The sequence below is a fragment of the Brassica rapa genome, chromosome A09 (assembly GCF_000309985.2).
Source record: "Brassica rapa cultivar Chiifu-401-42 chromosome A09, CAAS_Brap_v3.01, whole genome shotgun sequence".
NCBI lineage: Eukaryota > Viridiplantae > Streptophyta > Magnoliopsida > Brassicales > Brassicaceae > Brassica > Brassica rapa.
This window is the reverse complement of record NC_024803.2, coordinates 35206215-35325160: the sequence shown is the minus strand read 5'-3', so window position 1 is coordinate 35325160 and position 118946 is coordinate 35206215. Positions and strand designations below refer to the sequence as shown.

Genomic DNA, 118946 nt, shown 5'->3' with positions numbered 1-118946 from the left:
AAGATCAGTTTTGGGATGAATATTTCAGTACTATAACCCATTTCCGTGAAAATGTCAGTTTTTGGGTGAAAATATGATTTTAAATTATATAATTACTAGTGTAAAACTGGTACATGTAGAAATAGAAACCATAATAACTAATGTAGTAAATGTTTATGAGAATATGAGTGTAATTAAAAACTTCAGTTTCTACAATTTGACTTTTTGGGAGCACTTTGCCTAACAATCATTATATTGTAGGAAAAAACCATAAAAATATTTCAACTAAATTTTTTTAATCGTTTTAATACTCTAATTATTTTCTCACCTAGTTTAATATTTTAACTGATTATTTTATTCATTATAATGTACTAACTTTCAAAATTATGTTCATTTTAATATTCAAATTATACTTAGCTTAATCAAAAATATTTTACAACTGTAGAACTTAAAAACAAATCTTAAAAGTCTCTAATCTTAAACTTTTATTTTTAATATCAAATTAATTTACATTTCTGAATCTTATAACTAATCTACTTATAATTTATTCATATTAACTTTCTAAATTTTGTACAAAATTAGTTACTTTAAATTTAAAACTAAATTAGAGTTTATAGGATTTGTTTTGAATTAATGATACTTTTAAAGAATTAAAGTGAACACATCATTAAAAACTAGTGTATTAAATTAAACAGTATACTTAATTACAATATTAAATTGAGTAATTAAAAAAAAACTTAACGGAAATTCAGTTGGATTATTTTTATGAATTTTTCTTTATTATTATTACTAGATTTTGATCTCGCTTTAAAACCGCATGATTTATTTACTTTCTAAAACTCTATTGAAAATATATATTTTTTACTGAAAAGATATATGTGTTTAAAATATTTGTAATCTAGGTACATTTATAATTGCGATGATTTTTTTGATAAAAGATCTACAGTTGAGATTATTGTATATGTTTATAAGAAAAGAAGATAAATTATAATTGTAATTTGTTAATAGATGTAGCCTAGATGTTGGATTTAAAGAGAAGTTCACTGTGTTTAGACACACACCTTCAAATCGCATAAACAAATTTTGGTTGGTAAAAAAATTATTCATTTATTTTTTCTGTTTTTCATTGGTCTTGATTTATTTAATGATCAAATTAGGATGAGATAACCCATAACCTATTGATGAATTGATGAATTGTTTTTAATTCGTGTAAGTGAATCTAACTTTTGATGAAACAATCTATAAGTATAAAAATAAAAAATAATTTTTCAAAATAAATTATCAGAATACATTTTTATCTCTACATTTTCTGACTAACATACCAAAAAAATATTATGGTCTCTTTTTCTTAATTTATATTTATGTTTACGAAGTGTTTTAATTTTTTGAGCCATTATTTAATAAAATTGTATGCGTAAACAAAATTATTTTCAAAAGATTTGTTTCCTTATTTAATGGGCGAAGTTAATTAAAAAAATCTTAAAAATAAGCAATTCAATGTCATTGTAAATAAATTGAAAACCAATGCTAGAATCCTAATAGAGATTCTGATTTATTTACTCTTAAAAATTCTATTGAAAAGATATATTTTTTACTCAAAAGATATGAGTGTTTAAAATATTTGTAACCTAGGTACATTTATAATTGCGATGATTTTTTTTGATAAAAGACCTATAATTGTATATGTCTATAAGAAAAGAAGATAAATTTTAATTTTAATTTGTTAATAAATGGAGCCTAGATGTTGGATTTAGAGAATAGTTCACTGTTCAAATCACATAAGCAAATTTTGATTGGTAAAAAAATTATTTGTTTATTTTTTTATTTTGCATTAGTCTTTATTTATTTAATGATCAAATTAAGATGTGACAACCCATAACCTATTGATGAATTGATGATTTTTTTAATTCGTGTGAGTGAATCTGACTCTAGATGAAACAATCTATAAGTATACAAATAAAAAATATTTTTTCAAAATAAATTACCTAAACAAATTTTTATCTCCACCTTTTTTGACTAACATACAAAACCAATATTATGGTGTCTTTTTCTTAATTTACATTTATGTTTACAAAGTGTTTTAATTTTTGTGCCATTGTTTAATAAACTTGTATATGTAAACAAAATTACTTTTAAAAGAATTGTTTTATATTTAATTGGTGAAATTAATTAAAAATAAAATAAAAATAAGTAATGGCATGTCATTATAAATCAGTTGCAAACCAATGGCAAAATCCAAATAGAGATTCTGGTAGTATAGATTTGCTATGATTTGAGGTCTTGAGCTATGAAAAATCTTTATGTCTACTGAAGATTTAGAAGTGTTAAGCCCATTAACAAAAAATAAGGTCTAAGCCCATTATTACTGAGGAAAGAGATTCTTCTAACGTCGTAAAACTTCTCGATGGCGCAATATACATATGGAATGTTTAGTGAGCAATGTCTCATTCAATTATTGCCCAATGCTTTTAAGTTGTGATCATGTAGCACGAGTGGGGTAAGTCTATATTTTATTTTTCTTCTATAGTAGTTTATTTCTCTGATGCTAAATCTGTTTTTACTTTTTAGAACACACGAAAAGAAGATAGTTTTCTGTGGTTTTTTTTTCCGTTAAACATCATAAAATAAAGGAGATTAACTTCATATACCTCATACCCCCTTAAATGAATTCTTACTGCCCCTTCTCTATTCTTTCTACCCTTTTATCCTTGCACTCCCCAAACTAGCCTTTCATTTATTCTCCAATTAAATAAACCAACCATAATTCAACAACCTACATGGCCCACAAAACAACTTTAACCAATCAGATTTCTCCTGACCCACATGTCTCCTTCTTCATCGTACAAGCTTCTTCCTCTCATCCTCCATTAGCGTTTTTTGAAACTCAAAAAATAGGCAATTCAGGTTCGTTTTCGATGATTTTTTTTTGTGATATTACATTTAAAAATCGTGTATATGATGGGTAACGTTAAAAAAGTAAGATTTGATGAAAATTTGAGAGATTAAAAACGATTTCAAAAACTGTGTTTAGGGCTATCGAGTATTTTTAACGTCCGTTTTGGATGAATTTTTTTGCTGAAATGTTATTAAAACAAGTGTATATCTCGGCTAGTGTAAAAAAAAGAAGATCCAGTGAAAATTATGAGAGATTTAAAAAGATTTTGAAAACTGTGTTTATAGATTTTGGGTATTTTTATGTGTGTTTCGATGATTTTCTGTGTGTAATTTCATTTAAGATGAATTATACATCATGGTTGATGTAAAATACTAACAATAGGGTCCTAAAAGCGAATTAGTTAGTACAAGGATAAGTTCTGGGTATTACTGGTATAACTAGTTTTACTAAAGAAAAAAGGTTTACTGGAAATACTAGGATTACTATATTGATATTTCTTACTGTGATTTCTAGTATTACTATGTATATACTGAATTAAATTAGTATTAGTAAGAGAAGATTGTACGGTGTGATAATTAATTCTAAACATCTTAATAATGAGAATTCTAATGATATTCTATTTTATTTCAGGAAAATGCAAAATCCGAATTGCACAATCATTTGTTTTGATTATGGGGGATATTATATGAAAGATGGGCTGAAATAAAATGGATCTCGGGAGGTGGTGAAGGAGAAGATGAAATCCACACGATTGTGTTGAGGAAATCAATGGAGGATATCACTTACTATGCTTTGGTTGAGCGTATTTGCAGAAAGATAAGGGTAGATGAATCTAAGGTGCAAGTGAAGATTAGTTACTTTCCAATGGTATTGTATTCGTACAAGCCATCATACATCTGGAATGATGAAGACGTTTTTGGTTATCTACTGCAAGTAAATCATGAGAAGTGTAGAAGTGTTCTACATGTGGAGTTCATCAATGAAGAAGTGCAACTTTCAGAAGAGGATGATGAAACTGATAGCTATGTCGGTCTATCTGATAGAGAGGCTACAGAGGCTGGTGATGAGGATGGTACTGAGAATGATGAAACTGATGTCTATGTCGGTCTATCTGATAGAGAGGCTATAGAGGCTGGTGATGAAGATGGTAATGGTGGTGTGCTCACTTTTCACGAAGACATTGAGATGCATGATGGTGTCAATCAGAGACGGGATGATGGTATGGATTTGGTTATAGGTCAAGAATTTATAACCAAGGAGGCAGCAAAAGTTCTTATTCAAGCAGCGTCGTATCAGAAATCTTTTGAATTTGATATAATTAAGTCAGATACTAAGAGATTTGTGGTTAAATGTCGAGGAGCCAAAGATGGGTGCAATTGGTTTGTGCGAGTTGCAATGTTAAAGACGTCAAATATTTGGACGGTTAGAAGTTTCATCAAGCAGCATACATGTTTTGTCGTTACAAGAACACTGCCTGATAGAGAGGTTGGTGATGAAGATGGTACTGAGAATGATGCAACTGGTAATGAAGGTACTGGTGGTGTGCTCACTTTTCACGGAGAGATTGAGATGGGTGAGAATGTCACGGAAAGAGATGAGTAAGTGTTTGAAGATACAGAAGTAAGACCAGCAGTTGTCTATCAGCCACGGGATGATGGTACAGGTTTGGTTTTAGGTCAAGAATTTAGAACCAAGGAGGAAGCAAAAGTCCATATTCAGACGAATTCACATAAGAAATGTTTTGAGTTTGATATAACTAAGTCGGATACTCAGAGATTTGTCGTTAAATGCCGAGGAGCCAAAGACGGTTGCAAGTGGTTTGTGCGAGTTGCAAAGTTAAAGAATACAGATCTTTGGACGGTTAGAAGTTACATCAAGCATCATACATGTTCTGCTGTTACTAGAAGAACACTGCCTAATAGAAGGAAAGGCACATCACAAATCGTTGCATCTGTTTTGGCTCAAGATTATCCTGGTACATTTGACACACCAGTTCCCAAAGTTCTGATCGATTTGGTTCATCGAAAGGTTGGTGTGCATGTTTCATACACCTCAGCATGGAGAGGAAAAAGAGAAGCTGCTAATGAAGTGCGAGGAAGTTCAGAAGAGAGTTTTACTTTATTATACTGTTATATGCACATGCTGGAGCAGACAAATATTGGCACAAGAACTCGTGTGGTAGTGGATGAGGCCAACAAATTTAAGTATCTGTTTTTTGCCCTGGGAGCTAGCATAGAAGGGTTCAGTGCGATGAGGAAAGTCCTCATTGTGGATGGAACACACCTGAAGAATGTTTATGGTGGAGTTCTCCTTGTTGCGACTGCTCAGGATCCTGATCATCACCACTACCCAATTGCGTTTGGTGTAGCAGATGGTGAGAATGATGAAAGCTGGATATGGTTTATGGAACAGTTGAAATCAGTGATATCTGATGTCCCGGGATTGGTATTTCTTTCAGATAGAAACAAAAGCTTGATCAAGTCAGTACGTCTAGTGTTCCCTGAGGCCGAACATGGGTATTGTATATGGCATTTGTCTCAGAATGTTAAAGCCCACGTCCATAACAACAAAGATACTTGTGCAAGCAAGTTTAGAGACTGCGCACACGCTTATACGGAGGCTGAGTTCAAGTACCAATATCATGCTTTTCGCCGGAGGTATCCTAGTGCAGCAGCGTATCTTGACAAAAGTGTTGAAGAGAAGAAGTGGGCTAGATGTTACTTCAGAGGAGATAGGTACAATGTTGACACCACCAATTCAGTAGAATCTTTTAATGGTGTTATCAAGGAAGCGAGAAAGTATACCTTACTACCAATGTTTGATGTTATCATTGCGAAAATGTCTGAATGGTTTAACAACCATAGGAAGGAGGCAGCTGAAATACCATACACACTGAAGCTTGTGCCTATTTTGGAAACCGAAATGTCTAAAAGATGTGTTGATGCGGGATTTCTTACAATTGACGAACTAAACAGCTTCCATCTTGAGTACAGTGTGCATGGTACTGACGGCAAGGTTTATACTGTTGACATGGCTAGGAATACTTGCAGTTGTGAGCAATTTGATAAAGACAAATACCCTTGTGTGCATGGAGTGGCTGCTGCCACATTCATGTCTAAGGCAGCGGGAAGGGAACTTCATCTATCTGAGTATTGTTCAAAATACTATTTGGTGGAGCAATGGGCTTTGGCTTATCACAGGACCATATATCCTGTTCCTCATATGTCTGATTGGGTTATACCAGAAGATGTTAAAGCAAAGAAAATAATTCCTCCAGATTATGACAAGAAGAAAGGAAAACCACAACAAACAAGATTTCCATCAGTAGGAGAATCCCGTGGAAGAGGCAAAAGAGGCAGAGGGGGAGCTAGAGGAGCCAGAGGCAGAGGCAGAGCCAGAGGAGAAGGTATGGCATCGTATTTTGAATGTGGGAGTGGTTCAGGTACTACCTAGAGTTTACCGAAGATTACTAGGTTTATTATGTGCAATTTGTACTACTAGAGATTTCTGGTATTATTATGTGAAATTTGGATTACTGAGTTTGACTGGTATTATTATGCGCGATTTGGATTACTAAGTTTTACTGGTATTATTATGTGCAATTCGAAACCAATATATATCACTAGGTTATGTGTAATTTAGAATATCATTATATGATTATTTTAAATTCGTAGGCTACGTATATGATAAATATATAGATTAGACTATTTTTGTTAATTATTTTCAATATTTTAAGAAAATCTTAACGGTTTCCCCAAAAACTTCCTTAACTTTCATTGTTAGTATGTGAATGGTAGAGAATATAGTAAGGAGAATTTAACAAAATACATATTTCTGGTATATTGTTTATGTAAATATCTTCTATGACGATAATAATAGGGAAATGTCTTTGGTTCTACTACCAAACATTTATCTCGGAGATGGTTTTACTAGAAAAACGTAAAAATTGCAAAAGTCTTACTATGTGTATGGTAGTATTACTACCACCTTAAGGATTACCATAGGTATTACTAAGTGTTAAAAAATATTTTGATATTTATGACGGCTGCACGTTTTACATGTGAAATGCATTTTTTAATTCTTTTTTAAATAATATTTTTTCATTTTTAGTGTTTTACATGTGTTTACTAGTTTTTGTTATATCTTTTTTCTATTTTTTGTGCTTTTGAGGCGTAAGAAACCCAGTAATTCTAGTTATCAATCTTACTCGTTTTTGGACATAGTAACACTTGTAAATCTAGTTTTCCATACCTGTTTCAAACATCCAAATTATGCAGTTCAAACATTCTACTACCAAGTTTCAAACATCCAAAATACTTAACATCCCAAATACATAAAAGCCAAAATACATATCATCCCAAATACATAAAAGCCTAAGGCTTTGTTTTACGCTTCTTCCCCTCCGTGAAAGGAGTCTGCACCCACTGTGATTTCCTCTTTGGTCTGCCACTCTTCTTAGGTGCAGCAACAACGACATTCTCCTTGCACCTATGCATGATCCAAGGACTCGGTGCTTCCTTGTAAACGACCATGATCCACCTTTGCTTTTCTTCCTCACTGTATTCCTCAACAACTTCCTCAGCATGTTCCTTCACAACCTCTTCCTTTTTTTTCTCTTCATCCGCAACTTTCTCCCTGCTTTTTTCCTCTGTTTCCACAGCCTCTTTCTTTTGTTTCTCTTCTTCCACAACTTTTTCACCTTTTCCAGGTTCATCCTCCATACGCCTAATTATTGGTCTCCTCGCAGCCATTGCCTTAGTCCTACCACGTGGCGGTGTTGGAGTTCCCTCTGACTGACTCCCACGTGGTGGTGTTGGAGTTTCACCGGTTCTGTTCGTCTCAACCCGAGGCTCATTGTCATCATCTTTGGGAGTTCCCTCTGACTGACTCCCATGTGGTGGTGTTGGAGTTTCACCGGTTCTGTTCGTCTCAACCCGAGGCTCATTGTCATCATCTTTGGGAGTTCCCTCTGTCTGATTCCCACGTGGTGGTGTCGGAGTTCTTTTTTCTATCTCTGTCTCCCGTGCTTCAGATTCCACCTCCTCAGTCTCATTTTTCTCCTTTTCTTTCTCCCTGGTTTCAGACTCTTTCCTTTCAACTTCTTCTTCTTCATCCTCTTTCCCTTCAACTTCTTCTTCTTGATCCTCTTTCCCTCCAACCTCTACTTGATCATCTTCCCCTTTAGCCTCAGATTCCACCACTTTTTCTTCATCTTTCTCATCATTGTTCTCATTCTCTTCCTCACTGGTTTCAGCCTCTTTCTCTTCACTTTCTTCTTCATCATGTTTCCCTCCAATCTTTTCTTTATTCGCAATTTCCTTCCACAATTTAGCAGCTTGTCTTCTACTTCTCTCCTTCATTTGCTTCAACTCTTCACTTTCACTCTCACTGTTTTCTTCCTCATCAGCCTCACTATTTTCCTTCTCTTTCTCACCCTCTTGCTGAGCATTGTCATCAGCCTCTTTCTCACCCTCTTCCTCAGTATTCTCGATGTTATCCTTTTCTTTCCCAGCCTCGTGCTCAGCATTAGCTTTCTCCTTCTCAGAACAAGCTTTGTCCTTCTCTTCATATGTATCATTGTCCCACTGTCTAAAATCCATGTCTTCACCATGACTCGGCTCCACTTTACTCTCAATAGAAGTTAGCCTGTCTTCTATTTTCTTAGCCCTTCTTCTCAAAAGCCGCTGGTTCTTTTCAAGAACACTCATCCTTGAGCTTTGAGACTCCAACATTGTCTCCACCGTGACGTGAAGTCCAGCAAATCCTTCTCCCATGAACTCCAAAATCCTCTCTTCCAGACCTTGCAACCTCGAATCTAATCCAGAATTAGAGGATGATCCTTCTGCAAACGTCACCTTCTCTTTGTCTTTCTTTTTTGGCAACACTCCTCGTGCAGCTTGATCCAACTCATATAGCTCTTCCCACCAAATATTCTTCTGCTTCACATTTAACCAGTAGTTCCAAGTATCACTTGGGCTGCCCTGACGGTCATACTCTCGCTCCTCATCAATGATACGAGCCAGCATAATTTGCTCACCAATAGTTGGAACTAAGACACTGTTGATAACCTGAAAATAAAACAAATGTTAGCTCAAATGAGTTTTTTGTTCTACTAGCTTCTACTATACATATATACATGTACCTTTGTTTCTCCAACCGCAGCATATATGTCTTCCAAAGGATAACCCCTAAGACTGGACTTTGTAAACCGGCTCTTACACATCCTTGGACATTCTTCACTGGCGTCCTCTGAATAGATTCTAAACGTCTTCCCCAGATCCGGAATACACTCAAAAGCCAGAACCTAGAAAATCCATTGGCACAGTGTCAAATTTGAATTATAAAACAATTAAAATTTTTCTAAAATATATGCTTTACTCTAAAGGGATGATGAAACCAGGAAAGGCGCATGCCTCTTTCACTTCACCCTTCAGATGGTTCATCACGTGCTTAATCTCCTTTATTGCATTCTCAAACGTTAGACGACCCCAGGGAAATGATCTGCAAGCATCTAAATCGTCCATCATCCTTAATATGAAGTCGTCTAAATTTCCAGCATCCTTCGGCTTTCCTCTGATAACCCGACCAAGAAAAAACAAGACTGTCATCTTCAATCTATCTGGACACGGCGGCATAGACAACATCTTCTGCTTCACATCAGTGATGGTGATCTTCTTTCTGTCATGGAAGTAATAATCCACAAACTTATAACCTCCTAACTTCTCATAGTTTGGTGGATAATCACCGCAGTTTAACCCAGAGATGAGGGCATGCTCCCTCATAGAATAGCGGATGGGTACACCATTAACCGCAAACCATGCAACATCATCTTCTGGAGTACAAATGGTGCGCAGTAGTAACATCCACATCCCCTGAAGCTTCAGGTTATCTTCGTCTAGCATGTGGAAGAAATGTCGAAACTGAGGATGGCTTGTGAACCACGCAGCCTCAGGCTTATCCCTGATGAGCTTTAATGTCCTGGTCACGAAGCACTTAGTTTGTATCTCCGAACTCTGGGGGAACTCGCTGCTTTTGAAGTAGAACTCAAGGGGTTGATTCGGTTGCATTTCCTGTAATCAAAATAAATTTATACATGTTAGTAATGCTAGTAATACAAAAAGTACTTGTACTACTGCTAATTACTACTCAGCATTTCTCACAAACAATAACAATGAATACAAAATATATACCTCTCTTTCAGACCCCTCACTATCGGACCCCTCTCTTTCGGACTCATCTGAGACTGAGAGCGATTCTACACTCGGTGCTCTCGCTGGCTCTCTCACTGGCCTACTCTTCTTACTCTTCTTACTGCTTTTCTTGCTCTTCTGAACTCTCGGTTCTGGTTTTTTTGCAGCCGAGTCCGGTTTCCTGACTCTAAGTGACTGACGACGACTTTCATTGGGGACTACCTTTTGATTTTTCTTCATAATTTTCCTGTACAAGACATTACAACACTCAATCACTCTAAATTCAAACCGCAAAATAACAACACAACATCAACTAAGTTTCCCCAATACAATTTTATTAACAAAAATTAAATACAATTTATAACTCAAATCGGAAACAATAGATTCGATGTAATATATACCTAAACAATAGATTTACCAAGTTCTTATCCAATTTCAAAGCCAATATCTAAACATAAGACACATTCAAAGTTTTTCCCAAATTTGTTTTCAAATCTACATACAAATTCGACCAAATAACAACCAAATAAAGGGAAACTAATCACTTACCACAAGGAACAAAGATGGAGCCTCGATTTCGACAAAGGAGGATGAAGTAACGAAGCGGTCTCGACTTTAGGGTTTCAGACAAGAGAGACAAAGAGATAGTTGAGACACGAACCAACAAGGAAGAACGAAGATGGATTTTCGATTTAGATGGAAAACAAACAAGGAAGAACGAAAATGGATACTCTAGGGTTTCAATCTCCGATTTTGCAATAGAGAGTGTCGCAAGGAGAGGGTTGGGGGAGAGACAGACCCGATGATTGAAAATTTTGGAGAAGAGAATGTTGAGTAATACAAAACGACATCGTTTTGGTTTAGATGGGTCGGGTTTTAGGGTTTGTATTGTATGGGTCGGATCTTTCTGGTTGGATCTTGTAAATAACTAAATTATTTTAGGGCAATCCGTCTTTAGACACGTTTTCTATTTTAAAAAAAAATGAAAAAGAAATTATATTATAATAAAGGGATAAATGGGGATTTTTTTGGAGGGTAGAGGACATATGGAGTTAATCTCCTAAAATGAAACTGATGATAATGACTAGTCTATTGAGTGTCGGAATACTTTTTTGGTCAATAACTCAAGCGTTCAAGACATGTTAAAGAATATCTAAAGTATATATTCTAAAATATTAATATCGCTGAGAACAGAATATCGTTAAAGAATGCTCCTAGAGTCAGACAAATTTTATCGATTGATGTTAAAAAAAAGAAGTGGAAAACTGTTTTTTTATAGCAAAAAAATGGTAACTATGTCCCTTTAGACTAATCTATATTTTGTATCATATTTTTCTATAACACCCTTTAATATTTTTGAAAATAAATTTAATAAATAGTTCTACAAACAAAATTTTTTTGGAAAAATAGTAACTTTTGTAAAATACCTATATGAACTTAGTGATATTTTTTCTAGTTATAAAAAAGTTAAAATTATAAATTTCATATCATGTTCTAAATAAAGTAGAAATGACATTCTACGAAGTAGAAAACGAAATCCACTTTTTTCATTGAATCTACAATGTTTAGAATACGTGATCTACGTAAATAGGAGTATTCTAAAAATATTTAGAATACACATTCCGCGCTTAACCTATCGTTCTAAAATCTTTAGAAATCAAAATCTACACATTAATATAAATCTAAAACACGTAGAAACCGACTTCTACAGATTTACTATAAATCTAAAACATGTAGAAATCAAAATCTAAACATTACTATAATTCTAAAAAACTGTAGAAACCGATTTCTACATATTAGTTGTATTCTACGGATAAGAAATCAGTTTCTAAAAATATGAAAACAAAATATTTGGGAATATTCACTTTTATATTTTGAAAAAAAAATCGATTTTTTTTTTAAATAAAAAAAACGAAAAAGGAACAAAAAAATAAAAAAAAAACGAAAAATGAATAAAAAATTACAATTTTAAGGGTATTACTGTCATTTTGAAAAAAATTAGTCTAATGGGACATAAAGTAGTATAGATTAGTATAAAGTAGGGGTGTTCAATCCGGATATCGGTTCGGTTTCGGTTCGGTTTTTTTCGGTTTTCGGTATTTCGGTTAGTAAAATATAACTACCATTCTAAATCCATATTTACTTCGGTTCGGTTCGGTTTATATACCGTCGCTTTTCGGTTTTATACCAAAAAACATAATTATTTTGTTTGAGATCATATTATATGAATTTTAGAGTCATATTGTCAACATAGTCATTTATTAAAAATATATTACATGTTCAAATAGATGAACAAAAAAGTAAAAATGCTTCTACCATCAAATAAAATAATCAATTCTATAACTAAAATCAAAGCTTGAAATTTTGAAAATAAAAATATAAAACAAAACAGAAACATAAAAGAAAAGTTTTTCCACTCTTCCATATTTAGTGTTCATTAAAGTCATGTTTTTTCAATTGAAAATTTTCCATTAATTATTGTCCATCAAATTTATAATCTTCATATTAATTAAGTGAAGACTAAAATAAATCAAAAAGATAAAAAAAAAACTTAGAAAATAAGATGTATGAATTGCGATGTATTGTTATTTAGTTATAGTTCAAGTGTTTTACAAATTAAGGTTTTTTATTACTATAAAATTATGGTAATAGTTATTAACACAAATTTAACTTCTGTAACAAATAGATTTTCATGTATTGTTTTAAAATAGATACATATTTACATGTTTCTACTTTTAATCGGTTTTGTTCGGTTTATTCGGTTTAATCGGTTATATACCAAACCATATCCAAATCCTACGGTTTTTATAAAACTATATCCATTCGGTTTATATGGTATATACCAAAACCAAACCATATTGTCTATTTCGGTTCGGTTCGGTTCGGTACGGTTCGGTTTTACCATATTGAACAGCCCTAGTATAAAGAGATATAGTTACTATTTTTTTGCTCTAAAAAAACAATTTTCCCAAAAAAAAACTGATGCAAAACTTGTTGCCGAAAAATATAGCTGTATTATAATGCCCAAACGTGATGGTATTGGACTTTTCCACATTTGAAAATGAAGCTCGTCGTCAGACTTTTTAACAGTTGAAATCAAACTGCACAGATCAAATTTCCTAAGATATGTTCGGCAAATTGGGTTCAAACCCCCTATTTAATTCCTTTACACTGAAATTAAATGCAGCTGCGTTGAAAGTGTCCTAATTAAGGAAATGCTAAAAGCATATAAATGTTCCCGCGAATCATAGTCTTTCCTATTAACATTGTCATTATACAAAAAAAAAATATCCGCAAGTGAACGAACCCTAATAAGATGTTGTCAGAATAAAATACGATGATGTCGGCCATTCTACTGCATTTGTAAATATCATATACTGAACTGTAGTATTCATGGAACGCGACAGAAATTGACCCCACGAATGAACATCTGGGTACGATAGTGCTAAGTTTCACAAATACATAAATCTATACATAAATAATCTTTCGTTTTCTTTTCTTTAACGCGTCGGTGGAATTATGTTGCATGATCCAAAGAATAACCTACGTGCCAGACTACGACACTACCCTCTCCGACCTAGCTCTAGTTGTGGTTAAGGAACGTGATCCAGTATTCAAGCACACACACATGCAGATCTTTTATTATTTCGCAACTGCAAATACTATAAAGCAGTAAAAAGGCCACCACGACGTCAGGCACTTGAATACTGTATTTTATTTATTTTGACTTCTGTCATACTTTAATATACTAAAAAGAAGGAAAGAAGTCTTTGGCCTATCTACCGACGTCAATTAATGAAAATTTTGTTATGTCGTTAAGCAGGTAACTAATGTAGTTTTACGATTAGATAAGAAAGTGATTGTGATAGGAGATTAATACTTTTAGTAGGAGATATTTTATCTAAAAGTGCAAAGTTTAAGAAACCATACACTTTTGTTTTTTTAACCATACACTTTTGTTTTTTTTACATTTGGAAACAAACACCATTTTGAGACTAACAAAAAAAACAGTTTAACCAATCATAAAAGATACGGCTAATCGGATAAATTTAAATTTGCATAGATAAGTTATAAATATCTTAGTAATAAAAAAATCTAAGTATCTTATTTTATGAATAGAGGAGTACTATTTATAACAACTCTTACCTACAATATAAATGTTGTTTTCGTTATACAGATTTACTATCTAAAACCTTTTAAACATTATAGGGGTCCCGGGTCACCACAGAAAAATGTATTATCGATTTCGCTTCAGCAATCAGTTTGGATTCTAGCCAAAGAAAAATAAGAATCGTAGCAGAGTCGAAGATCACCAATTAATTAAAGTCACCACAATTATGGTAGAGCCGTAGAGGATAGCGATAAAAATTCCATTGAGCTTTTTTCAATTATAAAATAAGCTTATTTTTATACTTTGTAAATAGTTAAATTAATATTTAAAATTTAAAATGCGGTAAGAGAGTTTATGGCTACTATCATACATACAGTTACAATCTCTCATTCGAGATATCTTTTTGTTTGTGATATTTACTTTTTCTTTTATGCTATTTTTATTCCTAATACTAGCAAGATCCTTAGGGATGATCTTCTTCTTTTTTTCTCTTGGGGATGATCTTAGTTTCCCATGCGATATCATTTGAGCTACAACAACCGTAGAGGAATGACATGTGTTGCATGTTTTCTCATGTGTCTATGATATATCTCTTCAAATACACATGTCTAAAATAACATAAATGTGTGGTACACTACTACGCGTAAAATTATTACTACCGTCACTGCAGATACACTAGCTAGAGATGGTCAGTTCGCATGAACTCCGAAAGCTCCTAGGAAATTTTACTCTTTTAAGCAGAAGTTAAGCATACATACACGTCTCCACCGTGTGCATGTGCATGGTGGCACAATAGTAATGGATTTACAGTAAAGATGTAAGTTGTAATAGGTCCGGGTTCCATTTGATGTGTTCAAACACTGCATGCGTGATGGATACCTGATCACTTGAGTTAATTAACCCCATCTCGCCACATCCCATCTCTTCCATTAGATTCACATTAGACATCTAATGAATTTTTGTTTATTTTGCATGTTTTGATTGAATGGCGCAGTAAACAATTCACTACCGCTTCTTTAAGACTTTCTTGTTATTGTTTTGTCTTAGTCATTGAAACGAATGATTATTATGATTTATCATAACTTTTATTTCCCTTGAAGAATTATATAAAGTGTCACATACTATGTCAAAATCAATTTCATTTTGGACTTAAACGATGACAAAATCATAAAAATAGGATAAAGAAACGTTGTGGCGCCGCGTATAGATCATGAAATTTAAAATTTGTTTTATGAGATATTGCCAAGTAAAGCTGCTTTGCTGTCCTCCCTTTGTGTTGCTCACGTTCACGGTGCTCTCTCAGCCGGTAAATTTTAAATTACCTATAATACCCCCACCACACGAGAGCTGATCCACTGCGCCACATCCCATCTCTTCCACCCTGCACGACCACCACGTCATCAATCAGGATCTAGATGTGGGAACCCTCTCACTCATCACGTGGCGCCATGTGGTTGGGAATTTAGCTAAACAAAACATGAATGATGGTTGCAGAGGCCAACGTTCTCTTATAATACTAAAATATTTCAGAAACCGCAATTTCAGAAAAAGACAAAATAAATATTAAGCTATTATAATTTTACATTACGACAATATATTGTATTTATACAAATCAGAAAATAATATGTAAATATTGATATATTTATTTACAGTGAATCTTAAAGAATTTGTTCACAAATTGCTATCATATGTTGCAATTTACATCAAAGAGATTATATGATTAGCGCAGATAACTAAAACTATTTACGACCAAAGATTTCTCAAATAAGTGACCACAACAAATATGTTGCAATTTACATCAAAGAGATTATATGATTAGTGCAGATAACTAAAACTATTTACGACCAAAGATTTCTCAAATAAATAATCACAACAAATATGTGACACATATATCATTACTAAAAATATTACAGTATGATCTTTGTTTTTATTAATGAGTAATTTGAACAAAATTGCATGGTGGTTATGGATCATTTGCTATTGGGAATCTACAACAAACTAATCATTCATCAATTTTTAATTCTACTGGAAAACCAAATAATACTATCAAACATTAAATATCCCTGAAAACTAATCAGAATTATGGAACCAATGAAGAATTTGACTAAAAAATTGGGTTTCAACTTTTTCTAAAACTTTGGGTACCATTACTTGATTAAATGTAAATGAAAACAATTTTTAGTGAACAACAACCTAATCATAGCACACAAATTTTAATTCTACCGGAACACCAAGTGACTAATCAAAATTATAGAAACAATGAAATTTTTGACTAAAAATATAAAAAAATTGGGTTTTGAACTTTTTCTAAAACTTTGGGTTACCATTACCTAACTAAAAATTAAATACAAATTTTAGTCAACAACAACCTAATCATAGCACACAATTTCGAAGTTCGACTGGAAGACGACCAAACGAGACTCAAAATGACTGATTAATCAAAAAGTATAGAAACAACCTATAATTAAACATTTTTACCCCAATAAATAGAAATAAAGAAGAAACTGACTCCAATAACAGGGTTTAAAATCTATTACAAAAAGTTTGGGGTGCTATTACTTCAAATGTGACAAAATATAAGGGTTCGTTATGCAATTTACAGATCCTTCTGTAAACGCTCTTATTAAAAACCCCTGCTCGCATCTTCTCACTTGATATCTCCCATCACCCCATTATCTTCCTCCTCTCACGTTCTCCTCTTCTTCTTCGTAGTGGCGGTGACTCAGTCCGATCGAGTTGACTCGCTCTCTCTCTCTCTCTCTTGTTTTTGATAAGAAGCTAGCTATGGAGGATGAGATAGATCGTTCCCGCGCTTTCGCCAAAGATGTTAAGCGTATCGTCGTCAAGGTTCCACTTCTTTTGATCATTTCCCTTGTTAATGGCGGCGGAGAAATCTGGGGAAATGTGGACAAAAAAAACATTAGCAAAAATTTGTTCCTTTTTTTTAATTAATATAAAAATTGAAACTTTTTCCCTGAATCTGCAAAAAAAAAAAAAAAAAAAAAAATTCCTTAAATAGACTTTTATTTGATGAGTTTTGTGGTTTGTTGATAGGTTGGGACAGCAGTTGTTACAGGGAAAGGTGGAAGATTGGCTCTTGGCCGCTTAGGTGCCATCTGCGAGCAGGTTTCTTATTTTTTTTTGAATTTAACATTCTTGATTAAGCTCTGTTCTGCAAACAAGTAAAAGGATTGATTTTGAAGGACTTTTTTGTGTGCATTTGTTGTCTCTTTAATGGCAGCTTGCTGAGTTGAACTCGGATGGATTTGAGGTCATTTTGGTGTCTTCTGGTGCGGTTGGACTTGGTCGTCAGAGGCTTAGATACAGACAACTAGTCAACAGCAGGTTTTTGTGATGGAAACATATCTCAAGTTTGCTTCATGTGTGTTGTGTGCCTCAGGGGAATTTGAGGATATAACGTTATGCATTTTTTGTTTGTTATTCTTCAGCTTTGCAGACCTTCAGAAGCCACAGACTGAACTTGATGGGAAGGCTTGTGCTGGTGTTGGACAGAGCAGTCTCATGGCTTACTATGAGACTATGTTTGACCAGGTAGGTGATCCCACTTTCCTCTTTTTTTTCTTCTTTTATTATTGTTAGTCTCATTTCAAGTACTTATGTGTCCTTTTTGAATTTGGTAGATGGATGTGACGGTGGCTCAAATGCTGGTGACTGATAGCAGTTTCAGAGATAAGGATTTCAGGAAGCAGCTTAGTGAGACAGTCAAAGCGATGCTGAAAATGAGGGTTATTCCAGTTTTCAACGAGAATGATGCTATAAGCACTCGAAAAGCCCCTTACAAGGTTTGTTTGTTGATTGCCTTTCTTTTCGTGTCGCTTTCATAGATTCTTATAAGCTTTATTACCTATGCTGGCTATGCAGGATTCTACTGGTATATTTTGGGATAATGACAGCTTAGCTGCTCTACTGGCGCTTGAGCTGAAAGCTGATCTTTTGATTCTTCTTAGTGACGTTGAGGGTCTTTATACTGGTCCTCCAAGCGATCCTAAGTCAAAGTTAATCCACACATACGTTAAAGAAAAGCACCAGGAAGAGATTACCTTTGGCGAAAAGTCCAGATTAGGACGAGGTGGTATGACTGCAAAAGTTAAAGCTGCTGTTAATGCAGCTTATGGTGGCATTCCTGTTATCATAACCAGGTAAAAAGGTCCTTCTCTAAATATCAGAATCTTCTAGAAGGTGATCAAGAAGCTGACTCTTTTTAGTTGCTATTTTATGTCTTTGAAGTGGGTATGCAGCTGAGAATATAGCTAAAGTTCTTAAAGGACTGCGTGTTGGTACCCTTTTCCACCAAGATGCACATTTGTGGGCTCGAGTCGTAGATACTACTTCTCGTGACATGGCAGTTGCTGCAAGGGAAAGTTCTAGAAAGCTTCAGGTAGTGTTAGGGCTTTTGATGCATTGTTATATCAGAGTCTTGTTTCTCGTTTTTGCAAGTGTACTTAACTTGTTTGCAATTTGCTTAACAGGCTTTGTCTTCAGAAGATAGGAAAAACATTCTACTAGATATAGCCAACGCCCTTGAAGCAAATGAGAAAATAATTAAAACTGAGAATGATTTAGATGTTGCTGCAGCACAAGAAGCTGGATATGAAGAGTCTTTGGTAGCTCGTTTAGTTATGAAGCCTGGGAAGGTAAGACATTATTCACTGTGTGATTAATTCTATTGCGCCTATTATTTTTGTCTTCCTGTGGTCTTTTAATTTCTACTCTTACATTGTTTGTTTTTGTGGTTGATAGATCTCAAGCCTTGCAGCTTCCATTCGCCAGCTAGCTGAAATGGAAGATCCAATTGGCCGTGTTCTAAAGAAAACTGAGGTAATCCGAGGACAATACTATTCAAACTAGGATTCAAATTTGCCTAATTTATATATTCTTGATGATTAATTTCTTGTGTAACAGGTTGCAGATGGTCTTATTTTGGAGAAGACATCATCACCACTAGGTGTTCTTCTGATTGTTTTTGAATCCCGTCCTGATGCACTTGTTCAGGTATGTCACTAGTCATTGTCCTTTTATGCTCTTAAATGTAAATTCTGATTGCTAAACACCATGTGCTCTATCAATGAACCAAACAGATAGCTTCACTTGCAATCAGGAGTGGAAATGGTCTTCTGCTGAAGGGTGGAAAAGAGGCTCGTCGATCAAATGCTATCTTACACAAGGTTACATCGATCTCCATTGTTGTCATCATCATCTTGGTTCCCAAAATATGTTTGGCTAATTTTGTGAAAAAAATCATGGAAAAACTATAGGTGATCACTGATGCAATTCCGAAGACTGTTGGAGGTAAACTCATAGGACTTGTGACTTCGAGAGATGAGATTCCTGATTTGCTCAAGGTATGTAGATATATGAATGTCAAGTCACAAGAAGTGATTAGCTCTTTTTTTTTTTTTTACTTAAACTGAAACCCACCGTTTTACGTTTCTGCTTCAGCTTGATGATGTTATTGATCTTGTGATCCCAAGAGGCAGCAACAAGCTTGTTTCTCAGATAAAAAACTCAACGAAAATCCCAGTGCTAGGGCATGCTGGTACGTTTCTAGAAGTTCATTTCCATTAAGTTCATATATTTTCCTAGAGAGATTACGAACTTACTTTTTTCGATGTTTCCAGATGGTATCTGTCATGTGTATGTTGACAAGTCTTGTAAAGTAGACATGGCAAAACGTGTTGTTTCAGATGCAAAGTTAGACTATCCAGCAGCCTGTAACGCTATGGTTAGAGACTGTTAAGTTCATTTAGTGACTTTGTTTTCGGTTCACTTAGTAAGCGTTGTCTCACTTCATCTTCTCTGTTAATCTTTTCCTAACAGGAAACCCTTCTTGTACATAAGGATCTAGAGCAGAATGGTGTGCTAAACGAGCTCATATATGCCCTGCAAGCCAATGGTAAGAATTGTAGTTTGTGAATATATCATAATATGGATGTGTTTGATATATAATATTTCATATCCATTAAAGTGTTTTTTTTTTCATTGTTTACCATGAATATAAAACAAGATTTAGTTTGTTGACTGGCTTCATTAGAGACATTTGTTTTAAACTTTAAAGTGTACGCATCAAACTGGCAGGTGTCACTTTGTATGGTGGGCCAAAAGCAAGTGGTAAACTGAACATTCCGGAAGTAAAATCATTTCATCACGAGTACAGTTCCAAGGCCTGCACCGTTGAAATTGTAGAAGACGTACATGGTGCTATAGATCATATTCACCAACACGGGAGGTAAAATTATTATTTGCTGAATCCAACTTATAACATTCACAAACTCTTCAAAGGGCCTACCTCTCTGTACTCTATATTCTTTGCATGTGCTGTAAAAATAAGTGTGGTCACTTACTTTTTTTTGTCTTGTCTTGTATTGTGAAAGCAGTGCACACACTGATTGCATAGTGACAGAAGATAGTGAAGTGGCAGAGATCTTCCTCCGCCAAGTGGACAGGTGATAATAGCACACGTACCTTTTTAAAAAAATAATAGCACACGTACTTGAGCATTTTGTGGTGTTGAATTCTACAGTCCATAGAATGTTTAAGATTGAATGTATTGGAAACTAAACTCTTAAACATTTTGACGACAGTGCTGCGGTTATCCACAATGCAAGCACAAGATTCTGTGATGGTTTTCGATTTGGACTTGGTGCTGAGGTACGACAGAGAGACATTTATGAATAGAGAAAGTGTCATTGAATGAATGAATTGGCTAATGTGGAGCTTGTTCTTATGTATAGGTGGGAATAAGCACAAGCAGGATCCATGCCCGTGGTCCAGTTGGAGTAGAAGGATTATTGACAACGAGATGGTACTATTCAATTTCTTTTGCTCTTCCTCTGTTCATTGATTTGTTAAAACATCTGTGAGGTTTTGAATTGGTTGTCGTGGTGAATGGCAGGATAATGAGAGGAAAAGGACAAGTGGTGGATGGAGACAATGGAGTCGCTTACACTCATAAGGACCTTCCTGTCTTAGAAAGGACAAAGGCAGTGCAGAACGGGCATTAGTTCTATGCTAATGTCATATTATATTTTACTCTTTCTTATGATTGAAGTTTATTTTTTTTCTCGTTTACTAGGATATAGTGTTTGTGGATTTGCAATAAGTGGTCTTTTGATAATAGTAAAGTGTGTATTAGCCTTTTCGTCATGTCAAAAAGAAACTCGTTATAAGCCAGCCAATGTAACCTTTCTATTTCTCTATGCAAAAGATGTTAACTAAAACAATGAAAACTACTCTTCTTAGTGTGTCTTCCATCTTCATCCATTCTGAAAACAGTTTTGAGATGAAAATTTAAGCTTTTCTGAATGTCATGCCCATCATATGCCAACTGCTTTTCTGAAGAACTCCATCCTGTTCCGGTTTGGTTATTTAGTATAGAACCATTAATTTGAGGATCTTGGTCCGGTTCTAGTTTCGGGGTTTTTTGCCCAGGCCTTGACAAGTGGAATGGTTCTACACTAATCTGCTCTCCATTGTACTCTAGTCAATTTTAGAGAATGGTCTTATTTGAACTTTCCATAACATTATGTTTTGTTCATTGATTTGGATTTCAAGGGCTTAGGGTTTGGTTTTCAAACTGACGTACAGTTCTTTTAACTTAACTGTAAATATATTATAATAAAGGGACTGAAATGTTCTTTTAAATCTTGGTTTACACTCGAACCATAGTTCTATGTGATACGGATCAACAGGACAACCATAATGAAGACACAGATCATGGCCAAGATCAAGAGCCACTGGAAGCAACTCGTCTTTGAACTCTCTGAATATATCTTTGACGCCCTTACATTTGCATGTCCCGTGCTCGCTAAGCTCTGCTCAATGGCTTCCTCCGTAGAGTCGAGTATCTTTAGTTGATCAACCCCACAACAGCAAAATAAAGAAAATAAGTTAAGACCAGCGAAGCCATGAAAACAAATATATGACAGATGGAGTCTTCTCTTGTCCCCCATGGTTGATGATAATATCAATAACAATGGTAGGGTTATGTTAGGAAAAAGTTAGTAACTAACCTTCTCAGTATTTTCCACAGACTGGCTTATCATCAGACTGCGCTCCTTGAGTTGTCTCGCAAGCCCCACCATTTCATCAGTGAGATCCTCCTGAAGCTTTCTGTCAATTGAAATCGAAACATTCAGCCTTAAGTTAAAGAGAATACAAGTTTTACTCATTGCTATTAGAGTTTTGTTTTTTAATTATAAGCAGATTATTTGATCAGTTTCCTAGTATTTCTCAGTGAGTTGTAACAAAGTACCTGTGCTTATCAATGTGTTCTTTAGCTGCAGTGTCTAGTTTTAGTGCCTTTGACGGACCAGCATCAACATTTTGCTCCTTGGAGCTTGTAGACCTGTATAAGGAAGCTTGTAAGAAAAAAAATAACTACAAGTAGAGAAACATGTGAATCAAGTGATTCAAACTTACACAATTCTTCTTCTCAGCTGTGGAGAAGTGGGGCTTCGAGGCTCGTCTTCTATTTTTGGAGAGCTTCCGCTAGTAGAAGAATCCTTTGGATAAGTTTCATCAGATATCTCTGTTTCAGGCTGTAAATTTGGGGAGAAAGTTCAATAACTTGGTATTAGTTACACAAGTAAAGCTTCAAATCTTCAAACAGATGACAAAACAGGTTAAAATATGGATTCGTGAAACTAAATCCACGGGGAAGGAAGTAAGAAAAGAAAGAAAGTTGAAACAATTTCTAAGACCAAATTCATAAGGGAAGTAAACAGGAAGGAATCTAGCGAGGACTATTACAAATGAATAGAAAAAAAAGAAGAGTTTCAGGTGAAATTACCACTTGAGCAGCAATCTTAGAAGCAACAGCTTCAATCTCCTCATAGTACTCATTCACCTTAGCCTTTGTAACTCTGGAAAAGAGAAGAGAGGATCAGCGCATGCATCCTCGTAATGAAGAAACAAAAAACAACAAACTCAGGAAACCAAACCCAATTGAGCATATTTCATTTTTTTTTTAAAAAGCTTCAGTCTTTAGCCAAGAAAGATGAACTTGGAAACTTAGTAATAAACCACCAAAGCAATTCAAATCGAATCTAAAACCCTTGAGATCATAGAAAGAGATATACCTGGGAAGACCATCAGGGGTCTTCTCTTCAGAGAGTTGTTCCAATTGCTCCCTCAGAGTAGCTACATACTATACATTACATCATCAACCTTCATTACAACAAAAAAAACACGAAATACTTGAAGATCGAAAAGAGAGAGAGACAAACATGCATAAGCTTGGATTGATTTTGCTGGTTCGGTGCAGCGGAAAGCAATCTCCGCAGATTGATCTCTGTTTTGCTCATTCCCATCATCAGAATAGATGATACCTGCACACATTCGTTCGGACCCAACCAAATCAATCAAACAGTCTCGAATCGAATCGAATCGACTGATCTGATTTCACGAAATGATAAGCTCAGACCTTCTGTTCAGATGATCGTCGGAGAAAGGACTTTTTATGAATGTTTCGTCAAAACACCAATGAACTCTCGATCTAGTAAAAACAAGCTGTCGTATAACCTTTTCCAGGAAGATTGAAAAACAAAAAAGAAGATTACTGGCGGGCTAATACCAGGCCTGACGTTTTCACCATCCTTAATGGGCCAAGCCCATAATGATTAAATTTTTTGCCCGATGTCAGACAAGGCGCTTGGGCAGAGTGAACCAACAACTCAACCGAAACTAAAATGAAAAAAATAAACCCAAAACTTAATGGAAGTTCCAAAATAACTAAACAGTTCCTATATTTTTGTAACCAAAAAACTGAAATCGGATAAAAAAATTGAATCGGTACTCACATATCTGAAATACATAATGTTCCTATATTTTTGTAACCAAAAAACTGAAATCGGATAAAAAAATTGAATCGGTACTCACATATCTGAAATACATAATGTACTTCTAAATTATTTTTTCTAAAATACTAATTATAAACCAAAATACCCAAATATTTTTTATCTGAAATATTTAAAGTATTCGAATTATTTAAAAGAACTGAATTATCCAAATAGTTTTTATTCGAAATGCTTAAATTTATTCGAGATATTTAATCTAAAAACTCAAAAATCTGATTTTTATCTGAATTTTTTAAACTAAGTGAAAAATAAAACCAAACTGAAACCAAAAACTTATCGAATATTAATCAATTCCTATAATTGTTACTCGAAGCAAAATTCATAATTAATCTGTTTTTTTTTTCTATATATCTGTAAGCATAAAAAAAAAAAAATAACCGGACCGAACTCAAACCTATTTGAAATGATTGGCGGAGGCAGAGAGAGTCTCGGTTAACTTGTACGTATTTACTTATTAGTGTCTAGTTTTTGTTACATTTGAGTAAATTTGTTGTTTAATTATTAGCTTAAGTTACATTCTCCCAATTCAAGCACAAAATCATTTTGAATCAGGAACCAATTTTTCTCTGAGTGGATTGGAGATGAAAAAACTTTATTTATTAGCACAAGTTTTAAAGTTAAAACAAAGAAACTTCACCTGAAAACTAAACAAATGTTTGAAAAGTTAAGCTAATCAGAACAAACACATCATTGCATTGTATATAATATGCTGCTCGTGTATGTACAAATACTGTCTATTGAACTCAGAACTTTGCTCTAAAACCCTAACAAAATTGGCGTGTGCTTGTGTTTTTGTTGTGTGTGACACATTCAGAGAGAGGACTGGCCTAGAAGCAGAGTATGCCACCAACCACACGCAATGTTTTTGGGGACACAATCTTTTATTCTAACCTCTGAAGGTGCATTCCTATCAATCACATCTCCTAGTCCCAACTGTTTCAGACACAACAGAACACTCAATTTCAATAAGTAACACACGTATAGAAATTTAACAAAAACAACAGTTTGCTTTTTTTTTACCTGACCATACTTGTTCCATCCCCAGCAAAATACTTTCCCTTCATCTGCAACCAAACAGAAACGCAGAGCAGTTCTTAGTGCTAAGATGAATGTCTTTCTCAGCTAAAATGTTTATTAACTTGGTTATCATAAATGAGTACCTGCGATTACAGCGGTGTGACGAGCGCCGCATGAGATGGTTTTGATGTTCACGTTTTCCAGATTTGGAGCCTCCAATAATTTAGGAAGAGTCTGAAACAACAAACGTCTTTCAAGTTTAATGGAAGGCTTCTTCACACAATCAATCAAAGCTAGCGTTGCGTTACTAGAGTTGAGGGAAACAATGTAGTTGAAGATTATGATACCTCAGCTTGATCACAACCAGTACCTAACTGGCCAAATTGGTTTCCACCAAATGAATACACATCACCATCAGATGAAACGCAGACTGTGTGCCATAGACCTGCGGCTACTCCTTCTATCCGGATTCCCAACAAAGATGATACGCATGTAGGACTTAGTTCATCATCTGTGCTCCCTTGACCACACTTCACAGAGCAAAAAGTACAAAGAAGAATATTTAGTTAATTCCACAGGCACATATAACAAAACAAAGTGCAGAACCTAGTTGCAGAAGTCAAGCAAGAGAGATTGTCGGGTTATCGTTCGCAGCCTTATCATCAATGCAGAGTGGAATTTTTCTAACTAAATGAATTATCAAACCAAAATTTAGTACCGAGTCAACGTTTTCATCGTTTTATATCTTTCTTGACTAGTTCAGCACAACGATGATTAGCTTTCCTTAACTTATTGTTGCCAAAGCATAAAAGCACATACAGAGCTTAAAGCAAGAATCTCAAACTTATTCAAAATTTTAAGCATAATATAATATGTTCAGTACAGAAAGCCAAGGATCTGTCGGTGGTCACCTGTCCATAAAGCCCCCAACCAAAGGTAAGGAGCGCTCCAGTATCTGTCCACAAAAGATTAGTTACAACTCAATTCATTTTTAAAGCAATATAATTATTCTTCTCCTGGAAAGAAACCTCAAATATTTTCCAGGTCTAAGGGTCCGAAGTGAACCTTTACTAAGGCATAGTGAAGAAAGGAGATCAAATTTCAAAATCCTGGTTACAGATTCATTTAAGGTTGACGCGTATTGTTTTCAGTGATGGATTAAACACTTATATTCACTTATCATATATACCTATCTAGTCAGAAAGCAATATAGTGAGAACAATACCTGTGATCACAGCACTGTGTCGCCCTCCACATGCAATTTTCTTTACATAACTTCCAAGAACTCGGCCGCATTGTACTTCTGAACTCATAGAGGAGCTGCCTTTTCCATAAGAAGAAGGCTCAATGCACGGAATAGGATGAGGAGAGGAGACTAGTCGTACACGGGAGCCCGATCCAAGCTGTCCTTCTCCTCCATAACCCCAACCCCATACCTGTCCAATATCTGGACTTCACAGAAAAATTAGCATACATCAAGTGTTTAATTATAGCACGCCAGAAGCTCATACAGCTTACAGAAGATACTGTAACTAACTGGCATGAGAAGCTAGAAAATGTAACCTGATAATGCTAGAGTATGACGTCCACCAGCAGCAACACTGACAATCCTAACTCCTGGAGCCAATGATACAAGACAAGGCAATGCCGAGAGGTCGTTGTTCTCGGACTGCGATGAGTTTTCAGCAGCTTGCTTTCCCGGTGAAATCCGCCTCTTCTTTGTGGGTTCCGGTCTAGTTTGGGAAGACGCTCCACCGCTAGATTTTTTTCCTTGAGAACTAGGGCTCACTGTAAAATATAACCATTCATCCTCCTTGTAAAGCTTTCACAATTAAAAGAAAAAAAAAAAGGCAAAAGAGATTATTCACCTTGCTCGGCAGAGAAGGAGATGTTCATTTCACATGAATCTCCTTCTACCTGTCCAAACACTCTCCCTGTGGGTATACATTCCTTCCATCCCCATGTATAAACTTCATGGCTCTCTATATCCAATCCAAAGCAAACAATTACAAACTTTTACACAAATGTGGTCAAACTAATTCACATCAAGAAAGTCACCTGTTACCGCCACACAATGAGCCCACCCAGCTTCAGCTTTCTCTACACGAACCTCAGGAGGCAGAGGAAAAGGCTCCGGAGTCTCCTATAAAAGAGGGAACAATCAAATTCAAACACAATGATACTAGAAATGTTTTTTTTTTCTTTTTTTTTTTTAATACCAGGAGGTTTGGGCCGAAGCCCTAATCCCCCAGGCCCAATAAGCTCATTTTAGTGAAGCTTGCTTACCCCGTGCTTCCCTGATGTGACATAGCTTTGACCTAGATCATCAGTCGACCCCCACGTTATCAGCTTCCCTGACTCTGATCAAACCAAACCAAACCAAACCAAACCAAACCAAACCGAGTCAAATACACAAAAGCCTATGATTCTCGATTGAACTATTCTACAATCAGATAATAACATTTGCGAGAGCTGAGTGAGCAAACAGTTTCCGAATTTGAGAGCGAACCTGAGGTAGCCATTGCGAAGCCGCATCCGCCGCCGGAGACGTCTTTCCAGGAGCTTTCGACTGCCGGCGGAATCTTCACCGCGGCCGGTGACAGCAGAGGCGAGCGCTGCGGCGAGGCTCCGGGGAGGTAACCCCACATATACACCATTTTCCTAGTTACTAGCTCCTCGTCTTCCTCCGGTGCGGCGGCGCTAGGTCCGGTCTCCGATCTTCCGTCGCCATTCATTTCAGTTTGAGGAAGAAAGGAATTGAATAAAAAAATTAAAGGAGTTTTCAGAGTGGTTGTTGACGTGTATGTATAGACGGAAGAAGTTGATGGGCCTTTTTTATTTTAAAGTAAACCTTTATAATTTGAGAATATTCTGATTTAGCCCCTACTTTTATTTTGTTCTAATAATGACCCCCTCCGTCTGTAAAAAGATAGATTTTGAAGATTAAACTCTTTACCATAGCTGATAATGATATACACAGAGGATCAATGACACTATAGATGTGATCGAAGAGGGTTTGATTAACCATCGTGACTTTTTTTTTCATATATAAAACTGTCTTTAATAGTTACTCACTATGCCTAAATGGATTTCATTTAGGGATTTCATTTAGCATTAACATACACTAGGTTGCTGAGTTTGATATTAGATTAATATTAAGTTTGATATTGTTTAGTCAGTTTGGGATTAGGTCCAAGCATTTTACAAAGCAGTACATTAACAGATGTTTTGGCTATCACTAACATTAGTTGAAAAATATTTATATTCGAATTAGAGAATGTGGTATCTAATTTGTTCGATAGCGTTAAGTTAAGTGTATTTTTTTCTGATGGTGATCAGTCGATAAGACATGTAAAAAAATAAAAATTGATCTCAAAAATACTGATGTCATAACTTGTAACTTCTTAACATATAAGATTTGGCAAAAATTAGTTCACGGTCAAGATAAATATGTATTTTTTTGTAAAAAAAGATAAAGATAAATATGTATTGAAAACTAAAATTTAAGTTTAACAGCAAACAAAAATAAGATTGAGGGTTTACGCATAATTATAATAACCATAAGATAAGATATGATGGTTACTTTTGTTCTTAAGTAACAATTAAAATGAAAGGGAAGATATGTCTGTCTTGTTCATGATGGTTACTTTTCTTCATGACAAATCATGAGTAACAATTAAAATGAAAGGTAAGATTTACCAAAAAAAGATTTGTCTATCTTGATTACTTTTAAGGCAATTATCACAGAGTTGTTGGGTTTTGATAGAGAAACATATGGAATATCTTGAGAAATATGTGAGCCAAGTAAATATCTCTTGAGAATATAATATATATTGGTAGAGATATGATAGCCAAGTAAACATTTATTTTGGAGTATGTGGACCAAAACTTTTACTTAAAATGAAATTTTGTAATCTTTCTCAATATAGGTTTCCCTTTAGAAAGCGTTTTTAGACACGACCGTGTTTACACTGACGAGTGATTAGCAAGGAGAGTTTATAAGTGGATGATATAATAGGGGGTGAGATACAAAAGTAGCAATAAGTTTGGGGTTGTATAGAAATTTTCGAAAAAACGCGGAAACGTATCATTATTTGGAAACCGAGAGTAGCCACGTAGGATAAATCACGTGTGGTGGCCCTATACGTGGCGCAATATGTACCGCTAATTTTCTGACGAAACCTAAGCCAAGAGTTTATGAAGAAGTTTCTGGAAGCAAAAGAAGTGTAGTTATGGTCCATAGGTACGTCGGCGAAATTAGCCAGTAGGGTTGCTTCAATGATTTATAATTACACGTTGCAGGCCATGAGACAAAGTGACTCATCTTGTAGGGCACACAAGAACCTGAGCTAGCTATCACTGCTTTTGTCGTATCATGATTTGTTTTGTTTTGTAAATAGAACAGAATTGCCAAGAAGTCGAGAATTTTTTTTTTCTTACATCCTATGTCGGTTGTTTAGATGAACCAACCAAGCTGAAAATTTAGGATGAAAGCAAATTTAGAATAGAATCAGAATTAGTTTGATTATCGGTCCTATAGATGTGATTCGGTTGACTGATAAAGTCATTGTTTCAGAAAACAATTGGTTAAAACCTCACATTGATAGCTTAGAAAATCGACACTAGTATAATAACCTAAATATATCAACCAGTTCCTAATTGGTTTTGAGATAAGCCAAACTTTAACTTCTTGAACTATTTGCGCAGGTTCAAGATTTAGGTACAGTGTTATTTACTGTTGGAAAGTATAATCATAACAATTTTTGTCATCATCAATTATAATTTATCATTCAAGAGCAGAAACATATCTAATCAAAGGTACAGCATATTACTATATTACTAGATAATTACCCGCACCCTCCGTGGAGTGATTTTTTTAAAAACTATAATATACTCAAATATTATAAACAATATACATTTTATTATCAATAACTTTTTTTTTTACATTTGATTAGATGTGGACATATTCGAGTATCATTTGGTTTGATTCGGATCCTTGAGGGTTTGGTTCGATTTGGATCTTCACGGGTTTGGTTCAGATTTCGGTTCAGATAACCTATTTAAATTTTTTTCAAAAATCAAAGTTCATATATACTTTAAAGTTTTCAAAAACTAAAAATAAAAATAATATAAAACATATAAATTTGAATAATATATGCCAAAATACTTAAACTTAACATAAAAATTAGTTTAGCTTAAATATTTGGATAGGAAATCAATAGATAATTTAAGTATTTTAGGTATTTTAAGCATTGTTTAGCTATTTTAAACATGTACTTATAACTATTTGTATATATTTTTAAGTATTTTGGACAACTTAAAAACGTATTATATATTTTGTATATTCTTTTAGATATTAAATTTAAAAATAATTAATATATTTAAGTATATAAATCTTGTTCAGATATATTATTCGGGTACCTAAAATATTACAGTTTGGATCGGGTTTGGTTCTGGTTCTATAGATACCAAAATTTTGAACCCGTTCGGATATCTAACAAATTTTTGTTAAAGTTCAGTACTATTCTTTGGATCGGCCTTGGTTTAGTTTTTATGGATTCAGATTTTTTGTCCAACCCTATATTTTTATTACGACAAAATTTTGAACAAAAATAATAATGGTTCATATTGATTTTGGGTATGCAACAAATTTTTAAACCAAAACATATTTTACTATGTACGTGATCAGTTTAGTTAATCATTAAAACTGTTTAGGCCCATTAAAACTGTTCTCGGCAAATTTCAAAATTAAAATATTAAGGTCTCAATACTCTTTCAGTGCAAATTTCAAAATTAACATATTTATGGGTGTAACTGGTTATTCATAGAAGGAATATTATGAATTAAAGGAATGATTATTTTTGGAATAAGAAAAAATGGAATCCCCTATATATTATTTGAGCAGCATTGCAACATTTTTTTGTAGACACGTGTCATTATTCGAATGATTCTTAGAATCCTTAGAGAAATAGGTTGGTCCATCTAAATATATAATAAGCTTTTTATTAAACCACAATAAATACATTATTAATGTGCTTCCTTATTTCTTTAAATAATATTACTGAATTGCCTAATGTGGCTAAAATATATACGACAATTAATGATTTTGAATAATAAAGAGTTGATAAAAATAAGTGTGTATTATAATTATATTTGTTTAATTTTAAAATATTAAAATAAATTAAACAATCATAGTAACCATATAATAAAAATTAAAAAAAAATATTTCTATTATATTTTGAATTTTTAAAAACGAGTATAAATTACTAAAACTGTTAAAAGTTTCACACTAAAATTTTGTGATCTATGATTTAAAACTTTTGTTATGACATGATACAGATAATTAAAAAATAATATAAGTTGAAAGTCTCATTTAATAAGTATCAAAAATAAAAGATATATAAATATATGTATCATTTTAAATTAAACTATATACCATATAAAAATACATAAATATCTTAATTTTGAAATTTACTTTGAATATTTTTTTGATAAAAAATTTGAAAAAATATTGACAACCTAATTGTTTAAAATATTATAAATTACTTAAATTTTTAATCCCACAGTGAAAATTTTGTTATCACTAATTTAGATTTTTTGCTATAATATAACAGATACAAATGATATAAAGAAATATGAGCAAAAACCATCATCTAATAAATATTAATATTAGAATCAACCATATATATGTTACTATCATTTAAATTTAATTATATATCATATCAAATAGAAAAAATACTTTTTTGACTTATAAAATTTATTTGTATGTTCACACTAGTAGATAATGACTTTTTAATTATTTAATATATATTTATTATTTCATAATATGTTATAAACATATAATATATAAAATAATATATATATATATAATATTCATTCTGCGCAAGGCGCGGGTCTTAACCTAGTGATAGATTAAATGGAATAAAACTGAAAATATTTTTGGAATGGCATTCCACTCATTCATGAAGGATTATGATCCTGAATAAAAGGAACAATATTTACAAAGGATTTATTTTTTTGTTCCATTCCAAAAATGGAATATATGGAATTGTTTCTAAAAACTTTTCATGATAACTGGTAAACATTTTATGAAAACATGTGGAATGATCCATTCCAAATAGTTTTATTCCACAAAATAGCATTCGAGTTGCACCCTATGTGTTTTAATATTAATATCTATTAAATAAAAATTCATATTAATACGATTGTATGATCATTTGTATCTTGTTATAACAAAAACATTAAGCCATTGATCGCAAAATTTCCAAAGGGATTTTAACATTTTTTGTAATTTAAAGTCATTTACAAAATTCAAAATGTAACATATAAGAAAAAATCTAATTTCTATATTATATGGTTAATGTGATTGTTTAATTTCTTTTAATAATATAAAATTAAACAAAAATGAAGAATGATACAAAAATTGTTATCAAATCTTTATTATTCATAATCATTAATTGGCATATATATGTGAATCATATTAGGTAATTCCGTAGCTTTTATTTAAGGAAATAATATACACTTTTTTATATTTTGAGTTAATATAATGTTCCCTAGTAATAAGATTTTGGACCAACATTTTTTCAATTGATTCTTAAGCTGCTACATAGGCAAAATTGATATCCGAATTAAATGACATCTAAGCCGGTTTTTTTTTAATTATTACAAACTTAAGGTTATAACTTTTTAAATGTTTCTCAATTAATATATATAGGATTCTTATTTCATTCCTTGTATATATACTTTTTGTTTCTTAAAGTTTAAGCCTTATATATATATATATATATATATATGCATTCTTTAATTGATGTACACAATCATCTTTTGGCATAGCCTGAAGACGCAGGAGCTACTTGATTTTAGAAAACATACCATGCATGTATGACATGGAGTTTTATGATAAAATTAATAAATAACAGAATAAGAGGAGCTATTAGATTGTGTATTCTGAAAGAACGTATATATATATCGACAATCCAATTCTTGTTTAAAAACAAACTTGTTCAGTAAATGCCAATCATCAAGACTCATCCGAGCAATCCAGTAGTAATCCGTCCATTCACATGTTCATGCGTTTAACAAAGGCAATGAGAAGGTAAACAAACCAATCTGTGCGACAAAAACTCACACGTAAATAACCACTTCCAATATCCTTATATAGTTTCAATCCTCAGAAGAAAATAAACTTAACTCATGCAAGTGTGTTTCGGGTGTGCTTTCTCAAGTAGTATTTGGTTTCTCTTCGCAAGCAGAGTTTGGTCGAACCCACCGCTTGATATTCATTCTGCTGCAGCTTGGATAAGTTTTCCCAGAGCTTCTTCTTCACCTCAGTTTCGGTGTATAATCAAACTCATTTTCCAATCCACCATCTACTTGATCTGGAAGGAAAGGAACATGAGAATTATTTGCTCCAGGTCCTCCTCAGCCCAGATGATTTGTGCTGCTGTCGATCGCCAAGTTAGGGACCGCCTCCTCTCCATTAAAGCTTCCCCCCAAGTCCAGCCTTCGCTACTCCAGTGTTGCTTCTCTTGTACGAGGCCACCTTGATGGCTTTTTTTTTTGTTCTTCTTGTATTGGGTTGTATTGTGTTTGTTGTAATAAAGTTGCTTAGCAACATGTAAACTCAGAAAATGTATGAATTTAACATGAATACCATAAAAAAAAAAGTGTGTTTCGGATGCCTCTTCATTACCCATAAAAACATAAAAAGGAAAAGAATGAATGCTGGAAATCGCAAGAACGATGAAGCAAGTGTGTTTCGGATGCCTCTTCATTACCCAAGATACTCTAAAAGAAGATTACCTAGACATGCCAGAGTGGAAACTGGACATAATTTTATCAGATTACGGTTTGCCAGAGTGGAAACTGGACAGAATTTTATCAGATTACATAGACAAGTGAGACTTTGCTATAAGAGCTTTCCTTTGGATTTCAACTCACAATGCAAAGCTTTATCAAGACAAGTCATCGCCTCCAGTCTGAAGAAATATATAAAATGAGCTATTGCACAAGGTTTTGAAATTAGTCAATTACTAAGTTTATGCTATGCAACCGATAAATGATGTACGGGCTACAAACTTCCTAGTCATTCAAAAAATGATGTTGAGTAATACAGAAACATGTAAATCAGGAGTTTCTTATACAATTATGGAAGCAGTTAAAACAAGCGTCAGGATAAACATTAATTTTGGGTTTGAGGCCATACAAAACTAAAGGCTCAATAAGCAGAACATAGTACACCACATCCCACTAATGCAGAAGAACTTAGAAACCGTTGTTTACGGAATAGAGCCGATACTCTTAAGGGCTTATTTGCGGAAGAACTTAAATCATAAGTGAAATTAAGTGTATGCTTATAATTTTGATATAATTAAGTAAGTAACAATTATGTCTCTTTTAATCTGGTTATAATCCTCTCTCGTACAAGTAGCAGGTGAAAAGAAGAAGGTAATGCCACATCAATTAAATTAAATATGGTTAATAATGAAGCCATATCACACACATACAAACAACATCACCCAAATTAAATGAGGCCACATCATACGCATACAAACCACATATGTTTTATTGTTTCAGTAAATATGTAGAGGATAATAGAAAAACAATAGTTTGATAAATGGTGTAGTTCATTCATTTGTGTAAATATAATGATGTCGTTCTCCATTAAAGAATAAACTAGATTTTGACCCGCGCTTTCAAGCGCGGATTCTTTTGTTATAAATTTTTTTGATATGAATTAGTATTTTGTGATTATTTTACATTATTATGTTATAAAGTCGAATTATATAAAATAATTATTTTAATATATATATATATATATAATTCATGAATTATTTTATTTAGAATTCTGTATAAATCTTACGTAATTCTCTCTTATGCATGGGCATTTTACATGAACCCCGAAAAATCAAACCAAAATCAACTCGAAAATACTAATTAACATCGGGTCCATAAAAAATACATATTTTTTTGGAAATGTGGTTCTCTGTTCGCGTCTGAGACATACCCGAAACCCGTTTGAGAGCCAAAGTACCCAAAATGTTTGTGTATATTAGATATATTTGTGTATTTTGGATATGTTTTTGGTATACATATATTTTTTGAGTTTTTGGTTTGAATTTCCAGTTATAGTATTGGATTTCGAGTAAAAATTCAAAATTTAAAAATATATTTCTGGATATTCAGATACAATTTTGGGTATTATTTGGTTCCTTGGATCAGATTTTGGGTAAAATTTTAGGTCTTTTGAGTATTTTTTAAATTTTCGGGTTTTTGTTTAGATTTTTGGATATTTTTCGTGTTTCGAGTATTTTTATGTTTATTGAGTATAATTTGAATCTTAAATATCTGAACATATTCGAGTTGAGTGAGGTGGGCTGCAGGCCCGTTTTATGTTTTGAATGGTTGCCCGACTGTTTGTGGGCTTTTGGTTTGTAACATATTGCTGGGCCCGGGTCCAGTACTGTTGGGTTCGGGCTTTTGTTGTTTGTTTTTCGTTTTGCAATAATAATAAAAAAAAAAAAACCTTGACGGAAAAAAAAAAAATATCTGAACATATTCATACCCGTTACGTACAAAAAAATAACAAATATTTTATAGGTATTTGAATTATGTAGCCGAAACCATCCAGATCCGAAAGAAATCGATCTGACCCAAATATTTTTCTTCTAAATACCTTATTAGGTCTAAGAACTACAGACCTAGCAAAATTCATTGATTCATTTTATAAAATTTTGGGTGGAAAATACTCTTGAGGTTTGATCAATAATGTTTAATAAGACATGGCTCATTTATATTTCAAAAGTTGATCTCGTAAGAAAATTTTGATCTAATGGAAGACGATAGTATATATGATAATGACGTTTACGTATTGAAACTTCGGTGTTGTTTATATCAAATGTATATACGTTAAATTGAAGGAAGATGATTTAAGCAAAATAACCATTTGAAACATTCCATATATTATAGTCATGATCTTATTAAACTGGGTGAGATTTATTTAAACGTTAGAGGATATTATATGGTTGCTAATTGCTATATAATAGGGGTTAGTTTAAAATATTTTAGTTGTATATTATAGGTTGGACTAAAAAATAAATAGGTGCAACAACCTTTTGTAAGTAGATTTTTTAGGACTCCTTCCATTTTAATAGTATTGATGTTGACAAATGTGTAGATGATGTAATATGGTAAAGTTACAATGTCTTGCTACTATTCTTTAAGAAATTGAATATCTCTAATATAATCCGGATATGTCAACCTACATCCAAGATATAAACAGTTTCTCACGTTTTCAAATATCAAGTGTACCCAGGTTCATACCACTATACTATATGGTGGATATAGTATAGTACGTTTACAGTGTACTGTGAAATAAATTTTAGTAGCAAGGTTATATGGATATTCAACTACTATATTATTGGATAGAATAGACTGACACTACGACATGGATGAGTTCATATCACTAATACAAGTGACGGAGCAACGAGGATGAGTTATTGAAACCCCCACCCAGATGATAACACTAAACTCTAACTTGAAAATGTCAATCCACATCCGAGATATAAACAGTTTTCCCCGTTTCCAAATAATGACATTCACCAGGTTCATAATACTATACTACATGGTGGATATAGTTTAGTACTTTTAGAGTGTACGAGGAACTAAACTTTAGTTCTCGTTCAATAATTCAGAGGACTTTAGTAGCAAGGTTATATGAATGTTTTACTATTCAATTATTGAATAGAATAGACTGACACTACGACATTGACGGGTTCATATCACTAAACCCTAAACTCTAATCATTAAACCCTAACTCAAATATAAACTCTAAACCCAAATATAAACACAAAACCCAAATAAAATGAAACAAAATAAATAACATAGTACATATAGGTGATATTATAAAATATCTATGATTACATGAAATAAGTTAATGATCACTCCAACCATACCCCCTCACCTTCTAAATACTAAACCCTAAGTTATAGTCACTAAACTCTAATCCAAATACACCCTAAACCCTAAACCTAAATAAATAGATTAAGCTAAACCCTAATCAAGGAAGTATAAACCCAAATAGAATGTATATAATATGGTTTACTAAACTCAAACCTTTACTTAGTAAATCTAAACCCTAGGCAGAAACCTATAAACCCAAATACAATATATAAATTGTTTTCCAATATTAAACACTTGAAAGCACATTTACTTGAAATGAATAGATTAAGCTAAACCCTAATCAAGAAAATATAAACCCAAATAGAATATATATATATATATATAATATGGTTTACTATACCCAAACCTTTACTTAGTAAATCTAAACCCTAAACTCTAATCACTAAACCCTAACGAAAATATAAACCTTAAACTCAAATATAAACACAAAACCCAAATAGAATGGATCAAAATAAATGACATCGTACATATTGGTGAAACTATAAAATATCTATGATTGCATGAAAGAAGCTAATGCTCACCCCAACCATACCCCCTCACCTTCTAAATACTAAACCTTACATTCTAGTCACTAAACCCTAATCCAAATATACCCTAAACCCTAAACCTAAATAAATAGATTAAGCTAAACCCTAATCAAGGAAGTATAAACCCAAATATAATGTATATAATATGGTTTACTATACCCAAACATTTACTTAGTAAATCTAAACCCGAGGCAGGAACCTATAAACCCAAATACAATCTATAAATTGTTTTCCAAGATTTAACTCTTGAAATCACATTTACTTGGTTAGCATATTGCATATCTTATATTATATATAGTCCAAGTAGTATAGTAAACGAATGTTCCAAATAATCAAATTTGTCCAACACTCGAAAAATGAATTTCATATTACAATCAATCACACAAATTGACAAAGAAGAGACCTATCAAATTTAAAAACATGACATATTATTACATTTTTAAGGAGTAGTATAAAAATATGTCTCAAATAGTATGGTAACTGTACATAAGTAGCTATACTTAAAAACATATACTATACTTCATTTCACCAAATATAGTATAGACAACGAATTCATCTTCTTTAATTCATTTTTTTAGATAGGCTGATACATATTCATTTCGTTCACCACCATATAGAGATCATCTTCATCTCCTCTCTTTTTCCCGACACGATGATGCTTTAACTGATTCGCCGTCGTTGTTCTTCACCACTGGATCTGTAAAACAAAACAGAAACGAAAACAGAGTATGTAAACAAAATCATGATTATGAGAATCAATTGATTTAAGAAAAAAAAGGAGTAAAAAAAGTTTTTGTGTGTGCTCACTGTCTACGCTTTCATCGTTGTCTGTTCTTCACCACTGGATCTTTAAAACAAAAACAGAAACGAAAACAGAATATGAAAACAAAAGCATGATTGTTAGAATCAATTGATTTTCTTAAAAAAACGAAAGAGTTATTGTGTGTGCTCACCGTCTATGACTTCATCGTTGTCTCTTCTTTAGAACAATTGATTGTTCTTTTGGTGAAGTATTGAAAGAGAAGAATTATGTGACATAAGAAAATGTATGATTTTTTTTATAATCTGAAGAAAGAGAGACATTGGAAAGAGATGGTGGAGTAGAGACGTGGAGGTGGTGGTGATGGATTAGAAGATGTGGCTAAAAGTCTTTTATATATTTTTTAGTTATTTTTGTTAGTAGGTTTCACCGGTTGGTTGCAAGGGTAATATGAAAATAATCTATAATGTGTACAGTGTATATTGAAAAAATATGATTTTTAGTTAGTGGATGAATTATAATTTGTTTGATGCATGTAGGATACAATTCCCCTACTCTTAATTCTGAACCTACTCTATATATCATTGTTTGAACAACACAGTTATTTGGTACTTAAGTTTTAAGATTGAACATTTGAGCATATTGGATGAATTATAATCTGTTTTCTTTTACATGAAGTTGTATGATTTTCACCCAGATTAAGGCATTAATACAATATCATTTTTACCATTCTTAATAAATTTAATATCATCTCTCGTATTGCACTTTGAAACTTGAATTTGTTAACGACACAAGGGTAAATAAAAGTCCATTGGTCATTATTTTTTGCATAGTTTTTTTGTAAGCGTCAAATATATTGATACAATGATTTTAAAACGTCAATTAAAAGAAAATGGAAAGAGTGTGTAAAATGGTCTACATGGTAGGTTAAATCAGTTTCCAAGTCTATTAAGAATTAACTTCACCATAAAATTAAAACCTGTGCATCAAGAGTCGGGTATGGCCGTGCAAGAGATGTAATGGCCATGAAGCTAGAAAGTATTGCAACTAGAAACAAGCTTGCCTTCACCATTGTTTTTAGGGCCTGGGGTGGGGTGAGGGGTTAGTTGTCTACAAGAAGAAAAGAGGAAGCAAATTTATAAATATAAGATATTTGCCTTAGAAGCAGATATCTCTATAATTACCTAATATTTTTGTCGCAAGTTACCAAATAATTAACATAAGATTTTTCAATGTTTCTGGTCAATTTTGATATTTGTCTGTTGGTCTATAGATCCCAAAATTATTCCAAAAGATACTTGTATTTATTTTCTGTTTAAATTGTACAAATGTTATTATGATTTGATATGAAGAGTTAAGTAATTGTTCCCTAGAAATTACCAAAACAATAAACATCCCCTATATATTAATAGAGAAACATTTAAAAAGTTATAACATGTAGATTTTACTAATTAAAAAAATGTCATGCTGAATTGTCACATAATTAAAATGCTAATTTTGCTTACATGCCGGCTTAAGAATCAATTGAGAATTTTGTTAGTCCAAAATTAAATTGCTAAAGAATGTTATATATATATTATGTCCATTATGCACTATTCATTTATCAACTTGAAATGATTATATATTATTTTCTTAAATAAAACATACGCAATTACCTAATGTGATTAAGATATATATGATAATTAATGATTTTAAACAATAAAGATTTGCTAACAATCTCTATATTTTCTATCATTTTTGTTTAATTATTTATTATTATAATAAATTACACAATTACATTAATCATATAATAAAAATTTAGATTTTTTTGTATATGTTGTATTTTAAATTTTTCAAAACGAGTATAAATTACTAAAACTATTAAAACTCTCACATATACTTTTGTGATCAAAGTTAAAAGAATTTTCTATAATAAGATATAATGATTATAAAATCATATAAATAAATAATTTTATTTTAATAGGTGTTTATGTTAATATATATATATATTTCATATCGTTTAAATTAAATTATACATCATATGAAAATACATACTTATATTTTGATATCTCCTTTTAAGGGTGTCAAAATGGGTCAAATGGGTCAATCCAACCCATAACCCAAATGAGTTTATTGTTAATGGGTCATGGGTCAACCCAACCCATTTAATAAATAGGTTGGGTTGACCGATGATCCATTAAATTAAATATGTTAGATGGGTTAATGTTTGACCCATCAACCCAACATCTTTATAATGAATTATTTTTAAGTTAAGACCAAGTTGATCGAAATGAGAAAACGTTTTTTGTGGTTTTGGCGGAAAACGCATTTTTGCTGGAAAATGAGTTTTTGCAGTTTCGGCGGGAAAACGCGTTTTGTGGTTTTTGTGGAAAACAAGTTTTTGCGATTTAGGCAGAAAACCACGTTTTTGTGGGAAAACGAGTTTTTGCAGTTTTGGCGGGAAAGCGTGTTTTGTGGTTTTAGAGGAAAATGTGTTTTTGCGGTTTTGGAGGGAAAACACGTTTTTGGGTTTTGGCGGGAAAATGCGTTTTTGCGGGAAAATGCGTTTTTGCGAGAAAACGCGTTTTTGCGGGAAAATGCGTTTTTGCGGGAAAACGCGTTTTTACGGGAAAATGCGTTTTTGCGGTTTTGGCGGGGAAATGCGTTTTTGCGGTTTTGGAGGGAAAACACATTTTTGGGATTTGGCGGGAAAACACATTTTTGCGGGAAATTGCGTTTTTGCGGGAAATTGCGTTTTTGCGGTTTTGGCGGAAAAATGCGTTTTTGCGGTTTTGGAGGTAAAACGCGTTTTTGCGGTTTTGTGGGAAAACGAGTTTTTGCGGTTTTGCGGGAAAACGAGTTTTTGCGGTTTTGCGGAAAAACGAGTTTTTGCGGTTTTGGCGGAAAAATACGTTTTTTGCGGTTTTGGCAGAAAAACGCGTTTTTGCAGTTTTGGCGAGAAACGTATTTTACCACCAAATAAATGATTGAACTTTTGAGAAACTCATGATTTTTCAATTCTATCAAACTTTAGAATTGGGTGGTTTACTCATGGTTTTTTTAATTGAAAACAAAATGGGTGAGAGTTGACCCAACCCAATAAACCCTTTAACTTGTTAACCCATTAACTTGTTAACTCATTAACCTATTAACTCATTAACCTATTAATCTATTAACCCATTGGATCAAAAATAAACAGTTCATTTGGGTTAATGAGTCAACTTGGGTTGGGTCAACCCATGGGTCATGACCCATTTTGACACCCTTATCTGCGTTGAACATATACTGAAAAGTTAATTTTCAAATCTTCGTTGTTTTTTAAAATGATTATAAATTATTGAAACCACTAAACATTCCACATTAAAAAAATCATTAGTGTAAATAGGGTACCCGACCTGATCGGATCCTGCCTAAATATCCGAATGGGACCATTTTTAAAAAATCCAAAAAACCGAAACCGAACCCAACCCGTACCGAGAATCGAATGAGTATCCGAACATATCTAAACATATAAATATAAATAATATTATTTTAAAATATATTTATAATAGTATTAATACCTAAAATTAAAATTAGTTAACAAATATATTAGTTATTTTAGGTATTTAAAGATAAAAAGAAGTTTTGGATAAAAATACTCAAATAACATAATGTATATGGTTACTTTAAGACAAAAAAATAACCAATTCGAGTTATATAAATTGAGTATTTTTCGATTTTAAGTTATTTTAGATAAGTTTGAGTAATTTGGATATAAAATGCCTGAATTGAATCGAGTAGTTTGGTTACATCAGATAAAACCCGAACCCACCCGGATCCTTGGAGGATCCGACCCGAACACGACCCGGTTATTTGTAATACCCGAATGGGACCATTTTTCAAAATCCAAAAAACTGATACCCGAAAGGATAGTATCTATACCCGAAGGGGTTTCGAATGCCCATGCCTAATGGTAGAGAATGACTCTTGCTTCTTAGATATTTTAAAATCAACTTAGCAGAATGTGTCGGGTTTAGTGGGTGGAGGAAGCTCGGTTGTAATACATTATTTTATGAGTTTTTGTTCTGATCGAACTTGTACCCCGAAAACGAACCGGTATGTCCGTTCTCAGGATGTTTTAATTTTAATATAATTACTAAAACATGATCCACACCCCCGCGCAGATATCATATTTAATTTTTCTTCAACGTAAACTCATGTATATTTTTTATGTTTTGTAATTTTAATAGAGTATAATATATTATTTTATAATACAGATGTTTGATAATATTTTTTTATTTTACATAATATTATATCAAAAAATTTATAACTTGATGCAATTTGATGTAATTGTACTATCATATATTAACGTGTTTTTTTTTTGCTAATTTATTTTAAAATGAAACAACATACTAGATTTTTTTAATTTTTTGCATTAGTTTTCTATGAATTATTATTAATTTTATGATATTTTGTTTTCTTGAAATTTGAATTCTCAAAATTTTTATATTTGACTACATGCAATTTAGTTTATTAATATTCGTACAATATTAATAATGGTCAATATATCAATATCGATTTGGTTAGATAAGCTTTGGAATTGCAAGTAATCAATTTAAATTGATTTTAAATACACTGGAAGAATCTGTGAAAAAAAAAAGAAGAAAGTATTTAATTTATTTTAAATTCAATGACTAAATGTGTAAATAAAAGAGAGTACTAAAAATACTCCTATCCATGTTTCCAAGCAATTTTTATTTATATTGTTATCTATGTTTCTAAACAGTACCAAAAAGTAATTTAGTTTTAATAATATATTTTATTAGTATTTCTATTTGAATGACATAAAAGATTAATACTTATGCACTATCAATGTTATATGGAAACGGGTACACGGAAGCAAAATCGTGGAGAAGCGAAGAATCGAGATTTTTTTAAGAATTAGGAAGTGGATACGTGTTGGAAGCGTATATCCATATATATAAACATAAAATTATTTATAAACTTATGACTAAAGATATATGATTCAAAATAAACAGAGTTATTCAATTTTAATAATTTTCCATCTAGTTGACTTCATATTTTAATTATAAAAGTACTAACAGATTAAGCTTATAAAATATTATCAAACTAATTATTTTAATTGTTCAAATATATCTGTCACAATATATTTGAATATATATGCACTATCTCTTATAAAAATTATTATGCATAAAGATAATTTATAGTGTTAGTTTTGATATTTGAATATTTTGTATTTTATTTATTTTAATACTATTAATTTTGGATTTTATAAAAAAATAAATATATAATTTTATATTTTATATTTATTCATGATACTGAGTTTTAAAGTGAAAGTGTGATTCCTAAATGGAAGCGTAAGCTTCCAACGTGTTTTTAAAGAGGTATTTTTGGAAGCGTACTGGAAGCGAGATTCTGAAAGCTTTCACGAGCTTCCGATTCCGATTCTGATTCCAAAGCGGAGGCAGACGTCTCAAAAAGCTTACGTGCAACTAGTGCACTATATCTAACCTTTTTTTATATTTATCAAATTTTTAAAATGAAAGTATGATTATTATATACTTATTTTATGAATAATTGTATTTAAAATACTCTTATTTAATTCTTTTAAATGCATATCTAATAATTTTTATGTATATTTAGGTCTAAATCATAATAAGTATTTTGATGAAATTTAAATAATAGTAACTATCTTTTTGTTAGATATAAGAAAAGGAGAATATATATAAAGTTAAGCTAACATTAAGTAATATTTTATTTATTAAATAAAATATATAAATATAAAATATTAAATATATCTTATACTTGATCTAGTTACAATATAAATTAATGGTGGGATTATGATGTTTTAGTTGTTCACAAAATATTAAATTTTTATATTTGACTACATGTGATTTAGTTAATTAATATTTGTACAATATTAATATGAATATCAATTTGGTTATATAAATTTTAAAATTGTAATTAACTAATTTAAATTGATTTTAAATGTAATGGCATAATTTGCAAATAAAAAGAAATACAAAAAGAAAATACTTAATTTATTGTAAATGAAATGTGTAAATAAAAATAAGTATTAAAAGTACTGCTATTCATATTTCCAAACAATTTTCATTTATTTTGTTATTCATGTTTCCAAACAGTACCAAAATTTACTTCAATTTTAATAATATAAATAATAAAAAAAAACAATACATAATGGTAGTTTTAGAAAGAACGTTATGGGAGGTATATTTAGGGCCTCACTCGTTCAAACGCAGCAGTTGCGTTTGCGGTTGTGGGAGTTTGCGGATGTGGATGGTTGCGGTTTCTAGCGGTTTTAAGAGATTTATACGATTGATTATGCTGTTAGACATTGGTACGTTTGTAGGATCCTTATGACTGGTTAACTACAAAATGCATCATCGATTAAAGAATAAATTAACAATATTAATATTTTATATAATTATAAAATTATCAAAAATCATAATATTATAATAAATATAAAAATTATATTTAGAAAGTTATAGTTTGAAAATTATAGAAAATATTTTTATTTTAAAATTGTATAATATTAGTTAAAATATAATAGATATATTTTAGTATTTTTATAATTCCAATTTAATTTTTTTATTGAATATTTTTATTTTTGTATTTATAGTATTTAAAAAAAAATGTATCATCCCGCAACCGCAAACGCTAACTGGAACCAATTTTTAAATTTATGAGGTTTAAAGCGGTTTGAAGCAGTTTGAGTGAATGTTGTAAAACGCCAACAATCATTATGAACCGCAAAAACTGCGTTTACGCGTGATTGCAGAAAATCAGTCATATGTAACGTACCATTCTGCGTTCTAGTGAGCAGTGGCCATTGCCCACTGGGGCCGGTGGTAGCCTCCTTTCAATGAAAATGTTTGGAAATACATATAGAAGTATTAAAAAAATTATAGTGTTATTTTAGTAATTTTATTAATATATTACATTAATTGTTTTTCCATATTTTATTCAGTTTAACAATTTTATTAATTATATTATCTTAACAATATATCACATCACTAATTATATTGCCCATTGGGGACGGTGGTAGCCTCCTTTTTATTCACTTCATTTATAAATTAAGACTGAATTCATCATTTCTAGTATTTATATTTTCAAAAGTGATGTACATATTAGAGTTATTTGAAAGCATAAATAGGAGTATAAATGAAAATGTTTGGAAACACATATAGAATTATTAAAAAAAGTATAGTGTTATTTTGGTAATTTTATTAATATATTACATTAATTGTTTTTCCATATTTTATTCAGTTTAACAATTTTATTAATTACATTATCTTAACAATATATCACATCACTAATTATAGGACAATTCTCTCAAATAGACTTTTTTAACTTTTTGTCACAAAAATAGATTCCAAATACTAAAATTATCAAAATAGCAATTTTTTATTTTGAAAATTTTAATTTTTTAAAAATTTTAAATATTTTTAAAAAAATTTAAATCCTATCTCCAAAACCCCACTCCTCAACTATAAACCCTAAACCCTAAATTCTAAGCCCTAGATCCTAAACCTTAAACCTTAAACCCTAAACTCCACTCTTTTACTCTAAACCCTAATGTCTAGATTAATTAACCCTAGAGGTATAAGTGTATATTTGCTTCTTTTGATAAAACATTTAAGTCTATTTTAGTCATTTTTATTTTTAAGATCTATACTTGTGAAAAAACCTTTTTAGGTCTATCATAGGTAATTTCTCTTAGTACAGATTTTTTTAATAATAATAGTACAGATTTTTATTTATTAGTTTTCAACACTAACTTTGTGTAGCATCCCCGATCCTAGACATGATCATTCGGGACGAGCCATGATGCGAGGAGACGCAGTAGTCAGGTCATCAGACCAAGAGACAAGCGTATCATAGCTCAATAACATGGTTAAGGGCATCAGGAAGCTGAGACTTAACTAGAAAAGGGTAAACGCGAGTTTAAGGGAGGTGGACGAGTGATCCGGTAGCTGGGCGAGGTCCGGATCAAGCTCGATCAGCTGGAGGAAGTGTGGAGCTAGCTCATTCAGTCTTGGCCAGCTCACATGAGCTGAAAGACTAGCTCACTGAGCTGGGGACAGCTGAAGGTCAGCTCAACTCAGGTCGGTGAAGTGTTATGGTCCGGGCCGGGTGGTCAGGTAATGGGTAGTTATGGGCTCGGGTGAGCCTAGCATGATGCACCAAGGGTCCGTGGGTCTTGGCAACTAGACAAAGGACTCAGGGTGATGTAATGGGCCTGATTTTCGGACAGCCCATAAGTGAGGAAGAGCAGTTGGACGGTTCCCATCCGAAAAGGTGCAAAAGGGGCAGTTTGTGCCTTTTCCCTTTAACCGGTTGTGCATGTTCTCCCAAGACAGTTGGCACGGCCTTTATCTATAAATAGAGGGTCCCTGGCACAGAAAATGGCACGAAATTCCTTAGGAAAAGCTCTGCCAAAATCATACCAGAAAGAAAGAGAGAAAGAGATCGACGGTTAGAGAAGAGAACCGTGTGTGGTGGTGCTTGTCTTGCCGGCGTGTTCTGATCGTGGGGAGGGTAGGCCGTGAAAATGGATACCAAACAGAAGGATAAAAAGAAGGAGAAGGAGAGGGACTTGCCTCCAGGGAAACGAATGCCCAAGGTCAGTGGTGTAGACTGCAAGCAAACAGCCCTATTCGGCGTTTATGCCGATCAGGCTTGTGGCCGGTTTGTGAAGCTGTTACATCTATTCTCCATATCTCTTCCAAATCGTTTCCTCTCTCTATATTGTGTTAGATTTGAATTGATCAGACAGGGAACCACTGAACCAAGGCCTTGCGAGTTCAGTAACTAAGTCCTTGGCATTTGGCCAGACTGTCCATGATCAGATCTCACATCTCTGGGTCAATTTGTTGGGAACTGATTATGGCAATCTTTTAGTTGGGATTTATCAGGAATTATCATACATTTTTTATTAGTTTTTGGAAATTTATTTGAGTATGTCATTTTTGGACATAACCTAATTCTTAAGGGTTCGAACCATGCCTTCTTAGATGTTAGGTTATCGACTTGATATGTATATGACTGATTTGTGTGGTTTCCGGATCGGACTTGGACCGTGGTAAAGGAAAGACACCGTGAGGACTCAGGCCATGGGAAGATGTGTGGTGATTGGGTCATAATTGATAATTGTGAAGTATTGATAGCCTATTGTGCAAACTGTGAACTTATGATAGACTAAGTGTGTAACTTACTAGGACGAACCTATGAATGATGTATGGATCTCATTTATATTTATACAATTGATTTGTCCCTGATGATTATCTTGTTAAGTTGATTTGTCTTGAACCTCAATTGAAATGAATTGAACTTAGAAACTAAAGGCTTAAAACCAGAATCATTTCGATATAGTTTAGGAGTTAAGGCTGCGGATCAGTGTAGGCTTAAGAGTCGGGATCGGGTCTTATACTTTGTGTCAATTATAAAATCAAAAATGTAAAATAACTGGGTTTTGCGTATAGTTAGCCGTTCAGTTTAGTTTGTTTCACTAAAACTTTTTTTTATTTTACTTTCAATCGGGTAAAAAATTACGTAGCCAAAAACATAATTCAAAGACATATTTTTGTAAATAAAATAATAACTTAAATCAAAATAATAAAAATATTTTACATTTATTTTTACTTAATTTTCATTCTATATAATTATTTTACCAAATAAAAAAAATTCTTTCCATTTCACTTAATTTAGCTAAACACATAGAAAAATCATTTTATTAGTTTATAAAACCAGTTAGGCATGAACATTGGCTTTCTATTTATATACGGATTGTTCCTTTCAGTATCGGTTTTTTTTTTAAATTAGGCCATGTTTGAATATTATGAATTTATGTGTGGGTTTTGAGTTGGTTTCTTATGGGTGTGGATGAGTCTGATGTATAGGAACCTAAAAATTTCTAAATGACAAATGTGTCTGAAATGAGTTCGGATATTTGTACCAAAAATAAGTTGATTTGTCTTGAACCTCAATTGAAATGAATTGAACTTAGAAACTAAAGGCTTAAAACCAGAATCAATTGGATATAGTTTAGGAGTTAAGGCTGCAGATCAGTTTGGGCTTAAGAGTTGGGATCGGGTCTTATACTTTGTGTCAATTATAAAATCAAAAATGTAAAATAACTGGGTTTTGCGTATAGTTAGCCGTTCAGTTTAGTTTGTTTCACTAAAACTTTTTTTTATTTTACTTTCAATCGGGTAGAAAATTACGTAGCCACAAACATAATTCAAAGACATATTTTTGTGATTAAAATAATAACTTAAATCAGAATAATAAAAAAAATTTACATTTATTTTCACTTAATTTTCATTATATATAATTATTTTACCAAATAAAAAAAACTCTTTCCATTTCACTTAATTTAGCTAAACACATAGAAAAATCTTTTTATTAGTTTACAAAACTAGTTAGACATGAACATTGGCTATCCATTTATATACGGATTGTTCCTTTCAGTATCGATTTTTTTTTTAATTAGGCCATGTTTGAATATTATGAATTTATGTGTGGGTTTTGAGTTGGTTTCTTATAGGTGTGGATGAGTCTGATGTATAGGAACCTAAAAATTTCTAAATAACAAATGTGTCTGAAATGAGTTCGGATATTTGTACAAAAAATAATTATATTACTCGATACCATATTTGTTTTTGAATACAATTAGTTATGTCAAAAAAAAAGAAGAATACAATTAATTATATTACGATATATCTAAAATATAAAACAATAATTATGAGAAATAGATGTTAATGTATAAAAATGTAAAAACTAATATTCGCGCGAATACCCAGATCAACCTCTGGTTATTCTTATAATCTCTTTTTTTCTTTTTGACATAAGACATAGTTTATTTATTCTTGTTGGATATATACTCGAATGTGTGGGTCAAACAAAATATTCAAGGAATTCAAATTCTAATTCCTGAACCGTGGTCTGTTAAAAAACAAAATTTCGAACCGTGGTATATGAATTTAAAACAAATAGTCATCATCCTTTCTCAGATCAATGTCTCTAAATCGTTTAGCATTTACATTTTTCTGGTAACTGGTTTATCCTTCAGCATTTAATATAGAGTCAAATACAGTACACACCCTCGTTTGCATTACATCCAAACTTAAGCCAAAGTCAATATATATATCAGACCTCACGTAGTCACGTGGATGTTTCATACTTTCATCTTACGATCTCCTTTTTTTTTTTTTTTGGTCAAATCATCTTACGATCTCTATGTTTATATTCTCACTACACTACACATTTAGACTCTGGAACAGTCTCATATATCACATAAAACTCGTAATGTATAAAAAAGCTTATAATATATATCTTTTTTTTGGTCAACTTAATATATATATATCTTTTTTTTGGACAATATACATATATATATATATATATATCTAAGGTCAAGCGTACTGCAGATTCTGCTAGTCTGTTTCTTATTACGAAATTTATGTCATGAATTATATAAGTAAATAATAGATACGGATTTTACTATGTCTTTGAATGTTTTTTTTTTTTTTTTTTGGTAAAATGTAAAGATATTATTACCAATTTTCAGTTTTTGACAGAAATACAATGGTAACAAGAAGCGAAACGGAGGAAATAAAACAAAACTAAACACCCACACAATCTTGACAACACAGTGACAAGCACAACAAACAGAAGCTGCTATTGGAGGTCTCAGCTAATTCGCACAACCGCTTGCCACAAAAGGAAGAGCCACAGTTAATTCGAGAGTCGGAACCCGGTAATTTTGGCCCTCCCCGATGATCCGCTCTTTATGATTGGCTCGACCAAGAACAGCTCGAGGTAGACTTCCTAAGCATCCACCAAACACAAACAGACAGCCACTCAAGAGGCCTAGAACGCCTGCATCCACAAGATCGAGCAATTATTCGGACGCATACAGCTCCAAGGAGCGAAGCGCCAAAGACCTGCACAAAAAATGGGGGTGAGAAGCAGCCGCAGCACCACAGTTAGCCCTCCGGGCCATCACACGAGTCGGAGGAGCACATCCACAAGAACGCAGAGCGCAGGCGCGCTTAGCTCAAGTGCTGGGATGACGGGCTCAAGCACATGGAAGCACGAGACATTACTTAACCGAATGACCCAGCGGATAAGAGAGTCTCGACATGGACAGTCTCTGAGAACCAGAGAAACTGACCGACAAGAACGGATAACAGATCAGATCGAAGAATAAACAGCCGTAAAGAACACCGGAGGAGACTCGATTAGTTTCTTTGCCAAGGAAACTAGCACGAGCACTAAGGTGGTCCGCTGTGACCAGAGGGGGACAAGCAAGGAGCCCACGAAGTGGTTCCGAACCCAAGCCATAGACGACTTATCGTCGGAGGCCTAAACGTCGAGCCACGCGCCAAACCGAGGACTGCCGGATACGCCACACGACGAAGCCATATAGTCCTACAAACGCATCGATGAGGATGAACCACACCGCACCTACTGAGCATTAGACAGCCTGAACCGCCCTACGACGAGACACCACGCGTAGGGAAGACTCACGCGCCGCTGAACATCTCCGCCAGGATAACGAGAAGACAAAGAAGACAGGTAGACGGACAGATCCCGAGCGTAGAAGCCACCGTTCCAGAGCACGCGCCACGAATCGCTGAGATTTGTTGTAGATCTAAAGAATGAAAATCGACCACCAACAGATCGCAACCCCAAAAAAACCGACCCTAACCACCAACCACGACTACACCTGCCTCGCCTCATCACCAGAAACTCAAGACCACCGTTGGCTTCAGCCTAGGTTCCTCCGCCGACGAGAATCTCGAGACATCAGGGACAAACGCATATCGGAGGGAGTCAGAGGAGAGTAGCAGAGCAAAGGAGAAAAACAAGAGATAGAGAGGGAAGGAGCCCTCCGGTAACGCTGCAAGGACCAGCCGCCCCGGAGGCAAACGTAGATTTAGGTTTTTTCTTTGTTTTTTAGAGAGGAGTTAGAGAGAGAAAAAAAAATGTCTTTGAATGTTACAATGTGTATTACATATAAATTATAATATCAAATTATCAATCTCATCTCTGATGTATAAACATGACTGGAACTTGGTTCTTGTTCAAACTTCTAAGTTCTAACCGACAAAATTATATAAGGACCCCAAATTATAGAGAGAATAAACTATAAAAGCAAATATTTCGGCTCTAATTTTGTAAGCTTACCTTTTAGACTGAGAAAAAGTTTGACAAAAAAAGAAGAAAATCAAATAAAAATCATCAAAAACTTAAAATATAGTATAGTTCAAGGTCAAGTCAACTTTTTCTCCTTTTCTACAGATGATTTTTCACTATCAAACCAGAAGACTCGTTACCAAATATGGATCTTTGAATTGACAATTGAGGCCAGGGGTAATATAGTAATTTTGAAATGGGTCCACAACCAGGGCTAGTGTGTAGAAGAGACAAGGCGTGTCTAGAGAAGCTCGCTCAAACTTTGGCACGAACACCTAAAAGTTCAATGGTCCAAAAGGACGGCTCTAGTGGCAAGATAGACAGATAGAGAGAGAGGACCGCTTCAGAGAGCGTGATCAAGGAAAGATCAAATCACATATTCATCATCCACCTCGATACCCTTATCGTACGCCTCTCTCTTACCATTAAGTCCCTTTAACGTACGCACATTTTTTTTTCCAAAAGTACGAAATAGAAAGAGACCGTAGGAGAGAGTTCTTACAAATCCTACAAGTACAAAGCTTTGCCCCCTGAAACAAATCTTTGGCTCTCTCTCTCTCTCTCTCTCTCTGTGGGTACGGTCTTCCTTTTAATCAAATCGCATAAAAGTTCAGATTTTTATTTTGATTGGTAAATAAAGAACGATAGTAAATAAAAGTAGATTATTTTATGTTTTAGATTTTCTTGCTAGATCTGATTATTTTCTTTGTCTTTTTTTTTTCTTCAGGTATCTGTTAGAAAACAAATGATGTTCCATGTCGTCTGTGTCTGCTTCATGCAACATGTTGGTTTGGATTTGGTTACAAAACATTTAATCTAGAGTTTAGGATAAGGTTTTCGGATTTTTTCCCTCTCTAGTAATAGTTTCTTGTCGGAGAGTAGCAAGAAAAAAAATAATAAAGATTTTATTTATATTTATTTTCACTTTAGAGAAGAAGAGAAAAAAAAAAGGTAAAACAATGGCGAATCCTTGGTGGGTAGAGAGTCCAGTGACGTCATCAGCTCCTTCTTTGCACCACAGGAGCAATAACCCTTCTATGACCCTGTCGGATCCCAGACTGGACCATGACTTCACCAACAACAGTGGAAGCCCTAACACTCAGACTCAGAACAGCCAAGAGGAGCAGACCAGCCGCGACGAGCTACCCGCGGTTGAGCCCGGATCCGGATCCGGGTCTACGGGTCGACGTCCTAGAGGCAGACCTCCCGGTTCCAAGAACAAGCCCAAGAACCCAGTGGTTGTCACCAAAGAAAGCCCTAACTCGCTGCAAAGCCATGTCCTGGAGATAGCCGCGGGTGCTGACGTGGCGGAAAGCCTGAACGCGTTCGCTCGTAGACGCGGGAGAGGCGTTTCGGTTCTGAGCGGGAGCGGTTTGGTCACTAATGTTACTCTGCGTCAGCCTAGTGCGTCTGGAGGAGTAGTGTCTCTTCGTGGTCAGTTTGAGATCTTGTCTATGTGCGGTGCGTTTCTTCCGACTTCCGGTTCTCCCGCTGCAGCCGCTGGTTTGACCATTTACTTAGCTGGAGCTCAGGGTCAAGTCGTGGGAGGTGGAGTAGCTGGACCGCTTATTGCATCTGGACCGGTTATTGTAATCGCTGCTACGTTTTGTAATGCTACTTTCGAGAGGCTACCGATTGAAGATGAGCAGCAAGGAGAGCAGCAGCAACCACAAGTAGAAGAAGCTAAGAAGGAGACTGATGATAATGAGAGTGGGAATGATGGAAACGATGGGTCGATGCAAGCGCAGCAGATGTATAGTATGGGTCCTAGTTTTGTGCCAAATGGTCATCAAATGGGTCAGCAAGACGTGTTTTGGGGTGCTCCTCCGCCTCGTGGTCCTCCTTCATATTGATAGTTAGATAGGCGGTGGTGGCTGGACGTGGTTCTTTTAACTGGAATGGAATGATTATATGGTTAGGCTTTTGTTTATTAAGACTCTTAAATTTTTCCTCTTGTGCGGGTAATGACATTTAGCTAGTGTTTGTTTGTGTTTGTGGCGGTGATTACTGGTTTTTTGTGACTAGTTATTTTGATCGGCGGATAGCTTTTTATGGATGTTAAACTGATGGTAGAATCGCATTTGAGCTTTGATGTGTTTCTTCTTTCATTAAAATGTGGAAAAAACTGAGCATTTGTTTTGAAGAGAAATGGTTTGTGGCTTCTACTTTGAAAGCAATTATGACTATCATTCTTTTCTTAATGTTGGTAAGTATGAATTTAATTATCTTTGGCGCTTCTTAAGCCCCTTTTGTATTTTGAAGCATTTTTGAATAATTTCTTAGTTCTTTTCTCTTCAAACTCGTACTAGTTGATGCTGAATAGTTTTGTTTGGGTGTTTCGCTCTATTACTTTGTTCTTCTTGAGCTTGGGATAACGGTAAAAGAGTTGTCAAAGATTTAAGAAATTATACTTTCTGGATATATTACATAAGACTTATTTGGTCTTGCAAATTTTTTTTATGTAACACTTGCAGTACAAGCAAATAAAAAAACAAATGTACGGGAGATTTGGTCCCATAACTAAATTCCCCAGCAGTTTGAAGTACAAGAATGCTACCTTTTATTAAGCTTAGCTGCTTGCCTACTTCATAGTGATTTAGGTACATATTTGTGAACCAGTTGTTGTCATGGATTTTTTTTTGGGGTCAATTTGTCATGGATTTTATACCTGATTGTTTATTAGTGTTTGTTATCGCTTGTGCATACTAAAATCTTCTGTTACTCCATTATCACGTAAATCTGAAATACAACGAATGTTGATTACCATACAAATTTTTCTATTTTTTGTTTGTCAAACCGAATTCTTCATTACTTAACTGAAAGAATTTACATAACAATAAAGCGTTCAAGACCTGAGTGAGCTTGACGATTCTCTAAACGAGGAATAAAACAAAGATAACGGACATAAGAGAGTGGCGAGGTTCCAAATGTCAGTAAGGACACCTGTAATCTCATTCACATCCAACCCTGATCGCAGGACCGAGATGAGGACTGAGAGTCCGAAAACAGTTGGATACTCTTGAAGGTTGGTTCTTTGGCTTTGATGAGAGCTTCCCGGATGGCTAGTGCTTCCGCCATCAACACTGAGCAGACAAAAGGGCGGTTGGTAGAGCCTCGACAGAGCACTTCTCCCTCCACGTTTGTGATGATCCATCCCATTCCTCCTACCTTTGTAATTTCCTGTCAGGCACCATCAGTCCAACATGGTGGAACTGAAGAGAGGCGCACAGAGGTAGCAGGCATCTTTACTTACTCCTTTCCTTTCTTGAGATTTTTCTATTTTATAATCTAAAGTTCATAAAAACTGACAGAACAAAACTTTCGTTTCAAAATTAATACAATACTTTAACATCGTTATTATCTCATTGGCACAGTGATTAGCAAATTTTACAGGGGCCTATCAATTCTAATTCTGAAAATTAGGATTTATGAACAAATTGTAATTATTCTCTACAGTACTTCTGTATACATTTATGAGATACAATTAACCCAATTTTTTTCAAGATCATCCAGTAGATCTTAGTCAAAATTTTATAAATTTATAACAAAAAAGTTTTTTTTTTTCTTTTAAGGGTAAGTATATTCAACTTTGACCAAGAACATATCTAAACGGAAATGCAGATTTTAATACCTTGACTAAATGTAGCGACTTACCAAACGTCTTGGTAATGTGTATATATCAATTCTTCATACTATTTTCTTCTAAACAATCATTTATTAGTTATTTATCAACTAAGAATTCAAACAATACTTTTATGGCATATTTTTCACGTATTCCGTTCGTTGATTCTAAGCAGTAAAATATAAACTCTATAAATTAATATTTGATAAATTAATAAACACAAAAAATCATTTATTTTTTTTTATTAGACTAGTTCAAAATATGACACAAACCAATAATATATTTAGAAAACTAAATATATGATCCCACTAAAATTATAAATTAATAATTTATATGTATATACATTTTATATAAATACAAACGAACCGTTGTGTTATTTGTTTTATGTTCATAATAAAATTATTTTTATATATTCTTAATATTTTAATATATTTAATGATATTTAATTTATAGAGTTTTTAATGTACTAAGATTTTGTTATTGGTTTCATTTTCTTTAACCGTTTTAAGGCTTTTTCATCCTTGTGATTTGTTTCCTTAGCTGCTTAACATACATTCATGTATAAATATAAAGGATGTTGCGCTCATCACAAATCATCGTTGAAGAGAGAAAGAATAAACTAACAAGATGTTTTCGTTATCGATCCATCTCCAAATCACATTTTGCATTTTAATAACGATCCCTCTCGCATTCTCTAAAATAATTCATACAAACCAAACACTAATCTTCCCTCTCACTGCCCAAAACATACATAAGGACCATAACGCTTCCTCAACAATATTTCTCCAACAACGTCGTCTCTCTTCTTCTCCACCAATAAAAATTCCTTTCACGCACGATGTCACACTCACCGTCTCTCTCACCGCCGGTTCTCCTCCACAGACCATCAATATGGTTCTTGACACCGGAAGCGAGCTCTCGTGGCTCCACTGCACAAAACCCTCAACCTCAACGTCCATTTTCGACCATGCAAAATCTTCTTCTTACTCTGCTCTACCATGTTCTTCACCGGTTTGCACCACCCAAACCCAAGACTTAACCGTTCCCGCCACGTGTGACAAAAAAGCTAATCTCTGTCACGTGGCTGTCTCTTACGCTGATGGTTCCTCCTTGGATGGGAATCTTGCTCAAGAGACGTTTGGATTCGGGTCTACAAGGAGACCCGCAACAGCGTTTGGATGCATGGACTCGAGCTCCAGCACTACACCAGAGGAAGACGCCAAGACAACCGGTTTAATGGGAATGAACCGGGGTCGGTTATCGTTTACTAACCAGATGGGTTTGACGAAATTCTCTTATTGTATCTCCGGTTCTGACTCAACCGGTGTTTTGGTTCTTGGTGACGCACGTCTACCTTCGCTTCCACCTCTTAAATACACACCTTTGGTAACTAAACTAGACCGGTTACCTTATTGGGACCGGTTCGCGTACACGGTCCAGTTCCAGGGAATTCGGGTCGGGTCAGTAATGTTACCCATCCCTGCCTCTGCTTTTGTTCCTGATCATTCCGGAGCGGGTCAGACGATTTTGGATTCGGGTACACAGTTCACATTCCTGCTAGCTCCGGTTTACAACATCTTGAAAACCGAGTTTACCAAACAAACCAAATCGGTTCTCACTGTTGATCCCGGTTTTGTTTTCCAAACCGCAATGGATCTATGTTTCCGTGTTGGGTCAACCAAGCTTGATTTTTCGAAACTACCAACGGTGAGTCTGATGTTCGCAGGAGTAGAGTTGACCGTGTCGGGACAGAAGCTGTTGTATCATGTACCAGGACGCGGTGCCGACCAGAAGTATTGTTTCACGTTCGGAAACTCCGAACTCGCGGGGGTTGAAATGTTTATAGTTGGGAATCTTCATCAGCAAAACGTGTGGATGGAGTATGATATTGCACAGGCAAAGGTTGGATTTGCTAATGACGTCAAATGTAATCAAGCGAGTCAACTTCTTGGATCAAGACTCTGAAAACTTTTGTTTTACAAATAGCTTTTTGATAAAATATAATATGTTTTTTTTTTTATCATCAAAAGTCACTAGGCCAAAGCAACAGAAACTGGTTTTACAGCCAAGACAATAAAACAAACGAATGCCCAGCAGTGACACAATCTTAAAAGGAAAGATCTATGCATCATTGGCTGGAGACTCTAACAAAATGCAATGTTGTTTCAGTATTCGTTTTTAATTTCTTTGAGTTTTTCTCTCAATAATCATTGGTTATAATATACAGTGAAACCTCTATAAATTAATAATGTTGGAATTATACCAAAACAATATTTTTTTATTAATTTATAGAAATATTAATTTATCAATATACTAACTGAACCAAAAACTCAATTTTGAACTATAAAATTATATTATTTTATAAAGATTTTTAGTATATATTAATTTATAGAGTATTAATTTAAAGAGGTTATACTGTAATAAGAGTTTTATTTAGCAAAATGAATATATATATATAATAAGAGTCTTTGGATTTAGGCTTTAATTTTTTACCTTTTAACTCTTGCATTGTATACTAAAAGAAATCAAATAATTTCAATATGAAGAACTTAAAAAAATAATCGTTTGGTCGAAAAAAAGAAACTTAAAAAGTAATTATTGGTTAAGAACTCTTATTATATTTTACTTGATTGGTTGCTAGATAAACTCTAATAGCCACTTTCTATGATATTTTTGTTTTTATTTTGAATATACCCTCCTCGTTTCAGTATACATAATGTTTTAGATAAATTTTGTTGTTTTATTATATATGATGTTTCCACAAATTTATATAACTTTAGCTTTATCAAAAACTACATGACCAATTATATATATATATATATATATATATTTTTTTTTCGAGCATCTTTTACATAATTTTATTAAATCAGAAAAACGTATTAGTTATGAACAGATCCCAAGTGTCATACATGACAGTGACACTACTGAGTAGGAGCCCAATAGAAAGAGAAGTGGTAACGCAAACGGCGACGTTTTAGTCCATCACTTTAAAAACCATATCAAGGGTGTGATGAAGACCCAAAAAAAAAAACTATATCGTCGAGAAAAATTTGAACAGTAGCGAGCGATAACTCGTCCCGAGTCGTCTCGCTCCGACGGCGATTCCATCGTCTCCCTCCGATGTTAGCTTCTCTTAAACAGTTCAAATCCGTGATTCTCTAGATTCTCCACATCCAGGAGGTGAGTTTCTCCTCCGATCTCTCGTTTCATTCGTTTCCGCCGATCATAGAATCGAATATCCCTCTGGTCGTCGATTTTACGAAAGATTCGTCATCATCGTAAGGTTAATGCCGTGAACTACACGGTTTCTCGAGTTGGCATTTAGTTAGGGTTTTTCGAATTGATTTTGATGGATCCAGCTAGATTCGATCCCTGCATGTTCAGTTCAAGATTAGTTTGATCAAATCTCTTTGCAGGCTCTTGTGCGTTTTGAAAGAAGACGAAGAAGATGAGTTTCGTTTTCAGGGGAAGTAGAGGAGATTTAGAGAGCGGATTCTCAGGGTTCATACCCGAGAGACGCGCTATGGTATGCCTTCTTATTCTTCATACTTTAGGGCTGTTCGTTTGGTTGTCGCAGGTACAGGCGGCAGCGGCAGCGTCAACATTCTGCGAAACAAACAACAACTGTACTCATTGACGCTGCCGCTGACGCCCGAAACCTGCGGCAACCAAACGAACATGGCTTTTATCAAAATGCTTGCAGGATACATAAACTATTACTCATGTTAAGTGTCTTTCGGTGCAGCGTGTTCATGGAGCTCGACCTGTTAACTCCAATTCCCTCGCTTTTCTTGTCACCGGTAATATATATTCCTCTTTTTTCCTTCGTTTTTATTAATCTGCAGCTCTGATGCATTGATTGGTCTGTGTATTGCAGTTCTTTTGCTGTTTATGATTCTCAATTCGCATCAGATGCCTCCTAACTTCCTGGTAATGTCATATACTACATGAGACGCCTTTTTCTTTCAGTTAGCTATGTTTAGGGTATGAGTTTGATGTTCTGTGAATTTGTAGCTCTGGCTTGTGCTTGGGGTGTTTTTGATGGCGACGACTCTTAGGATGTATGCGACTTGCCAACAACTTCAAGCTCAGGCTCAGGCTCATGTTGCAGCAGCTAGTGGGCTCTTTAGCCACACTGAGCTGAGGCTGCATGTGCCTCCCTCCATTGCTCTTGCTACCAGAGGGCGTCTTCAAGGGCTGAGGCTCCAGCTGGCTCTTCTTGATCGGGAGTTTGATGACTTAGGTCAGTTGTAATTCGATTTCTTTGGTGAAGTATTGAAATGCGATATGGCGTTAGCATCAGTTTATCTTTGTTTTCTTTTCTTTTTTCCAGTTTGATAGTATGCTCTTCTATATTTGATTTCTGAGTGAAATATTGTCCTGCTGCAGATTATGAAACTCTAAGAGCACTTGATTCTGATAATGTCCCCACAAATTCTATGAGCGAGGAAGAGATAAATGCGCTTCCAGTACACAAGTACAAGGTTTTGGATCCTGAAAAGTGAGTAAATCTTGTACCTCTTTTCTCTCCGTGAACAGTTTTGTTTAGTATGGTAAAAAGTTAGGATGCTGTTGTCTGTTGCGTGGCAACTCTTATAGACTTAAACTTCAGTAACTAGCTCATTCACTCTTTCGATATCTGTCTCAGTTTGATGTTTTTCCTAGAGGTTCGAGAAACAGAACCTGTATAGTTGAAAAAGTTTCTGGTTTATTCTACTATCATGCCCAGTGAATTGAAGATTTGTTTTTCAGTAGGTTATTCCGAAAATTCAGGGGTTCCGTTGTTCACATCACTTCTTGATTAATCGTTAGGCATAAATTATATAATGGAGCTTTAATGTGTGTTCCAAAAAAAAAAAAGGAGCTTTAATGTCAATTTCCACAGTTTTCTTGCTCAAGGCCCTTGTATTAATGGTTTTGGGATTGTGTTGTTTTTTGTTGACAGTGGTTCCTCTTTGACAAAGCAGGCATCAACCTCATCCTCAGCGGAGGTATTACATTTTCTCAAAATAGCATTATACAGAAATCGTAGTTGAGTTGGTCTTCACTCCAATTAATATTTTGTCAAGTGACTGGCTAAGTCTCAACTTTTGTATGGTGTTTTCCTTTTGTTCGAAGCAGAAGAATCAAGTTTCTGTAAGTGTGAGTAAAAAAGGAACAGAAGACGAGCTCACTTGTAGTGTTTGCCTCGAACAAGTTACTGTAGGGGAAGTTGTTCGCACCCTACCTTGCTTGCATCAGGTTTCCATATATACTCTTCATCTTAAACTAAGTTCATGTAATGCATTTTATAGTCTCTCACTGACTCGTGTATATCTGTTTGCTCAGTTTCATGCAGTCTGTATCGATCCGTGGCTTAGACAGCAAGGAACATGTCCTGTTTGTAAATTCAAGGCTCATTCAGGATGGCAAGAACAAGACGACGGGACAGATGATGATGATGATGATGAAGCCTCCGTCATGGTTTGAGAGTTCGGCTTTTGGACTCTTGTTATGTTATTAATGTGTGTATCGAAATCAGCAGAAATGGATAACCGAAACAAAAACATGTAATGGTTGATGATGATGATGATGAATTTTTAACAGCTCGATTAGATTCAAGCTAAATCATAAAACAATATCTAAGGAATACACTATGGTAACAGTTTGATTAGATTCTGGAATCTTCTGAACAAGTTGATTCATCTCATGTCGCTGTAGTATACGTATGTTTGCTCAGCCTCATGCCGGATGTTTTGATCCATGGATTATACAGAAAGGAACATGCCCTGTCTGTAAATTCTGAGACGGTTTGAAAATTTTGGTTTTGGACAATTGTCATGTTATTCAATGTGTAAGAACCAAGAACCAAAATCAGAAATATCTTAAGACACCAAAACAACTCATGTATGGTCATTATGATAATTGATGACTGCCACTTAACATTCAAGCTTAAAATCATGAAATTGTATAATCTTAGGAGTTTACAACAACGTTGGACTCATCACTCATTTAGATTTGCCTTTGCCTTTTCCCTTGCCTTGACCCTTCTTAGCGTCTAGCTTAGCTTGAATCCTAGCAGCTGCAGCAGCTTTTGCTTCTTCTCTCTTCTTCTTATCATCCTCTTTAGCAGCCGCAGCAATTTCTCTCTGCTTCTTCAGATCTCTGCAACCATAAAAACATAATCATAAGCCCAAAGGCGTTTTATACATCCTGTGGGTAAAATCAAAAGTTAGTGTTATAATGCTTACTCTAGCCTGGCTCTGTCCTCAGAAACACTTCCAACACTAGCACCTTTCCTCGGTCTACAAGCAACCAATTCCACTTCGAAAATCAAAGTTGCACTGCAATTACAAAACATATTAAAAACCAACAATTGTCATACTCAAAACTGATCAACAATGAGATGAAAGAAGTGAGAAACATAACATACTTGGGTGGGATGTCGGGAGGAGATCCACCACTTCCGTAAGCATACTCTGGCTTACATGTGAGTTTTGCAACTTCTCCAACCTGGAAAAAAAGATTGCCCAATCAGTTGCCTAAACTATATAACAGAAAATCTTAGAATCAAAAGACTGAAACAAAAGGTGAAAGTACAGAACCTTCATGGTCTTAAGTGCAATGTCCCAGGACCGGATAACACTCCCTGAACCCAACTCAAAGGAGAAAACCAGATTGTCTTCGCGTGTAGTGTCAAAGACCTTTCCATCTTCAGCCAATACACCCTCATAGTGAACTAATATAATCAAACATATAGAGTTATGATCCTTCATAAAAGTTCATATCTTTAGCTAACATCCAAGAAAAAACAAACTGTGATGAGAATCTAAAGCTCTACTACAACATACCATCAACGACAGGAAAATCATCAGAAGGTGCAATAGCATCAGGTTTGGCTCTCCTCACAATCTGTTTCAAGACCCCTCCATCTCCACTCAAATCAATCTCATCCCCCATATCTTCAAACCTTCAAAGAAACCTGCTTCACCGGAAAAAAAAAAAACTAACTTTATAAATCAAAACTAATATTCTTCGAATTTTATCAATTGATTCGATTTCTAGATATGAATTTGATGGAACTTATCATCTAACCAGAAGAAACACAACACTTGCGGATGGTTATTCGAGACTCACCTGATTCAAGGAAAGATGAATCGTTTCTGATGCGATAACGAAAGGGAAGAAGCGACTGAGAAGAGAAGCGGCGAAGTTATAACCGGAAAGAGATCGGTGGCCATAGACTGTCCGAAAATGATAGTCTCCAGATTCGATTCTTGTCTGATCCTCCCGATGCTTTTTGACGTCACGTGTTGATCTATGGGCCTCGTGACTTATTCATATTTGGTGGCCCAGTAGGCCCATCAATTTTTTCATGAGGCGTATCTACTGCAAGGGATGGAAGGCCATATAAAAATAGGTGATTGATGAATGAATGTTATTTATTTCTCTACCTTAGTTTTGATCTTTTTGGGAGTGGTAATAGATTCGAGAATTTAAATTTATTTTGAAAGGTTTCTGTTGAAGACAGAATTAATAGCTTTCGAATCACTTAAGATTTTTTTTATGAAGATTTTAGTAATGCATTTGATTAATTCATATGTTGCGGATTTTAAAGAAATGCAAATAAATCTATTCATTTAAAACTAATTAAAATTGATTAAATACATCATTGAATAACATTACAATTTAATATAAGCTCCTAGTCTTTTAAATTCAATCATATTCCTAGATTCACTACTCGCCTTAGAATTACACACACTCCCATTTTCACTTTAAAAAATAGAAGACAAGTATAATTGTAAATTTCTTTTTTTTTATCAAAGTATAAAATTGTAAATTTCTAATCCCCAATATTTACAAGCAAACTTAAGTACAAAAGATTCAACAGTGGAAAAAACTGTGAAAGTCAAAACGGAATATTTGTCCCGCATGTTGTCTGATAGATTATCAGGTCACAACAATCCAAATCAAGCATGCTAATGAATAATCAACGTTTTATAATCATTTTAGCAAAGAAGCTTTTGATTTGTTGGAATGGCTGATAAAGTAAACATACCACCACCAGCAACTAAACTATTATCATTTTCTCTTTATAATGGAATTAAGTTATCACTTATAGTAATGTGTTATTAATTCAACGTTGTAATGATTAAGCATCCCTCCATATTGGAATTTTCTATTGAATAATCAAACTGGCCCCATTTTACTTGGAAAATTTATAGGCATAATCCATAAGTTCGTAGATATGATCATAACTACATGAATAATAAACAAAAATATCGAACTCTTCTGTTACATGGTTTAACGTTGAGGTAATATAACAACTTTTTGTTCACGACTTTGGTGAGGTGTACCGTGTTGTGTACGTATATGAAATTACAAAATAGTTTAGTACAGTCAAGTGAGGTAGCAGAAAATAAACAAGATATGGATTACTATCATTTAATTTTATTTTGATAACTTGATTGATTTAACACGAAAATATTCAGCTAGAGAAACAACGAGAGAAAGGATCCAACGGGCACACACAACACATTTATATATTTTTCTTAATGTATGTATTATATCTTCTTTTATTAACTTTATTATCAGTTAGTTTATCGCTTGTATTGTGAAAAGTGTATCATAGAGTAAAATCAACAATAGTATACAAAGCGAAAGGAACTCATTCTATGGTTTATGATTCAAAACATTATATATATATGGATCTAGGTCGGGAACCCTTAAAAAAGAGTTTAATCTAAAATGTTATATATGGTTAATAGTTCTAAAAAGACTATATGGATCTAGACCTAAACCCACTTTTCGTTCAAGAAGATTGAAAATTAAGGGTGTGACTGCATAGTTAGTATATAATAAATATTTACTCTAACTTTCAAGTTATTATAGGTTTCACTAAAATATTACCAATCAAGTGAAATACTATTGTTTTCTCATAATTACTCTAGTTTTTGTTTTAATAGAGAAAATGCACATTTATTTTTACTTGCTAGAGCAACATTATTTATTCCATTTTTTCTCTTATTTTCTGTCATTTTATTTTCATCTCTTTTTACTTATTTTTACTCTATTTTACTCTAACAAAACCAATCACACTCTAAGATTAAAATAACCAAATATCCTAACAAAATAAAAACAATTATTGACAGGGTCTGAATCGCGTCCACTCCAACTCTCTAGTGGGAATTCCATTGATATTGGGCTATTGGGAAAGACATCACTGAATGCGGTATTCTTCTTAGTATAAATATATACTCCAGTATATATATTTACGTTGATGAAAACTATATAGAAACATATCCATTAAAATATCATTACTTCTTCAGCAGTAGCTCGATGAATGAAGTAGCAGAGTAGTGTCTTGACTCTATCTTTGTATGACTCTACCTAAATTTGTAGCCTAACATCTGTATAATTAATCCTATAGATAGGCCTAATTAAGCACTACAAGAAAAGTAATATTCTTATTCGTTTGAGCCATTATGAAGTATAATTAATGTTGTCATACTAATTAAAAAATGGAATCTACGGGATCAACTACGTAGTGGATTTATAAACATGAATATTTGGCTGCCCTTGTTTATAACATTTCTTATTATTGTATTTAAGTGGCAGCTTGTGTTCAAAAAAAAAAAAAAGGGGCAGCTATTTCATGAAGTCATGGACTACATAAGATGTTAAGTGTTGTCGTCACAGTACAGAATCAATTGCATAAAATAGCTGTTTTCATATTTGTGTAAGCTTTCTATTCTTTTCGCTATATATAATCTTTACTTTTGGCAACAATGGGAGAAAACAATTATTACTTTAACTAGATAATTTTTTATATCTCGCACATTCAATCAACTATATTAACAACATTAATTTTTCCAGAACATTTTAAAGTTCCTTTTGACTTCAAGGATATTCGCTATCCTAATCACATTTTAAGTGTTTAAGTTTAACCCATTATCGTTTTCCTTGTTTCTTTCCTAACCTATAATTATATTCTAACAAGTTGTTCGATGCAATAACTAATAACGGCGATATGAATTCAAATCACATTTTAGCATTTAGTAAACTCTAAAATCGTTATGAGAGAACTGAAAACCTAAATTATAATAAGCGTTCTCTCCATTTCAAATTAAGCATAACATAAATTGATAGTTCTCAGAAAAAAACATAAATTTATGTTATAAAATAAATATATTGTTTTATGATTTTAATGTGGTACTATTTTCTATTAATTTAGCTATTTTGTAAATAATAAATGTTAAGAAATTTCAACAGTAAAATAAGAGCAAAGTTAAACATTTAATTAGTTTTTTAATTTGTGCCAGAAACCTAAAACGATATCTAATTTGAAACGGGTTAGTATTTAACACTAACATGCTTTGGATTCTCTATTCTTCAATAGCAAACACTGATATTGATGAACAAAAGCACAACACAAGAATCTATAACTAAAAGAGTATGTATTGATTAACCATAAAGGAGAATCTGGTACATACATTTGTATCTCTATCTATTTCAAGAAAATCAGTACAGACGCAAAAGGAAAAAAAACATTTTCATGTTTGATTCAGAAGTCGTGGCAGTGACTATTGCTATTATCGGTCCAGCAAAGAAGCATAATGACGCATCTCCCAATGATGTAAAAGCGAGCCCTTTGTTCTCTCACCAATCTCCCACACTTCCTCGTGAAACCGTGTTTCCTCTGCTTCTTCTGTCTCAACGAGCTCGTGACTCTGGACGGGCCTCCATCGTCTCCGAATATTTCCTTTGTGGACGATGGTTTCCATCTTTCGTTTAGCTGAAACCGCGGCGAGTTTGCTGATGATCGAGTCATTTAACTGAAGATTTTGGTGTATTTGGTTTGGCTTTGGAAGATTATCTTGTTGAATTTTGGAATCTGTTATCTTGAAGATGGGAGATTCAGCAGAGTTAAAGAGAGTAGAAGCTGCTGATGAGGAGTTTAGTGTCTACTTACGCATTTATAATGGTGTTAGTGGTACAAATAAATATTGATCGTTGAACACTCAAAACGATTATTTTCTCCTTTTGTCTTTCACTTTAGTCAATAAGTAAATATTTAATCTATGAACATAAAATGATACACCACTGTAGTTCTAGCACCTTTTTCTTTCTTACGTATATTTTTTTGAAAATGTTCAGTTTTACAAAATTGAGTGAGTAAGAAATAAGTTATTTTCAGTTAATGGAAAACGAAACAAAGGGGATCATAATGATCGACTCTACGGTATCGTATATAAGTCTTTCTTTCCTTATGGATTAATAAAAATGCTTTTTTATCTATCCTTCGATATTCATACTAGCACAACTTTTTTAATCTGATATAATGAATGGACAACGATGTACTCTTAGTATTTTACGATAGACAAATCAAAGGATGCGGTGCTTAAAAAGGAATACGGTGTACGGGTTACTAAGGCAATGACTGATAATTTAACTCGTTGCATAATTTTATCATAACTTATGGCTCATGCAACATGTTATATCAAAAACCCTAATCTGTCATAATTTCTTTTTGAAAGAAAATCTGTTATAATTGCATACACTAAGTTACATCTCCAAAAAAAATTGAGTAAGATACTATCCTATCATGGTTCAAATAAAAATTCACTTAATATTTGATTTAATTAAGAAACCAAACATACTTGTAATTATATACTAGGTACTATTAATATTCCTCTTAAAATAATTTAGACAAAATTTAATATATACTAGATTTTTTAACCGCGCTACGCGCGGATAAGATATTATATGTATTTCTCAATTCTAAAAAATAATGTATAATATTGTATTATATTATTTAAAGAATAAAAAATAAGACTACATAACATAAATATATTTTTTATATTTTCTTTGTGGAAATCATTATGTTGTTTGATTGTTGTACTTAATTCACATATTTGCATAGATATTTGTGATAGATGAATAACTATATTTTTATTATCAGTAAATAATATATATTTATTATATAATATAAAAAAAATGAAATTATTTACTTTTTAATAAACTTGTCTCATGTTGGGGACTCGGTTATAGACATATCATATTCGAATGAAACATTTTTACACTTATCAATGTTCTTAACAATCAATAAACAAATCTGAATATTAAAACAATATCTCATACGATCTCTTTGTGGAATAACTACTTTGAAGAAATTGAATTTATGCATCAAAAAGGACTGGAAATGGATATGCATATGGGTTATCTAAGTCAGCTTTACAAAAAACTATTTATAGTTCATATATCATTTATGTCCATTCTATTTTTTTGTCCATCATTTCTTAAACATCTTGAAATAAGTAATGCTAATTAATAATAAACTTTTTGCTCACAAAATAAAAATCAAATTTGTTTAATTATCGCTTAATTTGTCTAAGTGATATATGTATTTCTCAATTATAAAAAAAAAATGTATAATATTGTATTACATTATTTAAAAAATATAAAATATGACTACATAACATAAATATATTTTTTAAATTTTCTTTGTGGAAATCATTATGTTGTTTGATTGTTGTACTTGATTCACATATTTGCATAGATATTTGTGGTAGATGAATAACTATATATTTATTATCAGTAAATAATATATATTGATTATATAATATAAGAAAAATAAAATTATTTACTTTTTAAACAAACTTGTCTCATGTTAGAGACTCGGTTATAGACATATCATATACGAAGGAGACATTTTTACAGTTATCAATCTTCTTAACATTGAAAAAACAAATCTACATATCAAAACAATATCTCATACGATCTATTTGTGGAATAACTACTCTGAAGAAATTGAATTTAGGCATAAAAAAGGACTGAAAATGGAATTTGTTATCTAAGTCTGCTTCACAAAGTACTATTCATAGTTCATATATCATTAATGTCCATCCTATTTTTTTGTCCACCATTTCTTAAACATCTTGAAATAAGTGATGCTAATTAATAATAAACTTGTTGCTGGAAAAAAAATCAAATTTGTCTAATTATCGCTTAAATATTTTATTAATATGGTCAAAGAAGCTTTTAAGTGATATCATAGTTTAATTTATTAGTTTTTTTTTGTTAATTTTTAGAGGTTTTTGTATTTAAGATTTTTTTCCATATTAAGCTTCTATTTCTTTCACAGAATTGATATATATATATATATATATATATATCATAAAAATTACCATCAAATCAGTTTTACTTATTTATTATTTTGTTTTAGCGAAAATACACTTTTTAAATAATTTAATTTAAAATAAAATTATATATTAATTTGCTGTATTTTAACAATTTCATTGATTTAATTAATTTGTTTTGGTGGATAACTTAAAAAGTTTTCAAATGAATCGGGGAAAGCAAGTTTATGTTGTTATATTATATTTATTTTGTGTATATAGAATCTATATATAATGCTATTGTAATAAAGAAAGAACATTATTTTTTTGTAACTAAAAAAATATACATTATTACAATTTAAAATGAATCAAAATTGAATAAAATGGTAATTAAATATTTGTAAATCTAATTGTTTAGTTGGATTCTCATGAAAAAAAAATCGATTGGTTAAACAAATGTTTCAAAATTTGTTGTGGTATTGTTTTGTCTATAAATTATAAAATTTATTGAATTAATATATTTAATTATTGCATCCTTAAATAATATTTTATTAAGACATTATAAAAATATGTTTTGAGTTGTTTTGTGAAATTGTACAAAAATCTATGTTTTTTCATATTTGTAACTTCAAAAAGATACATTATGATAATTTGAAATTAATCAAAATTGAATAAAATGGTAATTAAATATTTGTTAAATCTAATTATTATTTTTATCTTGTTTAGTTGGATTCTCATGAAAAAAAAATTGATAGGTTAAACAAATGTTTCAAAATTTGTTGTGTTATTGTTTTGTCTATAAATTACAAAATTTATTGAATTAATATATTTAATTATTGCACCCTTAAATAATATTTTATTAAGACATTAGAGAAGTATGTTATGAGTTGTTTTGTCAAAATTTTACAAAAAATCTATGTTTTTTCATATTTGTCACGAAAATTTATATGTTAAACTTACTTTTACAAAATTCTTAACTTTGTCACGAAAACAAAAATCTATATTTTTTCATATTTGTCAACGTTCTCACACTTTCTAAGAATATATTAGCTTAGTCACTTACTTATTTTTTTTTACAAAACAAAGTATCGGAGTCTTGAAAGTTGAATTCATATTATTGTAAATGTACATAAGAATTTGTGATTATATACTTAGTGGTTCTTGTATATGTGTCCAAGAAAGTTTCAATGGCTTAGTGGTAACTGTTGTGATTATATACTTAGTGGTTCTTGTATATGTTTTCAAGAAAGTTTCAATGGCTTAGTGGTAACTGTCCTATATATATATATATATATATATATATATATATATATATATATCATACTAACCCGGGTTCGATTCTCACATTCGCATTGTTTTTTTATTTTTTACGAAAAATAAATGAGATGACATGGCAATTTCGGATTCTCTGATTGGTTGATTTTTCTATCCTATGTGGACACTCTCTCCATGGCTTATATCCCCCTTTTAGTATAGTACTAGATCTTTTTTCCGCGCTTCGCGCGGAATCTTTATTATAAAAACTTGGGAAAATTATTTTTTTAGAGCAAAAAAATGATAAATATGTCCCTTCAGACTAATCTTATATACTTTATGTTCCATTGGACTAATTATTTTCAAAATGGCAATAATGCCCTTAAAGTTGTTATTTTTTTTATTTTTTTCGTTTTTTTTGTTTTTTTTATAAAAAAAAAATCGATTTTTAAAAAAATATCAAAGTGAATATTCTCAAATATTTTGTTTCCATATTTTTAGAAACTGATATCTTATCCGTAGAATACAGCTAATATGTAGAAATCGATTTCTACAGGTTTTTAGAATTATAGTAATATGTAGATTTTGATTTCTACATGTTTTAGATTTACAGTAAATCTGTAGAAGTCGGTTTCTACGTGTTGTAGATTTATATTAATGTGTAGATTTTGATTTCTAAAGATTTAGATCGGTAGGTTAAGCATGGAATGTGTATTCTAAATATTTTTAGAATACTCTTATTTACGTAGATCATGTATTCTAAACATTGTAGATTCAATGAAAAAAGTGGATTTTGTTTTCTACTTTGTAGAATGCAATTTCTACTTTATTTAGAACATAATATAAAATTTATGATTTAAACATTTTTAGAACTGAAAAAATACCACTAAGTTCATATTGGTATTTTATCAAAAGTTACTATTTTTCCAATTTTTTTTTGGTTTGTAAAACTACTTATTGAATTTATTTTCAAAAATATTAAAAGGTGTTATGGACAAAAATGACACAAAATAAATATTAGTCTAAAAGGACACAGTTATCATTTGTTTGCTCTAAAAACAATTTTCCGTAAAAACTTTTGCTTTCATTTGATTCTTATTTATTTAAATAATTCTTCATTGATCAAGCTAATACATAGAAGAATATTTACAACAGTAAAGAAGATGATTTTTTTTTGTTTGTTAACGACGCTGGTTTTCTATGTTGTCTTGGTCTTCTATGTTGTCTTCTTGATTCCTATATAATCAGAGTTTTATTAAGTGTAATAGATTTATTTTACTTTTTTTGAACTAAATAATAGATTTATTGTGCATATGAAATTATTCATGTAGTTATACTGAATTAATATAAGACTTACGTATAACTTTATGTGTTTTACATTTTGTTTTGTAATATAATCTTTAGTTTTTTGGGTTTTTTTTCTTTCTCTACTTTGTATATTGATATCACATATCATTTTTGATTAATTTTTAATTTAATTATTTATTACTATTTGTAGTTATATTTAGTAATTTTAAGCATTTTTCTTATTTAATTGCATCATCCAAGATTAATATGGTTCTTCCTGTTGATTATTGTGTGAAAACATATATGGTCTCCGACGTCTCTTGCCGATCAAAATACAAATTTATGTGTATTTATATGTAGTATTTGCACATATATATGTGTCTGCTATTATACAATATGATACAAATTAACATGCAACTCGATTGAAGTGATTTGATTATGAGGATGACTTCCATCCAAGATATTTGTCTGCAATCACATGTTTGAAATTTTGGTATTTTTAAATTGAAGGTAGCTAATGTTCTTGGTATGATAGTGTTGTACGATCCACTTCAAAGTATAAAGTCCACTGACTTAGTCTCCAAAGAGTAGATAAATATTAGTAATTCAAAGGAAAATATGAAGAGATTGATTAGATTGATAAACCTTAACCAGTTACATACTTCAACCCATTTAATAGAAAAAGAGCGGTTTTTATTTAGAAGGGAATTATTCTGAAGCATAGTGTCATGCTATTTAGATAAAGGACCCTTATAAGCAAAAACAATTGAAAAAACATTCCATTTGTTCCTTATTTAAACATCTTTCTTCATACCCGAACCCTTTTGGTCCATATCCGAATACAATTTCCTTACTTCTAATTTCTCTTACATCGGTCCATAGCATCTTCTTGATTCTGTGACAAACCCTGGTAGCTTCTCTTCCTCACCCCCACTCAACAAATCTAAAAACAGTTTCTTGAGAACCACGTAACAACATTATGATACTTGAATGAGCTAAATCAAGATCTTTGACGTAAGCGGAGTAGTACCTGGTGCATTTCTTGGCATTTGTGTTGAGCTTTCTCTTTCTGGCTCACTGTGTATCCAACCACCATATTAGCAGCCGCTGCTGATTTATTTTTAATCAACTCCACATTCTTATAGCCACCTTATGCCCTGCATATCACACTGCACCTTCCACCGTCCCTGCAATCGAGTTTGTCCCTTGCACTATCTACCCAACAACATCTGTTTTATGAGTAGCCACTTCGGCGTAATGAGCAGCTTCTGCCACCATCATCAGACGATTCCTTGCTCAATTTCATTGCTTCACATATTTTTTAAACAATTGTAGCCTTTCGCTGATACCGTTTTCTTCTCTTTCTCCCTTAAATACTCAGAATTTCTCTGATCTTTCTTAGCTGCAATGTCCTTAGCTTCAAGAGGTTTGTGTAGCGTGTAGTTTTTATGCTCTTGCACCCTGTTCAGTCTTCTTTTAATTAGCCCCACAAACATTTAAGTTAAGATTAACATATAGAGATATCTTTGCAGACATCTATACAAATGGTACAAAAGTAAATCAAAGCTCTTTCTTATGCAATGATGTGTAATAGCTCAAAACCACTAACCTTTCTCTTTCATCCTAACCTCTGGCACTGATTTTTCAGATCCCTCATCTTCCTTTGGATATTTCTTCTATGAGTGAAAAGTAATCAATGATTGGTCAACGACCAACATAACAACCAATCTATAAACTGACACTTGATTGACACTTGGTTTACCAATTTCTTGTTGTACGGTCTCAATGTTCTTCTCGTAGTCAAACTTGTGATTTTCAGCCTTGGCAACATGAAGTTATTTCTCCTCACTTATTGTAAAACACAAGTATTATACTTTGTTATGACAACTGAGATGATAAGCTAATAACACAACTATGGGTAATTGTTGAGAGAACATACCCCATTTGTCAAGAATTTCCACTTATCTCCAGCAGCTTTTGCAACTTGTATGTCCATACAAATAATAGAAAACCAACAAAAAAATACATTACAATCAAATTAAAAAGAGGAATAATGGCAACAGATTTATAAGTTCATATAACCATTGTCAAATACTTTTGACATCAAAATAACAGAAAGGATTCAAACCATCTAACCTGTATTAGATTTCGCAGTAGCCAGAGGAAGAACTTTTTTAAATAAAAAAATTTAACCCATGGAAACTACTGAACACAAAATAAAAGAAGAATTTGCAGGCGATTATTACATGAAAAAGAAGAAGGCCCCGGCTGGCCTTTTTGGTTTGTTTGGATCAGTTGCAGCCGCTTTGCTACATCCTGCTCACTTCGGTGGCTCCTTGGTCACATAGATAATCCACCTGGAGAGATCAAAATGAAGTATGGAGAGGAATTTGAGTAGGTAGCCAGGTACCGATTAAAAATCACATACATAGAAGAGAGATCTAGAAAGACACTGAAAATGAAAACAAATATTATTCGGCTCATAAACAAACTATCAACATGTATAAAAAAAATCACAAAGGGATCGGGGAACACAACATCGAGAGGAATTAGAGATAAAATCATAGAAGAAAATCAAACAAAATTACCTTGCGAAAGATTGTCGAGCAAAGAAGGGAGCAAAAGGATAAATGTATGAGATCTTGGCCTAATGAAGAAGCATTAGTCAAGAGTTGCAAACTGATGAAGGTAGCTTCTTGGTGAATGAGAGCACCGTAAAAGAGCTATATATATAACGTTTTTAGGTGTGAGAATTGGAAGAGTTGATTAGCTTTGTGTTAATGCAATAACGGTTGGGTCTTTATGAGTGATAGGGGTGGAAATGAGACTCTACGCAGGTGAATCGGTGGAGAAGATAACATAGTGATTTATGATTGATTTTTCAATCAGAAGGAATGAGAAGTCGAATCGGTCTGGAGGCGATATTTTGTCAAAAATTAGGTAGGAGTTTGGGTTTGTAGAAATAAAGACGTGGACAAAAACAGAGGATTACTTAAAAATGAAGCTGACATGTCAATTTTTTACTGGTTGATTATTTAATCCAACGTGGACAGGCTCTCCTTTGACCATATTCCCCTTTTAGTATAGGTTAGATTTGTTGTGTTATTGTTTTGTCTATAAATTACAAAATTTATTGAATTAATATATTTAATTATTGCACCCTTAAATAATATTTTATTAAGACATTAGAGAAGTATGTTATGAGTTGTTTTGTCAAAATTTTACAAAAATCTATGTTTTTTCATATTTGTCACGAAAATTTATATGTTAAACTTACTTTTACAAAATTCTTAACTTTGTCACGAAAACAAAAATCTATGTTTTTTCATATTTGTCAACGTTCTCACACTTTCTAAGAATATATTAGCTTAGTCACTTACTTATTTTTTTTTACAAAACAAAGTATCGGAGTCTTGAAAGTTGAATTCATATTATTGTAAATGTACATAAGAATTTGTGATTATATACTTAGTGGTTCTTGTATATGTGTCCAAGAAAGTTTCAATGACTTAGTGGTAACTGTTGTGATTATATACTTAGTGGTTCTTGTATATGTTTTCAAGAAAGTTTCAATGGCTTAGTGGTAACTGTCCTATATATATATATATATATATCATACTAACCCGGGTTCGATTCTCACCTTCGCATTGTTTTTTTATTTTTTACGAAAAATAAATGAGATGACATGGCAATTTCGGATTCTCTGATTGGTTGATTTTTCTATCCTATGTGGACACTCTCTCCATGGCTTATATCCCCCTTTTAGTATAGTATAGATTAAGGAAACTGTGTGTCTTTATGGGATGCGTAAAAAATTATCACTCCAAAAATATACTGAAGAAATAGATAATTTGGAAGGGGAAATATATATATATATATATATATAATTAAAAATCACTAGCATTTACCCAAATTAAACAAATAAAAGAATACAAATAATAAATATGAAAAGAAATAATTATATAAATATTTATCATTTTATTTTAAAAACTTTTTTGATCGTCTAGAACTTAAAACCCCATTTTATTGAAAGTTATCTTTAAAAAATAACAGAGTATGTAACAATTTTGGAGAGGCTTCTGATAAGTGATAACTATCCAATAAGCCTTACAAAACTTCTAACATGATACCATTCCAATAATTTAGAATCAATGAAACTTTAAATAAATCAGCAATACCATAGCACCCCTTACAAAATGAGTGTCAAGTGAAGCAATATTAAAAAAAGAAAGAAAAATAAGTGAAGCAATATTGTTATATAATATACAAAAGTATCTGTCGCTTAACCAGTCGCATTGAGAATAAAAACAAAGACATCTAACAAAATTCATATCAGTCAAACACCGAATCTTGTACTAATCATTGTGATTAGGATCACAACCACAAATTACAGTAATTCGATAATCTTACTATATACATTTTCTAACTATTAACTATTAAACTAATTATCCTTCGTTCAGCTGTAGAATTGAAGTTCATGGTTCATCTCTTTGACCAAGACACCCTAGTGAAGTTTCCATCTCCGCTCTCCGACCAAACCGGCATACATAGCTCATCATCTGCTAGTGTTAGTTGTACATATGCATCTTGGTCTTGAAGTTTCTTACTTCTCCTTTTGTCTATACGCATATTTTTTTGACATTGTCATCAAGCGAAAGCTGTTTACCATCAGAAATGGTATGCTACCGTTCTCAAATCCTTTCAGTTGAGTATTTCAATGTGGATGACTCCAACTATAATTTATCGTATCGAACAACAGTTGCAGGGTTTAATGTGAAGCTTCTTTATGAGTCTTTTCGTTATTTCAACACGTCTATCTTTTATTTTATTTTGTTGTAGTACTTTTCTGTAATCATCTTCTCATCGAGTACTTTCCGATGTAATCGTTAAATCTGTAGAGCCTTTAATTTTAATATAATCTTTTGGTGCACAAAAAAACTATTAAACTAATTTGCATATACAAAAAAAAAAAAAATTGCATATACAGTAGTATATAAGTCTCCAGTTTATAAGGGTCACTATATAACCTATGATTGGGTACAAGTCATACTAGCTAAGCATTTCATTTTGTCCCTTTTGTAGTTTTGTCCTTTTTATGCATATATTCTCGTATGACAAAGAAATGTAGACTAAACCTAAAATCTCGTTTGAGAAGAATATATAGTTTACGCTAGGCCTGGGCGTTCGGATATTCGGATCGGGTTCTAGTAGGTTCCTTTCGGGCTCAAGTTCTTTCGAGCTTTAAATATTTAGATTCAATAGGTATTTATGAATTTTTAGTTCGGGTTTGGATCGATTCTTTTCGGGTTCCGGTCGGTTCATATCTAAAATTAAAATACCTACAAAACACCCATAATTTTTGGATCCGTGTCGGGTCCGGATCGGGTTTGGGTATTTAAGATCTAAAAAAGACATAAAATATTCAAATTCCATCAAATTTAATCAATATTTATCATATATATCTAAAATTTTACAAAATAACTTAAATTAAACTATTAATAATTAAAATAAAATATTATAAACTCTAAATTTTTCATTTTAAAACTTCATCTTACTTAAAAAATTTACAAAATAATAACAAATATTGTTAACAGAAGATATTTCAACTAAATCATAAAATAATATATATAAAATAGAGCACCAAATTTTGGATATACATATTTTTAAGTCAAGTACAAATTGGTTTTTATCTGGTCAGGTCTATTCGGGTCGTTTTTTTTTTGTCCCGGTCTATTCGGATCGGTTCTTTTCGGTTTCAAATTTTTTCGGGTAAATAATTTTTAGACCCAAAAGGTACTTATAAATTTTCGGTTCGGTTTCTGGTCAGGTACTTTTGAGTCGGTTTTGGTTCGGGTTTTCGGGTCCAGGTTAAAATGCTAGCCTAGTTTAAGAAAAATTATTCTTTAAGAAACTGATCCTAGAATAAGGTAGGTTGTGAATTTAGGCTCTGAGGTTCTTAAAAAGAGACTATATAACTTGCAAGTGCATTTTTATATCAGAAAATGATGTACGAAATGATCTCAAAGATATATTTTGGATTAGCAGAAGTGTCACGTATCTTAGGACCCAATCTGAGGCCCAAATTTAAAGGCCGAAATTTAGAAGACGCCATAACTGCCAGACGTTTCTTATGTTTCAAAAAAAAAGTGTCTTTTTTTGTTGAATTGACCAACCATCTAACTAAATACAATAATTTGCCAATGTTACCCATATACTTAATTCGTAATATGTTTTTCAGTTTTTGTTTTTACCTCGTCAATTATATCATCATTAAAATTAGGAAATCTAGACTTCTTACCATTGACTTCAAATACAGTTCACAAAGCATATAATGGACACGAACGATAACAAACTACGGTTCCCAGCTCAACTCACAATTACTCGCATTATACGAAATCGCGATGAGACATTTTAACAACCTATACTTGCATGCTTAAACTTCATAAACCTAAAATCCACAATAATTTGCAAAAAATATCTGATAATTAAATGTTAATATCTGATAAAGAAACGACTAAAGTTTTGGTCTACTCCTAAACACAAATGTTTTTCCAGTATAAGTTTAGGCTATCTCAATTTGGCTTTTATATGTTCTTTATTTTCCAGTATGATTCTATACACATTATTAGGTTTCCTAGCCCCAATAAACTCAATTGTTTGGAACAGTGGAAAAGGAATCCATGACTTAAATCTTCCTAACGTGCTTTCGTATTACAGATACATATATGTTAGAGAAAAGGGTCAAAAATGCGATCAAATTCATATATAGTAAACACTTAATCTAATATTACAGAAAACAAATTTGTTTTAATTACATTTGCTCGGTCTAAATATGGAGTTTTACATGAATATAATAGTTGTCTTTCAATTTCGAAATAATATTTATTTTCTTTAAATAATCATTGTATACCAATACCTTGTCAGATCTTAAGTATTAGATAGATATGAATCTTTGCAGTAAAGAAATTTGTTATGATTGCGCAGACACACATATATATATATATATTTATATTCATCTATTTCCATACTAGACTTAGATCATAGTTGCAGTTAGCACTAGTGAGTAATGAGATTCGGTTTTCTAAACTCTGGTATAGTATATAGAAGATCATGTGAGAACCTCACAGAATATGAGTAAAATACAATACATCACATCATCATCTGCTATACATTATACTATAGAGAAACATGATCCGGAAGTAAGGATCTTGAATATAAAAAGACGCATTGACACGAAGAACAAGGAGGGTTAGGTTTCACATGAAGATGAATCCTTTGATTAACCAATGGACAAATAGAAGGTACATAACCATATGTAACCGAACATTAAACAACAGATATAGGCTTCCTCCATACATATTATGTCATATTCTACCAAACCCTTTGATTCACTGTTTTATATGCAAACCCCATATCAAATCTACAGATTCTGTGTATACCGTAGCTAAAATGACAAAAAAAGGAGCTACAAAATGACTTCTTTTTTTAAGACGAGCTACAAAATGACTTATGTTTACATTGTCCGTAGAAAGAAACCCCTATACTCAGATTTGTTCCCCACAAGTCTATACATTGTGCAGCAAAAAGTATAACGAGACTATATATAAGTAAGGGTTCGCTTAATCCAATCAACTGAAACATAAAAATATATACATATTTCTACCATTCATCATCGTTTCTTCAAAATAAATATGTTCAGGTACGCATACAGATCTATATAACAAACAAACACATGTTTGCTTGGTTATATATATATATATATATATAGGTTACATATATATATATGTATATATCTACCTATACCTGAGCAAAAGGATCACCACAAGTCCTCATATGTGACGGATCTAAAGATATGTTGGTCTGGATTTCTGGAAAATAATCGTTTAGTGATTATATCATATAAAAAAGCCATTTAATCGCCGCTGCAGCATCATCAAGATTCTCAAACCAAAAAAGACAGGCTCGAAGGAGAACCCATCAAGGAATATGATTTCTGAATCTTGATGATGATGCAATAGCAAAAAATGACTGCAACTGCTTCAAAGTCTGAACGCATCATCACAAACCCTAATAAGAAAACTAGTAAGGAGTATAGAGAAACCTAAGATCTGAAGAAGTATAAGAGATTTTGGTGAAGAAAGTAGGAAAGGGCAAAAGAGCTTAAATAGAAGAAAGAGGAAGGGAATCTACGGTCGAGATTTTATTGACATATCAGAGATTTAGAGAGAGAGAGATTACAGAACAGTTACACATCATAATCGGAGATACCAAATAAACCAACGCTCATTAACCCTCACTGTGCCCAAAATTAACTAAAGAGGCAAATCTGAGTGATAAAAAAGGAAAGGAATTGAAGAGAGTAAATTAATAGAGCAATAAGTGTTAGGTCAAAACAAAAGAGAGAAAAGAAGAGATGTGTTGCGTAGCCCACAAGCATTAAGTTTTGTAGATCGATGGAATTGACACATTTGACAGCTCTTTCGTCACCATTTTGGGTTTAGGGTTTTCCTCAGAGTTTCCTTTCTTTTGGTCCCTCCTCTTACCAGTTTTACTTCTCTCTCTCCTCTTTCTTTTCTTCAAGTTAAATTATTGCGGTTTTGAAAACTTTTTGGGCTTTCTCATATTTAACTTTATTCCGCCTTTTTCGGTTTTACAAAAAATGTCATCATCTTTGCTATTTGGTCTCATCGAGGGGCGTTCTATACCAGCAACTTATCTTAAACCAACATCCACTTTTAAAAAAAAAAGTTTATTGTTGTTTGTCATGATTTTGTGTGTTGCAATATATATGTTGGAGTCTCCCGCAAAACTGAACCTATATATATTTAAAGAAGCAAAAAAGGAGTTTAGAGTTTTGTATGCCATATCTGATGTAGAACTAAAGACTAGTCTCTTGGCTATATACAGAACATTCATGAAACTTAATTTGTGTCAATGGATATAGTTATAATTATAATTTTTGTTGTGAACAGCCACATATTAAGCAAGAGGACAATAGAGAACAAAACGTGTTGAGGCAAATACCCGTTTAGAATTTCTTATTATTGTGTGAATGAATAATCTTACAAACCCTTAGACCCATATTTATAGCAGCCTCAAAACTCGATTTCATTTATCCTTTAGGAATACATACTTATCTAGAAAAAGTAAATTTTATAAACCTAAAAAAGCATACTGTACCGCGGGGGGCATACCCCCCAGATGTCAACCTTGATAGCTAGTTTATCTTCCTTGCGCCTACGACGCCCGCACACGGTCAGACCGACCCACGAATGCTGGGCTTTTACTAGTGCACAGAGATTTAAGACATACATATGCAATAATTTTATAAAAAAATTCAACCTTTTTGTTTGTATATCAGTTTATGACTTTTTTAATAACCCTCTAGGTATGTAATACAACTCCATAAAATTATATTTTCTCTGTTCTTAAAAGATCAATGTTTTAGAATTTTCACACTTTTTAATAATATATTTTAAAATTTAGCTATAAATGCATAGTTTTTTGTAATTTTATATTTTCTATATTTTTAAACAAATAAGATTTTAAGAAATGAAATTAATGTTTTTGAACTTCATAATTTATCATTATTAGTTGACAAAAATTACTTTGGAAATATAAAATATATATTTTTTGAAACAAAAAATTTCTCTAAAATGTGGATCTTTTAGGAACGGATGGAGTAATTAACTTCTTGGAAATATTTTTAATTACTAAAAGAGATAACTTTACTCCCAGTCCCTGAGTTGTTCTTAATTATGTAGTCCAGATAGTTATACGGTTGTCTAATGTCTCATATAAACAATAAACAGCCTAGCTCATGTAAACCTCAAGTTTGTAGTTGCTACTTGCTGCCATCTTTATTAGAGCATCTCCAATGTAATACTCCATTTTTTCTTCTAAAATAGAGTAAAAGTAAAAATGGAGTAAAAATATTCCAACCCTACTTTATTTTTCACTCCGTAATGGAGTGATGAACAAACAAAAAATAGATTACTCCATTGAGTAAACTCTATTATGGAGTGAGATTTGGAGTTAGATTAAAGTAATCTTTACTCTATTTTCACCTTTATTCTATTTTAGAGAAAAAATGGAGTGGGGTTAGAGATGCTCTTAGACTTCAAGTACCTCTTTTAACACCAAATACTTTTTTTTTTTTTTTTGCAAAATATGTACCAATAAATAGAATTTAATGTGTTCAATTAATACTATAAATATCTTCCTCTGAATATACACGGACGAGTTCTTCAAAAATAAATGTTCCTGCTTTTTGTGGTGTTTTGTAGATCCTAACTTCAAATAACCCTAACACATTAAATTTGTTTTTCTTTTGACCAGTAGACTTCTTTAAAAGAACAATTGATTTCGTTGAATCTTATGATGCCTTGATTAGGCTTGCTGTTGAGCTAAAAGCTTCGTCAAAGGACCTATTATTCCGGGTTTCACATGTAAAACTAATCATCCCTGCTTCTATTTTTTTGGAGCTCACATGTAAAACTAATCCTCTCCACTTCAATTTTGGTTGGGCTTGCTGATTTAGGACAATTGTACTGGAAAAAAAATATTTGTATTAAATTAGTACTCTGCTTGAAAAATATGATTGAACGTCTAATTGATTTGCTACAGATTTTATAAAGTACTGGTCGCAGACCATTTTTATGGAACCTTGTTGATCACATGCATATTTATAAATATTATGGTACTAAAATAAAAGTATTGCCTATTTACATATTTACGGAAATGTGTGGACCGCCCTAGGCTAACCATCTTATCTCTACTTAAGAGGGATCCCTAAGTTAAGAAATTGTTCATACTTTATTTTTTGTGCTACAACTTCTCACACATTGGTGTTATTATGTATTAATAGGGCCTCATGGTTCAATCTCTAATGATGATTCAAAAAAAGAAACTACAACGAGACAAATATAAAGTTGTCTTGTCTACACTGTTGTTGTCTATAGGATTAACTAATTTCTATTGAATAATAGTACACATGGTTCCTGAGATATGGACTCGTCTTAGAGTTTCGGTTATACAAAAGAACACACACACACACATATATCAATAGCTATTACAATCGAATGAAATCCAAAGTATTTCTTGTCAATACTAAAATTTTAGTAGTGTCAGAGAAATGTGGGGGAGAAACGAGGATTGCTATTGCGCAAAACCCTAGTGCTGCCCGTAGAAAATTAAAACTTTATTGTTATGCAGATATTTACAAGAAAACATAAGTGCGTGCGTATAATAATATGGGACGTACCAAGTTGAAGAATACAAAGAAAGATAAAACAAGAAAGAAGGAAACACGAAGTTAGAGGAGATGGGACATTGACGTGGATGCAGTTGCCCACTGGTACGGAGTCATGAGAAGTGGAGCCAAAGAGGTTAATCCTCCTCCTCGTACGGGAGTCTTTTTATTTCTTTTTAATTTTTTATTGTCACATCCATCTCTTCATATCATTTTATGTATTGTTGTCATGTGTACACCACCAATACGTACATTATTATTATTTTCTATAACTAATAATAACTAGGACCATCTTAAATTATTTACAATTGTGAGCAAAGGGTTTAAATTATTTAAAATGCTATGCAACAAAAATATTAAATATATTTGATGTGTTAACTTTACAGCAATGAAAACTTTACAACAACGAAAAATATCATATTTCCAGTAATATCATGGTCGAATGTATCAGTTCCACTTGCTAATGTCCTCGTATATCCTTAGGTATCTTAGTTTATTAAATTTGAAATATATAAAGTGAAGGAGCCTATATAACTGATGATCAGAGAAAAGTTGAAGACAACCAGGCCACATAACCATAATCAATTTTTGGTGAAACTGGCTTTTGCCTATGTATAAGAATATTTTGGAATAGCTGTTGCCGACAAATATATATAGATAGATGATATGTTCGTATAGTACTGTGAGATTGATCTGTGAAGCTCGTCTCTAAAATACGTAGAGGAAGTGGGTCATGACACATTAAATGCTTTTAACCCACTCGGGCGAACGATTGGTTGTCGAAATTATTCAATGTAAGAAGGTACTTCGTAGGTTTGTGTAGCCCTTAAATTTAGCTGACAATTTACAGAACAAAATAAAAGTGAGAGTTTATTATTACTCTGAATATATATAGTCTATTCTTATAAGCTTTCTTCATTTGGAAAACGCTTTAGGGCTCTCACCCTCTGCGTCTGTCTCCTCGTATACCTCTTTTCTCCTCCTCTCCAACTCCTTCCGCCAACGGCTTTAAATTTTATCACAAAGACAATTAATTACATGATAAGAGGACAAGTTATGTCCATATTAGTAGTTTTTTTTCAATTACCATACCGTCATCTTTTTAAAAGAGTCTTATATTTTATTATTTACATTGCTGCTTGTTCAACCATTACCCATATTTTCATCTCCATATTTGCTAGAGATCATTTTCAGCTTTTCTTCTTGATTGTGTCGCTAATACTTATTTTTAACGTTAAAATCGTCTCTAGGGACTATCTAAGGACTTACAGCTAGGCTGGAGAGGGCCTGTGGGTTGGTTCAACTGGATATGGTTGATTAGTCAATTTGTAAAAAGGCATTCTTGTCTTAGATATTGTTAGCTACATCTCATAAAGTACAAACCCTATTGACATTGAAAACCAATTATTCACATAGCTTAAGAGATAATACATCTAAACTCTTCATGTGAAGACATAACCCAAAATTTTAATTTATTTATGTAAGATGTTATAAACATTTTGGCTCATTTTATTCTTTGCATTCATAAGAAGAATACCGTAAATATTCGTGGCATATTCAAATAAAGGGTCTCACTCTTTTCTGCTACTTTTCTATTTGCAGGGAGATTTGTAGAAGTGGTTTAAATTGTTTCTTGTTCTCTTTTGTAAAGCCAAACCAGTTTTAACCACAAAGAATGTATTCATATTTGACTTCTTACAAACCAAAATCGTTTGCTAAAAAGTAATTGTAGCAGATCCAAGAGAGAGAAAGAAGCGACTTAGTGATGTTTTAATCCGTCTTCGCTTCCCAATTTGATTTCTTAATCTCATTGGCAAGATGTGTATTTGCAACATATTTTTTTCTTATACTGAGAAACACATTAAAACTGAGTTAGTGTTAAGTAACAGTATCTTTCACTATTTTATATAAACATTAAATTTAGATGTGATAAATAATAGAAAACATAAATTGTACCACGCACAACTTCTCTTTTATTTTTGTATATACCAATGCCATCTATATTTACGAGGAAAAAAAGAAAACATCTTTGTATAGAAGACCAAGTACAAGAAGTATACATGTTAGTGTAATAATTACGATGTGTTCCGAAAAAAATGGTGTAATAATTAAGACCAATTTACCAGTTACAAAAAAATAAAAAAAAATAGTTAAGACCAATTTGGTCATGAACTTATATCACAACGAATGTTTGAGCGTTTAAAAAAAAAGGGTAAACAAAAGAAACCAATGCGAGGTGGATCCCCTATCTCGTCGAGAGACTCTGAGAAACCCATTGTGCTTTAAATTTGCAGAAGAATATCGTCAGACTCTGCGTTTTACTCAAGTCCTCTGAAGTTAGGTACTTATGTCTTTTATATCATAATAACTATACAGCAAAAAAAGTACTCAAAAAGCAACAAAATACTAAATAAGTTGTTAGAACAATATTATAATCGATGTGACACCAACGTTGTATTGCTTGGGTTTTGTTACAAAGCTATTTTTATTCATTATCATGTGGTGTAATCGTGGCATTAATACAGATTAAATAAGGTATACTTATTTTACTACCTTAGAGAAAGAAAAAAAACATTTTCTTCAATGAGAAAAAAACAAGTGGCAATTTCTATACTATTTATTTCTCAATAAAATAACAGTCTATTTTAAAAGAAAAAATATAAATGAGTTAGTAGTTTTACATTTAAATGGTATTGTAGAATGAAATACAGAAATGAGTTAGTAATTTTACTCTGTTGCTGATTCCATAGTAAAATCAGCTGTTTGTAACCTCAACTCAGCCTGTTTAAGGCTTAATTAAAGTATTTGGTTTGTCAAAAAAAAGATGCTCTTCAGAGTTACTTTTATTTATTAATCGGCATGAATTCTTCAAAACTATTTTCTATGTTTCTTAATGTTACATATTCTACATTTTTCATACATTTTAATAAAACACATTAAATTTGCATAATTTTTTGTGTTTATTTTTGTTCTATAATTTTAAGCCAATAAAAATTCAATAAGTGCAATTAAATTTTTTGAAATTTACAATTAGTTAATAAAACATATCTTGAAAATGTAAAAAATAGATATTTTTTAAACAATTTTGTTTCTAGATTTAATAATATTAAGGAGCAGAGAGAGTATTTTTATTCATTAATCGACATTAATTAATACAGATAAAATAAGGTATGCTCACTTTACTACATTACTAACATTAGAGACTGAAGGAAACATTTTCTTCAATGAGAGAAAGAAACAAACGAGTAATCCAAGAACATATAACTTTCACCTGATTAAACTCATTGCATAAATGTTTTGTAAGTTTCTGAAAACAGTTCATAAAAATCCAAAATCTAAATGACAACAAAAATGTTCTCTGCCCTTACAATTCGAGTTGCAAAACCCACAAACTGTATTAAAATTATTCCCACACTTAACCTCACTTCTTCACTTTTGTTCCCAGACCTTTGTCTACAATGTTTTGATAGTATTGTGTATACGGAGCAGTCTTGCTTCTCTTCTCAAGCTGAAGAAACGTTTCTATCGCTTGTTGATCGTTTGGTGAGAAAGCCGCTTCATCTCTCTTCATTTGCACAAACTCAATATTCAACTCCACCTTAAAAAAAACACAAAACAAGAAACCATTTCTCAGAACAAGAATGATCTCAAAGCCAAGATTGGTTTGGTTTGGTTGCTTTACCTGCTCGATAAAGCGTTTCACCACACGCTTCAACCCTTCCATAGTGCTTCTCTCGTTAAACTTCTTCAGTCTCATAATGGAGATAGTAGCAAACTCTGGAAACGATATGTGGAAGCTCCACTGAGCAAAGTGGTTAGCAAGAAGCTCAATCACAGAGAAGATACACTGTTCTTGGAAGTTTTGGGACTTTAACCAATTCTTAGGCAGCTGCAAAACAAAGAATGTATCAAGCTTTATCCATCGATGACATAAACTGAAGTAAACTACAACGAACCTTCACTGTTGAGACAGCTTCAAGCTTCTTTTTTTGCTTTTCACCTTCATTTGTGGTTTTATATTCCAACATATCCAACACCAGTGAAGCTATTGGAATGAATATACCGCTTGCACGAGAGAGATGGTTGAGCCATTGAATGCATTTAACCCTTAGGAGCAGGTACCGTGGTCCAATAAACAGTGTAGCAACTCCATTTATAACTTGGATTACAGTATACAGCAGAGACTGAAGATCATTACCCTGAACGTTGGCGGCTATAAAACTCACCCAGAGATCAAGACAACTTGTGTAGTGCTCGCTATGTATCTTCTCAACAGCTTCCTGCTTACAAAAAAATTGAAAGAGGCTAAGAAGACAAACAAGAAAACAGAGGCTTTAGTATAAAAGACTAAGCAGCACCTTGTTCTTTGTAGCGAGAGCCATCTTCAGTAACTTGGCAAGTTGTGTGATGGAAACAGAAGCTTTAGTATAAGACCTCTGCATATCTTGAGAGCAGAGCTCAACAAGAGAATCTCTGAGGAGAGGTAGACGTTGTTCTGAATTTGTCTTGGGAGAATCACAGTCATGTAGTAAGGCTTTGTACATGTTGATGAAGCAGGCGTCGAAGCACTCCGAGTTAAACACAATAGCAATGTCTTTCAAGATTAGAAAAGCTTGGTGGGATAGTGTTTCTTCGCCGGTTACCCACAGGTCAACAGAAAGCTGCACCAAGCAACACAATCAAAACATGACTTTCCTATATAAAATAAGCTTTTAGAGTTTAAATAAAAATATTGTCAATGAATCTCTCTAGATAGTAGATACTAATGATATATTAAAGCGAAGAAGATGAAGAGTCTAGTCCAATATATGTAACTTTGCTAATAACAAATAGTGATTATAGAGTGTACCTTGATCAGTTTGTTCAGCAACTCTGGAAACGCGGCGAAGAAGACAATGGAAACTCTAAGTTGGGCAAAGGCAAAGACTGTAATCTCCAAATCTGCAGCCTGCTTGACAAGATGGATGGTACTTCTAAAGAAAGACTTGATCAGAGGTTTCACACTATCCCATTTTGGGTTGTTGTTATTCAACTTCAGAACCTTCTCCTTGTTAGCAGAGCCTGATAACCCCAGAACACTCTTGAAAGTGTGATCAGCTTTCTGGAGCACGAAGATCATGACATTGGCGAACGTCTCGCTGTCTTCTATGTCATAGCCAGGGCTTGTGATTCCTGATGCCTCGTGTCCGTAATGACAAGCAGCTCGGTACCAGTTTAATAAACTGGTTAGTGCTTGAACAGACTGTTCCTCATCCACTAGGTTACTGAAAGAGCTTAAAACAGATCCTGAGAGTACTTTACGCTTCATTGCATCTGAATCAGTTTCATCTACCATCTGCATCAGATGATTACCATGTTACATAACCTGACATAGCACCATTGTATCAACACTTTAGTGTAGCTGTTACCTTTTTATTCAACCTAGCAAGCTTCCTCGACTGTTTTTTAAGCTTAGTTTCACTGATTTTACCTGGAAACTTTATCTATTGAGTCAAACAGTCAAAGGAAGGAGCCAAGAGAAATAATATTAGGGTAAAGCCATTACCTTGTGTTCCATTCACAAGTGCATTTGTCAAGTCAGAGTCCTGAACACAAGAATATACTGTGAATACTTGGTACCATTACAGAGAAACTTCAACAAAACGCCAAGTTAAAAGAGTTACCTCAGTTAGATAACCATCACTATCTGAATCACCACCGTCAAGAACCACCACACCTTCATCTTTGTCAAACACCGCGTCTATAACTATATCCTTAGGACTTTCTTCAATACATCTGAAAACACACATAAACGATGTAAGTAACACAAAGCTAAGAGATTACACTGAGTGAAAAAAGTAGAACCTCTTCTTAAGTGGCTGCTCTATCATCTTCTCCTCTTCTTCATCTTGTGCATCTCGACGCCCATCTCCTAAACCATATGAGTTAATATAACATAAGACTCTAAACAAGATCCTAACTTTCTCAACCATGGTTAGTCTCTAAGATGATTAAAGAAAAAAAGGAAGTTACTTTTAGCGAATTTGCGTTTGAGAAAGGGCTTTTGCTTCCTGTTCTTCTTCTCAACAGACTGAAGATTCTTCTTGGCGAATTTTCTAGCTTTCTTCCCAAGCTTACCCATTTGAAAGCTAACTGTGAGGATACAACGATTCAGTAACGAGGTCGTTAAATTCCAAAACTACGATAAAGTTTCTGACTTTACAATATACAAATTAGGTTTTAACAAACTTGGAGAAGTAAAGGTAGAGACTTTACCGTTTAGAGACGAGAGGGTGCTTCAGAGAGGTTTGATCTGAGAGAGAGAGAGAGAGAAGAGGAGAGAATGTTGAGGGTGATAAACGCGGCGCAAAGGTTTAGGGTTTTAGCTGAGTTTTTTTTTTCTTTAAACGTTTAAAGCGTTATGCTCTTAAGAAATAAATTAGCGTTTACCGTTTAAAAATGCGTTTGTTATTGTCAATTGGGCTGGGTTGAAATTGGTTCCGGTTTAATCGGTTCTTTGGAAAACTATTGCCAGAAGAGTTATCGAAACTAGATCGGTTTAACTTTTTTTCACAGTTTCACTCTGTAAGCCCAACCTTGTAAGTCCAAAAAGCCCATTTGAGGCTTCTTGTTTCATAGTTTGACAATCGCCAAGCTTGTCTCGTTTTTTTTTTTTTTTTTTGATCAATGCCAAGCTTGTCTCGTAAAATCTTGTTATTACCCAAAATGTTAAAAATGTGTGTTTGGACCTTTGGTTGCTACTCCTGACGACTAAAATAACTTCTGACGTATTTACCGATTAGGTTTTGACTAAACCTTTTTATTTGATTAAACTTTCGATTTAGACGGACATGTTATAATTTTTGAAGTTATAATGGTTTCTTTCTCAATCATTCTACATGATTTCATATGTTGCTTTATTCGTAGTTGACAATTAACAGTCTATGCGTACTTATATTTTACGCTTAAGTTATTTACTGGACATGGAACTTAATTATTTTTTGTTATTTGATGTAAATTTATATTAATTATTTAAACGCACATAACTTGATCATTTTCAATCACAAACATAATCTGTTCTCAAAACCAATCAGAAAGGTTCTTATGTACGTTTCCATTATAAGTCATCATAATATTGATAGCATGCTAGCTAGTGATAAATCATGTTTATTGTAAATCGTCAAATGGTTCCTTTAAAGGAACATTTTGTAAAACTTGAATCGACGATGCTATTTTTTAGCTAACGTAAACAGAAAACTAGTCTCCATGTATCGATTTATCAGGCGCTATCTACCATGTCCAATCAAACGCCTTTAGATCGCAACGTGTTTTCGTTGCCAGAGAATATACGGGCTCGTACGATATATCGTACATGGCCTGTCCTTCGGATCATTGTGTCAGACCTGTTTTTAGTAAATTTGTTGTTTGCTTTGACATACTTCTTTCTCACATTAATTTAACTTCCATACACTGTGACACCATTTAATACACACGGACAGGCTAACAATGTCAAGTTGTCTGAGCAGGATATCATGGATCATATATTATTTTAGATCCAAACAAATACAAATAAGATTATGTTAATTAAAAGCTACACAATATCTCTGCAGTAATGTGATTCTATTTTGGGAGTGAAATTTGAAAGTTGGCATCTATATTTATAAAAATTAAGAAATGATTATTCCAACATATATACAACAGAAAGAGAGTAAGATTTTTTTTTTTTTTTTTTTTGGTAATCAAGAGAGTAAGATTTGTTTTGTTGGAACGAAAATAAATGAAAAGACGTGAATTATCGTGAGAGGAGAGGTAGATAATAAATTCACATGCAAGTGGGTATCATGATAAAGCAGCTCCTTGTTTCCTAAGCGTTCATGTGCATTCTGGAAAAATATACACGTAACCAAGTCCAAGTATACACTATTTTTCTTTATATGCAGAATGGATCTTAGTTACGTTGTAATTCCTTTTAATCTAAACTAAACGTGAGTTATGAAATACAAATAGTCTAACAATATCATATCTACCTCAAAAAAAGGAAATCTACATCCACGAGAATCTATAAACTTTGACTAATTAATGAACATTACACGTATACATGTATGTATAATTTTGCTGGCGTGTGACTTGGCAGCTACAACAAGATCTGGTTGGTGCTTAGATATATGCCTTGTCATCACCAAATGTCCTTAATGTTCTTCCACCCTCACCGCCCCTAACTGTTTTCTCTTTTGTTCTTTATTTTCATCTCATGCTTCACTTACTTATATTTTCCCAACTATTTTTTCTTCTCATTATGAAAGCAACTCAATGAATTGAATATATTTTAATAATCATTTGTGGCATTGATGTATAAAAATATACATATATGTCATTCCTAGCAATAACAAACTAAAAATGATAATGATCTTCACTAGACTTGAGATCATATAATGCGTTGTTGACTTTATTTTTTGGTGTTCATATAAAAACTCCAAAGTTCTAGGAAAACTATGCATGGATGTGTATATACACACTCGGCGATGATTGAATAAATATTTATATTTCCCACTTTCCAAATTAATGACATTGATGATTTAGTACGCCGTAAGCTGTACATCTATATAACCAAACATCTTGTATGTAAATCGAGTTATTTTACTTTTAATTTTACAAATTATTTCATGATAAATAGTATATATCATAAAATACAAAACGGGTCTAAGTTGCGATTCTTCAATACAACAACTTAGTCAAAGGAGCAAACACCATTGAAACTTTCGGAAACTTTATCGAAAACAGATTAGAAGTACAATTGCATTCGTTGTAAAACGTAGTTTGGTTTGAATAAATTTTTAACATTTGATTAATAACATATCATATTGGCAATGTTGTAACGTTGAAAACGCAAAAAAAACACCATTATCTGATATTTTATCAGTGATTCATAACATTATCTTTTGTGTGTTATAATTTTTTTTATATATATAATGGGCAGTAGCGAAATACTAAAGCTTAAGCAAAAAAAAAAAAACACAGAAATACTGTTAGAAAACAATACATAAAGCGATGTTAATCTATGAAAGTATCCTTTTCTTAATGGTTTATAAAATTTTATTTAACGTTAATGTTTTCTCTACTATGTCGCTTCACCTATTCCATCGTTCTACTATTACGTTGACATAACAATCACATCTTTGCTTTCAAACATACCAACTGTTTGCTAGTTTATATCGCATGAGTGACTTATATCAGCAGTAGATCTTTCGTGTACTTCGTTGGAAATTTGGCATTTATCTCTTTAATTTGGAGTTTCTCTCACATTATATTAGTTATAGATCCCTAAATTAAGAGGATAAAAGACTCCATGATCTCATATTATTGCAATCAAAATAAGATTACAAACATGTCTTTCACCACACGTTGTAATCTACCCTCTAAATATTCATGTCTAGAAAATACTAATATCGGCCAATAATATCTCTTTCTCTAACTTTGGTGTTTCTCTCCGCCTATATAAATAGCGATCTTCACAAGTGATGTTTCCACCATCATCAAGTCTCTCAGCCTTTTAGTCACACTCTACAGTCTTCTTCTTCCTCTTCCAGCTCCTCCATAAATCACCCACAAACATCAACAAAAATGGCAGTTAATCCATCCATTCTCTTAACCATGTTCCCTCTCTTTCTCTTCTTGAGCCTTACCAACGCTGCGATCCCGGGCGTCTACTCCGGTGGCTCTTGGCAAACCGCTCACGCCACTTTCTACGGTGGCGACGACGCTTCAGGAACCATGGGTCAGTCCATTATCTTCAAACATTCATATCAAAAACCACACTTCATCATCAATCATTCATTATAACCAACTCTTCAAAAGCAGAGCACTCTGTTTTTCTTATAATTATTATTTTTCTTTAATATCTTGTAGGTGGCGCTTGCGGTTACGGGAATTTATACAGCCAAGGATACGGCACTAACACGGCGGCCCTGAGCACGGCGCTTTTCAACAATGGCTTAACCTGTGGCGCATGCTTTGAAATCAAATGTGTCAATGATCCTAAATGGTGTCATTCAGGCAGTCCTTCTGTTTTTGTAACCGCAACCAACTTTTGTCCTCCCAACTTAGCTCAGCCTAGCGACAATGGTGGCTGGTGCAACCCACCACGCGCTCACTTCGACCTGGCCATGCCAGTTTTCCTCAAGATCGCCGAGTATCGTGCCGGCATTGTCCCTATTTCATACCGCAGGTATATAAACTCATAGCATGGTATAGTTAAATAAAATATTGGCCTTGGATCTCCAATTTTTTTAAAAAAATTAATAATATACATAAGCCTTTAAATTGTTTAAAAAAATACGAAAAATTCTTCTTAAATTGTTCAGCGTTCCCAAAAACTCGGGACCAACTTTACATCTACACTTGCAAAATGTAATGTATAAAATGCTAAGCTTGAGAGCTGTGGTATAGGGTGGCATGTAGGAAGAGTGGAGGGATAAGGTTTACGATCAACGGCCACCGTTACTTCAACTTGGTGCTGATCACGAACGTGGCTGGAGCAGGAGACATCGTGAGGACGAGCGTGAAAGGATCAAAGACTGGTTGGATGGGTTTGACTAGGAACTGGGGACAGAACTGGCAGTCTAATACTGTTCTCGTTGGTCAGTCACTTTCCTTCCGTGTCACAACGAGCGACCGTAGAACCTCCACTTCATGGAACATCGTACCTTCAAACTGGCAGTTTGGACAAACCTTTGTCGGAAAAAACTTCAGAGTCTAAAGTGAATTTGGAGAAAATTGAAGAAGCTCCTCTACCCAATTCGAGATTTATAACTTTGTATTTTCTGTTATGTATTTTTATATTGTGATCTGAAGTGGCTGTTGGAGAAAAATGTAAACAGCCCGCAGCGCTTAAATTACGTCTAAGTTTGCTTGTAATGTCGAATTACATTATATACTACCTACGTTGCACGGAAGCTTCATCGGACGTCCGCTTCCCGCTTCGGAACCGGAATCGGAATCGGAACCTTGTGGAAGCTTGCGGAATCTCGCTTCCAAAACGTTTCTAAAATATTCTCTTTAAAAACCTGTTGGAAGCTTATGATTCCGTTTTGGAATCACGCTTCCATTTAAAAAAAATATATAATGTATATCAATAAAATATAAAACCATAGTTTTAATCTATATAAAATAAAAAAAAATTAATAGTAATGAATATTGAATTATAAATATATAAATATCAAAAATAATAATATAAATTATCTTTATGCATTGAGATTTTTTATTAAAGATATAGCACATATTGAAACATATTGTGTCAATTATTTATGAAGTATTAAAAATAATTAATATAATATTTTTTGTAAACATAATTTATGTGTATTTTTACAGTTTTAATATAAAATCATTTCAAAATTTTTATAAATGAATAAATGTTGTATTTCAAATTTAAATCATATAATTTTAGTCCTAATTTTTTTTAAAAAATTTATATATATATATATATAGATATACGCTTACAACACGTACCCGCTTCCTAATATTTTAAAAAATCTCGTTTCTGCGCTTCTTTACGCTTCCGCTTCCTAGTAGTATATAGGCAAAGAGCCCGTGCGATATCGCACGGGAACTCATTTTATAAAAAATATATTATAATCTATAATATATAATTTTATATGCCTAATAAAAAAATTAAACCATATAAATAATTAAATTTAATTTTGATGATTAAAATATGATTTACAAAGTATTCAAATATATATATATATTTTTTTATAAACTTTAATATTCCCTTTAATTTTTTATCAAAACACATATTGCATACAATTGTGTCTTCATTCTTTTTAAATTTTTTTATACATTTTTCACATGATAGTTATGTTCAACCACTTTTTGAACAAAATGCAATTTTTTTTTTGCATGATATATAATTTTTTTCCTATTTAAGACATAATATTAAAATTATTAGTTTATAATTTAAACAATTATAATTTGTATGTTGGTAATTGTTATTTTGTATATTTATCTACCTGCTTTATTTATTGAAAATGAATATTCAGAAAATTGAATATTGTAATAAATATATGTTGATTTACGTTAATATGACATGTCTCATTTATAATATTTTTTTTTAATTTTTGGGAGAGTTCTCATAAAATACCAACACTTATTATATAAACTAACACATTACTTAAATAAAACCTATATTTTTTAAAGCAATCCCACTTTGAGATGAAAAGACACCTTGTTTAGATGAAAAATTGCAACTTTGACATTATTTTTTTTCACCATTTTATTATTAGTAGATTAGTGAAAATTTGATTTGAAAAATGTATGGGAGAGACTATTTATAGATTTTTTAAAGCCTATTTGAATAGTCACAACCCTTCAATATGAATAGTTGCATTCTTCTAACACTCACAACTTCTCATTTTTTAAAAGATACTAGTGAATAGTCACAACTTTTAGACTATTTTTAGAAGGACACAACCTTACAACATATAACTTTTAGAAAAGACACAACTCTCTACACATATTTTTCAAAAGACACAACCTTTCAACATAATTGAAGTTCACAACCTTAGGAATTAATTGGAAAAGACACAACCTTACTACATAGAACTTTTAGAAAAGACATAACCCTTTACACTACTTTTTCAAAAGACACAACCTTTCAACATAAGTGGATTCACAACCTTAGAAATTAATTGTAAAAGACACAACCTTCCAACATAGAACTTTTAGAAAAAACACAACCTTTTACACTTCTTTTTTAAAAGACACAATCTTTCAACATAACATAAGTGGACTCACAACCTTTGGAATTAATTGGGATTGCTATTATTAGTATATATAGAATTAAACTTGTTCTGTTTTCATTTTTCAATCACAGAATTCCATCTACAATATTGACTTATAAATTGTAATTTTAATATGACAAATTGATCTACAAATTTATAACACAGCCTACTTGTGATATTGATTGGATATGGAATAAGTTAACATAAAAAATGATGATTTTCATACTTTTGACAAGGAGTGAGGAAGGTTGATCAAATTGCAATCCTTTACTAATCATATTGATTGATACTAATCCCAGTTAATCATGTGCTCTTGAAGTTACGAATTAATCGGAATAAATATGGCCTTATGATCTTATATCTCTGCATCTCCTGGTCATTAGTGCATGTCAAAACATTATATACATCAGTGCATCAAGTGCTTTTTGTTCTCTTTTCGCCGGTCTGTATTTAAACAGTAAACTAATGAAAAATATCATATAACTTAGCTCTTCTTAGTATATCTAAAGAACATTTATTGTAGAGAACAAGTTTTCAGAGTTGAGAACAAACGAAACGAGTCCGAGCAAAACTAAAAGAAAACTGAAGAGCAAGCCAAATTTTAACGATCACATACTCATTCAAACATGAGTTGGGATGTTTTTGAAGCTCTAGAAGAAAGTGCCAACTCCTTTATCATCTCTAATTTCTGAACATCCGATTCAGATGATTTGATTGTTGCAGTCTTTAAGTAAACAGCATGTTTCAAAATGTAGCCCATAATAGCTCTCTCTCTTGTGGTTCTCCTGTGTGTATCGACCAGCTGAGACTTTGTAGTCTCGACAACAAATATTCAGGTACAGTACTTGGTTCCTTCCAGTAATCCATATCTTGATGAGGATCATGATGCTGAGAACAAAGTCTAATGCCGTTCTAGTTGGCCAGACACTTTCCTTCCGTGACAAAGCCAGTGGCCGTAGAACCTCATCATGGAACTGTAACATCCCGAGTTGTGATATGTGAAAAGGCTTAAGAGAATTGATTTGGCTACCTATGTCACCAAAGTTGACTTACCTTTTCCGGAACACATCCTGAAAGAACTCTAGAGTTAAGCGTGCTTGAGCTGGAGTAGTGGAAGGATGGGTGACCTATCGGGAAGTGATTTGCGATAGCGTGCGAGTGAGGCCAAAGCATGGGAAAAGGTCGGGTGGTGATTGCAGGGTCAGTAAACAATGATTTCGAGCCTTTGAAAAAATTAACGGACCGACCGTCAGACGGGATGGGGTCCACGGGCCGAGAGAGCGGGCGTGGGTGGCCCATTAGCCGTGGGCAGGTCGGGGCGTTACAAGTGGTATCAGAGCTAGTTAGCTATCTCAGTTTCGACCTGAGAGGCGTCTTGAGACCTGTCGGGGGCGCAACGAGGACGTTGCGTTCTTTGAGAGGGGGTGAATTGTAACATCCCGAGTTGTGATATGTGAAAAGGCTTAAGAGAATTGATTTGACTACCTATGTCACCAAAGTTGACTTACCTTTTCCGGAACACATCCTGAAAGAACTCCAGAGTTAAGCGTGCTTGAGCTGGAGTAGTGGAAGGATGGGTGACCTATCGGGAAGTGATTTGCGATAGCGTGCGAGTGAGGCCAAAGCATGGGAAAAGGTCGGGTGGTGATTGCAGGGTCAGTAAACAATGATTTCGAGCCTTTGAAAAAATTAACGGACCGACCGTCAGACGGGATGGGGTCCACGGGCCGAGAGAGCGGGCGTGGGTGGCCCATTAGCCGTGGGCAGGTCGGGGCGTTACAGGAACATCGTATTTTCAAACTGGCACTGGCAGTTTGGACAAGCCTGTTTCGGAAAGAATTTCAGTGTCTATAGTGAATTTGGAAAAAAGTTCGAGGTCTATAACTTCGTAAATTCTTTTATGTTTTTTATATTGTGATCTGAAGTTGATGTTCGAAAAAAATTTAAACAGCCTGCATTCTTAAATTACATATTAGTTTGTTTGTAATGTCGAATGACTCGAATTACATTATATTATGCTATAGTTACTTCGGTATAGTACTAATTAAACTTGTTCTATTTTTTCTGGAGATTTATAAAGTATTTAAAAACGACAACTTGATCTACAAATTTATAACACAGCCTACTTGTGACACTAGACATGGAATTTTGAGTATTATCATAAGCATTCCAGTAGAATAAGTTACATAACATAAAAATGATGATTTTCATAGTTTTGACAAGGAACATATTTGGAGTGAGGATGGTGGATCAAATTGCAATCCTTTACAAACCATATTGATTGATACTAATCCAAGTTAATCATGCGCTCTTGAAGTTAAGACCTAATCGGAACAAATATGGCCTTATGATCTTATATCTCTGCGTCTCCTGGTCATTAGTGGATTCTCAAAACATTATTACATTTTATTCATGGAATAATGACACGTTGCTAAGCTCTAAATATATAACTTCCAACTACAAATCTGGCTCATATAACATCATACTTCCTCCGTTTTTAATATAAGTCGTTTTAGAGAAACTTTTTTGTTTCAAATTATATGTCATTTTCGATTTTCTATGTAAAATTTATTAATAATTAATGTTGTATGACCAATGAAAAAATATCTTCTATTTTTCTATTGGTTGAATTGTAGTTAGGTAAATAATTAATGATGTTTTTGTTTAGAAAATATAAGAAATTAATGGTTTTCTTAACTACGTGCATAGCTGTAAAATGACTTATATTAAAAAACGGAGGGAGTAATACATGAGCGTATTGATACAACTCCAACCAAGACTCACATGGATAGACACTAACATGATCATATTCATACACGAATGAATCATTTTTTTCAATGGCTCTCACATTGTCTATACATCAGTACAAGTGCTTATTTTTCCTATTTTCTTCAACAACAAATTTTCTCCGGTCTGTAATTAAAAAAATTAAATGATCATATAACTTAACTCTTAATATAGTTTCAATAAAATAAAATTTAACTTTTAACATATAGAAAGAAAATTTATGTAGAAAATCAAGATTTCAGAGTTGACGAGAAATGAAATGAGTCCGAGCAAATACAAGAAATTGAAATAACAAGACCAATTTTAAAGATCAAAATATTCAATCAAACAAGAGTTGGCATGTAGCTGAAGCTCTAGGAGAAAGTTCCAACTCCTTTAACATCTCAAGTTTCCAAACATCTGATCCATATGAATTGATTGTTGCAGTCTTTAAGTGAAGAGCATGTTTCAGAATGTAAACCACAATATCCCTCTCTTCTGGTTCTCCTGTATATTTCGACCAGCTGAAACTTTCTAGACTCGACAATATACATTCAGGAACAATGGTTGGTTGATTCCAGTGAACCATACCTTGAGGAACATGATGCTGATATCAAACACACATAAAATTAGACTAAAAGACCAAACTGTGAATCAGACCCTAAAAAGAAAGAATTTAACAAACAAACTTACTTCCATGAAGGAAAAGCCTAGTCTCTTCAAGTTGGAAGAAGCTTTGAGCAGTAGCTCGATGACTAGATCCGAGGAAAACAGTGTGCAAAAACATACCTCCAGATGTTCAAGTTGGTTGAAGACAAAACCTTCACCAAGCATCATAATACCCTGCGCACAATACTAATTAAAATTACTGACAGATGATTTAAGAAATAATGAGTTAATAGCTAGAAAATAATAACCTCTGAACATATTGTAAGACGCTTGACAGATGTGATTGATCCAATAAGACTCTTCATATCAGGAAGATTAACCTCTAGATATGCCTCGATCAGACAAGGCATCTTCTCAATCAGACAGTAGTGACCACTAATACTATGATCCATAAGTTTGAAATACTTTAAATTAGGAGTTTCTATCACAAACCCATCTAGATCCTGACAATAGGGTATGTAAAGTGACAAACTCTGCAAAGATGGAACAGCAACAGTCAACTTTCCCGCAGATTCATAATCATAATCACGTAAATCCACCACTAGATCTTCAAGAATCGGGCAATTTGAAAGAAGCCGTTGAAGAGTTTCTTCATCGAAGTATCTCACACTTTGAATTTTCAGAGTTTTGAGAGAGGGAAGAGAGACCACTCGAGGAACATCCAAGAGGATCTCACCAACCAGTTTCAAGACCACGAGAGATTTGCAAGTGAACAAGTTACTCGGCAGTATGTTTGACATAGCCGGTTCGGTGTCGTCATGTAAGATATCCAGCTCACGTAGGCAGTGAGAAACTGCTGTTGAAACCCACGTACTGATGTTCTCAGGTTTAAAATGCGAACTACATAATTCGAGACGGAAGCTTTCTATAACCGGAGCTCTATGTAGTGGCAGGTTTCTGTCGAGAAAACTTTGTAGCCTCTTGCATCCAGGCTCTGAACAATGATCTCTATGAAGGTACTCGAGTTTAGTCAACCACATCCAAAGATACTCCCACCGTTTCGACAAGATGCTTGTGGACACAGCAACTTTTGTCGGAACAGACATTAATATCTTAACAAGCAGTTCATCAGGCAACTCACTGATTCTGTCCATATCTTTAAAAAAGAAAAACAATCTACAGTTGTTAACAGTCGACAGGATCTAGACACAAAACGAAAAAACACATATTTAAAAACTAACCAAAACTAATTAGTAACGAAAGAGACAAAGAGGAACGTGACAAAACCTTAGAGAATCCGGATGGTTAGATGATGAGTGTTTCCCAAGAAAACAGAATCAGAAGATAAACAGAAAGTGACCACAAGACTGCGAAAGCATCTGTTAGTACTGAAGAGACGGGTTGCTTGAGAAGGAATAGACAAATATAAAGAGTAGTGAATCGACCCCAACAAGGAAGATGAAGGGGGGGTTATAAAAAGTTTCGTCAACGCCATTAATACCTACACCAATAACGCATGGATTGGGTCAACGAATGGTTTACTCACCGTAAAATGATCTAAATCTTTGGTGGGCATGTTACTATGGGCCTGATTAAGGGCCGACTTTTCATTCAGGCAGCCCTTCGGTCTTTGTAACCGCAACTAACTTTTGCTTTGCCCTCCTCAACCTAGCGACAATGGTGGCTGGTATTTTACTATTTTTAAATTTTATTTATTTACAAATTTGCAATTCACCATTTTTAATTTATTAATTCAGTGTGGCGGTGAATTAAAATATAGCTAGATTTTAACATGCACGTACATACAGTTTTTTTCATTTATAAATATATTTTATATTATTTCAAATGTTTTAAATATATAATTTTTATTTTGTGTTATATATTGTATAACTTTATATTATTATTGTTTATATTTTTTTCATTCAGTATTATTAATAAATAATCATTTGAAATAATCAAACAGAAAACCTTTTTTAAAATGAATTTTTTTTCTTTAATTTATACATTTTGCATATAATACATTTTAAAAATTTATTTATTTATATTATAGAAAAAGATATGTTTAAGATAACTTATATTTTCATGTTGTGTTTAAAAATATATACTGTCAGTTTAGTATTTTACGGAATTTATAAGTATAAACACTGTTTTGTTTAAATAATATAGCCCAATTATTTTAGTAGTATTATTTTAGTAAGCTGTATTTTTAAAATGACAATTTGATCTACTAATTATAACACAGCCTGCTTGTGAAAGTGGATATGGAATTTTGAGATAAACATTCTAGTAGTACGAAAGTCGAATAAGTTAAATAACATAAAATGATGATTTTCATATTTTTGATGGGGAATGTATTTGGAGTGAGGATGGTGGATTTAATTGCAATTATTTACTATCCGTATTGATTGATACTAATCCCAGTTAATCATGTGCTCTTGAAGTTAAGACCTAACCGGCATAAATATGGCCTTAGAATCGTATATCTCTGCGTCTCCTGGTCATTATTGGATTTTCAAAACATCAACGATGATCAGTGCATCAAGTGCTTATTTGTTCTCTTTTCTTCAGTTACAAGGTTTCTCCGGTCTGTATTTAAACCGTAAGCTAATGAAAAAGATCATATAACTTAGCTCTTAGTATATAGAAATAAAACCTATTGTAGAAAACAAGTTTCCAGAGTTGAAGACAAACGAAACGAGTAGCTAGCAAATACAAGAAATTGAAGAACACGCCAAATTTTAGTGATCAAAAGACTCATTCAAACATGAGTTGGCATGTTTTTGAAGCTCTAGGAGAAAGTTCCAACTCCTTTAAAATCTCAAGATTCCAAACATCTGATCCATATGACTTGATTGTTGCAGTCTTTAAGTGAACAGCATGTTTCAGAATGTAGCCCACAATAGCTCTCTCTTCTGGTTCTCCTGTGTATGCCGACCAGCTGAGACTTTGTAGACTCGACAACAAACATTCGGGAACAGTGCTTGGTTCCTTCCAGTAATCCATATCTTGACGAGGATCATGACCCTGATATCAAACACAAAAATTAGGATGAAACTAGGTTGTGCATCAGACCCTAAAAAAATAGAGTTAACAAAGAAACTTACATCCATTAAGGAGATGTCTACTCTCTTTAACTTAGAAGAAGCGTTGAGCAGCTGGACAAGTTGACTGGAGAAAAGCACTGTGCATAGACATACCTCCAAATGTTCAAGTTGATTGAAGACAAGAGTCACAAGCCCATCGAGAGTAGCCTGCGCACAGAATACTAAAGTTTTCTGACAGTTGATTACATAAATGAGATGATAAATGGAAAATGATTTACCTCTGAACATATTGTGAGACGCTTGACATATGTGATTGAATTAATAAGACTATAGATATCAGGGCAACAACAATCTACATATGCCTCGATCAGGTACGGCATGTTCTCAATCAAACCGTAGTGATCATTATTACTATAATCCACAAGTTTGAAATACTTTAAAGAAGGAGTTTCTATCACGTACTCAGCTATTTCATGACTATAGGGTATACAGAGTGACAAACTCCGCACAGATGGAGCAACAACTGTCAACTTTTGCATGGTATCACCATATTCACGTAACCTCACCACTAGGTCTTCAAGAATTGGACAATTAGATAGAAGCCGTTGAAGAGTTTCATCATTGACGTATCTCACACTCTGAAGCTTCAGAGTTTTCAGCGAGGGAAGAGACACCATTCGAGGAACATCCAAGAGGATCTCACCATCCAGTTTCAAGATCACGAGCGATTTGGAGGTATACATGTTACTCGGCAATATGTTTGGCTTAGGCGGATAAGTCTCATATACTATCTCCAGCTCACGCGCGTAGACAGTGAGAAAGAGCTACTACAACCCACATGTTGATACTCTCCGGTTTAAAACGTGTATTACACAATTCAAGACGGAAGCTTTCAATAACCGGAGCTCTATGCAATGGCAGGTTTCTGTCAAGGAAACACCGTAGGTTCTCCCATTCAGGTTCACGTCTATGACCGTACTGAAGTTTAGGCAACCACATCCAAAGATACTCCCACCGTTTCGACAAAATGCTTGTGGAGACAGCAACTTTTGTGGGAACTAACAATAGTATTTTAATAAGCAAGTCATCAGACAGCCCACTGATTATATCCATATCTTTATAAAACCAAACCCAATGCACCCTTGTTACTGTCGACAGAATCTAGACACAAAACAGAAGAAAAAAATTTTAAAGACTAACCACACGAATTAGTAACAGGCGAAACCAAAGACTCAAAGAGGAACGTGACAAAACATTAGAGAATCCGGATTGTTAGATGATGAGTGTTTCCCAAGAAAACAGAGTCAGAAGATAAACCTAGAAGTGACCACAAGACAGCGAAAGCATCTGTTAGTACTGGAGACACGGGTTGCTTGAGAAGGAATCGACAAATATAAAAGAGTAATGAATCTTCAAGAATTATCACAAGTTATTGGGCATCAGAAATATAAAGCTTCGTTCACGCCATTAATACTAATACCTAGTACCTACACTAATCACTCATGAATTAGGTTAATGAATGGTTTAATCACCACAAATTATCTAAAACTTTGGTGGGCATGTTACTGGGCCTGATTAAAGGTCCAATGCCAGTTTTCCTCACGATCGCGCCGGCATTGTCCCTATTCCTACCGCAAGTTATATAAATTGAGAACCAGTCTTGAACATAGCCGAATAAAACACTGGCATTGGATCTTTAAAAAATTTCAAGTTATTGTATATGAATATAGACTCCTAAATTATTAGAAAGGTTTTTTTACTACTCCCAAAATATCAGGGCCAACTTTACATCTACACTTGAGAAATATAGAGTTCAAAATGCTGAGTTTGAGAAATGTGAGAATTTGTTTACAGGGTGGCATGTACGAAGAGTGGAGGGATAAGGTTCACGATAAACGGTCACCGTTACTTTAGTTTGGTGCCGATCACGAACGTGGCTGGAGAAGGAGACATCACGACGACGAGCGTGAAAGGATCAAAGACTGGTTGGATGGGTTTGACTTGGAACTGGGGGCAGAATACAAGGAATAGAAGAACAAGACCAATTTTTAACGATCACAAACTCAATCAAACATGAGTTTGCATGTTGTTGAAGCTCTAGAAGAAAGAGCCAACTCCTTTAACATCTCAAGTTTTGGAACATCCGATTCAGATGATGACTTGATTGTTGCAGTCTTTAGGTGAAGAGCATCAGCATGTTCCAAAATGTAAATCATAATATCTTTCTCTTGTGGTTCTCCTTTGTACATCGACCAGCTGAGATTTTGTAAACTCGACAACATACATTCAGGAACAGTACTTGGTTGATTCCAGTCTTCCATACCATCAAGAATATGATCATGATACTGAGACCAAAAAAAAAAAAAAAGGTTGTGCGTCATCAGACCCAAAATAAAATTGAAAGTTTTAATAAACAAACTTACATCCTCTATGAAAAAAATGTGAAGTCCTTGCAAGTTGGAAGAAGCTTTGAGCAGCCGTATAAGTTGACTGGGGAAATGGTCTTTGCATATACATACCTCCAGATGTTCAAGCTGGTCGAAAACAAAACCTTCATCATACATAGCCTGTAGACAATAATATTAAAATTACTTGACAGTTGATTACATAAAAATGATTTGATAAATGTAAAGTGATCACCTCTGAACATATAGCAAGACGCTTGACAGATGTGATTGATCCAATAAGACTCTTCAAATCAGGAAGATTAAAAACATCTAGATATGCCTCGACTAAGTGAGGCATGTTCTCAATCAAACAGTAGTGATCATTAGGATTATGGTCCGTAAGTTTGAAATACTTTAAAGAAGGAGTTTCTATGACATACCCATCTGTAACATTATTACAGGGTAGGTAGAGTGACAAACTCTGCAAAGATGGAACAACAACCGACAACTCTCTAGTGGTGTCATGTTCACGTAAATCAACCACTAGATCTTCAAGAATCGGGCAATTTGATAGAAGCCGTTGTAGAGTTTTGTCATCGAAGTATATGACACAATGAAGTTTCAGAGTTTTCAGAGAGGGAAGAGAAACCATCCGAGGAACATCCAAGAGCATCCTGCCACCCAGTTTCAAGATCGCGAGCTATTTACAAGTAAACAAGTTACTCGGCAATATGACTGGCTTAGGCTGATAAGACTCGTATAGTATCTCCAGCTCACGTACGCAGTGAGAAACAGCTGTTAAAACCCACATGTTGATGTTCTTTGGTTTAAAACGTGGATTACACCATTCAAGACGGAAGCTTTCGATGACCGGAGCTCTGTGTAACGGCAAATTCCTGTCAAGGAAACACCGTAGCCTCTCGCAATCAGGACCTGACCCAAGTCTATGACAGTAATCAAGTTTAGGCAACCACATCCAAAGATACTCCCAACGTTTAGATAAAATGCTTGTGGAGACAGCAACTTCTGTCGGAACCAACATTAGTATCTTAAGAAGCAACTCATCAGACAACCCACTGATTCTATCCATCTCTTTACAAAACCAAACCCGTTTTATTTTGTAGACAGAATCTAGAAACAAAACATAAGAACACATCTTTAAAGACTAACCAAACTAATTAGTAAAATGTAAAAGCCAAACAAAAGGCAAAAGAGAGGAACATGACAAAACCTTAGAGAATCCGGACAGTTAGATGATGAGTGTACCCCGAGGAACCGGAAGTGACCAGAAGACTACTAAAGCATTTGTTAGTATTAGGGGGTTGCCTGAGAAGGAATCGACTAGAAGGAAGATGAAGAAGAAGGGGGTTAAATTATCAGAAGATAGCTATGAGCATTAGGATCAACCAAGATTTGGTAGGCTGTTACTGGGCCGAGCTTTCATGTAACCTTCTTGTTTACTGAGACTGGCAATTGAGGAGGAGAGCCATTTTTGTGGAGATTTTTGGAGACTTGCGTGATTAGACGTGGTGGTGTGATACTCTAACATTGTCCACCTCAGAGCATTGGGTTCTCTTTTGGTCTCTTTTCTTCAGTTACAAGGTTTCTCCCGTCTGTATTTATTTATACACATACATACCCTTTAAAAAATAATATTAAAATGATGATATAACTTGCCTGAAAGAAAATTTATTGAAGAAAACAACTTTTCTGAGTTGAGGACAAACGAAACGAGTCCGAGCAAATACAAAGAAGAAGAAGAAGAAGACAGTTGACCAAAAAAAAGGAAAAAAAGAAGAGCAAGACCAATTTTAAAAGATCAGATACTCATTCAAACATGAGTTTACATGCTGTTGAAGCTCTAGAAGAAAGTGCCAACTCCTGTAACATCTCAAATTTTGGAACTTCACATACATGTGACGAGATTGTTGCAGTCTTTAAGTGAACAGCATGTTCCAAAATGTAAATCACAATATCTCTGTCTTGTGGTTCTCCTGAGTATAACGAAAACGACCAGCTAAAGTTTTGCAGAGTAGACAGCATACATTCAGGAACAGTACTTGGTTTATTCCAGAAATCCATAAATCGAGGCTCATGATCCTGAGATCAAACAAAAGAATTAGACTGACACTTGGTTGTGCACCAGACCCTATACAAAGTTAAACCAACAAACTTACATCCATTGAGAAAAGGTTTAATTCTTGCAATATCGTAGAAGATTTGAGCAGCCTGAAAAGTTGATTGGAGGAATGGTCTCTGCATATACATAACTTCAGATGTTCAAGCTGGTTGAAGACAAAGCCTTCATCAAACATAGCCTGCACACAATACTAATATTTATGACAAATGATTTACATAAAAATGAGTTGATAAAAGGGAAAATGATTAATTACCGCTGAACATATTGCTAGACGCTTAACAGATGTGATTGATCCAATAAGACTCTTGATATCAGGGAGTGAAACATCTAAATGTGCCTCGCTGAGGTTAGGCATGTGCTCAATCAAACAGTAGTGACTCTTATCATTATCATCAACAAGTTTGAAATACTTTAGATCAGGAGTTTTTATTACATACCCATCTATATCATGAGCAGAGGGTATATCGAGTGACAACCTCTGCAAAGATGGAACAACAACAGTCAACTCTCCCGTAGATTCACCCTTAGGTAAATCCAACACTAGATCTTCAAGAACTGGACAATTTGATAGAAGCCGCTGAAGAGTTTTGCCCTTAAAGTATTTCACCCTTTGAAGTTTCAGAGTTTTCAGAGAGGGAAGAGAAACCATTCTAGGAACATTCAAGAGCATCCCACCAGCCAGTTTCAAGATCACGAGCGATTTACAAGTAAACAAGTTACTAGGCAGTATGTTTAACTTAGACTCATACAATATCTTCAGCTCACGTAGGCAGTGAGAAACAGCTATTGCAACCCACATCTTGATACTCGCCCGTTTAAAACGTGAACTAACTAATTCAAGACGGAAGCTTTCGATAACTGGAGCTCTATGTAATGGTAGATTATGGTCAAGAAAACGACGTAGCCTACTGGATTCAGGCTCTGAACAATAACTATGACCGTAATCAAGTTTAGGCAACCACATCCAAAGATACTCCCACCGTTTCGACAAGATGCTTGTGGATACAGCAACTTTTGTCGGAACCAACAGTAGTATCTTAACAAGTAATTCATCAGACAAGCCACTGATTCTGTCCATATCTGAGAAGGAGACAAAACACACACAAATACATCTTTAAGACAAACCAAATGAATTAGACATAATCAAAACCAAAGACAAAAGAGAGGAACGTGCCAAAACCTTGTAAAATGTGGAGAGTTAAGTGATGGGTGTTTCACGAAGAACCAGAATCCGGAGAAAAAATCAGAAGTGACCAGAGGTATATATAAAGAGTAATGTATCTTGAGAAAGAATCGACGTATATAAGAAGTAATGTATCTACATGAAGGAGATAATGATAATGAGCATCGGAACTACCAGCTTTGTCCACGACTCCACGCCCATTAATAATTACCTACACCAATTACTCACTCATGCATTGGTTCAATGAATGGTTTACTCACGTAATCACTCATGCATTGGTCATTGAAAGGTTCACTCACCGAAAATGTTCTAAAGTTTTTGATGGGCGTGTTACTGGGCCGACCTTTCGTCTCCTTTTTTATTAATGGGCTTTGTTTGGGTAATCAAACCGGTTTAGGATCTGCACAGTGATCATTCATCGTCCCGTCTCTCTCTCTCCCGGTTAGTTGCTGAATTTTTTTTTTTTCTGAATTTCCCGGAGGTGGATTCGATCCGATGTTCAATCAATTTGGTTCCACGGCGGAGACCCTGAGCAAGGCCTCAGCTGCGGTGCTCCGGATCGGCACCGACGCTCACCTGTACGACGATCCGGAAGACGTCAACATCGCTCCACTTCTGGATAGCAAGTTCGAATCGGAGAAATGCGAAGCTCTCAAGCGTCTCCTTGCTCTCATCGCTCAGGGCTTCGACGTCTCCAACTTCTTCCCTCAGGTGCTTTTGATTTGATCCCTTCGATTCAGTCTAAAATTACAATCCTAGAAATGTCGTAGAGCTCAGATTATAAAACCGTCTTCTTTCAATTCGCAGGTGGTGAAGAACGTGGCGTCACAGTCATCGGAAGTGAAGAAGCTTGTTTACTTGTACCTCCTACACTATGCAGAAAAGTATGTGCTTCTTCATTCTCTATTGGCGTAGTTTGTTTCTGCATCTACATGTGTATGTGAATTTAGCTTTACTTATTTGGTTTCTTTAGGCGTCCAAATGAAGCATTGCTATCGATCAACTACTTCCAGAAAGACTTGGGAGATCCAAACCCATTGGTTAGAGCTTGGGCGCTTCGTACAATGGCTGGGATTCGCTTACACGTAATCGCGCCTCTTGCACTTGCAGCTGTGGGCAAATGTGCGAGAGATCCAGCTGTTTATGTTAGAAAATGTGCTGCCAATGCTCTTCCAAAGTTGCATGATTTGCGCCTTGAAGAACATGCCCCTGCAATCGAAGAGGTTTGTTCAAAATACTTTCTTTTTTTTATACTGCTGTGACGGGTAGATGGACACTAGGATTTGAATAAGGATTGATCTTGTTTGCAGCTAGTGGGGATATTGTTAAATGACCATTCTCCAGGAGTAGTTGGAGCAGCGGCAGCAGCATTTACCTCCATCTGTCCGAATAACTTCTCACTCATCGGGAAGAACTATAAGAAGTTGTGTCAGATTCTTCCTGACGTGGAGGAGTGGGGTCAGATACTACTCATAGGAACTCTTTTGCGCTATGTTGTTGCAAGGCATGGACTTGTACGGGAATCTTTGATGCTGTCTTTACATGGTTTGGAAAGTAACGGTTTCTATGAGAAGGATGGGCTAGTCGGGGATAAAAAGGATGGTGATAAGAGTGATTCGTTTGATGCTAATCTTGTCAGCCTTGTATCTAAATGTTACATTGAAGGTCCAGATGAGTATCTGTCGCGGTCTAACGGCGTGGATACGGTGGCAGCTTCGTTTGATAGCAAAGAGACCACATCTGTTGGAGATAATGAAGATGTTAAGATCCTGCTTCAGTGTACATCCCCGCTGTTATGGAGTAACAATAGTGCAGTTGTACTAGCAGCAGCTGGTGTTCAGTGGATAGTGGCTCCCCTGGAAGATGTTAAAAAAATTGTTAAACCGCTTCTGTTTCTGCTTAGGTCATCCACTGCCTCAAAATATGTGGTAACCATTCTTTTATTTTTCCCGTCTATGGTTCTCTAGTCCATCCACTCCACATACGTCTGTGTAGTCGTGATGAAATGTTCTCTGAGTGTTGTTTATTCATAATTTGTGGCAGGTCCTCTGCAATATACTTGTTTTTGCCAAAGCAGTCCCTTCTCTCTTTGCTCCACACTTCGAAGATTTCTTTATTTGTTCATCAGATGCATATCAAGTTAAAGCACATAAGCTGGAGATGCTCTCTCTCATTGCTACCACTTCATCTATCTCTTCGATTTTAAGAGAGTTTGAGGTAATACTTTATCCTTGATAGATTATAGAACTTTTTCTGCTCATTCCGGAAAGTTTGCGTGATCATTTGGCTTCCAGTGATATAAGAACTTCTGCACCGTCATCCTTGTCCTTTTAGTAGTTTTTAGCAGAAATGTTTTTTACATTACTGAATGTTTTAACCATGAGCTTTTTCCAGGACTATATTAAAGATCCAGACAGGAGATTTGCAGCTGATACAGTTGCAGCAATTGGTTTGTGCGCAAAAAGACTGCCAGAAATTCCAACTGCATGCCTTAATGGATTGTTAGCACTAGTTAGACAAGGTATGTTATGCTTCATTTCCATTGCACTCACTAGTTAAACTCGGCAGTTAAGTTAAAGTAGCTCTTACAATGTTGCAGAATCTTTTGCTGGCGATCTCGAGTTAGTGGATGGAGAAGCAGGGGTGTTGGTGCAAGCCGTGATGTCAATTCAGACTATCATAGAGCGAGATCCCCTTAGTCATGAAAAAGTATGTACATCTCATTCACTCTATTAAGCTTCTCAGACTTTCAGAAAACATGCTTAGAAGATATTGCAATGATCTCAACTATTTTGTTGACAGTTTTGTAAATTGTTTTGTGTTTGAAGGTGATAATTCAACTGTTTCGTAGTCTGGATTCAGTCAAGGTAGCTGCTGCTCGTGCAACTATTATTTGGATGGTAGGTGTCTACTGCTCTTTGGGTCATATCATTCCAAGGATGCTGACCACAATAACCAAGTACCTTGCATGGAGCTTTAAATCAGAGGCATCAGAGACAAAACTACAGATTCTTAATACGGCTGCTAAGGTATAGCTAGGGAGTTGCCTCGAAACCTCTTATTCTGAGTTCAGTTTTTTTTTAAAGAAAACCATAGTATAATCAGTATTATATCTATACATTTACCATTTGAAGGAATAATGATTTATGAGAATGGCCATCCACATTTGTTGTGCTTTGAATAATCATTTTTTCTCTCAGAAAAAAAAATCAGATCCGTTTTTGACCTAATGGCTTTTCTATCCCGTGAAATAATTTAGGTTTATTGCAAAATTATTAACTGCTCGTGCTAATATGTACTTTTTACTTAGGCACGTTTCAGTACTTTCTCAGAAGATATTGTTCAAGTAGTTTTCATATTACCTTCATATTTGCAGGTTCTAATAAGTGCAGAGGTCGAAGATTTTCAGATGTTGAAAAAGATTGTGCTTTATGTGCTTGAACTAGGAGAATGCGACTTAAACTATGATGTTCGTGATCGAACTCGTTTCCTCAAGAAAATGCTGTCATACAAATTAGCTTGTCATGAGCCAACGGAAGACAGTGTGGCATCACAAGAAAATATTGCTGAGCATGTTGTGGAACATGTGTTTGGAAGAAAGCTGAAGCCTTTTTCACCTTTAAACCTACACAACCGTTTCTATCTTCCTGGATCTCTGTCTCAGGTAGTTCTTCATGCAGCCCCTGGATATGAACCTCTTCCGAAGCCCTGTAGTTTTGTCGTTGAAGAACACGATCAGCTGTCAGATTCTGGTAGACAAAGAGAGGCAATGTCTGGTTTAAATGGTTCTCAGGAATCTTCTGAAACAGTGGATGAAGATGGCTCTTCTGAATATGATTCTGAATCATATAACGGTTCAGATTTCAGCAGTGATGGTGATGAAAGAAATGATGCCAACGATGCAGCTGATCCTTTAATTCGATTTTCAGATATTGCTGTTTCCACTGACCAGGAAGAACCAAGGTCAAAAAGAGCCCTGGATCTGTGGTTAGACGAGGAGTCTAGCACATCAAATCAAACTCCATCTGCACTAGATAGGAATCAGAGCTCTTATGCCAAAATATCCATTGGTGATATAGGAAGCCGAGTTAAGCCCAAAAGCTATACTCTCTTAGACCCTGGAAATGGCAATGGCGTGAAGATAGACTATACCTTTTTATCTGAAGTCTCCACTGTATCTCCCTTACACGTTTGTGTAGAAGTTCTCTTTCAGAACAGTTCTACAGAACCTATCGTTGAGGTTAGCTTGGAGGATGAAGAAGCAATGAATGTATCAGACTCAGCTGAACAGACTTTGGTGGGCAAAGCAAAGTGAGTTTTACTTTCATTATGCCTACAAAACCTGTTTTCTGAGCTGACATGAAAAGACAAGTTCTTATGTTAGTTTTTTCTGATTAACTCATTGTGCAGTGCATCTTACAACAATGTGCCAACACTAATCCCAATGGAGGAACTCAGCTGCCTTGAACCAGGTCAGAGCGCAAAGAGGCTTATCCAGGTTAGATTTCATCACCACCTGCTTCCCATGAGGCTAAGCTTACACTATAATGGCAAGAACGTTCCTGTCAAGTTACGACCTGATCTCGGTTACCTTGTCAAACCGTTTTCAATAACCATCGAGGAGTTCTTATCCACAGAATCTCGGTTACCTGGAATGTTCGAGTATACCCGAAGGTCATAGCTCCTCTCTCTACTTAAATTATAACTTTGACCAATATCTTTTTCGCAAGTACTGATTTTCCCTGACCTCTCTTGGCTTTTGGTAGGTGTACTTTCACAGATCATATCAAAGACACAAGAATGGAGAATGGGAAAGACAAGTTTCTTACCATCTGCGAGTCTATTACGCTAAAAGTGCTTAGCAATTCAAATCTACACCTTGTGTCTGTGGATTTGCCAGTTGCAAGCACACTTGAAGATGCAACTGGTCTGCGTTTAAGATTCAGCAGCAAAATCTTGAGCAGTGAGATACCTCTTTTGATTACCATCACAGTCCAAGGTAAATGCAATGAAGATCTGAACTTAACAGTCAAGATCAACTGCGAAGAAACGGTTTTCGGTTTAAACCTGTTGAACAGGATTGCTAATTTCATGGTTGAGACGTCTTCTTCAGCCAGCTGATGAGCAAAAATCGAATTTTACTTCTTTTTTTGTTATATACTATGTCACCACCATGTGATGAATTTAATACGTTGCCAAACTCTTCTTTTCATAACATTTTTAACTTTGATACATGTCTGTAAATGTTATTTATTACGTATTATTGTTTTTTATTTCAGTCAAGTGCATGAGTAAAGTTTAGTGTATATGATGCTTACGTAGAACGTATCATGGTTCATGACTTTGACAATGAGTTTATAGTCAGTGCCAGAGCCAGGAAACTCTTCTCTCTATTTGAGTTTCTCATTCCATGAGGGATTTCTACCTTTGTATTTTCCATTAAAATAACACAAATATCAATAATTAAATAATGATGTCTAGATATTAACTTGACTGGTTATGTTCGAATAGGATCAACATATTAATAATGATCATATTAACATTGCAGTTGTCAATGCAATACTGCATGTTTCACAGACTATGGATTACTACTGCAGAATGGGACATATCTGGGACGTACCGTTCGAACATCATTATCTATTTCAGGTCATAAACCCGATGTTAATTCCAACTGGGATGGAAGGTGTGTGGAGGGTTGATAATGGGTGGATGAGAGAACATAATTTGCGGGTACACTAGTCTTTTTTTTTTAAAAATAACTAGATTTTGACCCGTGCAAACGCACAAATGTTCTATTTAGCTTTTATATTGTTTAATTCTTTTTAATATGATTTTTTTTTAAATTACCAATATTAAATATTTTTTAATATGTATTTTGAACACAATAATTTTATTACGGATTTGATCGATCTAATTTAGTTATTGTTTTAAACAATAAATATTGTCTCATATTGTCCTCAATGTTGTTTTGTTTTTTATTATAGACTATTTTAAGACATTATTTTTTTTTGTATTGAATGTATTTTTTTAGGAAATAGAAATGATGGTTATACAATAAGTATTTTTTTGTTTTGATGTTAATTTTATATTATACTTATATCCTAATATATTGAGTTTTGAAATAAATAATGATTTACATAAGACATTTAGACTATATATGGGATGCAAGCTTAAGAAATAAGTATAATGTAATATTCCGTTTCTATATAAATCCTATTGGATATGCTCACAATATTTACCATAATAAGTGATTGTCGACTTTTTAGGAATCTTTTGATAAAATAGTTAATGTTTGTTTATCTTCAAATGATTACAAATAAAGTGATTTTCGATATTGGTATTGTTAGCTATATTAGTGGTTTATATTTGAAAAATAAAATCAATTACTAATTGGAACAAACCCATCACATGTTTTAGCTAAGTAAAGTCTCATAATGGGTTGTAATTAAATTAACCTAACACCTTTAATGAAGGAAGCAAAGACCCATTCAAACTCAGTGGCAATCTCTTAAATATTAAAAAAAAAATCAGGATTAAATGATAAATATAATTTTGTTTTGATAGATTAGATATTATACCACTTTGATTTTTACAAAATATTTTTTCTCGTGTTGCATTTCGAAAAATATAATTTAGCATATATGATTTATATTTTGTAAATTTTATAGCATTAGCATTTGAGTTTGAAATCTTTATTTTCAAAATTGTATATTTGGTCAAGAGAATTTCAAAAATTACACAAATATTTTTGAGCTGCTTTTCTGGGATATCATAGATTTGAGAATATTATGTGGAGATAATGAAGATTGTGAGTATCCAAAATGTTAAGTGTATTTAATATATGTAGTTTAAATGGTTGTTATATATTTTGTTTAGGAAATCTTGTTTTGATTAAATCTTCTAAATAAAAAAATAGTTCAATAAAAAACTAACCATAAATTAGTCTAAGAATTATGGGTATACTAACCAAATGATAGTTACGGTTTGGTTTATGGGAATTTATTTCAAAATATTTTAACATGCATAATATAATTTGGTATAGTCCCTTTTCAATAAAATATGTATGGTATACATTAAGTCATAAAATACGGAAGACCAAATAATTGAGGTTGTGTGGAAAAGTTGTTAATGACGGGTTACATAATGTTTGTTTAAATAATTAAATAGAATTGAGGTGATTTGTTAATCACGATACATTTCCGTTTTTTGGTAAAGTGGTTAAAATGGTTTGGTTTAGTCGTGATGTTTGGTTTAATTATTAACAAAAAACAAAAATATAGGTGGTTCGTTTTAAGTAATTACATATGGTTTAGACAGTGGCATAAAGATGTAATATTTGTGGAAAACTCATGGCTATTTATAAAATATACTCCTGTTTTAATAGATTAGATTGCTCAAAATGGGGCAAAATTTAACCTAAGGCTTTCTATCGAGGAGAAGTTCAAACATTTTCAAATTGCACTATAAAAAAGGGTCGTAAGAAGAGAGTTTGCACCTAATAGAACGACTTTTGTTCTTAGAAATGGGTAAGCTTACTTTTACATTCAAGTATAATGTGTTTATTTGTTAAGTTTGAGTAAATTCTTTATTCTTTTTAAAAAAGTTTGAGTAAAATCTTTTTGAAGTCCTAGATATTATTTAAAAAAATTACAACAATATTAATAGTGATAATGGAGAACTAGTTTGGTACATGAAATGAAAGAATCAAACTAAAAAGGCTAATAAAATGCTAAGATTTGGAGGATATGGAGATAACGGAATTAGTACGTTCATTTTATACATCTATTAACATTGATTCTGCACAAATCTTGTATTTGGAGATAATATTTGTTTTAGAAAAAAATATTGGAATCTTTTTTTGTTTAGATCTATGTAATTTGTTTTGGAAAAAAAAATTGTTTTAAAATCCAAAACATTTAATTGGGGTTTGGAGATAAACTTTTTTGTTTTAAATCCATGTAACTTAAAAGAAAACATTTCTAAATCATATATTTTATTAGTTATTTTCTTCATGGTCTCGTTTTTATTAAAAACATTTAATTCAACCATTATGCTATTATGTCTCTTATGTTACATGATTCTCTGCTAATATTTTGTTTTGAATATAAATGTGTTGTTACATTACAATGATTGGTCCATATCATCCATGCATGCTTTAAGCTGAGATACAAGTTTTTTTCTATTCAAGCACTCATCAACGATGTTTTTAGTCGATTGCGTTAGTTTCTTCATGGACTGCTTTTTTAGGTTTAACTGAAATTTTGAGTTGTGATGCTTATGAATTGTTATATTGTAGTGTTTTTCTTGTTAGTATTTTTTTCTTAATCATGTTTGCTTTTCGTCGTCGTCGTGAGAGTGGCGTCGCCGTCGTTAGAGTCGCCGTCAATCTCTTCACCGAAAAAGTAGAATAATTTGTCGTGAGAACCCCAAACCTTATTTCTTTTCCTTTTTCCGTTAGATCTGGTTTACTTAAGGGCACATAGATCATTTACTCATTAATAAATGTGGTATTTTTTGAAAATATTCTTTTAGTGGTGGTAAAATTGAATAATGATATTAAAGAAAATGCAAAAGTACAATTTCTCCTGAATAAAATTAGGTAATTGAAGAAGAAGAAACTAATAAATCAAAATATTTTTATTACATCATATTTATTCTATATATTTAATTTACTTTTATATTTTGTAGATTTTAGCCTGCTTAGAACAACTCCGATAGAGATTTCTCAAACAAAATATTCTCAAATATTTTAGCTATACATATCTATAAATATTTATATTTTATTAAGGAGTTTTCAAAATCATAAGACCTCCTTAGAATATTTCATTTGAATATTTTGGGAAGGAGATCTGATGATTTTGAGAACATCAAACAATATTTGATTAAAACGTTTTACTTTATACGTTAGAATTCTTGTGAAAACCCCTAGTTGGGATTGCTCTAATTTATCAATCTAGATATATGCTTAATATTTTATGAGGCAGGCGCAGAGACATCTTTGGAGCATCGTTTTACACTTTCTTGAATACTGAAATTAAATACAATGAGATTCACCACAACACACAGATGACATACAATGTGCGTTAAGAGTTTTTTTTTGGGTTGAAATTAAGAAATGCTTAATGTGTTCACACTAAATGTAAAACCTGGAAAGTATAAACGAGCAATCTAAAGGAGAAATTAATCAAACTGGCTATGCTTCCATCCACCAAACTCTTCTCCATCCATTCCTCTGTCTTGCTGAATATTCCCAATAAAAAGAAATGAAAAAGAGCTTACAATAAGATGGTAAATAAAGCTGGAAAAAGTAGATAAAGAAAAAGAAAGAGTGATAACCATAACAGAGTAAGAAACTCCAAGGAGAATCTCGCCGACAAATGAGAGATCGGTGTCAACAACGTTGTACTTGGTCGGCCTTAGCTCAGCCGTTCCTTTCTCCACTCCCATTTCCAATAACTCTTTCACGTATATTCTGTTTATCCATTTATATTCGCACAGAGTATTATTGCTTTTATTTCAGTCAAGTGCATAAGCAAAGTTTAGTGTGCTATACATGATACTTACGTGGCTTCGCCGATGGGATCGTCGGCGGAGAAAGTATCATGGTCCATGACTTTGACGATGAGTTTGTAGTCGCCACCGGAGCCAGGAAACTCTGCTCTCCATTTCAGTTTCTCATTCCATGTAGGATTTCTACCTCCATCTTTTCCATTTAAATAACACAAATATCTAGTATGAAGGTCTATGTGATCATTATATTGTATTGACAGATTATTCTTTTTATCTTAAATGTTCAGAAGGAAATTATAGTACTCCCTCTGTTTAAAAAAGATGCATATTCTAGAAAATTATGAAATTACGAAGTTCAAGAACACTAATTACATTTTTGAAAGTCTTATTGGTTTAAAAATATAATAAATATAAAATTACAAAAAACTATGTATTTATAATTAAGTTTTAATATGTTTTATTAAAAACTATGAAAAATTCTAAAAAATGTATTATTTTGAAACGGAAGGAGTAGTAACTATTGTTACGTAAGTTGTAATATGAAGTTTGGTATATTGATAATTAGTTAAAAATGAGGTTGACCAGACAATCTCAGACTCACACTAACTACAAGACTACTTTCACAAGAAAGCTCCAAACAACAAATTTTCGAGATTTAAAACCATACAAGAAAAGAAAACTTACAAGTTAACCTTTAAATTTTGCAAATATTAAATAGCATAATGACAAATAGCGAAATAATAAAACACCATAAATATTTGAGATAACAAATGTCTTTTTGACTGATATAACAAATGTTGATGATCACATAATACTCATGAAACAAAAGCACAATTAATAAACTAGTTTTCTTTTGTAGATCAAGTGATTAGCTAATGAGTTAGTTTGATCAAGTTATATTTTTAACATTTGTTACATCTTATACATGGCTGGTTCAAAATCAAATACCACCACATTCTAAAGGAACTACAACCATTAATATATCACTGTTATTAACACAAAAAGCCTACAACCATTGTAAATCGAGTTACAAGCATGTGACAATTTGTTTCTTCCAAGAAAAGATGTTAGCAATTTGTTTATTTCGGAAGTCCTAGTGATTTTTTAAGATAATAGTAAAACTATTTCTAATACTAAAATAATGATAATCATGGATAGGCCTAATCATGAAGAACTAGTCTGGCGCATAAAGTCAATCTAAAAGGCAGAGATCTGGAGGATATGGAGATAATGTAATACATGAGTTAATTTTAATTTATACCTTTATCAACGCTGCTTTTGCGGGTTTGTCCTTTGTAATGGATCTCAACATAAGGATCTATCTTACCTTCAAAGGAATTAACATCAAATCTATGTCAATTAAAAGCCAAGAACAAACAAAAAATAAAGAGATAACAAATCTGAATGAGAGAAGAGATAGATTAACAACTTACCAAAAAATTCAGATCGTTTGAGACCTTTCCCACTGATCAGATCAACCTCTAGGATTCCCACAGCCATCTCTGTCTCTGGAGAGCTTTTCAAAAGAAATATTGGCTTCGTTTGAAGTTTTCTAAACCAAAAGAGAAGAAGATGAAATCTTGTGAGACATAATGAACAAGTGGTTGTGTAAGAGAAAGTCCTTATATACAGAATTGGTTCACATTATTTATTACTATTCTTTATTTATTTTCCAATTTCAAACACAACCAGCGTTGTGGTTCCAAAGACTTAAACCAGACCGAACCAAACCATTATGTAGAGGAGGGAACCACCTATTTCGGGTTACCGGTTTGACATATGATGATTGGCTCCTTGAAAAATTTTCAATGAAAATTGTCTTCTACTTCTATACGAGTGCTTAAATAAATAGCGATCTTGACTTTTAAAGTTGGAGAACTCAACTCATAGGAAAGAAGCCGAGGGTAAATTGAAAACGTTTCTCAAAACTAAAAGCTTAACCAAACTTCTTCATACAAATATTAAATATAGAAAAACTCACAAATTGAGAAAGATCTCTAGTACTATCATCACAACACAAATATCCATTAACAAAGCCAGTGGAAGTAGTTTTTTGAGGACACAGACCTTCATTCAACTAGAGAAACAAAGCCCAGAGAGAGAGTTGCACAAAGTTCTTTGGTGTGAGAGATAAGAGGCTTGTTCATCTTGGAGATACACCTCCACGGATCTGGACCTGGATCCAGATGGCTGGCGACCTTGAAACTGCTCTTCCCCACGACGCCTTTCTTCTGGTTCATACCCAGGAGCGGAAGATTTATATGGTGGAAGATGATGAGACAAGTGTGTTACGACCCGAAAGAAGATGAAAAGAACGAATGGTAAACCAGAGACTCGTTCACAAACATGGTGGAAGAAAGGAAAGGCTACTCGCGTGTGTGTGGTGGAGGCACTATGTTCTTTATGCTTTCTCTAAGCGGAGTATGATAGTGTGGTTCGACCTTCTGGCTCAGGATTGTTTTGTTCACCAACCAAATCAATTCGGACTTCTATTTATCTTGTTTGTTCCTCAGGATTGTTTTCATCTT

At 33.5% G+C, this 118946-nt stretch overlaps 13 protein-coding genes, 3 long non-coding RNA genes, 1 other non-coding gene and 2 pseudogenes across 28 annotated transcripts; 6 read left to right on the top strand and 13 right to left on the bottom strand.

Moving 5' to 3' along the window:
* The first annotated feature begins 16789 nt into the window (after positions 1-16789).
* LOC103841472 (delta-1-pyrroline-5-carboxylate synthase B) lies at positions 16790-21435 on the top strand. Its single transcript, XM_009118014.3, has 20 exons — positions 16790-17023; positions 17231-17302; positions 17418-17521; positions 17626-17728; positions 17818-17979; positions 18059-18336; positions 18425-18575; positions 18667-18831; positions 18938-19015; positions 19100-19189; positions 19276-19362; positions 19453-19539; positions 19637-19733; positions 19816-19919; positions 20015-20090; positions 20273-20423; positions 20572-20640; positions 20779-20845; positions 20929-20999; positions 21090-21435. The coding sequence occupies exons 1-20, from the start codon at positions 16961-16963 to the stop codon at positions 21196-21198; spliced, it is 2184 nt and encodes a 727-aa protein (XP_009116262.1). The 5' UTR covers positions 16790-16960; the 3' UTR covers positions 21199-21435.
* Positions 21436-21767: 332 nt separating this feature from the next.
* On the bottom strand, positions 21768-23710 carry LOC103841471. Its single transcript, XM_033279680.1, has 8 exons — positions 23620-23710; positions 23422-23525; positions 23275-23342; positions 22986-23058; positions 22616-22734; positions 22449-22541; positions 22207-22306; positions 21768-22041 (listed from the first exon to the last, which is right to left on the bottom strand). Exons 2-8 carry the CDS (start codon positions 23506-23508, stop codon positions 21865-21867), a joined length of 717 nt encoding a protein of 238 aa, XP_033135571.1. The 5' UTR covers positions 23509-23525; positions 23620-23710; the 3' UTR covers positions 21768-21864.
* Positions 23711-24626: 916 nt separating this feature from the next.
* LOC103841470 (ultraviolet-B receptor UVR8) lies at positions 24627-28407 on the bottom strand. Its single transcript, XM_009118012.3, has 11 exons — positions 27578-28407; positions 27355-27428; positions 27127-27211; positions 26937-27050; positions 26632-26856; positions 26294-26515; positions 25980-26023; positions 25416-25598; positions 25212-25302; positions 25072-25115; positions 24627-24984 (listed from the first exon to the last, which is right to left on the bottom strand). Exons 1-11 carry the CDS (start codon positions 27801-27803, stop codon positions 24862-24864), a joined length of 1431 nt encoding a protein of 476 aa, XP_009116260.1. The 5' UTR covers positions 27804-28407; the 3' UTR covers positions 24627-24861.
* A 6922-nt stretch (positions 28408-35329) lies between these two features.
* Positions 35330-40923, bottom strand: LOC103841469. The gene is made up of 3 exons (XR_627817.3): positions 38510-40923; positions 38364-38403; positions 35330-38253 (listed from the first exon to the last, which is right to left on the bottom strand). It is a non-coding gene; the product is annotated as an uncharacterized LOC103841469 (long non-coding RNA).
* A 1801-nt stretch (positions 40924-42724) lies between these two features.
* Positions 42725-46496, bottom strand: LOC117128087. Its single transcript, XR_004451242.1, has 2 exons — positions 43797-46496; positions 42725-43140 (listed from the first exon to the last, which is right to left on the bottom strand). It is a non-coding gene; the product is annotated as an uncharacterized LOC117128087 (long non-coding RNA).
* A 5285-nt stretch (positions 46497-51781) lies between these two features.
* LOC103841468 (AT-hook motif nuclear-localized protein 15) lies at positions 51782-53576 on the top strand. 4 transcript variants are annotated; one of them, XM_033279651.1, is made up of 3 exons: positions 51782-51919; positions 52241-52346; positions 52444-53576. In XM_033279651.1, the coding sequence occupies exon 3, from the start codon at positions 52473-52475 to the stop codon at positions 53364-53366; it is 894 nt and encodes a 297-aa protein (XP_033135542.1). In that variant the 5' UTR covers positions 51782-51919; positions 52241-52346; positions 52444-52472; the 3' UTR covers positions 53367-53576. The 4 variants fall into 4 exon arrangements, with proteins under 4 accessions (XP_033135542.1, XP_009116259.1, XP_009116258.1 ...); XM_009118011.3 differs by having other exon boundaries at positions 51861-52088; XM_009118010.3 differs by lacking the exon at positions 51782-51919 and adding an exon at positions 51985-52143.
* A 275-nt stretch (positions 53577-53851) lies between these two features.
* LOC103841467 (aspartic proteinase PCS1-like) lies at positions 53852-57833 on the top strand. The gene has a single exon (XM_009118006.3). The coding sequence runs from the start codon at positions 55763-55765 to the stop codon at positions 57098-57100; it is 1338 nt and encodes a 445-aa protein (XP_009116254.1). The 5' UTR covers positions 53852-55762; the 3' UTR covers positions 57101-57833.
* A 263-nt stretch (positions 57834-58096) lies between these two features.
* On the top strand, positions 58097-60788 carry LOC103841466 (E3 ubiquitin-protein ligase SDIR1). Of its 2 annotated transcripts, none has more exons than XM_009118004.3 (9): positions 58097-58315; positions 58552-58661; positions 58866-58935; positions 59013-59065; positions 59150-59378; positions 59525-59636; positions 60081-60126; positions 60257-60376; positions 60464-60788. In XM_009118004.3, the coding sequence occupies exons 2-9, from the start codon at positions 58584-58586 to the stop codon at positions 60602-60604; spliced, it is 849 nt and encodes a 282-aa protein (XP_009116252.1). In that variant the 5' UTR covers positions 58097-58315; positions 58552-58583; the 3' UTR covers positions 60605-60788. The 2 variants fall into 2 exon arrangements, with proteins under 2 accessions (XP_009116252.1, XP_009116253.1); XM_009118005.3 differs by having other exon boundaries at positions 58099-58315; positions 58881-58935.
* Positions 60789-60969: 181 nt separating this feature from the next.
* Positions 60970-62451, bottom strand: LOC103841464 (peptidyl-prolyl cis-trans isomerase FKBP20-1). 2 transcript variants are annotated; one of them, XM_009118003.3, is made up of 6 exons: positions 62252-62451; positions 61966-62096; positions 61720-61853; positions 61548-61627; positions 61366-61458; positions 60970-61279 (listed from the first exon to the last, which is right to left on the bottom strand). In XM_009118003.3, exons 2-6 carry the CDS (start codon positions 62072-62074, stop codon positions 61123-61125), a joined length of 573 nt encoding a protein of 190 aa, XP_009116251.1. In that variant the 5' UTR covers positions 62075-62096; positions 62252-62451; the 3' UTR covers positions 60970-61122. The 2 variants fall into 2 exon arrangements, with proteins under 2 accessions (XP_009116251.1, XP_033135544.1); XM_033279653.1 differs by having other exon boundaries at positions 61966-62106; positions 62253-62422.
* Positions 62452-70572: 8121 nt separating this feature from the next.
* LOC103849749 lies at positions 70573-73981 on the bottom strand. 4 transcript variants are annotated; one of them, XR_004451761.1, is made up of 6 exons: positions 73362-73981; positions 72713-73130; positions 72536-72621; positions 72383-72449; positions 71804-72234; positions 70573-71729 (listed from the first exon to the last, which is right to left on the bottom strand). It is a non-coding gene; the product is annotated as an uncharacterized LOC103849749 (long non-coding RNA). The 4 variants fall into 4 exon arrangements; XR_004451760.1 differs by having other exon boundaries at positions 70573-71716; positions 73362-73979; XR_629542.3 differs by having other exon boundaries at positions 70573-72234; positions 72713-72756; positions 73020-73130; positions 73362-73973.
* A 4691-nt stretch (positions 73982-78672) lies between these two features.
* Positions 78673-78824, bottom strand: MIR172C (microRNA MIR172c). Its single transcript, NR_128660.1, has one exon. It is a non-coding gene; the product is annotated as a microRNA MIR172c (primary transcript).
* Positions 78825-85270: 6446 nt separating this feature from the next.
* On the bottom strand, positions 85271-88415 carry LOC103841461 (nucleolar complex protein 2 homolog). 2 transcript variants are annotated; one of them, XM_009118000.2, is made up of 11 exons: positions 88280-88415; positions 88037-88156; positions 87869-87935; positions 87688-87799; positions 87570-87609; positions 87433-87494; positions 86874-87359; positions 86383-86685; positions 85981-86304; positions 85707-85913; positions 85271-85622 (listed from the first exon to the last, which is right to left on the bottom strand). In XM_009118000.2, exons 2-11 carry the CDS (start codon positions 88143-88145, stop codon positions 85446-85448), a joined length of 1887 nt encoding a protein of 628 aa, XP_009116248.1. In that variant the 5' UTR covers positions 88146-88156; positions 88280-88415; the 3' UTR covers positions 85271-85445. The 2 variants fall into 2 exon arrangements, with proteins under 2 accessions (XP_009116248.1, XP_009116249.1); XM_009118001.3 differs by having other exon boundaries at positions 88037-88152; positions 88280-88375.
* Positions 88416-91624: 3209 nt separating this feature from the next.
* EXPA16 (expansin-A16) lies at positions 91625-92759 on the top strand. Its single transcript, NM_001302013.1, has 3 exons — positions 91625-91778; positions 91910-92228; positions 92450-92759. The coding sequence occupies exons 1-3, from the start codon at positions 91625-91627 to the stop codon at positions 92757-92759; spliced, it is 783 nt and encodes a 260-aa protein (NP_001288942.1).
* A 4987-nt stretch (positions 92760-97746) lies between these two features.
* LOC103841459 (FBD-associated F-box protein At4g10400) lies at positions 97747-100052 on the bottom strand. Of its 3 annotated transcripts, XM_033278856.1 has the most exons (5): positions 99442-100052; positions 98463-99310; positions 98239-98388; positions 98137-98152; positions 97747-98052 (listed from the first exon to the last, which is right to left on the bottom strand). In XM_033278856.1, exons 2-5 carry the CDS (start codon positions 99306-99308, stop codon positions 97886-97888), a joined length of 1179 nt encoding a protein of 392 aa, XP_033134747.1. In that variant the 5' UTR covers positions 99309-99310; positions 99442-100052; the 3' UTR covers positions 97747-97885. The 3 variants fall into 3 exon arrangements, with proteins under 3 accessions (XP_033134747.1, XP_018509703.1, XP_009116245.1); XM_018654187.2 differs by having other exon boundaries at positions 97747-98152; positions 98463-99356; XM_009117997.3 differs by having other exon boundaries at positions 97747-98152.
* A 184-nt stretch (positions 100053-100236) lies between these two features.
* Positions 100237-102697, bottom strand: LOC103841457 (annotated as a pseudogene).
* A 529-nt stretch (positions 102698-103226) lies between these two features.
* On the bottom strand, positions 103227-104794 carry LOC103841458 (annotated as a pseudogene).
* Positions 104795-105377: 583 nt separating this feature from the next.
* Positions 105378-107411, bottom strand: LOC103841456 (FBD-associated F-box protein At4g10400-like). Its single transcript, XM_009117996.3, has 3 exons — positions 105979-107411; positions 105763-105903; positions 105378-105685 (listed from the first exon to the last, which is right to left on the bottom strand). The coding sequence occupies exons 1-3, from the start codon at positions 106801-106803 to the stop codon at positions 105413-105415; spliced, it is 1239 nt and encodes a 412-aa protein (XP_009116244.2). The 5' UTR covers positions 106804-107411; the 3' UTR covers positions 105378-105412.
* Positions 107404-112190, top strand: LOC103841454 (AP3-complex subunit beta-A). Its single transcript, XM_009117995.3, has 11 exons — positions 107404-107619; positions 107716-107792; positions 107882-108131; positions 108219-108836; positions 108952-109125; positions 109303-109429; positions 109508-109617; positions 109737-109937; positions 110285-111219; positions 111319-111582; positions 111675-112190. The coding sequence occupies exons 1-11, from the start codon at positions 107404-107406 to the stop codon at positions 112027-112029; spliced, it is 3327 nt and encodes a 1108-aa protein (XP_009116243.1). The 3' UTR covers positions 112030-112190.
* Positions 112191-115870: 3680 nt separating this feature from the next.
* On the bottom strand, positions 115871-118085 carry LOC103841453 (16 kDa phloem protein 1). Its single transcript, XM_009117994.3, has 5 exons — positions 117852-118085; positions 117680-117745; positions 116473-116611; positions 116245-116380; positions 115871-116148 (listed from the first exon to the last, which is right to left on the bottom strand). The coding sequence occupies exons 1-5, from the start codon at positions 117916-117918 to the stop codon at positions 116089-116091; spliced, it is 468 nt and encodes a 155-aa protein (XP_009116242.1). The 5' UTR covers positions 117919-118085; the 3' UTR covers positions 115871-116088.
* Between the last annotated feature and the right edge of the window lie 861 nt (positions 118086-118946).

Coding starts and splice junctions, on each gene's coding strand:
- LOC103841472 (XM_009118014.3), top strand. CDS start 16,961: ATGGAGGATGAGATAGATCGTTCCCGCGCTTTCGCCAAAGATGTTAAG. Junction 18,576..18,666: donor AAAGTTCTAGAAAGCTTCAG/GTAGTGTTAGGG, acceptor TTTGCTTAACAG/GCTTTGTCTTCAGAAGATAG. Junction 19,016..19,099: donor GTGTTCTAAAGAAAACTGAG/GTAATCCGAGGA, acceptor CTTGTGTAACAG/GTTGCAGATGGTCTTATTTT.
- LOC103841471 (XM_033279680.1), bottom strand. CDS start 23,508: ATGATGGGAATGAGCAAAACAGAGATCAATCTGCGGAGATTGCTTTCC. Junction 22,735..22,985: donor CTAAGATTGCTGCTCAAGTG/GTAATTTCACCT, acceptor CCAAATTTACAG/CCTGAAACAGAGATATCTGA. Junction 22,307..22,448: donor GAACACATTGATAAGCACAG/GTACTTTGTTAC, acceptor TTCAATTGACAG/AAAGCTTCAGGAGGATCTCA.
- LOC103841470 (XM_009118012.3), bottom strand. CDS start 27,803: ATGAATGGCGACGGAAGATCGGAGACCGGACCTAGCGCCGCCGCACCG. Junction 27,212..27,354: donor TCACATCAGGGAAGCACGGG/GTAAGCAAGCTT, acceptor CCTCTTTTATAG/GAGACTCCGGAGCCTTTTCC. Junction 25,116..25,211: donor TCACACCGCTGTAATCGCAG/GTACTCATTTAT, acceptor GTTTGGTTGCAG/ATGAAGGGAAAGTATTTTGC.
- LOC103841468 (XM_033279651.1), top strand. CDS start 52,473: ATGGCGAATCCTTGGTGGGTAGAGAGTCCAGTGACGTCATCAGCTCCT.
- LOC103841467 (XM_009118006.3), top strand. CDS start 55,763: ATGTTTTCGTTATCGATCCATCTCCAAATCACATTTTGCATTTTAATA.
- LOC103841466 (XM_009118004.3), top strand. CDS start 58,584: ATGAGTTTCGTTTTCAGGGGAAGTAGAGGAGATTTAGAGAGCGGATTC. Junction 60,127..60,256: donor CAACCTCATCCTCAGCGGAG/GTATTACATTTT, acceptor TGTTCGAAGCAG/AAGAATCAAGTTTCTGTAAG. Junction 60,377..60,463: donor CCCTACCTTGCTTGCATCAG/GTTTCCATATAT, acceptor CTGTTTGCTCAG/TTTCATGCAGTCTGTATCGA.
- LOC103841464 (XM_009118003.3), bottom strand. CDS start 62,074: ATGGGGGATGAGATTGATTTGAGTGGAGATGGAGGGGTCTTGAAACAG. Junction 61,854..61,965: donor TGATTTTCCTGTCGTTGATG/GTATGTTGTAGT, acceptor TGATTATATTAG/TTCACTATGAGGGTGTATTG. Junction 61,459..61,547: donor CCTCCCGACATCCCACCCAA/GTATGTTATGTT, acceptor TTGTAATTGCAG/TGCAACTTTGATTTTCGAAG.
- LOC103841461 (XM_009118000.2), bottom strand. CDS start 88,145: ATGGGTAAGCTTGGGAAGAAAGCTAGAAAATTCGCCAAGAAGAATCTT. Junction 87,800..87,868: donor GAGCAGCCACTTAAGAAGAG/GTTCTACTTTTT, acceptor GTGTGTTTTCAG/ATGTATTGAAGAAAGTCCTA. Junction 87,495..87,569: donor ACTTGTGAATGGAACACAAG/GTAATGGCTTTA, acceptor TAAAGTTTCCAG/GTAAAATCAGTGAAACTAAG.
- EXPA16 (NM_001302013.1), top strand. CDS start 91,625: ATGGCAGTTAATCCATCCATTCTCTTAACCATGTTCCCTCTCTTTCTC. Junction 91,779..91,909: donor CGACGCTTCAGGAACCATGG/GTCAGTCCATTA, acceptor AATATCTTGTAG/GTGGCGCTTGCGGTTACGGG. Junction 92,229..92,449: donor GTCCCTATTTCATACCGCAG/GTATATAAACTC, acceptor GCTGTGGTATAG/GGTGGCATGTAGGAAGAGTG.
- LOC103841459 (XM_018654187.2), bottom strand. CDS start 99,308: ATGGACAGAATCAGTGAGTTGCCTGATGAACTGCTTGTTAAGATATTA. Junction 98,389..98,462: donor GTCTTACAATATGTTCAGAG/GTTATTATTTTC, acceptor TATTGTGCGCAG/GGTATTATGATGCTTGGTGA. Junction 98,153..98,238: donor TAGGCTTTTCCTTCATGGAA/GTAAGTTTGTTT, acceptor GTTTGATATCAG/CATCATGTTCCTCAAGGTAT.
- LOC103841456 (XM_009117996.3), bottom strand. CDS start 106,803: ATGGACAGAATCAGTGGCTTGTCTGATGAATTACTTGTTAAGATACTA. Junction 105,904..105,978: donor GTCTAGCAATATGTTCAGCG/GTAATTAATCAT, acceptor TATTGTGTGCAG/GCTATGTTTGATGAAGGCTT. Junction 105,686..105,762: donor TAAACCTTTTCTCAATGGAT/GTAAGTTTGTTG, acceptor GTTTGATCTCAG/GATCATGAGCCTCGATTTAT.
- LOC103841454 (XM_009117995.3), top strand. CDS start 107,404: ATGTTCAATCAATTTGGTTCCACGGCGGAGACCCTGAGCAAGGCCTCA. Junction 109,126..109,302: donor CGATTTTAAGAGAGTTTGAG/GTAATACTTTAT, acceptor AGCTTTTTCCAG/GACTATATTAAAGATCCAGA. Junction 111,583..111,674: donor ATGTTCGAGTATACCCGAAG/GTCATAGCTCCT, acceptor GGCTTTTGGTAG/GTGTACTTTCACAGATCATA.
- LOC103841453 (XM_009117994.3), bottom strand. CDS start 117,918: ATGGCTGTGGGAATCCTAGAGGTTGATCTGATCAGTGGGAAAGGTCTC. Junction 116,612..117,679: donor CAAAAGCAGCGTTGATAAAG/GTATAAATTAAA, acceptor TAAATGGAAAAG/ATGGAGGTAGAAATCCTACA. Junction 116,381..116,472: donor GATCCCATCGGCGAAGCCAC/GTAAGTATCATG, acceptor ATGGATAAACAG/AATATACGTGAAAGAGTTAT.